This window comes from Poecilia mexicana, unplaced genomic scaffold (assembly GCF_051168715.1).
Source record: "Poecilia mexicana isolate PSO_F unplaced genomic scaffold, ASM5116871v1 scaffold_22, whole genome shotgun sequence".
Lineage (NCBI taxonomy): Eukaryota > Metazoa > Chordata > Actinopteri > Cyprinodontiformes > Poeciliidae > Poecilia > Poecilia mexicana.
In genome coordinates, this window is record NW_028263391.1 from 3,293,011 (window position 1) to 3,437,189 (window position 144,179).

Consider the following 144,179-nt stretch of genomic DNA (forward strand, 5'->3'; position numbering starts at 1 on the left):
AGAATATTGATCCACTTTTCTCCTTTTTTCAGTAATTTTTTTAAAATTAACTCCCTTGTGACCAACTACCTTCAAAACGCACACACAAAAAAAGTTTTTCTTTCTCTCTATTTGAACGGTTGGAGTTACGGGTCAGGGTTTACCAGGAGGACAGACCCGAATTCTTAGAAAGTGACAATAGTGCAAGTAATGCATCTAATAACATTTTAATTATAGTTCAATTTAGTTTATTTATATAGTGGCAATAGTCAACAAATTTTAATCTTGAGGCGCTAAGCAAGAACACTCCACTTATACACAGAAAATTGACAGTAATGTAAGATAATTTGACTCGATTGGCAGATTAAGGTTCTTAAAAATAACCTTTAAGCAGATATCAGTCATGCTTTTTAATGAGCTTCAATTTCTTCATTGAGATTATTATTAATCTGTGACTTTCTAATCTAAATGTCCTGCCTTTCGTTAGTTGCAAACAGAAAATCAGACCTTAACCTTCAGAGTTACATAAGGACAGTTACAAAGTTGGCCTTCTGTCACCTGAAGAACATTTCCAGGATTAGAGGACTAATGAGAAACTCATGTGTTTATCATTTATCTCATTGATTAGTTCAACAGTATCCTCACAGGTCTGCCTAAAAAAAATCAATCTGCTGCTGGCCTTCTGACTAAAACCAGGAAGATAGAGCGCATCACCCAGTTCTAAAGTCCTTTCACTGAGAGAATAGACATTAAAATACTGTTAGTTTATAAATCACTGACCGGCTTAGCAACACAACACATTAAAGATCTGCTACTGTTTTATCGGCTAGAACCAGAACCAAACATGGAGAAGCAGCATTCAGCTTCTGCACACCACAAATCTGGAACAAACTACCAGAAAACTGCAAAACAGCTGAAACACTGAGATCCTTTAAATCAAAACTAAAAACTCACCTGCTTAGAGCTGCCTTTGATTAGTAGCAACTGGAACATTGAATATATTTGATGTGTATGTGCTTGATGATTTTGATGATAGTATTTGACAAAATGTAATGTTTATCGCTTGGTTCATAATTGTTGACTGTACGATGTTTTCATGATGTAAAAGCACTTTGAACTGCCTTGTTGCTGAAATGTGCTACAAAAATAAACTTGATTTGACTTTATTTGATCTATTTGAAGAAGGTTATAATCTGGAAGGATCACTCTACAATCAGAAACCAAGAAAAAAAAATTACATTTATCTTCAAACTAATCAGATGTTTTAGAGTTGATTTTCTAGAAACAAACAAGCTGATCCAGTTGCAACTGACAGGAGAAGAACCTTGATATTTAGGAGCCCAGTGTAACAAACATACCTCCGCTGGTCTCCAACTATCATCAGGTCTATTCCTGCAGCCGTTCTCCAAGGAGCTCCCAAAGCCAGATAGCTACACACACACACACACACCTGTTCCTGGATATCACTCCTCCACACGGCTGTCTCGACGGAGCGCAGTTAATCGCTGATTTGGCACACTTACAGCGACAACATACCGAGGTCCAGTTTCAGCAGCCCAGCGCCCCACACATAAGAAAACACGCTTTCATTCTTGTCCTCACTCACACACGGCGGGGACATTTCACTTTACAGACAGACTCGCACACAAACGCTTGCTCAAAAAACAGAAATAGCTTCTTTCAGTCACACAACAGTCGTGCAACGGCCATGGAGGACGTCCACATCTGACTCTCATCTGACTGCTGATTCACCAAAAAAAACCTGCCTTTTCAAAGTCGGCCTGAAATGTACAATTATTGCAGTCTGGCGACAGCTTGTATATGCTGGAACGCTCAGGGTTTTGTGGCTTTTGCCTAAATGGGAAACAATTAAAGAGGCTTTTGGCAGCGCATGAAGCTAGACAGATTAAAAATGGCTGAGCTTTTCAGAGGGAGAGGCCTGTGTCGAGTCATGGGAATCCGTAAACTTTATACTTCAACGTTCAATCGGTTTGTATTTGTGTGTAGCTAGAGGTAGTTTTTCATGTTTAAACGAGGAGCGCCTTGAAAAAGTGTTTATTTCCATTGAACTTGCTCACGTTTTGCCACGTTACGAGAAGGAAACTTCCACATGAGCCAAACTGGGTTTCAAGCTGCTGTTGAAGGAAAGACCCGAGAAATACAGCAAAACAAAAATTTTTTTTTAAATCAAATTCATTTTATATATATGAAAATGTGTATTTCAAAAAAAGAGAGGTATGAGTAATCAATATCAGGATTACAGTTGTGTTCAGTTTTATGACGATTAATTCAACTTTGTTGCTAATTGTGAATCCATATCAACTTCCTAAAATAATGACTTAAGGAATTTTTTTTGCCAAAAATATGAGCAAAAAAATAAATAAAATCACCACCTCTTTCTTTCTAAAAGATAATTCAGGCAACAAAAACCCTTTGGCCATTATCTTAGGATTTGTAAAAATAGTGTTCAGATCTTTTCATTCAATCGTTCGCTGATCATTCATGAACTGGCAGGTCCCGACACTGAGGGGTCACCCGACCCCCCGTAACAGAACCATGAGAGGTAATGATTACGTAACGAGTCGGACGCAGCGATGTGATGCAACGTAAAGACAGCTGCAGGCGCAGCAGGAGGCTGGATGGTCCACAGCCAGGAGAGAAGACATATAGAGAACGACACACTACAACGACCCTTTAACAAACAAGAAATGGATTTGAACAGACTGCACCCTGTTTCATACACCTGTGAATGTGTGTGTTTCAGGGATTTTAGCTGGGTTAAAAATGTGCAAGGAATTGCTGAGAACTGAATGCATAATTGCATTAATTAAAAAAAGGCCAAACAAAATAACAGAATACTTTAATAGCAGTCTCCCATGGCAACGACTCAGTTGTGTAAAATACCTGGGTGAACCTTGCCCCGCCTTCAAGGACAAAGCTTCTCCTTCAGACTAGCCGACAGCAATTAGCAAACACCTTGTGGTGCTGCATATCAGATGAGCTTGTTGTAAGAGCTACTTCTAAAAGCAATGCTGGTAAAAACTTTGTTAAAGGGTTAATAAAGGAGCCATGTTGAGATGACTTCCTGGAGGTGGAGCTTCAGAAAGAGCAAGTGTCCCTAAAAGGGACAGAGACACAATTTGAAGGTGTTGAAATTGTGCAGTAAAATTTCTTTCAAGTCATATTTGATATAAACAGCGTTTTACTAACAACTGGAGGTTACCTGATTGTGCTATAAATGGCGCTATATGAATGGAAAACACATGACACTATCTTTTTAACTTGCAGAGGGGAGGTGCAAGTCAAAGTGCAAAGGGTCAGGGGTCATGGAGACTTTGATGTGACTTGCCTTCTTTAGTAATGCCCATATTTTCTCTCCATCACCTCCTCCTGTTCAGCTGAGAGGAGGCTACTGCAGATAGCTGCAGCTAGAAGAAAGGGAAGTGGGCAGAAGGAGAACAGAGGAGAAAAAAGGAGGTATTGCAGAGGGGGCGTAGGTGTGTGTGTTTGCGGGGGTCTGGGTGTGTGGAAAGCAGCCACTGCAGCAAACACCTCTGAAACAGAAACAGCCATTTAGCGGCGAAAACAAGTTCCCCTCACAAGACGACTATGAATGGGGCACTTCAGCCGGCCGAGGAAGTTCCATCGAGGGGCAGGATGTTCTCCTCAGGATGCTCTTGAGGCGGGACGCGGGCCAAAAGTGTGTTTACATAGACCCGTCTCTCTCTCTCCCTCTGTCACCGTCCAGCTTTGCCCTCCTTCTCTGGCCGAGTAGAAAAGGAAGATGGAGAGAGAGAAAAGGAGCAAACTCTCCCCTGCCTGCTTTGCCCACTCCATCCCCTCCTACCAGGCGTTTACAGAGCCGCAGCCAGCCAGGCGGCGAGGGAGGGCGTGGAGCTGTGCTCAGCAAACAAAGACAGAGAGGCAAAGACTCTCTGTGATTAAAGAGCAGTTAAGATGCTATGAGACTAATTTGTTCTCTGTGTGACTGAAAACAAAACCAAATCTGGGGCTTACGCTTCCTGCACTAGCTTAAAGTGAAATGCTAGTTACTTAGCACTACAACAAAACTCCTTTCTCTTTCTAAATCCTTTACACAAACTGCGATGTGATAACATTTTCTTTATCCGTTCTACATGCTTTTTAGATTAAAACACATACACACACACACATACACGTACACACACACGCACACCAAGCTGCTTCTGCTCACCAGCATCATGGAGACTTAAGAGCGCAGCAGACAGGTCAGGGATGAGTTCGTCTGAAGCAGCGCTAGCTTAGGAAATAATATTCAGAGTTGTGAACGTCTCACAGAACTCTGCCTCATCATCTGCCTCAACGGTTCAGATAAAAGTATGTGTATGTTTTAGAACCCCAATTAAGAATTTGTAGAAAAACATCAAAACTGGTGTTCACAAATAAAGAAAAGATTTGAGACAGAGGTTCACCTTCCAACTGTCTCCCAAGAATATTTTAGCTGTAATTTTCTTTATTGCAGTTTTGATCACCATGATGTCTTCTGTTTCTAATTTCCCCTCTGTCTGCGACCTATTTTCATAGATATGTATTTTTTGTAACCCAACCACGAACAGTTAAACAAGAATAAAAAAAATCTTAATCTAGGAAGCACAAAACATCAAAAATGAATGCACAGTGGTAAAATAAGAGCTATGAAGCTGTATTTACTATTACATGTTGAGATATGTCTGCAGTGCAGTCATATTCAATAAATTAAAACATGCATCTCAAATTGTCTCTTTTGTTAATTAAAAGTACCTTTAGAAAACAATAACCTTAATTAAAAAGTAGGTATCATATATATTTTTCGCTAAACTCCTATTTCTGTTTGTAATTATAGTTTTTTATTGCTTTGAGCCAATAATCTCATTTCAAATGTTGTTTTCATTAGTTATAATTGAAAAATCATCATAACTAAAAAAAACAAAACAAAAAGCTTTCAAACATCTGTGTTTAATTTATATGTGTTTCACTTAGTGCTAAAGTTGATCAAAGAAATTGAATTTTAAATAATATTCCAATTTATTGAATGGGACAGATATGGAACATGTTGGATTTAGAAATACTGACACGTTTTATAAATCTCAGAGTTTCAGTAAGGATTTAAACTCTTTAGCAACACAGAGAAGAAGCTACTGTTTGTTATGCTAACCATGCTAACAGTATTAATTGATAATAAAAAGCCACTACGGACTGTTTCAAATGCCAATTTGGTATTTATTTAGTCTTTGCTTTAACATAATTATTGCTCCTCATCTAAATAATTATTAACCACTTACTACAGGAACACTAGAAAGCAATTTTTAGATGTGGCTGTCATATCAGTTTATGTGTAAAATCTTAAGGACAAATCAGAACTAGCTAGCATTATTATCAGCAGGACAAAACTTCACAAATAACATCTTCAGTCGCTATAGCAACATGATTCCCCCAGAATCACGTTGAATTCAAAGGCAAACAGTCATTGTCTTCAATCAGGACATAAACGTAGAAACCCAATAAATGAATAAACACATTACATCGCCCCATAGAGATTTATTGAGTTTACGTTTCAAGTCTGGTGGAAAGTTATTTTCTGTTCTCCTCACTGCATCAAAGACTTTGACCAGGAATTTGTCACATCCTTTTCTTTTTTTTCATTCATTTTTTCAATTCTGAATGTAAAATCTGAATGCAACATTATATTGTAAATACTCCCCAGAAAAAACCCAAGACTTGCTGCGATCCGCTCAAACTAACAGTTTGTGTGGAGCGAAAACAAACCGTGTTACGACACAGCCGAGACATAACAAACAGGAACAAACCGACTAACATTTGCTCTCTGTGGTGTTTTGGTTCCAGTTCATTTCGAAATTCTTCCAAACTTCGGGATCGCAAAGTTTGCCAGAGTTTTGTTTTTTTTGCCAACAGAGCAGTTAGTGTTTGCTCTTGCAAATCCACAGCGACAGAAACAGGGCTGACAGAAAGTTCTGTTGTAACGTGTTTATTCAGAACCGGCTTGACAGCAGAGTTTGTCAGGCGCAGAGAAAAAGAGGGAGACTCAAAGATGTTGTGAAATGGTTCTTTTTTCTTTTTTTTTGCTCTCCCATGTGGGGGGAAATGTCTGCCCCAGAGGGATTGTTGTTATGGTAGAATGTTGCACCGAGAGAAAAAGATGAAGACTGAAGCAAACAAGCTGTGAATGCAGACGGAATAATCAAATAATGCCAGCGAGTTTCACCGTTCTGTTAGAAATCTAAATACAAAGCGGAAAGAAATAACAAAAAAAAACAAAAAAAAAAACAAAACCGAGATAAACTGAATCAAAATGACAAAACAGCTCATAGAGACATTAATATTTTCTCATGTACTTAAAACCGTGTTTCACACTACAGACCAACCCAAACCTGACTGCTGAATACCGCTAAATCCTTTTTACATTCGAGGCGCCATGATGGATATCGGAAGTGAGAGACGGGAGAATTGGTTAGAGCGACTGAAATTGTTTTCCCAAGTTGTTTTTGCCATTTTATTCGTGGCTTCTATTTGTTCCAGTCCAGTTAATTTGTCTGTGAACGTAACACTTGGTTGGGACTCACAGACGGCGGGATTTACAAAACTTTGAAATAGCTAGCTTAGAAACCGACCCGTACCTCCTCCCTCTTAACGTGTTGACTAAATTACTAACTTTACCTGAATTCACACCACATCATTTATATCATTATGTCATAAACGGCGTTGCCCCTCAAACTGGAGCAGCCTTAAAAACGTACAGAAGACGAGTATGGAGGAATTTGAGTTATGGCAGGAAAATTTCCCCACAGAGAGACGCTAACCAGTTTTTTCGTATATGCTAGGCTACACGTTGGTGGGGCACTGTTTCCATGGTTACTGAAGGTTAGACACATACTTTCGCCATAATGCGACATTTGATATATTTCTAATAACGCTTACTTTTAACGTATTTGAACGTTAATCTTCTTACTTTGTGTAACGGATGGTATAAATGAGTTTCCTGAAGTAATTCAGCCAGGCTTCACAATGGGATATTTTATTCTGGGGGAGAAGAGTAAAAACAAATAAATCTTCTCGTCACCTCCCTGCACTTCAGCCCCACAGCAGCGCGGAACAACGTTGTCTACATTTTCTTCCAAATTCAACAAAAGTGAACAAAAAATAAATAAATCTCCTCACAAAAATCATAACAGACTAAAAACAAGAGGAGAAAAACGCCACCTGGTGGCCACAACAACACAGTGCAGTGAGACAGAGTTAAATAAACAGAAATAAAAAGTATAACTTAAAATAAAAACACATACCTGGGGGAGAAGAGTAAAAACAAATGAATCTTCTCGTCACCTCCCTGCACTTCAGCCCTAAACATAAAAATAAAAAGTGTTCAAACGAGCTACGCTGGACCGGCACAGACTGCGGGACATATTCGCGCCAAAAGAAAAATGACAATAAAACTGTCCAATAAACCCACAATGATGGTCAAAACTGCAAAATAACAGACTAACAAACAATAATAAACAAAATATGCTAGAGACCTCAACATAAACAACAACATCCATACAGAAAACAAACATATCGCAGCAGCGAACTTTCCTCTGACTTACCTAGAGCAGCGCGGAACAACGGTGACGAAAAAGGGGGAAGCGGAGGAGCTACGGAAGCCCAGGAGACACAAATGAGGTAGAGCGCAGAAAGGCGACCCCACAGGGAAAAACAACAAAACAACAAATCAAAATGACTGAATAAGATAAAATTCACAAATTCTCAATATAGAATTAATTATAAATATTAATTTAAAAAAGTACATTTGTAATTCTGTTACACTTGTAAAAAGTGTTCGCTGTAAATCCGCCATTACACTGAGGGCTGCTAGTCATTATGATTGACGGCTTCTATCCATCGCCGCCATCTTTCCTCATTAAAGATTATTAATAAAATGACAAGTTCGGTTTTTATCCCTGTCTGTTTGTGCAGCCGACCGCGCAGCAACTTATGACCATTTTTAAAGTGAAATGAACCAGATAAAAGCGACAATAGGCTACCACAGCTGTTGATTTTACAGGAGCACATAGATTGTTGACGTCCGTCATGGCGGAGCGGGTGGAGTCGCGCTAGACAAAGAGCTGCGTGACAACTGACATTAAACAGTCAAAAAACAAACTTCAAGAATCCGACTTTCAATTTTCCTCTTCCATCCTCTCCTGATTATTATGTGGCTGAACACAACAGAGGATGAATAAATCAGTGAGAGCAGAGATCACAGAGCTCTGCTGAAAATCTGGGCTTTGTTTGTCCAAAAGGAATGAAAAACTGTTTATTTTTTAAGCATTTATAGTAAAAAAAAAAAAAAAAAAGCAACCAACTCTGCCACATAAGAGGCTCGTGGCAGAAAATGATGTTTTTCATAAAGGGAGTGTTTGGAGTTTGTAAGTGTGGCTCTGTGGAGAAGCTATGAGCAATGAATATCTTACCCGACCTGACCTGATTCTGTTTGACTTTTTTTTCAAACAGAAAAATGTGCTGCAGCCTCTGTGATACAGTGGCAAAAAAAAGAAATTACAAGATTGTTCCTATTTGTAGATCAAAAAATATTTACCTTCATTAGGTATTAGTTTTCTATTAAACTCATATAAAGCATATTTTGGGTCATGTTAATTGACACATTTAGAGACCAGAAAAGGTGGGAGCTCCTACTGATGATGCCTTTCATGAGCAGCGGAAAAAGCCAATGTCAAAATAAGACGTCAGTTCAATTCAGTTTATTTATATAGCACCAATTCACAACACATCATATCAAGGCACTTTACAAAACAGTTGATTCAATCCAATATGACCTCCTGACCAAACGTCCTCATATGGATAATGGTTTAGGAAAGGATGGAAATATTACTGACCCAACACTCATACAGCAAAACACTTGTAAGTTGGACTTAATGCTCTTGTGGCGCCCCCTGTTGGAGCAGGGGCCAAAGCTGCTGCTTAGTTCACTTGTACTTCTGGCTGGCTGCAGTTTATGAAACAGCATGAATTACTATATTGTTTAAAACATTTGGAAACAGTCTGACGTGTTTTAGACATCAAGAGAGTTCACACAGTTAAGATATTTACTGCTGGTAACTCTGAAGAGAACACTTCTAGAAAAAGACTTCAGCAATGAAGTTTAAACAATTCTTATTAAATATTTGACTGACTTTTGATGGGAGCATCCCTATTTAAAAGGATTAAAGTAATTCTCCAGAATGAATGTTGTGACAATGAGACAGAGGGAAATATTCTTTTAATTTCATTTTAATGCAGAGAAAACAACATAAGTCACAAAAAGTACCTTTGATATGTAATGAAATGCATTTATTTCCAATTCTGCTGCATAAATAAAACTATGTACTTGGAGTCAGTTCTAATGTTAGTAAGCTATGTCAATTCATTTCCATTAAACAAACAAAACAAAACAAAAAAAATATATATATAAAAATCACAACAGAAAAGGAAGTGAGGCATGTCTTTAAATTTGCTACCAGAACAGAAAAAAAAATAAATTTCAAAAGAGATCTAACAAAGAGAAGAAGGGCATTCAAAGATAAAATAATAATAAAAAAACAAAACAAATGAAACTAAACCAGAAGGAAAGCTTTTTAAGGACTGAACAAAGTTCCAACTCTACATCACAATTTTCTTCTTCTGGCTCTTAAAAACAGAGAAGCAAACAGCTCTGAATAAAATACTCTCACCATAGGGAAAGCTTTTACCCAACATGGAAGAATAAATAAGAACAAAACACCACTTGTTTCATTATATCCATCCGTTCTTTACAGAAGTGCTTTTTTGTATGTTTGGCTCACTTAATAATATTAATAACATTAGTGAACAAACCAGGTCGATTAGCCCTAGAATGCATCCTTTAAGATCTACATTTTTTCAAACATTTTAATTTTTTTAAACACATTTATACATTCATGTGATGAAAAAAAATCAATCAATCCCCTTTTGCTAAATCATGTAATCGAGGCACGACTGTGATAACACAAAAAGCATCTCCTATAAGAGCTTTCACTGAACTAGTTTTTTTTTCCTGACAGAATTTTGGTGCCAATAGCAAAAAAATAAAAAAATAAAAAAATCAGAACAATTTGGACATTGTAGCAAAATTACAGTCTCCAATTTGTATTTTATTTTAAGTTCTTCAAATATTAAAACTACTTAAGGAAGTACTGGCGCTGACTTGTCGGTGACTCCAGCTGGTTTCTGATTGCACAGTAACCGGTTCCACTTAGCAGCGAGTAAATCTGCGAACCCTTCAATGCCACGTAAAAGTCCTTTCCCGTCCGTGACTTTGCAAACGTTTCAGACTGAATGCTTTTTAACTTTATTGAGGGATCAGTTAGAAAAAAATAAAAAACAAAAACAAAACAAAAACGAGAAAGAAAGCCTCACTATTAAGAAAACCCATTTTGTAATTCTCGTCCTAATACTTCTGGCCACCTACATTCACCGGCGCAGGATTTGGTTCAGAGATCGGATAAAGTCAGGTTTTTAAGACTAAATTTGGCACTTTTCGCAACACAATCGAAGGACATACACAAAACATATGTTTGATTTTACTGCTGTGTGGTCTGAGTCACACAAGCCTTCATTTCATTCAGTAATAACACTATAGAGAGGCAATAAAATGGGCAGTTTTTGCTCAATCAACTAGAAAACCCACCCATTTATTTACCCCTTAAGCTAAACCTTTACCTGTGAGCATTAGCAGCGTTGACCTTATGACCTTTGAATGTTCTGTGAATAAAACCCTGCGAGGCACATTTTAAATTAAAAATAGATTTATGACATTGCACTCACTGGAACGTGGATGCTTTTATGTAATGGTTAGCTACTGCAAAATATTTAAGAGCTTTGACTGTATCCTAGCAGGACTACACTGAATGAAAACCCTTTTCTGGTTATTGCTGTAAAACCTGCAGGAAACAGAATTATACAACCCATGTCAGTCACTGTATTTGAGTAAACTACGTAGAACGTCAACAGTTAAGTCTAATCTGAAGTAAAGGAGTAGTAGTGTGGCCAGAGGTTAGCTGAAAGCTAGCCCTGTTAGCTAAACAGGGTTAGCTAAACTTATTTAACTAACCCTTAAAAAGATAAACAAAGTCATTTATTTCTTTTAGAGATGCACCGATCGTCTAGTGACCGGTACTGACAGTGTTTTCATCACGTTTCTTTATTTGAAGTGTTGCCTTGGAAGAAGGTTTATGGACCTGCAAAATTCAACAAAAGTGTTTATGCTAGCTTGAGGTGGTTTTCTGGCTTTTCCATACAAAAGTTAACACAAAAAAGGGAGAGGGAAACACATTTGCCAAATAAGTTCTGATGAAGCTCGACTGGTTCATTTTTTACACTTTTTAGTTATTTTTTTAACGCATATCAATCTGAGCTAAACAAGGTCCTTATGTAACAAAAGCCATAAAAACCAATTTTAGACGTTAAAACTTCCACTTTTAGACCAACTGCACATCAGTTTTTGTTTTATAATTGTTCATAGCTCTTAAATTGTGATTTGGCAGGTCAGGGTTATGAAACAAAACAGGACTGGAAATCAGGCCAAAACATTCTGATCGGTGCATCTCTAATTTCTTTGTCCTTTAAAAACAGATTGAGGTTCTCAGAAGGCTCTTGTGATTCACAGCTTGGAGTAAAAAGAAAGCACGCCTGCTGTAAATGTTAAAGTTTTCCATAGTGTACGTATGTTGGGTTTTCGGAGCGTTTAAGGCCTAGTCCACATGTAGCCAGATATTTTGGAAAACAAAAGCATTTCCAAAGCGTTTTGGCCTTCCATCCACACATAAACTCGGTTTCATATCACCAAAAGCAATTCTAAGAACTCAGACCAGATCAGATTTGACAAGACAAGAAATATTTGTGTGTGCATATGGGAAAACGGAAATTTGGGGTTCCGTTACAGACTGCGATAAATAATGTGCTAAAATATCCACATATTTGTTCTGACATGATTCACAATTGACATCAACTTTAAAACTAGTACAACCTACAAATTTGGCAATACAATTGAACGTCCTGATGCCACGTTTAATTCCAAACAGGAAGTAGTGGTCGTTTTGAAGCATTCTGATTGGCTGATACAGGTCTTAGCTTTGTGCTACGCTGCCCCCTATGGGTTCGGCATGTTGAAACAAACTTTCAGTAGCGTATTTGTGGAGGTTCTTGTGGATGAAAACTTTTCTGAAAACGATCCCGATCGTACGATATTTTTTTAATTGGTTTTCATAAAACACCCGGCTACGTGTGGACAAGGCGCAAGCTTGAACAAACCCTAAAACTCTGATCACATCTTTGTTTAATAAATAACTTGATGGAATCTGCCGTGAGTATATTTGCAAGGTCAGATTTACGTACTTTTTAAAGTCATATTCATGCTTTAAAACTGTAGGATTGACAGAAGGTGCACTTTATTTTGAGAATGACGGTCTGTGTGAAAGGTCTCTGTGATGCGCTGCTATTTCTTGCCCAGCAAGAGTTCATCATTCTTTCCTTAGTGCAAATGCCAACATGTGAAACCAGAAGTAGAACTCAGCAGAACCCAGCAGCACCTCCAGGTGGCGCTCCGGAGTCACAGGTCAACTCCGGCTGTCGCACTACACTCGCTCTCAGAAACGTCGTCTCCTGCCATACATTCTCATTTCTCTGTTTTAGACAGTAAACAAACTAACAAAAAAAAAGGTGGATTAAAAAAAAAAACATCTGCCAGTTTGTGACAAAATCATTTCTGCTGCAAAATAAGTTACAAAAAGTCGAAATAAAAATCTTTGTGTACAGTACTAAAATACCTAAACCTAGAAGTTTTCAAACTTAAGAATCGCATGTTAAGTCTATAAATACCTTTACAAATATACATGTTAATTATTCAAATAAAACTTTTTTCTGCAACACCCCAAAAAAAAATTCAATGTTTTCAACGCATAGACAGTGTCTTCCATCCTCAAATAAACTTTTTTTTTAAATGTATTTTTCGGTTTTTGTCTTTTACATACATGGCTGTGGGCAGCGATATGATACATATTTGCATTCATATATTTACAATAAATCACTTTCTAGATATAGAAAAAAAGAAACAAAACGTCCTCCAAGTGGCGCTGTTCTTATTACTGAAAGGCCCTGAAATCTGCCTCACGTCACCAGGAATTTTGTTCAGAGACGATAAAAAAAAAAAAAAAAAACAGTTCTTAGGATGAAAAAACAAAAAACGTTAACACTGAGGAAACCTGCTGCAGCTGGAAGTCTTCGCCTCTCAGAGCTTCTCCTCTGAGTTCTGCTGGAAACTTCTTCCTGGATTCTGTTCATGAGGGAGCATTCTTGTTGTGATTTGCGCAGATCTAGAGGAGATAGATCTGCACCACTACTTGGTCGCCTTCAAAATGCCCGTCACGTCCTCCGCGTACGATTTCTGAATTCAGTCCTAGGAGGTTTAAATCCCAGGAGGCACGGAATGGTCTCACCACACGACCGTTTGTAGCAAAAGACTGGCCAGAGTATAAAAATAGAATTTCATTCCTGAAAAGAACGCAAACAGCCAAAAAAACTAAACAAAAACAAAAACAAAAAAATCCTTCAATGTTCAAAGTGTCTGTTGGGGGGAAATCGTAGGAGAAAAGCCTGGAGAGTTTAAGACGAGCTGCAGGAGTATTGCGGGAAGTCTTAATTTCCATATCTTGAGGAGTCTTGATTCGCTGAGAGGTGATTATTTGTCACAGAGTGTGAGCGGGGGTCACGACCTCCGCGGCCGGGCTCTTATGTCCGTATGACGGCGTTGCTGGGAGGCTGTTTGGGAAGACAGGGCTCGTCGGGCAGCGAGTCGTGGGCGAACACGGAGTCGTCTCCGGAGGAGCAGGTGCTGTTGGAGTCCTGGCAGGTCGGGGAGTACTGCTCGAACGGCACCGACAGGTCCAGGTACTCCTGTCAGAGGAAGGGTCAAAGGTTACCTGTGGTCAGCTGTCTCCTCTGAGCTCACATGAATACAGGAAAATCACATTCTGCATCGAGAGGACCGCTCAGATTTCAACACATCCGAATTCCATTCACCGTGTTTCCACTGAACATAAAATTGCTCAAGTTGAAATGATGAAAATAAATTGAAAAACATAAATTAAAAAAAACAACATGTTTTTGAATAAGATGTTTTTACACTTGGGTGAGGTGGCTTTTCAGCTGTGTGAAAACAGATGTATTTTGCAAAAGCACCAATGTTTTCACATCACGAGTCACATGATCATCAGTCGGCTGTTACTACTGGAAGAAACGACAAACAGGAAGGAGCAGGAGGATGATGGTGTGTTTTTTTTTTGGCCAATGTGCAACGGTATTTTTTGTTTCATCCAACAGTTTGAACACATTTGAAGCATTTTTAAGCCAATATAACAACAGCATATGGGAAACAATTAGGGTCACTAATTCTGTCCTTCATGTCAAAACCTTAATCTAAGAATTCTGATGGGTTTTCTCAGAACTGAATGCATGAAAGAATGTGAAAATCCATCTTGTTACAGAAAGTTAGTTCTCCTCCTTCACATCTCACATCTCTATACCCAAGGATGGTGGATCCCAGTTTGCTACCTGCTTTAATGCCTGGATTCTGAGATTAAACTGGGAATTCTGAAAAAATAGTTGAAATTCAGAAAAAAACCAAACAAACAAAAAAAAAAAAAACAAACAAACAAAAAAACAAACAAACAAAAAAACAAAAACAAAATTGGGATATAGAGATAGGGGTCATAACTCAACATTACCACCGTTTATCATGAAGAGAAATAAAGCCAACATTCTGACTCACATCAGTGGAGGTCATGGACAGAATCCGGTCCAGGTCTTCCACCAGCTGTCTGAAGGTGGGCCTCTGAGACGGGACGGCGTGCCAGCACTCCCTCATGATCATGTACCTGACAGGTCAAAGGTCAAAGCCACCCACCCCCATTACTCTGCAGCCAATCAAGTCAAGTTACCCAAAATGCAAACATCCATTGGTCTGGACTAAACGAGGGTTCGGTTCACTCACAGCTCATGTGTGCAGTTGGCAGGTTTGTCCATCCGGTGTCCTTCTTTCAACAGCTTGAAGAGTTCCTCCACTGGGATCCCCGGGTATGGTGACCCTCCCAGGGTGAAGATCTCCCATAACAAAACCCCGTAAGACCACCTGAACAAAAACACACAGACAAAAACAAAACACTGATCAGAGGATGTATATCGGAGCCAGGCGTGGACAGGCGGAAATATTTTCTATCAAATTCTCTTCCAGCTGTATATGTTACAAAGTAATGCAGCGCTACCCCTCCCCCACCTGTTGCTGTCAAGCTTCCTCACAGACATGACATGAATTCAGCTGTTAGGAAATATGTCAGCTCATGAAATGCATGAAACACGACAAACCAAAAGGGAAACAAGATAGAAATAAGTATTAGTTATTCATATCTCAAGTTTTACTTATTGGACCAAAACCAACGTGTTAAAAATAGATGAACAATGGTAATGCTGTACACCGTTAGCAGAAATAGTCAAAGCTCACAAAGAAAAAAGCTTTTCTTTCTCTGTGTGTTTCAGGGAGACAATTAATAATCCTAAATAATCATAACTCGGTTAAATCAGCTTGGTACTCTAGTTAGTTCTGGCAGCATTTGTGAATGCAAAAAAAAAAAAAGGAATCAAACAGACAAACAGATCAGGAACATAAAACCAAAGATAGTTTGAGTTTGTCTTGTTCTCCAGCCGGACGCCAACACAGATAAACTGCTAGTTACAGAAATAAAATCATCCTCTAGTAAAGTGAGAATACAGCAGGTTCAAGTTTTCCTCTAAAGTCGTCTGTATATAAAATACTAATCTGTAAAAACTCATTAAGTCAGTGATCTAGTAGCTGACATTACAGATATCACTCAGTGAAAATGGGTCGTTTTCCAGCTGTGAACTGATCTATATTTCTACCCAGTTTTCTGCCATATATATTTTTTAATATGCTACATTATCTTATTCTAAAAGAGAATCAGAGACTTCCTACCAGGAACCAACCCTGACCTGGACTCTACTGTGAACAGGAGAGTGTGTATTGACAGCCTGAACATTTCCATCCCAGCTGCAGTCCAAACCAAGCCATCATCTCACTCCCTTTCTCTCTCTGTGGCAGCGGCTTCAGAAAACTGCTGGTTCACTCCCAAATGGTTAAAAAAAACAAAACAAAACAAAAAAACAGAAGGGGGGCATCACATAATGGGCAGTCAATTAACCGGGTGTAGCATTGTTGAGCGGTTCATCCTGTGAATCACAATAAGACCCCCTCCTCACTTTAATCTAATTATCTACGCTCCGATCTGCAGGGTGGAGAACGGCCGAGCCGACTGGTCCACCTCCTGAATGAACAAAACATTCAGAAAATGGCTTCGACTGACCCCATCTGCGGGCCTGATCTCATTCTTCTCTTAATTTTCGTTCATTTCTTCAGTTTCAGTTGAATTTTAAAACCGCTGCCACATTCAAAAAGCTGCAGTGCTTGTTTTTTTTATTTTCAATGTGTTCCAGTTGGAATCAGTCAAAATTGTCAGGGCAAGAAGTCAGGACTGGAAAAGTTCCTCTCTAGATCCATATTCAACAGCTGCATTTTGACTGACCATGAATTACCATAAACAGCAATTTAGATAGAAGGTTTTTGAGCTAGAATGATTTGGTTTTTCAGTTGTATCAAAATTAGTCTATTTCGCAAAACTGGGATGGAAACTTTTTTCACAACAAACAAGTCACATGATCAACAGCTGGATGTGACTGCTGGCGGAAATGTTGAAGACGACAGAATGATGATGCATCATGTCTTTCAATTATCGCGTAGAAAAACATATTCTGGTGTTATTTTAATTGGTGGTGTTATTTAAGTGTCTTATTGTGTCTAATTGTGTTTGCCATTAAAATGTTGACAAAGTTTTGTAATAGAAACGTAGCTACTGACGTCCACAGGAAAAAAGAACTTAATGTTTACAAATAGAACGTAATTATTTTAATTTCATATGCTTTGCAGATTGTGTCAAAAAAGTTTGCCAATTTTTAAATTTTTTAAATAAAATCCCTGCATTGTCGATATGGGGGACGTCTGCGATAGCTGCTACATGTTAGCACTGAGATGCTATTTTAGCCTTGAATAGCTTCACTGATAGGCTAACTCCTTTTAGATCAACTTGAACATGACCATAGTACAGCATCCAATCAGATTATTTTGGAGGCAGAAATTAAATGAACCCCAATGGGCAAAGAGAATCAGCTTTGTTGTCCGTCGCCGTTAGCTGAAGTTGCTTGTGTGTCAGATTTACAGCCGTACCAGAAACACAGGAATAGAGAAGTTCCGCTTTGAACTTATGTATGTAGAAAACAAGAAAAAGCGAGTAATTGCATTTAAATTTGTTTATAATGAATTAAAATTAATGTGTTAAAGTCTTGATTTTTCTTTCTGGGAATCAGCAGGTGGAAGCTTCACAAACACTGGAGATCAGAAATCAGCCACAAATCTTCAACTGACGGATCTCCAAGTAAAATAATTACTTTCATGGGACTAATAGTGGGAAGAGCTTCCCAAGGATTAAACATCTTTATCTTGACTTAAAGTCTTACATTTATTCAAACTCATATAAAACATCCTGCTGAGACTGCACAGCAGTAAAAACTAAAATATGACTAAACATTTTGCAACTGTGATCGTGCCGATCATTTGTTCTTTAGTTTGGAGTTTTTGACAGCTTAATTTGAATGTTTAGAACCGTCGCCCTATCAGACCGAAAGCCAAACAGTGGAAGGCCCTACGCGGTGTGAAGGGGATAAACTGGCTCAGAGCGACTACTGTATAAAGGCAGGCGAAGATTTGGAGTCTGTAATCCAGACCTGCTGAAATAACAGAGCAGGCCGGTTCTCCCCTCGGCCCGTTCCCAGTCTGCAGTGATCACACGGCCCCGCAGCGCTGACAGGGGCCCCTGTTTGGCTTGGACGGCTGTGCTGGGGACACAGCGTCTGGCTGTGGATGGCTGGGGGAAAGGCTGCTGGAGCTACTGCAAAATACATCTCCTTGGTGACCTCCCCGTCTGACAGGCCGCCGGCTTTAGATCAGAGGCGACGCAAACGCAGCCGGACGGGGAGAAAGGTGTGTATCTCTGAGAAAAACACACGACCTGAGGGAACACCTTGGCTTTCTAATCTCGACGTTTTTGATTGAGCCTCATAAAATAACAACATCAACCATAGAATTGCACAGCTTGAAAATACAAAAGTAAACTTGCTTAATGAAAATACAGCAAATTTTTTTTTTGCTCTAGCACGAGGTAGTTTTTCATCTGTATTGAAATGGATGCATTTTTCAGAACTGAAATGGAAACTACTTATTCACGTCACATGAGTCACATGATCAACAACCAGATGTTGTTACTGGAGGAAATGATGGAGACGACGATAGAAAGTAGTTGGAGGATGATGGCGCAGCAAGTTTTTTTAATGACTTATCGTCTGAACTAACTTATTCACGTGAGATTTTAATAGTGTTTCTTATTTAATGGAAACTCCGCACTGCAAAATTGTGTCATGAGTCACATGAGCAACAGCCGGATGTTGCTACTGGTGGAAACGACAAAGAAGACGACAGGTAGTGGTAGGAGGATGATTGTTTGCTTTTGATTTTTTCAGACAAAGTGCATTTTGCTCCGGCAGAAATCTCACAGCATCACAGTTCATAAAACATAAACATTCCAACATGTTTAATCCACAACACTTCTGGAAAATCAGCGGCTACAATTTTCCCAAAACCCAGCATACATAGCCGCTCCTAAATATAAGGAACTGGTCGTCGCAATCCGTTTACATCCGTCGCTGTCATGATTTTTAATGATTTATTGCATGAACAAGCTCATTCACGTGTGATTTTAATTTAATTTGTTATTTAGTAGAAACACTGTAATTGCAAAATTGTGTATTTTTGACATAAGCAGCACATCGACTAAGATTTGCACACATGGAAACGGAGCTAACAAAATGCTGGGACTCCAGCGTCGTTTTGGTCAGTTAGGAACAAACTCCACCAGAAAAGATTCCCAACTGAGGGCTGGTTGACAGCATACTGGAGATATTTGGCACGGGAACCCATCGGTTTAAGTCCTGCGCTTGACGCTAACATGCTCAGTCACCACATTTCAACAGCCGCATTCCTCCCCTGTACACATCAGCGGACAGCCGCCATGAGATAGTCAGCTTGCGGAAACTCACACGTCGCTCTGGTGCGTGTAGACCCGGTCAAACAGAGCCTCCGGAGCCATCCATTTCACGGGCAGACGACCCTGGAGCAAAACAAGTACAACAGAACCGCTTTGGTCAGCAGAACCTTTCTGTACGGATCAGACAGGAAAAACTATCACACAATGTTTAACCATCTCCTGCCTCCGCTGCGCGCTCCATCACAGCCAGAGCAGCACAGTGGAGCAGCTCGTATTTAGATTCAGACTGGAGTGATTTGCTGGTTTTCAAAAAATGTTATTTTAATTCTTCATCTTAAAGTGATTTTTTTTATATATGCAATCACAAACCTTCATAATACTGTGAGGATTATTTGTGCATAATATCGTGGATGCACCGATTGCAGTTCTCTACAATCACCAACCTTTACAAAGCATGACCTGCTGATTTTGGCTGATACCAATTTTTTTTTGTCTGAAAAAATTGCTAAGTTGCAAATTAGGGCAACTATTGTCGAAAAAATCAATGGATAAGATGGATTTCACGTGAAATTATTGGACAATCTGGTCCAATTTATTGATGCCCCCTACAAAATAGTAAAGTAGTGGAAAGAATGTTTCTTTCTACAAATAGAAAAAAAACATACATGCAGAAATGAGTAAAAGGTACTAAATGAAATGAGGCCCAACATGAAATATCTCAGATTTATTGCTGCAATTAAATAAAAAACCAAACATGTGACATAAATGCACATTTTCCTTACTGTCCTGAGATTACCCCACGACATTTCAGACAAAGTATCGATGTCATGAAACTCACATTTGTGGTCTTTTTGTAGTAGTCTATGTTGTGCACGTCTCTGGCGAGACCGAAGTCGGCTATTTTCATGACGTTGTCCTCCGTCACCAGAACGTTTCTGGCTGCCAGATCTCTGTGGATACACTGCAAGGGGAAAATATGACAAACTCAGGTTAGCTTTACATACAGGCACGTGGATAACAAAAACATTTTTGTTGCAAGATGACCAAGCAGTACGAATTTAAATGGAGAAGAAATAAGTTTTTCCATTTCCTGAAAAATTTAGGTTTTGGGAATATGAGATTTCTGTTTGACAGCAAAAACTTTAGAGTTTTCCACTCTGGTCTGTCATGAAGAGATTGGAGTTAATCTTAGAGTTAAGGTAAAGATCATCATGTGCAAATTGCTAATATAAGGCAACGTTCACACAGCAGATCTCGACGCTAAGCTCTGACTTTTTTTTTGTTGAAATCTGGTGTTTATGCTACTAATTGAATGCGACTGCAGTCAGATTTCTGTGTGAACGGTTTACGACCAACATGTGTAGAAGAAGGTAGACATCACACAGCAGAGCGTTGTTTACAGGAGTAATAAGTTCAAGTTCATAACTCTAATTTTCAGCCATTGTTTATGTCTGGATTTGCCGCTTCTGGATTTTTCTGGTGCCGAGTTTTGACGCATGTCTCACATCAGTGACATAACGGTCGGATAAAATGCGACGTGACTGTCCTAACTACAGCAAAACTACTGAATAATTATCCAAATTACTATGGAAGTGGGACAATCTGGACTTTTTTATGGTGAAAAAGATCCGCATCAGGTTGTTCAGTCTGCCGTGAAAAAGCTGGATATGGGTCTGCTGTGTGAACCAAGTCTAAGATACTGAAAACTGTTTAAAACGTCAAGTCGAAATCATTCCTCCTTCATTTTCAGTAACACAATGTTTTACAGCCAAACCAGAAAAGAACATTTTGTTTTAAAAAAAAAAATGCAAATAAACTGAAGCCGAAAGTTAAAATCTTGGTAACAAATCTCTGATCGGTGCAACTTTACTTCCTGCCTTTAACAGAAAATGCTGCATTATTAAAAGTCTAAACCTTTTCCTGGTAATTATCTAAAACAATTTAAATTGTAATCACTTCATTGCTATAAAACAAAAACGTATACATTTACAAAAGAAGATATAGAATGTATCTTTTTATCTGTGTGTCTGTCTCTATCCTTGTGTATTTAGGCTTTAGGAGATGTGACCTTCTGTGAAGCCAGGTACTCCATGCCTCGGGCGACCTGATAGGCACAGGACACCAGGTCTTTAAAGGTGAGCTGCTCATCAGGGATTTTGCAGGTGTCAAAGGAATAATCCATGCCAGGAGGACGGCGCGCCCTGAGGTACTCCCTCAGGTTCCCTTTGGAGGCGTACTCCACCAGAACGTACAGAGGACCTGGTGGGACAGAGAGCATTGCTTTAAAGATTCATCTTGATTCTCCTTTCATCTTCTCTTCCTCCGTCTCTGAGGCTCACCGTCCTGTGTGCACGCTCCCAGCAGGTTGATGATGTTTTTGTGTTTGCCTATCATCTTCATCATCTCCATCTCTGACACCAAGTCTGACAGATCTTTATCTGTTGCATCGTCTGAGGGGGAAAAGGCAGAGCCAAATCAGAAACCGTGCTGATTTCTTTGGGATTATCAAAAGAGGGAGAATGTAATTTGGGTAACCTTTCAGCATCTTCACAGCGACGGTGAGAGGCTTGTTGGGCTTCTCCTTGTCGATGCCGACTGCCTCTGCCATGACCACCTGACCGAAGCAGCCCTCTCCCAGAGGTTTACCCAGGGTCAACCTAAAAACAAAAACGCTTTTAATCTTTAGACTCTCCACTACGGCGGGTTTTAGGTAAACTGATTTTGAGGTTGTAACATGACAAAATATCAAGAAGTTCACAGGGTCTGAATATCCTCATGGTCACAGTTTGTGCCGACTGCTCCTCTCTTACCTTGTGCGAGGAAACTCCCATTTGGGGTCAGAGGGCAGCTCCAGCTCTGAGACGTTGGCCAGCATGGGCCCGTCGCTGGACGACAGCCGAGCGATCCGAACCAGAGGCGTGTTGGAGTTCATGGAGGAGTTAGAATCCAAGGAAACCTGCTTGGGTGCAAAGAAAAAAAATATTTGTTATAGTCTCTGAAAACAACATGGTGAAATCTGCTTAACAAGGAAACAGACGGAAAGGAGAAATACTATACTGTTCACTTTGGATCAAACTAGACTTGTTAAAGAAACAGAAATTATTAATCTCGTAAACCAATGACATGACAGCTGAGACTACAAATGCCATCCTCAGAGGAGTAATACTTCCTTTGTAAATTTTAGATACTTGAGTATTGCCTATATTAAAAAGAATCCCTAAACTTTGAATTCAGTGAATTAGATATGGGCCTTTAAGTTTTATATAAAGTGCAATGCAAAACACGTATTCATAAAAAAAAGAAGAAAGTCTGGGCCTCCCAAATAAATTGGCGCCCTGGGCTACTGCCCCTATCAGCACATTCTAAAGTCTGGCCCAGACTGCTGGACATGACTTTTGCAGCCTGAGGTTGTGTGCAGGATGAAGCCGTGGCTGAAAGGGTTTGGAGCCTGGACATCCATCTATCAGTGACCTCCAGCTCCAGGTCCATGGTTCTGCCTCTGAGTGAGGGAGGCGGGGGGCTCCACATCCTCCCACCATCTATCTACCCGCAGGGCGGAGCCCGGGGCCCACTCCTGCTTTTTTGATGGATATGTTGGTGTCAGTCTGCTCGTTCTGCCCCTCTAGCCCTGCAACACCAAGTCTACTTAGAACAAGTCATGACTGTAAGAAAATGAGGAGTATGAAGTTAAGCCGAAAAAAAAAAAAAAATCTCCAACCCCAATTTGAAAAGCATAAAAGTAATATCTGACAGAACATGCCTGGGGGTTTATAAGAGATTTACTTTGAGTTATGAAAGAGAGAGGAGAAAACTGGGAGATTAGCCTCCCAAAATTGAAGCAGAGATTATAGAAAAATGCAATAAGAACTTTCCCTCCGCTACCTTATAAGACCATGAAGGTGGAAAAAATTAGAGCAGAATTACAGGCTGCTATATGAGGATGTACTGGACTCCAGCAAGACTTAATTATGTCCCCAAAAGACAATGGTTACAGCTAAACACTCGGCTTTGTTGTTTTCCACGAACTGATTCGTGACGTCCAAGCTTGTGCTTCTAGAAGTATGCAACCTTTCAATTACAAAGCTGGACGGCTGGACCCAAAACAGCCTCAGAGTCGCTTTCCCCAGCAAACAGAGTCCAGCAGGTAAACGAAGCAGTCAGACTGGGTGTTTATATGAGTAGAAACGTTCAGATTTTAAACATTCTCTTGAATTCATGAATAGAGAATAAACAACCAAGTTAAATCTGCCAAAAAAATGAAATAATTTCAAGGCTACTCTTCGTTCCACCTTGTTTTGAGCCAGTTACTCTCATATCAACCAAAATGTTAAAAGAGTTGCTGCAAATTTGAACTCCATCTTGTTTTCTAAGCAACTCCAGCAGAAAAAGGCAAAAAAAAAAAAAAAAGAGAGAAAAGGCTCGTCCAACTGCAGGTTGTGGTGAAGCAGCTGCTCCACTTTGTGTTTCTCTAAACAGTTGAGTGTGAGAGGGAGAGAGTGTGTTGTTACACTCACAGTGAAATCTAAAACTGACACTGACAGTCGGAGGAGGGCATAAATATCCCTGCACTGAATCTGCTCCAAGATAAATGTGAACACATGTCAGCAGAGTGATGCCTTACAGTGTCCCAGCAGGACAAGGGGAAGATCCATGACAGACAGGTGTGTGATGCCCCGCTCACTTCATTTGTGCCCTATGTAGGATTTTGTACTTTGACTTTTTCACATTTTGTCACTTGTGATGAACCGATATGAAAATTAGTGATGATATCATTCAATATTATCATTAATATCAGACAAGTTTTATTTGTTGGACCAGTACTAATGCGTTAAAAAATGTCTAACAGCCGATACTAATGTTGTTGCCGATGCATTTTGCTACATGACGATGCATCATCACATTACAAACCCAAAACTATTTATTTGGGTTTTTATGCGATACACCAAAATAAAGTAAAATAGAGCATCCATCCGAATGCCATGGCGAATATTGAGCAAACTTTTAAAATGTCACAGGGAAGAAGAAAATTAGCCATGTCGCCATCTACCTGTTTGGAGCAAATCAACCAGGCAAACAAAGGGTAATTTTGTCAGATGTTGACGTTATGCATGGCTACAAAATCAGGAAGTCGTGGTTGCAACTAGCATGGACCACACATCTCTGAACATTGGAGAGAGGTTTTCAGGAATGTGTTGCCATTGGAGAAGTTGTCATTGTTCTGTCATGTCAGCTAGCATCGGCGATGTAACATGCTGTCTGGAGACGTAGAGAAAGAATGGGAATTCTTATGATTATAACAGAGGGAACAGCGAGACAAATGTTGGTTACGTCAAAACTTATTCAGTAAATGTGTTTCCTTCTCTTCTTTAGTGCGCCAACTATTTTAGAAAAGTGAAAAACTACCTCAAGCTAGTGTAAAGACTTCTGTGCAAAACTGGAGAAGTTATTTTGAATTTTGTTCTCACCTTTTCTAATGTGGTACTTCAAAATGTGCATAAAAAACATTGATTGTCTTTGTGTAATTAACTCGGTTTTGAGGCTAAAAGATTGCATGTTTAAAACTTGATCAGATATGTTCCATACAGAGCAGAGACTGGACTTTTATCTTACGCTTTTATCATACCAAAGAAACTGGTTTTGACATTTTGTAAGAAAAAAAACCATTAGTTCCATCTGTCAAATGACAGCTGGAGGAAATGGTAAGGTCTTATTCATAAACAAATTGAAGCAAATCAATAAGACTAGGCAACCACTTCAACAAATATTGGGAACTAATTGAAGATGGTTTGACTTGATTGTTGGTGACTGTTGGTGAGGTAATATTACTGTTTGTCAAGAAACAAATGACTATTATTTATGGGTATCAGATTAAATGTGGTGGAACATACATGAATGCCATGTGTTTACCTTTTATTTGATGTCATAGAATCTCAATGAATGAATACTTTTGCAAGTTGCCATGAACTGAATCTGGACTGAATTCTGCTGGAGTTGGAAAGTTTTTCTTCCCCCTCCACTTCATTTTCACCCTGATTATCCGGATCAAATCGGGTCAGCTGGGTGTTTTAGCGCCCAAACCGACAAGAGAGAAAAGGAAGGGAAAGCATTGTGCAAATCTTGTATCTACTTTCTGTTACCTGTCTCTTGAGGGGGAACTTGGACAGTTTCTGCACAGGCGGCGTGGGGAGAGTCTTCTGCGTGGTCATCCTCATGCGGCAGAGGAAGACAATGACCACGGCGAAGACGAAGAGCACGCAGCCCGTCAGGTAGATGAGGATGTCGGCGTAGTAGTCATCTTTGCCCGAGTTCACTGCTTCCGAAGTGAGGAGGCCGAGAAACATCAAAGGCACAGTTTAGCTTTTTATTAGCAGCACAAACACACCAGAAACTTATTTCTGCGCAATAAAGACACATGGATCACTTTAATTTCAGAGCTGCAGCAAGTAATTGTAGCCGTTTCCAAAAATGGAGGCAATTAGAGTTTTTGACATCAAGCATAAGGGATGTTTTACACTGTCTCTTAGCCTTAAGATGTCTGAACAGATGATTTGAAGTGATCAAAGAGCAGCAGAGGCGTTTAATTTCATGCCTCATCGTTTCAAATGAAGACATAATAACATGTGCTAAACAAATACAAATTGCTGGTAATGATCCACTAAAATGCGCAGTAATCAGATTTACAGACACTGCACCGTATGAATACTTCTGTATGAGAGGAAGATGAAAGAGACGAACAAGAATCAACAAGAGAGGCTGTGTGGTGAAGAGGAATATACCTGGAAGCACCGTCAGCCAAGCGGAGTGGTAAGCAAAGCCGATAGAGTTCCCCGCCAGACAAGTGTACTCGCCCGCATCCTCAAAAGTTACATTGGTCAAGAAGAGAACCTCTAGCTCCTTATCTGTTGTGTTAATACCGGCCGTCTGTGGAGGAGGGAGAGGGGAACAGAGATGGAGCAGAAGGATGGAGAGAGGAGATTCCATGAGCCCAAAAAGTTTTATTAAAGTAAACACCAAACACCTGAAGAAGAGCAGAGGGCCGAGGAGTCAGCTTTGCCACCACCAACAGCTGAAAATACCAAAAAGCACCGTTACCCAGCTGTGCTTATCTCAACAGAATGAATGCTTTTCTTTAATGTGTGTGTGTGTGTGTGTGTGTATGTGGGGGGTAATGCCAACTTTAAATTAGAAAGACATTTGAAGAAATGTGCATTTCACAGCATCATTTATTTCTATAAGGCAGTGGTGGGCACACTTCCACTAATGCGCTAGTAACAGAGCTAATTTTACTTTTAGCGCTTTAGCTAACTTTGAAAACATTTAGTGCCCTTAGCATTCCCTAAATTAAAGTGCTAATTTGCTTGACTGTTTAGTAAACATTTAGATGAATAAAGTTTGACATTTATGTTGCAGTTTTGGTCAATGGCACACATTGTGAGAATCAACATAGTTGAATTTAGCTCATTAGCATTAGTTTCCGCTACATACTGTGTTGGTATAGCACTTTAGCGCTAGCAGAACTAATATTTATGATTAGTGTTTTAGGGTTAGCGCAACTAACTTTTTAATCTGCGCTGCCCACCACTGGTGTAAGGTAAAGGTGGAAGTATCTGTGACCAGCTGACAACAAAACATTTAACGTGATAAATTTAACAGGATAAAGTTGTAATAGCGGCTTGTGATTTTAAACTGAGCCACTGAAAATGCTCTCATTGTCCATTCCCCATTCTGCCAGGACTATAGCTGCATAGAAATCCCCCAATTTGCAACCACATTTCATTGATATATATGAAATATATTTAATATTGTTAAATTTGAAGCAATTATAACAATCATCACTGAAAGGACAATTCAAGTTTTCTGAAGTGCATGAAGGTTATACATCTTACCTGCTGTGAGATAACCTTCTGTGGTTTCATTTTGTACAAATTCAGACACATTTTTTTAACCTTTAAAAGTGTGTTTTGAACAGATGTTTACATGTTTATTTACTGAAAATAGAAACAAGAGGAGGTTTGTCCCCATTTATCTGACTTGTAACTTACTACACCGTTCCCATTGGGACATATGGTGGTAGCAGCATCATTCTGTGGGGACAAAGCAACTTGTCTATTAAGTAAGAACTACAGGCAGAAAATGCTGTTTTACAACGATAATCAGTCGTGTACCACCTCCTACCTCTACTCTGTTTTACTGTCTCAATTTATGTTCAGATATGTATAAGTAAATCAATTTTGTGTTTTTTTTTAAATAAAACTTCTCCTCAATAATCTTGAAAACTTAGTTTGATACACTGCGCTTTTAGCAAACAGCATTATGAGTACATAAATAAATAAAAACACTTCAATTATGATTTTTCCTACTTTGACTAATGCTACAGCAACAAGGAGCAGTCAAAAGTGCCTCAGTAATGAGCGCCGCTATCACAGCCCCATGCTGCATACTCTGATATAAAGGCCATTAATATTGCGGGAGAATGCCCTCCGTGGGAAATCAATAGCAATCTTTGTGTTTGAGGGAGGCTTGGTCAGTGAGGTTTTAGATTTATGGCACATTTGTGTGTGAGAGTGAGACTTTTGAAGCCATGGCAGCAATTAAGAACGCAATGTTGTGTCTGCTATTGATCAGGGTCAACATGGCACTCCGAGTTAAAATGAATGATAGCTACTCACTAGCAAGATGTGATTACTTGAACCCAGTAGAGGAATGCGTGTGTGTGTGTTTGTGTGTGTGTGTTTGTCCTATTAGCAAGTCAAGCAGACCCACAACCAAGAGGAACCCTGCAGGCAGCGGAGAGCGTCAGACGCGGTGAAGGCGGTTCCTGCTAGCAGCTCAGTATTTACCTGGTTTGTGCACCATTAGCCAGAAAGCTTTTTCCGACATGCCTACAAAGTTTGAGGCACGACACCAGTACTTCCCGGCGTCTTTCTCTGTCACGTTTGACAGTTTCAGAATACTGCGAGCCACGGTGTGTTTACTGACATTACTCTGCGAAGGGAAAATTGAGAGGCACAGTGAGGCCTTGGAAAGTCTTGGAAGAACATAGTAGCTGCGTTTCCATTGACCATATAATTGTGCAATTTGACATGTTGAAAATAAAATGTCGCTTGGTGGAAACAGGTTAATTTGGGGAAAAAAACAACTATTTTTTCAATAAAATGTTTTGGTGGAAGGATGAGGTGGTTATTTATTTCACAAAACACTTTTTCTCCATCACACAAGTCACAACAACTGAATGTTGCCACTGGCACAAAGTACGAAGAAGATGATGGCAGGAAGTCGTTGGTTTTAAATGTTTTTATGAACTGTGATTTTAAAAGACTAATACAATCAACTAACTTAATTCACATGTGAGTTCCATAGCATTTCTTATTTAATGGAAACACTGCAATTATGAAATAGCATTTTTTCGAAGTCTGTGAAGCCTTCAGTAGCTGCGTTTGCCTCAACCACAAAATTACACAAACTGAAATTATGAAAATGAATTTACTTAGTGGAAATGCTGCAAATTAGACAAAGAAACTCATTTTTCAATAAAAAGTTTTGGCAAACAGTGAGATGGTTTTCAGTCGAAATTGGTTTACTTAGCAAAACTGCAATGGAAACACTTTCTGCATCACACGAGTCACATAATCAACAACTGGATGTTGCCACTGGCAAAAACCACAGAGAAGATGATGACAGGAAGCAGTTGGAGGATGATGGCACTGAATGTTTTTTAATGACTTACTAAGTGAACAAACTTATTCACATGTGATTTTAATTGTGCTTTTAACTTAATGGTAACACCACAATTGCGAAATTGTGTTTTTTTTTTAAACAAAGTTTTGCATACATTTATGGAAACGCAGCTACTGTAAAAAACAACAAAAAAACAGCAGCAGCTCAAGAAAATCTCATGTTTTCTATTCATATATGAGCTGAGTTGACTTACAGTAGAAATAAAAGTGAATTTCACTTGCAGTCTTAAGAACTGACGTGTGAACATCTCTGGTGTTAAATCTCTTATGCATCTGTGAATGCATACCAACTACTAGCTGCCCTAGATGGGCCTAAATTATTAAACAGCACATAAAAGGAAAGCAAATCAGATTTTAATGTAGCTAAATGAACATCCAGTGTTTGACTCCTCTTTTTCGCCTCGATGTTGAGTCTTTTTCCAGGCACCAAAGATCAATTCTCCCCCCCCCCCCAAAAAACAACAACAACAACAACAACAAACAAACAGAGAAAGAGACACTCCTCCCACCTCGAGCTGTGTTTAAATGCCACACATGAGAGAGAGCATATCATGTCTGAATGTGCTGTGGTGAGTCCTCACTGAGAGGCACACACAAGTTTCTGTAAATACTGTTTCAATTATGCGGCGGTCGAAAATAGAGCCTGGAGCCTCAGTCTGGGCCGACGGAGCCGTTCCCCCCCACTCCTCCTCCCCTTCACACTCCGTCTCTCTGCCCATTCATCTCCCCATTTCATCTTGTTTTTTTTAAATTAAAGTCATCGGTTTTTCACACACTCTCCCAGAGTCTGCTGGATGATTTATATCTAACATGTCTTACACTGGATTTTTTTTCTATTAAAATTTAAAACAATTAAGTTGCTGTGCTAAAACGGACGGTGAAAGAGCTGGTTAGCTGCAATCATGGTTGAATAAAGGGAGGATAAAAAGACCAGGTGGGATAAGCAGCTTGCTAAATAAATCCAGAATCCAAAGCGCCTAACAGCTATTAGTGGATATTTATTCTATGTATTTGTTTTCATACCAAAATCAAAATAGCATTAAGACATAAAATGCTCCTAACTGTAATAAATAATTTCAGCTGCTTTAGGAATAATTGTTGCTGTTCTGTTTTAAATGATAGCAATGAAATCATGGTACAAGTCTTTGCTTAAAATTACAAAAATTAGTTTTAATACAATAAAAGAATATCATTTTTAACCAATTTCATCCTGTGAGAACACGTAAAATGCAAAAGTGAAGCATAAAAATAAAAGAAAAAGAAAAAGGAAAAAGAAAGAAAAAAAAGTGCAACAATTGCATTTTTCTGGCCGATCCCCAATAGCGACATTTAAAACATCTGACCTCTGAACACCGATTTTGGCTGATATTTTTGTCTGAAATGTTGCTAAAGTTGCTGAACTGGTAACAGTAGGGTGACTATTAACTTTTCTTTCACATAGAACGTACTCCTCCATCATTTCTTGTTTTCTCAAACCTCCAGTCGGTCGTAGCAGACGGTGTCTTTTACTGAGCCGGGTTCTGGTTCTGCTGGAGGTTTCTTCCTGTTGAAGGGGAGGTTTTCCTCTCTACTGTCGCCACATGCTCAGCATGAGGGATTGCTGAAAAGTCAACAACCCAACACAAGCGATTGTTTACTGTCGCTACATCTTCAGCAATGAGTGAATGTGGAAAGTTTTCTTTGAAAAATAAACTGAATTTACTGTACTAATAAATGATGTTTTTTTGTAAAGCGTCTCGAGACGACATTTTTTGAGAATTAGTGTTTTGGCGACCTGTTGTGCTGTTATGACAAATTCCTTAGAGGAATCGTAGGTGAGACAATTTTTTTTGACACATAAGCAGGATAATAGATGACTGCAGCCGAAGAAAGTCTTTCCGTCTTTAATGTTGCTGTTTTTCTTTTTTCGTGTTGTTGCAGAAAGATGTATGAAGACAGATCCAGGGAAAACAGCCCCGTGACCTTCCTTCCCTCTTATTCCTTCCTTCCATTCTCTCTGTTTCTATCTCCAACTCTTTGGTCTTAATACCCCTTTTTTGCCTCCTTTTTTTTTCCTCACACAAGCCTTCATCTAACCCCGGCACTCTGTCACACGTTCTCTCTCTCTCTCCCTGCTGACTTTGCCCTTCCTTCGGTTCCCCCACTCATTTTTTCCATGGCTTTTTTTGGGTGCCTCTTTGCTCTCTCATTCTCTCCTCCTCCTCAAACCACGCGACGCAGCACATCTGACGGCAGCGGCGGTTAGCTGAGCCCGTCTCCCTCCCTGCGTTTGCCGCCACCACAGCAGTTAACTTAGTCCAAACCAGATGTTTGTTTTTATTCCTTCTCTCCAGAGGGACAAGAAAAGAAAAAAAAAAAGCTTGAGGGTGCAAAAGCCCTGTTGGATTGCGACGGGAGTCTTCCCCTCGTCAACCAGAAAACATAAAAATTAAAAAAAACAATGTTAATGGTGGATTCCAGGTGAAGTTGCTTCTTTCAGTAGCTGTGTTTTCATTAAACATAAAATTGTCCAACTTGAAAGTAGGAAATCACATTTGATTAATGAAAACATGGCAATTTTGAAAAAATGTATGTTTTTGTTAAAAAAATTTTGATGCTATGATGAAATGTTTTTTTTTGGGCATATCAAAATTGGATTACTTCACAAAACTGCAATGGAAACTTTTTTCAGATGTTACAACTGGTGGAAACGTCGAAGAAAACATCAGGAAGTAGCATGAGGATCATAGTTTGTTTTTGGGGGTTTTTCTCACAGTATCACAGTTCATAAAAAGTTGTGTGTCATTCCAACTTGGGCTGATTTGTTGGCGCCGATTTCCATCATTTTGGGAGATCGGTGATCGGACTACACTTACATGTGAAGCCGATCTTATCCACTATTTTATCAGTTAACTATAGTCACTGTTACCAACTCAGCAACTTTCGTGCTATATTTAGCAGCATTTCAGACAAAAAACATTGATAAACATGATGTCAGCCATCGGCAGGTATGGCTTTTTAAAGATCAGTAATCCACTATTGGCCAGAAAACTGTAATCGGTACAGCCCTAATTACAACGTGTTCAGTTCATAGCTCTTCTGTAAAATGGCTGACAAGAATTTCCCCAAAACGCTGCATACGTAGCCGCTCCTACGTATAAGAGGCTTTGTCACTGCAACGCCTGAATGAGACCCCAACATCTCCTCTGATGGCTGAATTATGAGCATCTCATGTAGCCGTCATGATTTTTAATTAAATTTATTCACATGATTTTAATTTAATTCCTTATCAATGGATTCACTGCAATTGCAAAATTGTTTATATTTCCAACATCAGCAGAATATAGACAAGGATCTGCACACATTTGTAATGGAGACACAGCTAGTGATGAATTTATTTCATGGGTGGAAAACTCTTCCAAAATAGCAACAAGATGCTTCATCACACGCCACGCTCGCAGTGAGAGCAGAAATCTGCTTTGATTTGCAGTGATATCATTAGCTTAATGGCTCTTCACTTCCACACGCTCCAGTGTGTTGTAACGATGCTTCACCATTCGAGAAACGAGCTCTTCAATTAAGAGCGGTGAAGGAAGCCCCGTGGCCCCCGCCGGCCCCCCCTTCTGCAAAGGCTCATTAAACACGACATTTAGGAAAGATTAACTACGTGTAAAATTATCTCGCGCTGAGCCTGGCTCCAGGCTGGCTCATTAAGACGTAAACCCACCACGGTGTGTGGCTCCAAACCCACCTTCAGGACGTTGACATAGGGGGCGCCGTCAGGGCCGTAGCGGCTGCCGTTCACCTCGATGTGTTTGAGCCACTGGATGTGCGGCTGGGCGTCGCTGTAAACCTTACAGTGGAACTCCACGTCGCTGCCCACCACCACAGTCTGATTGGCTGGCAGGCCCGCCTGGAGGATCGGCCGGTGGGGCGAGCGCTCTGAGGGAAGCATAGACAGTAAGGCTTTTTAAAACCAGATCAGACAGACAAATTATTCCCTGAATATTTATGTGAGATGCTGCAATTTAAAATGAATTCTGAGAGCAACAGGAAAGCAGTGAAACGCAGACGAAGCAGAAGTGGAATGAGCTCTCTTGTTAGAACTAGCTCATAACCTGGCCGCAGAATTTTAAAGGACTTGTAAATGTTTAAGCGAAAGCTTTGTTTAGGCCAGTAAACAAGACTGTAAGCATGAAAAAGACATGAGCAATTTTGTCTAGTTTAATAGACAGCAAAACAGGTCTGAGTTTAGAAACATTCCTCACACTGGAAATGTCAAAGTAAGATGAATTTTACAAGTTCCAAAAACTGAACATGTTGGACGTACAGATAAAATACAGGCTTATTGAGGGTTAAACAGGACAAAATGTGTAAAAAAAAAACAAAAAAAAACTATTAAACGTACAATGAAATAAATAAATGTTTAACTAAATATTTTAATCATTTATTTACTGTAAAACGAATTTAAGAAATATCTCATTAAATCATTAAACCTAAAATTTAGGAAAAAATTGTTAGCATAAAAAAAATTATAGGAACAAAATAAAACATGCAAACTATCTAGTTAGATAATTTAATAATGTCATTGTTCCTGTTCCTGCAGAGTTACCGTGAAGTCATTTTATCTATGAAACTCCTCCATAAAATCAAGGGGCAGTGCTGTGGGCGGGGCCAACACTGATCTGCTGAACTCCGCTAGCTTAGTGTAATTTTAATGGAAGATTTCCATGACATTTTACAGTTAGACGACATAGAAGCAGGAGATGGCCATTCAGACTACCTGGAGGATGAAGCTGAAGTTCTACTCACCCAACATCAATGTGAAATCATGCAGCCATTTCTACTCCCTCTGTTAGAAGATCCCCCTAGATGTTCAAAAAACTATACTAAGCTAGCGGCGTTCAGCAGGTCAGTGTTAACCCTGTCCTGTAGTTTCAATGGGCAACTCTGACAGATAAAATTATTTCATGGAGTTATACAATTAAATATATATTTAATTATTTGTGTACATCAGCTATAATAAGTTAATATTTTAATGATTTAATTATATATTTAATAAATTAATGTATATTAATTAAATTGAATATTTAATTAAATGTTTATTTACTTCACATTACTTTACCTAATAATGTACTTATTGATTTTATATTGCTGCTAATGATTTAGTGATTTTTTTTATTTTTTATTTTGTCCCCTTTATCTCTCCGTGTCAGCTTAGTTCATATTGCTGAAGGTGGAGCAGCGATTTCTGTTTCAGTTTTACTGCAACTTTAATAACTGTCAACACAAGAGGCTCACTTTTCAAACTGCTGTTGCTTACAAACACGCACAACTGAATATCATCGGCATGAAACGTAATAAAAAGATTGAATAACGGCAGCTGAAAGTGAGAAGATAACCTTTAGCTTTTACAAGTTAAAGTGAAAGTAAATGCTTACCTAAAACGTCCAGCTGGTAGGTGTGACTGATGGTGCCGTACTTGTTCTGCACCACGCAGGTGTAGTTTCCCCGATCCGACGGCACGGCGCTTTCCATCACCAAACTCCACTGCTGGTGTCTCAGCTGAAGACAGAAGGAATGCGTCATTACTACCAGGACTGTCACGATAAACATTCCTGGATGATGAATTGTGCCAGTAATTATTGCGATACAGGATAATATTGTTTTGAGGTAATTTTCAAAGATAAGGACGTAATAATGCAAGTTTGCCCTCCTAAAGACCGATAAACTCTAATTTCACACTGGAACTGGAAGATATTTTAATTACCAAAAATAAAACCAAAAACAATAAATAAAACAGAAATGAAAACCACTAAATTAATAAAATGGATTAATTTTATTAATCCATTCCTTCAAAAAATATTAATCTGGATGAAAATCATCCAGCTAATTTAATTCATCATCCAACTGACTAATTGCAACATGCTTAATTACAACATGGTTTAAGTTAGAGAGCCAAAGTCCATTTGAAAACATCTAAGGAGATATTGTGGTGAGTCTAAGACATGATAATAAAACAAGCAGGTGCGAGTGTTACAAACTGAACTCTACAATGCCAGAATTTGTTTGACATATACACGTACAACAGATTATTGTCTGCATAAAACGTAATCAAATCAACACCAGCTAAGGAACATGCATAACAAAGATACAGGCTAGATTTTTCACTTTATTGTGGATCACTATAATTCTAAACTTGATAACAAAGCTAAAATTCATAAACAATGATGGTTAAATTATCATCATTCATCAAGAGAAGCCATTTTCACACTGGGTTACTTTCACAGGTGAGTGTTCAGCAAAGCAAATGTCTGTGTCCGCTGGCTGTGAGGGCTGACAGACTTTTTCTTCTTTTTGCACCTCCAAAATTGGTTCCACTGTACCACTCAAGAGCAATCCATCGCTGGAGACTCGAAAGCTAAATTTTGCGCAGTAATTCAAACCAGGTGCGGCTGGAAGGCACGACAGACAGATACTAAGTTGACAGGCTCAGAAGGCAAAGCGAAGGGGAGGGAGTTGGCAGAGGACCACGGGCCGGCAGGGGCGACCCGCGCCGCTTAACGGGAGGAAACGGGCGCTGCAGGGTGAACTTCACTTGAAGAGGTCAGAATTTCTAATGAGTGATGTCAACAAGGTGCCTTTTCGGGGTGGAACACTTCACCTCACCTGGGAAATGTTTTCATAAACATGCTTTATGGGGGGAACCGAACAGATATATGCGTCGCATTTGCAGGCAACGAATCCCTCCCACCGCTCTTTCTTCTTCTTCTTCCCTCTGGAGCACACACTTCTTCACCCTCTCTCTTGGAGGTGCATTCGGAAAATAAAGCAACAGTGTAAATATTATGCCTGAGTGTGCTTTTTTTTTTTCATCTTCTTCTTCTCGCAGTTGCGTGGTAACATAAACCAGGCCGCCCGCTCGGCGTTGGCAAATGGTTTTTCTGTGGAATGGCTGGCTCCACCCCGTCTATCCCCTCTCTGAGATGAGGAGTCAAACTCAAGTCAATGGCTGCTCTCATGAGCAGATGAGTGACGCCTTGTGCTGTGGTCGCTGAGGGGAGGAAAAAAATAAAAAAAGTTGGTGCATGAGAAGGGAGGAGGCTAAAATGTGGTAAAATATGAGCTGGAGCTGATATTCAGTGAAAGCCAGGACCACCAACAGAACCAGGGAGACTATAATCACAGCTACGCCATACATTTGCCACTCTCTCTCTACTTCTGGGACTCTGATGTGAAAACGTTTAATTTCAGATGTTAAGTTTTTGACGGACTTTGTAAAAAAAAAATCTGAACTCATGTTTTGGTTTTAAATGTGCCATTTCATGATGCGTAATATCCTGCAAAAGCATATTGCGTAGCTTTTTGCACATTTTATGTACTTTGTTGATATTGTAAGTGATAGAGCAACATAAATTACCGTATTTTCCGCACTATAAGGCGCACTGGATTATAAGGCGCACCTTCAATGAATGGCCTATTTTAAAACTTTTTTCATATATAAGGCGCACCGCATTATAAGGCGCATAAAATAGACATTACAGTAGAGGCTGGAGTTACGTTATGCATCCACTAGATGAAGCTCCACTAAATGGAATGTCAACAAAACAGTCCGACTCCGGTCGGCGAGGAGAGCCTTCCGCGACTGGGCCGGGGCGTGGCCGGATGATGGTCACCCTTCTCTGTTCGCGCACAGCATGTTCATGGAGAACGTGGTGCTAAATGACCTGCAGACGACCTGATTATAGACCGTCGGTAGGTAGATAGGTCAGTCAAACTTTATTAACAAACCAGCGTTCTGACAACTATCCCAGCATGCACCGCGCGCTTCTTCTTCTTCTACGGGCGAAAATGAAGTCGGCGGCTGCTTACCGTAGATACTAGACCTGTTGTGGCTCAATATCGGTCCATATATAAGGCGCACCGGATTATAAGGCGCACTGTCGGCTTTTGAGGAAGTTGAAGGTTTTTAGGTGCGCCTTATAGTGCGGAAAATACGGTAGTTCATACTGGGCAGTGGTAGGATACAGTGGGAGGATTTGTTCAAAAACGTTTACAAATAGAAACCTGAAAAGTGTTGCTTCCATTTCTACACAGCCCCCTCTTAAGCAAAACCATCCAGTTACATTCAGAAGTTCCAGTGGGAACCTTTTTGTCTGTGCATTTCTGGTAGGCCTGCAAATCTGACGGACATGCAATATCTGCAACGATGGACGGCAAAGCCGCTTCTCTTCGTCCACTGCGGGTTCATTTCTTCTTCAAAAATTGTTCTAAGCTTACCAGGGACAGATTCCCTGGTAAACGGCCGTGGCTCTGTGGGTAGAGTAGTTGTTAAAAGAAAAGGGGGGCGCTGGTGAGCAAGATATGGCGTAAGACGTACTTTTCAGAGCTCCTGCAAAATCCGTAAAAATTACATAAAAAACAGCATTAACCACGCTAATATTTGTCGAAATATTGGAGAGAAAACCTTAAGATCACAACAGTCGGACAACCAGAACAAAATCATCCTGAATGGCCGAAAAACTGCAAAAGTATAAATACGGAAGCGATGCTAATGCTATAAGGCCTGCTAGGACCACGAGACAGCGGGCAACAAACGACGCGGACCCACCGACAACCACTGGGACTGAAGGCCCAAACATGAGTAACGAAGAAATGAAAGCAGACATTTTATCGTCACTGAGAGGAGAAATCGCTAAAGTGATAAGAGACGAGCTTAAAGGCGCACTAGCGGAAGATTTTCAGGCTATAAGATCCGAACTGCAAGCGGTCCGCTCCGAAATTGCTAACAGCTCAAAGGCCATACAAGCGGAAGTGGACATTGTAAAGGCGGACATCTTGGACTTAAAAGGGGGTCTTTCAACGTGGTCAGACGAAGTCACTTCACTACAGTCTGCTGTAACAAGCTTACAGAAAGAAATGTCAACGCTCAAAGATAAATGTGAAGATCTGGAGGGGAGAATGAGAAGGTCCAATATCCGCATTGCGGGCATTGAAGAGCTCCCGGGCTCCAGCTCCACACAAGCTGTGGCAAAAATTATCAAAGAGGTTCTGAAGATGGATCGAGACATAAAGGTGGACCGTTCACACCGCACACTTACCGGGAGAAGACCGAGGGACCGTGAGACGCCAAGAGTCATCATCGCTAAATTACATAATGACGGGGACGCGGCGGAGATCCTGAGGAGAGCCCGAGACAGAGCTCCGCTCTTTTACAACGGGCACCGCGTCGCCTTCTTCCCCGACTACACGGCCAGCGTAGCCAAAGCAAGAGCCGCTTTCACGGAGGTGCGGAGGGCGCTGCGGGGCACCAAGGACGTCCGCTATGGCCTCCTCTACCCGGCCCGATTTCGGATTACATATCATAATGTTGAAAAGGAGTTCCTTGACCCCAAAACAGCCATGGAATACGTCCGGAACAATATTTCCCCGACAGAGACAGTCGAATAAAGGTACCGTGAGCTCATAGAGACAATAATATCAGAAAAATAGTTTTCATCGTTATGGCTAACTTTCATACAGCTCTCTCCATAAGTTTTATGAAGATAAATCTATAGATTTGATGATACGAGCAAATATGCTGTTTTACTTTAGATTCTTTTTTTAAGGTTTGCAGGAGCCTGTGCAGTATATTTGAAGTTTACGTAGCTATATTATTTACTCCATTGTGACTTTTGTGTATTTCTTACCTTGTACATGTCTAAGCGCACCTGCTGCACACTCACATTCAATCTTGGCTGTGCACTTTAGCGGCTTATTTAGCTGCTGGGGACTATGTCCCAAGTACTTAAACATAGTATTTACCTGTTCTGTGTTTTTCTAGTTCTGGTCCCTCTGTTCCCCGGGGACCCTGCGCAATTTTTTTCTGTAAACTTATTTTCTTTCTGTTATTCTTCTGCATCATTACTTGTTCATACTCATTCTGTTGAGACTAGAGATGCTGATTACAGTTGTCAAAATGTTGCTTTATCCCCCTCTGTTTGGTTCTGTGGACATTGTGTACCTATATTCCTTAGACCCCTCACAGATAAGACAGTGTTATGCATAAAGGGTGTGTTGTCATTCATATTTTTTGAGATGTCAAAACATAGATGGTGTAGAGATAATGGGTGACCCACTTAAAATTGTAACTTATAATGTAAATGGGCTCCACAATCCAGTCAAAAGAAAGAAAATATTGAATCAATTAAAACAAATTAACTGTCACATAGCTTTTTTGCAAGAAACCCATCTGTCTGATACAGAGCATGAAAAATTAAAAAAGTCTTGGGCAGATAAGGCTTTCTACTCATCTCACCGATCGGGGAAAAAAAAGGGTGTTGTCATACTTTTGCACCGGCAGGTTAATTTCACACAAACGCTGTTACATAGAGATACAGAGGGAAGATATGTATTGGTTAATGGTACAATTGATGGCATAGAAGTATCGCTTGTAAATGTGTATGCGCCCAATACAGATGCACCTGAATTCATAAAGTCACTGTTTAAGGTAATAGTACAGCACAGTACCGGTCTGTTGCTGCTGGGTGGGGACTTCAACTGTATCCTGTCACAAATATTGGACAGATTACCCACTCCAAAAACCCCGCTCCCTAGAATGAGTAGGATGCTTAAATATCAGATTATAGAGGCAGGAATTGTAGACGTATGGAGAAGCAGTTTTCCCAGAACTAAAGACTTCACTTTCTACTCGAGCAGGCATGCATCCTACTCTAGGATCGACTATTTTTTTACTCCAAAGTCAGAGCTGCATAGAATAGTAGATATAGAAATATTTCCTATTACTATTTCTGACCATGCACCTGTCTTATTAAAATGGGACATAGGACACAGACCAACATCTAAACAATGGAGGCTTAACACATCCCTGCTTAACGACAATGTATTCATTGCATTTATTACAGAAGAGCTTAAGACGTATTTAGAAACTAATATGTCTGTAGAAACATCACCTCTGATAATATGGGACTGTGCCAAAGCATTCCTTCGGGGCCGCATAATTTCCTTCACGTCCGCAAGGAAAAAACTGAAGAATGCTAAACAAAAAGATCTGGAGGACAAAATCAAAGATTTGGAGATTAAACATAAAAGACATGCTTCAGCTAAAATCATGAAGGAATTAAATGCAACCCGCAGACAACTAAGCAGTCTATTGTCAGATAAAGTAGAGGGCAATTTGAGGTTCACTAACCAAAAATATTTTGAATATGGCCAGAAGGCTAGTAGGTTATTGGCATTTAGACTGAGAAAACAACAGTCCTCCAACATGGTTCATAAAATAAAATCTCAAGATACTGTTGAGACAAAACCTGACAAAATAGCAGAGGCCTTTGCGAAATTTTATAAATTATTATATACAAACTCCGATACCTGTAATAATGACCAAGAGCTCACAGATTTTTTAAATAACATAAAATTGAACCACTTAACAGATGAAGCGGCTTCAAAATTAGATCAACCGATTGAGGAATGGGAGATCAAGCAGATAATTAAATCGCTTAAGAACAATAAAAGCCCAGGCCCAGATGGATTTTCCAACGACTTTTATAAAACCTTTATAGACCTTCTGGCTCCTTTGCTACTAAAAGCATATCATCATGCTTTAAAATCCAAAACTATGGCACCATCTTGGACAGAAGCCACGATAGTAGTAATCCACAAAGAGGGCAAGGATCCTACAGACTGCCAGTCCTATAGACCTATATCACTGCTGAACACAGACCTACGCATACTCACTGCAATCCTAGCAAGACGACTTAACAAATTCATCACCCAAATCATACATCCCGATCAGACAGGATTTATCGCAGGCAGGTACTATGCTGACAATCTAAGGCGCTTATTGAATGTAACAAGCATCCTAAAAGAAAGAAAGATTGAATCAGCAATCATATCCTTAGATGCCCAAAAGGCGTTTGACAGAGTGTCCTGGAAATATCTAATTCATACTCTGAAACGCTTTGGATTTGGTCCATATTTTGTTGATTGGGTGCAGACTCTTTACTCCTCTCCACAGGCAGCAGTTAAAGTTAACGGCTTTAGATCTGATAGATTTCTACTAGAACGGGGGTGCAGACAGGGGTGCTCGCTCTCACCCCTCCTGTTCGCCATTAGTATTGAACCGTTAGCCCAAATCATTAGAGATTATGCTAATATTAAAGGGATAGAAATTAACAAGGTAGTACACAAAATCTCATTATATGCCGATGATGTATTACTGTACTTGACGGAACCTAAATCAACAATCCCCCACCTAAAAGAGCTCATCTCTCAATATGGATTTTACTCAGGCTACAAAATTAATATTGAAAAAACGGAAGCTATGGATGTAAACGGCACAATTTCAGATTCCACAAAATTACAGAGTGGATTTAAGTGGCCCAAGAACGGTATCAAATATCTGGGTATTCATATACCTCTATCTCTATGTGACCTTTATGAGGCAAACTATGGCAAACTTCTACGAGCCATTAAAAATGATCTAGAGCGTTGGGATACACTCCCTATTTCTCTGATGGGCCGGGTTGAAAGTATCCATATGAATATTTTACCAAGACTACTCTATTTATTCCAGATGCTGCCTGTGGAGATTCCCAAATCTACCTTTGACACCTTAGACAAAATGATAACTGGATTCATTTGGCAAAAAAAGCGTCCTAGAATCAGACTAAAAACTCTGCAGTTATCTAAACCCAAGGGGGGCCTCAAACTCCCAAATTTAAAATATTATTACTGGGCTGCACAACTTAAACCCTTATTAGTATGGCTACAGAACTGTGCAGATACTCGATGGCTGGAAATAGAGGAAAGCATGTGCTCAGTGCCACTGCAAACATTACCCTTTTTAGATGCTCCTGCAAAGGAAATGACAATCTGGACAAAAAACACCCTCAAAATTTGGAACAAAATACAATCGGCTTTTAAGTTATTAAAACAGATCTCTCCATTATCAAGTATAGGATTCATGAAGTCGTTTGCACCAAACAATTTAGATTCTGGGTTCAAAAACTGGTCTAATTATGGACTATTGCATATCCATCAATTAATTAAAGAGGGAAATTTCAAAACCTTTGAACAGATTAAAAGTGAATTTGGTCTCCCTAGGACAGACTTTTATAGATACTTACAACTCAGAACCTTTGTGACGACACACAACAATTGGACTAAACTTCATGAGCCTACACCTATAGAAAATTTCCTAATGGACATACAAAGGGGAAAGGGGAATAAAAAAGTAATTAGTAAAATATATGACCTGTTTTTATCTATGAATATGCACAATTCCACAAACATTAAGCAGAAATGGGAGACTGAATTGCAGGAGTCAATAGCAGGGGACACATGGGAAGAAATATGTACTGAAGCACAATTAACAACGAATTCTAATACATGGAGAGAATTCAAATGGAAAGTAATAGTCCGGTTTTTCAGAACGCCAGCAATAACTAGTAATATGGGCCCAACACAACCCAGCTCATGCTGGAGAAATTGCGGGACGCAGAATGCAAATCATACGCATATCTTTTGGTCCTGTCCCAAACTAAGTGTGTTCTGGGAGGAGATTTTTGAAGCTCTCAAAGTAATTTTCAGGAGAGATGTTCCAAAAAAACCCCTGGTGGCAGTTTTGGGAGAAATACCTGATGGAATAGACAGGAAGGGTGATCAATATCTTCTAAATATCTTGCTTACGGCAGCTTTGAAATGCATAACTATCAGGTGGCTGAAGCCAGGGCCTCCTACATATAACACATGGATACAAAAAGTCTGGGACATTTATTTGATGGAAGAAATCACATATTCCCTAAGGCTTCAAAAAACAGTTTTTAATATAAGGTGGAGCCCTGTCATACCATTATTAATTCAGTGACACCTTAACAGGATTGCCTTTTTGCATTCACTGTGTATTTTGAGTCTTTTAAAATATCATTGTGGTTAGCAATGTGTGGATCATCTTACCTCAGAGGGGATTTAATTGTATGTTTTGTTTATTTTATTTTGCTGCTATCTTTTTATTTCACTCTGTTGTTGTGTATTCATTATTACATTTGTTAGAACATTTGCAGTCTCATTTTCTTTTGTCAAGTTATAATGTTGAAGATATTTGTCAATAAGAGACAGAAAAATTTAAATGTGGGAATGTGTTGTTGCTAAAAATAAATAAAAATAAAGTTTAAAAAAAAAAAAAATTGTTCTGATTAGACAATGGAAAAGATTATTGTTGTGTTCAAGTTGTGCTAAAAGCAGTTAGCCTGTAAGCAAAGCTATTCAAGCCTAAAATAGCATCTCAATGCTAAACGTGTAGCAGCAGCACAGACGTCCCCAGGGCTAACGTCAGCGTCCACGTTGCACATTTCTAAAGAAGTTCCATCAATGATCAGAGTTCCTGAAACACTGAAAATATTGAGTAGAATAACACTCTGCACCAATCTGATGGTTGAATAACCTAAATAATGACAAATATCAATTTATTCAATAATCGGATTGATGGATCTCTAGTAATGACTCAAGTGAATGCCTCACTCTTCAGATATTCATTTATAAAAAAACCTCAAAACATCCTGGTGCTGGTGTATGACATAAAATTCCCCCCAAAAATGCCAAAAAAAGTTTGCCATGGCGAGACACTGTATCCAGCTCTCTCTTTCTGAAATTGAATTTCTGCTGTTGATTAAATATGAACTCTCAGTGACTTTGAGCGTTAACATTCCTCCGACTTTCATTGGTCACTTTAATTATTTTCTACATGCAGGCCATTGGCTTTTATTAACATGTTACATTGGCTAACCCCTGGTGAACCTGTGGCATTAGTCCCCAAACGTGATAATCCCATCCATTTCAATCATGCCAGATTCCAAGCAGAATTAAATTATTAAGCAGCTTATGTTCCAGTCATACGAGGCTTTAAAGGTTTTAGGGGCTTTGGCCGCGGCTGTAGGGAGCAGCGCCAGCCATGGGAATGGAGGGGGGGGTTCACACTGCAAGGAAACGCCTGCATCAAAAAAAGACAAAACTAGAGATGCACCGATCCAACATTAAGACCTATACCAGTACCGATACTGGAAGAAATTCTAGATCAGGTATCTGTAACTGTGCAAAATCCATAAGGACAGATCTATTCAGTCTAATTCTATGCTTTGTTTGTGCTCTGAGCAACGTCATGTTTTCTTATTTATTTTTAGAATTTCTATTTGCACTTTCTTAACAATTTGAAAGGTTTGTTACAGTTTATTTTTTACGTTTGACCAAACTAGTCAACTTATTGATTTTGTCAGTTTCAGTTTCTTAATTATTTATTTTCCATTGGCTGTTCTACTCCTAATTATACTGACTGAACAAATTAAGGTTGTTTTTACACATTTGACCAAGCTAGTGAAGCTATTGGTGTATTTCAGTGATCTGTACTAGTGCAAAGTTACACCAAATGTACATTAATGTCTGTTTCAAAAAAGAAGCATTTGTAGTGAGTTCAGTTCAGCTGTTTTTCTGTAGGTGACCGGCTGACACTGAACCTCAAATAGGTATCGGTATCGGAAGTGGAAAGAAGTGAATCTGTGCATCCTGAGACAAAGATTTTGTTGTTTCCAGTACAGAGGGAAGACACTGAAGTACTCTTTGGTTAGCTCATCCAAGCAGCTGGCTATTTCATGTATTTCAACAGACAAAGTGAATTATCCTTGATGGACGTTAAAAAAGAAAAAAATAGAAATGTTTTGGTGGTGTAGTAGTTGTTTGAGAAAACACAGGAAGCGCCGTTCCCCTTTATAGTCCAAACCCTCTGTCTTCACCTCGCAAAATAGCCCTGTCAGAACAAGTGGGGGCCAGTTAGCAGAATTTATGAGTGTGTCAGAGCGGACCAGCGGCCCGGATCCGTGCTACCGTCTAATTTGACCCGCAGAGAGGGCGGAAGCAGGAAGACGCGGCCCTTCGGGGCTCACTATTAAAACTGGGAAAGTTTTGTTCGTCTGCTGCCTGACTTTGGCTCAGCTTGACACTCGCATCAACGACGACGAGGATGGGGTCGTAAAACGGGATGTGTGAAAGCGACAAAATTGAACCCTGTTAACGGCAAGTCCTGCCTTTCAAAGCCATAGTGTTTTTTAATAAAAATAAAAAAAAAACAACAGGTGAGGAAAGTGAGCTTTGTGGCAATGGGAGGTCTAAAATTAGATGAGGAAAAAAAAAGAAGGGTCTAAAAATAATCTCACAAGCGAAGAAATTCTAGTGGAGGCTGAGCTAAAAACTGTAGTGGAAACTGGAGGATTTTGAAGTGCTTAAAGTCTTAAAAAGTAACAGTGGAGGCAGATTAAAAGCCCCTGCTTTGGAAAGCTGTCAAAACAGAGAGTGAAAATTCTGGATGGAAGAAGAAACCCCCCCCAACTAATAACGCCGTCAGCAACACAATGAAACCCTCGCTTCCGCCAAACAGCAGCTTTATGTGTTGGAAGAGAAAAGATGGCTGAAAGGGCTTATGGCACGCCTATCTCCTGCCATGTCCATCTGACAGCTCAATAGAGGGTTAAACTTTGACCTTCAGGCCCTGGCCTCGGAGAGCTCCACAGTTGCCGGGAAGCAGAACGGAGCTGGAATCTGAGTTTTAATAAATGATGTACACATCTTATTAACAACAACTTTAAAGTGCTTGAAAATTAACTTAAATTCCTCAAAAGACACGCCGAGAGTGGGAGAGGACTAATTAAATGTATGCTTCAGAGCAAATGCTGCTATCTGATCGCTCCATATGTCTTTTTTACTGCAGTGAGCCTCAATGTAGCCAAACTCCGTCAAGTATGGCATTGTTTTTATGCCATGTTAGATTTGTCGTGTTGATGCATTTTGATGTGCTTCACCCCACGTGCCTCAATTTTCTGCCGCAACGCGCAAACTTCCCCATTCACTCAGTGCGTTATAGGATTTGTTGCTGCGTGTTTGCGCAGTGAAGTAAAGAGGAGACCAGCTGCACATGCAGGCTGCGAAATGAGAAACAGGTGATCGGTTTGTGTGATCGGCAACAAGAGACCGTGATCGGCGATCACCAATCAAACACTTTTCACGGAAATCGGCCGATTATGATCGGTGACCGATTGATCGGCACACCTCTATTTCTTATAGTACATTTTCTTTTCAAATATTTTCAAATTAAGAAATACTTTATTGATCCCAAAGGGAAATTAAATGTTGTAACTCATATTAATTCCAATTTATTTAAAAAGTAATTGTAGATGGCTTCTGTTCAAGAGGAGCTATCATTGCTGTGCCATGCATTCACTGCCATGTAGTCATGTAAAAAATACATAATAGTTTTTCATCACAATTTTTACCGGCATCACAAGAGAACCACAAAATATCATGATAAAATTCAAAGTCCATATCGGTCCATCAGTTTTTGCTCATTTTAATTTATTGCTTATTGTGACAGGCTTGGTTGAATCTTTCAGTGGAGCTGACAATCATTGCAGTGAGCGAGCTGCTATCTGACTGAAATTATTCCTGCTAGCTAACGGTCTGACGGACTTCCATCGAAAAAGTTTAATTGAAAAAGTTTTAATGACTTCAGGCCCAACCGCCTGATTTAGCTAGCAATAAGTCAAATAGAACTGGGATAATGATCAGAACTATGCCACGGGTCGGTTAGCTGCTCCTTAAACACGCGCCTCACGCGAAGAGCAAAGCGGTCCTCAAAACCAGCATGGTTGAGATTCATTCAGCTAAAATGACCCCTGGCTGTCAGGGCCAAGATGATGTTGTCAAGTCAGAATGGATGCAGCAGGAAGATGGCTTCACCTTCAGGACCCCGATGGGAATAGAGTCTTTAGAATGTCATTGTTGTGGTGACAGAGCCGAGGCCCCGCCCCCATGGCTTCTGCCCCCCCCCACATGAACCCATCACCTCCACATGGAAGACGGGGTGATACGGGGTGACGGAACGCTGTCCGCATCAGTCTATCGCTCACACTGATGTGGAAACAATTCAATCTGTTTGAAATACTTCATGTCTTTATTTCTATTTATTCATTCTATTTCCATAATTGAAAGCTACAGAAGCGTCTAGCTGGCAGAGCTCAGAAAGAAATTCAAGAGAGGTATCGTTCTCGTTATGACGATATGCAAATCTCATCATTATAATGAGAAACTTTCTTGTTTTTACCAGGTATTTAAAAAACATGCTCTTCTGACAGACTGCGACTTGTTAAAAGGTATAAAGACACCTGGTTTCCTCGAGACGGCTTCTAAAAATCCCAAGAAGTGTTAAAGTCTTAATGTTAGGATCTTTCATATTTAAAAGGGGAGATATTTTGATTTTAACGAGGTTATCCATCTCTGTATAATGTGTTTTGCATCTCATTATGACAAGAAAGTTTTCTCTTTTAAACAAGGCACTGCTCCTGAATTTATTTCCAAACTCTGGCAGTTAAATGCTTCCATAGGATCAAATTACACACAGATAGATTATATTTACTAATTAGGTGACTTCTGAATGTAATCAGTTGTTTTTATTTAGAGGTACTATAGTAAATTGGGGAAGCACGGGCTGAATGAGAATTTGAATTTGTAAAAATATGGTTTCACTGATAATTATTGAAACACTTTTTAATCAGGATAAATTTTGATTTTAAAAAGTCTTGAAAAGATAAATTTTTGGACATTAAAAGTTTCAGATTTGTGAAAGGCTGGAAGATTTAACAAGAAATAAATGCTAACCAATTGATGCATTTTTTTTTTAATTTCTTTGAAATAGACTTAAGGTCTAGAGAGTGATGATACTGTTGGCAACAGACAACGAGATGTTTGTTTAAATATTACATCACAGTATAATGAACTGTGTGGTAGAAAGAAGAAAAAAACATTTTGGATGACAAGAAAAATCAAATGTTGTCAATATCAAAGACACTAAAATGCAGAGAAAATAAAGATATTAATGAGGCGGTGATGTAGTCAGAGGTCTGAAATTCGGATGGGGTCAAGCTGTTACGCCTGACGACCCCGAAGCCTGACTGGCGTGTCACCCAGTGCCATGACCTCTCCCTTCACCTCTGTGAGAGCAAACACTGCCCGCATGGTGATCACTAACTGGATCCTAAAACCATTCTGGGACAGAAGGGAGGGGCGTAGCACGTGAATATTACTCAATAAAGACACATGGGAGAACGTCTTCATTAACCAACACAGACATAAAGGAAGATGTTCCACTTTTTCTGCCATGTTCAGTAACAGAGGAACACCTTAATAAGTCATCAATCTCCCCTGAAGATCTAAATTTAAATTACGGCTAAGGAGAAGTAAAGCAGCTTTAATATACCAGATAGAATAGTAGGCAAGTGAGTAATTAAATGTGAAAATCAAGATGTCAATACGCTAATGTTAGCAAGGAAAAAAAAGCATAAGGTGCAATTTTTTGGGAAAAATCTTTAGACCAGAACCGCTTTAGACTTTTCAGAATCAAATTAGAATTTTGATGCGTTTTCTAAGTTATCACCATCTGCTGGAGCAGGGGAGGTATTACAAGGCTTTTACAAAAAAAAAGGTCATTAGTACAAATTGTCCTTAATTCACAAGAAATACTCAAATCTTTTTTTTAAGTAGAACTGATGTAAATGTTCCCCATAGAAGGACGTTCACAGGAGTTCAATGAAGAAGTTGAAGATCAGACAAACAGGTGGAATAAACATGTTGTACTCTGAGCAGTCAGTTGGGGATTAATCTGTTGCTAACAACGTGGAACCAACCTTATCATCAGCAAATCATCATGTACACTACAGACGCTAAAAGCTGCTGTCGGGGAGCCACTTCAGTCCAAGTTAGGGTGTCCTGAGGGCTGCTGACAGGTGTGTGTGAATCTGTGCGGGGTGGTGAGTGTGTGTGTGTGCATGTGTGTGTGTGAGGTGGGGGAGAGACAGATAGATAGATAGATAGATAGAAGAACAGAGAGTGGGGACAGAGCGGGGGAAACAACTGCTGTTGGTCTGCTGGGAGCAGATGTTGGAAATCTCTGTAAACTGTTAATAGCTGCAGGATCTCATTACATTTAACTCTTTAAAGGCCAAAGTTCCACTTTGGAAGAAATATGTTTCAGTGCTTCTCTGCTGAGACATTATAAGACACTAATTTACAACCACAAAGTGACGTTTTAATGCCAGTTTTCCCATGATATTCTTCAAAATACAGATTTATCTAGTGTAAAACAAGATCCTGTTACAGTATTTTTTCATGGGTGATCAAAATCTGCTGTAAAGATTATTCAATAGAGAGCAAAGTAAGAGTAACTCTGACCAATTGAACATGTTTGGCAGGACTTTCCAAACCGAATACCAGTGAGTTCCAATATTACTGTACATATTTAGTCATTAGTTATTAGCTAAACAAACCTAAGGCTGTGTCAGAGCTCAGCTTCAAGTGATTCTGATGACAAAACTGAACACAGCAGCTGTTTGCTGTAGCGCTTCACTGTCAGCGCTGGACTATCATGCGAGCATGCATGTGTCTGGTTTCAGGATGTAGTTTGGCCCCCCACCACCACCACTATTAAACTTATTTTGGTCGTTAGTTGGTAGAGTATGCCTCCGTGGCGTCTTTCACGACATTTATACACCGTGAGAAGATCCGCCGGGCACGCCGTTCTATCACCACTCAAGGTTTACGCTCCTTTAGTTACGGAAACTCACGTCAAGGACCAATCCCGGCGCTAACCCTACGGATGGATGGACAGCGGCGTATCTATCCTCCCAGGGGGATTAACATGCCTTGCTACGGGACACTCTGGCAGCACCTTCAGGGGTGGAGATTGCGACCTTCGCCTGGCAGAGTTCCGAGTGTAAATGTTTGAATCTAATCCTGAACTCCTCTACCCTTTTAAGTGTCAACATGCTCTTCCTCTCACCTTGATGCCTCCCATTCTCTGCTCGCCCTTGAACTCCTTGCCGTTCTTGAGCCAGTGGATGGTTGGCGTTGGGTTTCCGTCGGCGGCGCAGCGGAACTTGACGGTGTTGGCTGCGGGGACAGCCAGGAGCTTCTTGTCCATCCGTTCAGGCTTGGTCCAAAAAGGAGCTTCTGTGGGTCCAAACACAAAATATCGTTACAGACAATAAAGGAATTCCCACAGAGCTGAAAGGACTTAAGAGAAAAATTCTAAACGGGCCTGCTGGTCGTTTTCTGCTCCTGTTTTCTTTAGTATTTTTTAGATCATATAACATTTTGAGGAAAGACCTTTTGGGAATGTACACATACATGTTACTATAATTACAAAAAGATGGCGCAGAGGGGAGAGCTTGATCTCCTGCCCTGTTCTGAAAGTGATGCAGCTTGGATGAGTTATGCACTCTGCCAGAAAAAAATGGGAGATTCGAGATTCTGGATTCCAAAAGATCCTCCGCCACAACAATGTAAAAAGCAGGAAACATGAGTTGGCTCTTCAAAGTTTCAGCTTTATTTTTACAAATTTGGACACGCATTTGTGCAAAAGCAGTCACACCTAGCCGAGGGGCAACCAGTCTATTGTTCTGAGCGTCGCTTCGCCCAGAGGAAGTGGACCATTGGCTATTGAGAAACGATTGTTTCCTGGAGGCATGGACTCTGTCAAAATCTGCAATGATTTTACTCAATCACTAACGTTTAGTCGTGACATATGTAATACTCCAACTTGATGAAGTTTACTGGCAATTGTGTGTGCTGTAAACAACTAAGAGATGGGGATCCAGCGGAATTGGGTAGGATGACAATGGCCAAACATACAACCACAAACTTCAATGTATTTTATTGGGATTTAATGTGATGGAGCAGACGCTCTACCTTCCAATGTGACTGACCTGTGGCTCAGTATGGAAAACGGTCATATGTTACTGTTGGAAGCTTACAGGCACCTGCGGATAAAGTTCTAATCCAATCCCGTTTTCATCCAATTTCAAGCCCCGCTTGATTTACAAAGGGTGTTGTTTAGTTCATAACAGCGTCGCAGAGAAAAACACGGCTTGACAGAAATTGAAAAAGCATTAGAAGCGAAGCCTGAAGCTCTCCGACGGTCCGAACAAAACTTATCATCTCCTCCGCCTCCGAAACAATGCGAGGGTTCATCTGAATTGCGCGATCCTGGGAGTTTGGAAACCTGTCAGGGTCGATTTATTGAGTTGTATTGAGGAGACGCTGGACAAAGGGAGTGCAGCCAGTCAGACGAGCTCTTTGTCCCATCTGTGAGGATGAGGAGGGTGAGAGCACTGAGGCATGGTACGCTCACTCTCTTTACTGGTCTCTCTCTCTGTGTGTGTGTGTGTGTGTGTGTATGTGTGCGCGCGCGTGTGTGTGCGTGCGTGTTTCCCTGGACAAAAGCTGGGGAGGTGGCTGACCAGTCATCAGATGTCTCTTTTACTTTTCCAAACTCCGGAGGGGAGAGAAGAGCTAATTACCATCTGAATGCCAGGACTTCTGTCCGTGTGTGTGCTCCATCAGGCGTGTATGAGATAATAATTCAAAAGTAATCCGAACCCCCCCAAGCCCCACCCTGAAACAGCCGAAGTGACGCTTTCTTACTTCAGGTGGGAAGTCAATCACTGCCAAATTACAATCTCGGCGTCAGATCTGCTACATGTGCTTTTATCACGATGCCTGCGGTGTTCTGATGCATTTGTGACACACAGTGTTTTGGCTCCTGCTTTCAAACACTGGCATCGGCTTCACAGAGTAATTGAAACCAGACTGAGGGAGATATTCAGTGTTGAGAGACACAGACGTATCCTCTGAGAAAGCAAACAGAAGGTTCCTAAAAAACCTATCAGACAGACAGTAATTGAGCAGGTGTGCGTGGAGTGCAGACTTCCACCGTCCTCAGCTTGCAAAGACAAACACTCTACCCACATCCAGGCACTTTGCACACCATCTCCACCTCCACCACCAAAAGGAGAAACTCTGAGGCTTCCTGACTTTCCCACTCGCCCCCCGATCTCCCTGTAGCGTTAGCGACTCGTTACTCCCTCTTGGTGTGGGACAACCCTCCAAGGAGTCTGAACACATTGTTTTCTTGGCATTGCAGTAAGCCACACACACTCAGTCCAAAAAAGGAAAAGCAACACACATACACAGGCTTTTTAAACAGTCGCTTTCCCAATGTGTGGTCCTTCTGCTTCTGAACTCATCCAAGCCTGAAAACGCTTTCCTGCTGTCGGTCCCTCAGCCACAATGATGTCTCCAACCCCAGAATAGATGGGGACTCAATACGTTGGAGAAGTCACCATGGTTTCCTACCCAAGTTTGGTGTTTTTTTCTCTTCTAACATCTTGTTCAGTCATTGAGACTCCCTTTATTGTAATCAAATTCCAGTCCAAGTACAACATCTCTGAGGATTCTTCCCAAACAATATCTTGCTCTGGTAGTGATATACAGACAATAAAACTGTATAGGTGCACCAAGAATTTGACCGGATTTCCATCTTGAGCGGGCCTCGATGACCGACAAACGGAAGTCTTAAAACAGATCTTTTTCAGGTAATTGAACACACCATTACAAAGAGCTTCCAGGTCACGTTGACAGCAGCATTCTTTGGTGTTTACGATGGTACTAACCACAGAAACTTTCAAAGTTACCTTTTTTTACTTTAGCCAACCATTTCCTGTAAAAGTTTGACTTGCTGGTTCTGACTGCGATCAATCTTGGACTAATGCATACAAGAATGTGCGGTCAGATGTAATAGGTGATAGTTTTGACAAGGTGGTCATTATTTTTGCATTAAATGCATACATTCTTAGGTTTTATTTAATTTTTAATAAAGTTAATAAAATGTATCAAAGTAGCTGGTGCATTTTTAGAGTTCTTTGTCTTATTTCTTATTTTTGATGCATTTAATAAAATTGAGAGAGTAGAATCTGATTTTTCAGTATTTGAGAAGTGAATTATCTGATTCCAAACTCTTTCCTACTGATTGGTGCTTCTTTGTTTAAAAGAGAAATGTCTCATGAAGTGTTCATTTAGAGTGAACGAGAGGGCAAGAGTTTCACCTGATAACAGGAAAGCTGTTCTCTGTTATCCTGAAACGCTTCCAACCTCTGAGTGTCACCAAAAAGTCCAGGACTGATGATGAAGGGTTCTCTAGAAAATCTGGTTCGTTTGGGGAAGTGTGAATCCGTAATCCAACTCTGATGAGGACCAAAAAAGCAAACTCTGGTTTGCCTACAAACCCAAGTCTTGGTTCATCTGCCGACATAAATAATTAATGACAACTGCCGGAAGGCTAGAAAACAAATTTCTGTGGTTCTTATATTTTTCTGATAGTGTTTAATTCAGAATTGGATGAAATTGGCATATATGAGAAATTGGTCACAGCATAGTGATTAGGGCATCTTAACACAAAAGAAGCAAAAAATATAAAAATAAAATTGAAACAGACGAGATAAATTCTATCACTACACCAATATAGTATAGGGTAATTTCTCTGAATTTAGATTCAGAAGATGTAGCAGCAAAAACATAAAGCCTTCCTTCATTTTAAAAGCAGCAGGCAGTAGCTGTTCTGATTGCAATATGACTTTTCTTTCATATTGCAGTCTGGCTCCATGTGCTCTGCTACACACAGGAATTCTATCCCATGTCTAATTGGCAGGATGGTATTTCCTCAGCAGAGGCGGGATTTTCATGGGGGGTGGGAGGGCACCTCCAAAGAGGCACACGGTCCACAGAACCCTTTCCTGCCTGGATATTTGCTGTAGTGGAAACTCTTCCACTGTAACAGCCTGATTCAGCCATGCCACTGCAGACGTGTCCACCTGACAGCTGCGGAATGGGGAAAACGCTCCCAGTGCCTAAAACTACACCAGTGGCTTCCAGCATGTTTGATAACTTATTCCAAAGCGTGATGGAGGAAATCACTGAACACAGAAGGAAAAAAGGCCAGTCAGTGGGAGGAGCAAAGACTAACTGCTCTATTACAGAGTCCTATCGCTCTGATTTGACAGGAATGTACAGAAATATTTCAGTTTCTTCTGTATAAAAATACATGATCAAAATACTGCTTTTAAAACGACAGTAAACGCAACTGTGTTGAAACATAGGGATGGCAGAATCATTATGTGGGGACACTTTGCAACATAAAAAGAAAAAGAAAAGCTATACATCTTTTTCCTCCTGAATTTGTTCTCAAGTTTCTGTTGATTTATCAAATAAAAACGTTTATGTTTGTCAGGGACACATCGATTCGCTTTTTCACTTCTGATACTGACGCAGATACCTGAGGTTTTGTATCGGCCGACACGATCCGATACAGAAAAACAGCTCAAAACATTTCTTTTTTCAGATGCAAACATAGATGCACTGAATTACAAGTGTATTTGCCGACTCTGCCCCATAACAGCTCACTTTACTACCAACAGCTTCACTAGCTTAGTCAAACATGTAAAAACAACTTTATTTGTTCAGTCAGTGTAATTAGGAGTAGAACAGCCAATGGAAAATAAATAATAAACTGACAAAACAGATCAACTGTTTTGGTCAAATATATAAAAATAAACTGTAACAAACCTTCTTTCAAATAGTTCAAAAAGTGCAAATAGGAATATAATGTAAAATATATAATGCATGCATCGCTCAGAGTACAAAGCATAGAATTAAACTGAACAGATCTGCACTTATATACTGGGAAAATTATCACTGATGCCTGCTCTAGAATTTTTTTCAATATTGGGACTGATACAGATATTAATATGTAATTTGAACAACATCAAAAGGCGTGAAGAGGTTAGTTAGATCCGATCTTTTGTTTTTTCTTCTAATGCTGCTACACATGCAGATGAGCTGTTTTTATATGAACAGAAATAAACTACAGAGGTTAGTGGAGTGTGCAGCCCCAGCATTGATATACACTCTATGGCTGTTTTCCTTTAAGCCCTGCTGTTCCCACTGCTCCACCCTCTCCGAACCCAAACCCCTGCTTCCGTGTCTTCACATTCCCTCTGACTTCCGGCTCCGTGCTGCAGGTCAGAGAGCCGTGACTGCGTTACATCTGTCTACTGAGCTTGAGAGTGGCGGCAATTAGACGGGGCAGGACGTGGAGGGCGGCCGGCGGCCGGGGCACGAGGTCCGCCGGCGCTGACACGCCGCACCGGGTGAAGTCGAAGAGGGTGTTTTAATTGCGTAATTGTATAATTTGCCCTCGCTGACGCCTGTGAGCACACAGGCAGATTTCATTACAGATTACACTGGGGCCCTTTGAAGGCGCACTGCGCTGGAGGGCCTGCGGGGACCGAAGGAAAACAGAGCTGGAGGAATGGCGGCTGTGGAGCAGCGTTGCGTGGCCAGGCGTCCGGCTCTCTGCTCTCCTGCCAGGGTAAACACGGAGGCTGCATAGCTCCGGAGCACGGCACAGCACAGATTAGGCTCTGTTAACATTCCACCCTCCAACACACACACACACACACACACACACACGCACGCTGCACTTTTTACTCACCACAAGCTAAGACAGTGGGCACTGCTTGTCCACTCAAGAAAAAAAACTGATTTTCAGATGTCCCGTTCACTGTGAGCGACTGGAAGATAACTGAACGCTTACATTAGTCACTTTTAGACGCCTCAACCACTGAGGCATTTCAGAGCTTCAAAGGGTGGAAGAAGAACCAGTACATATGGAGACATTGAGTCTTAATCTGCTAAGTAATCTACAGTAGAGCTGAAACGATTAATCAAATGAATCGTGATTAATCGATTATTAAAATAATCTGCAACTACTTTAGTAATTAATTCACTGTTAACTGGAGTATACAGACTATAAAAAGGTAATTTCCTGAAAGAAAGAGGTAGAGATAATTGAGCTTCTCAACCCATGGTAGAGCCCAGACAACCTATGGAGGAAACTCATTTCACATGCTTGTGTCCGCAATCTCGTTCTATCGGTCACTACCTGGAGGTTGTGACCATAGAAGAGGGTCGGATTGTAGACCGACCAGTAAATCCAGAGCTTTGCCTTTCAATTCAGCTCGCACAAATTTGTCTGACTTCCCACTCATTTGTGAACATCTTGTGCTCTCAAGGTAAAGAGTCTTTCGTTCACTCCGCTCCCTCTTCTTGGAACTTTCTACAAGAAACTCTGAGACTGACTGAATTCATCTCATTTAGTGCTTTTGCATCCAAACTAATGACATGTACCGGTTTCTGTAGCTTGACATTTTCTTTTAACTATGTAATTTTGTTTAGCTGCATTTGGCCGGGACTCCCTTGAAAAAGAGGTTTCTAATATCAATGGTAAAATAAAGGTAATAGGAGGTATGAATACTTTTGGAAGCCACTGCTGCCGTTAACCTCAGTTCCTTATCCGTTTCCTTTTAGCTGTGGCTGTATTTCCTGATGCAGTGACCTCCCGATTTAGTTGGAGGCATTCACACGGAACTAAGTTTACAAAGTCAAATCTTCAAAATGTCTTCCTCAGATTCTTCCACCAGGTGTGTTAATGAGTCACATCCCTGGTAGTGTCCTTTCTCTGTGTGTGTGGATGTTCTTCCGCTCACCATCAGGGACTCTCCGGCTGGCCGTGTGGCTCGTCACATGGTTCCTTCCTGCTGTAGCCCCGCTAATTAGCAGTGGCTTAGCAGACATTAAGCTGTGATAGGGGTTTAATGTTTCTGAGCTAATCCCTCTCCTTTTGGCCGGGAAATCGGAGCCTTGTATGTCATGAGGCAGACTTACACCCAGAGATTAAGTCTGGCAGTCAGAGGGTATTTACCGGAGTGCAGGATGTCTGCCGAAAGCTGTTGCCTTTGCTGCCACTTATGTCCGCTTGGAACACGGTCCAGGCTTTTCCTGCTAAGCAAAGGCTGTGCATTCAACATGTTCGGGTTTAACACTCAAGGTGTTCCGCTTATCCAGTCGGACATGTGGCACAGAGACAATGACAGGAGGGTTTCTGCAGGGCTTTGGGGATAAAGGCTTCTGGTTCAGTGAGATCAGACTGAAAAGATGAAATATTTTCACCCAGACACTGCATGTTGACGGGCTGTCCTGTCTTCATAAAACAAGAATACCTAAACAAATTCAGTTTTTTAAATTAAAGTCTGAACAAAGAAACTGTCTGATATATTTTGGGGTTGATCGGCAGGTTGTCATCATAATAAGTTGATAACGCACTTTGGAGTGGAATTTGTTACTAAATGACAAACATTGAATGAACAAAAACAGAGCCAACATGTTGAGACTAGAGCTGGACGATATGGCTGAAAAAGTGTGCCAGCATATAAGCATTTCTTATCTGTCAATTTTGATTATTCTTGATTAGTTTTTTGTTTTAAAAATATGTGAAATTTCTCTCATTTTTTTCCACATCATTCTTATTTTTCAGCAGTTAGGGGGCACAGTGGCAAAACCTGAAACTCAACAAGTTGTTTCTAGGTAACGAAAGAGTGAGTGAATAAGTTGATACCACCAAGCTGGCTTTGGGAGGGTGAGGGGCTAAAGTCTTTCCTCTGCCTACATCCCCCAGAATGCAGTATGGCTCTGAATCTGAGTTCAATGAATAGTCCATATATTGAATAATATCTTTTGATAGTGTTATATATTAATATTGCGATATATGTTATGATTTATTGTCCTGCCGTAGCTGAGACATGGCTGAGTTTGGTTCAGGCTGCAGGAGAGCAAGAGAGAGCAAGACTTCAAATATTTTGTTGTTCTTACATCGTCTTGATTTTTAAAGAAAAATGTCAGTCAGCTAAATTGAAATTAGGGGTTGCACCAATGAGTCGACTAGTCGACTCGTCGATTCTTTTCTCTGCACTGACTTTTTTCTGGGCCAGTCGACTAGTCGCAATTACATGACTAAACAGATTTTTCCCAGAAAATGAAAGAAGGTGGACTAGGTGAGTTCGTCAGAAAGCTCAAATTGTATAAAAATGTAAATAATTTAATAATTACAAACTGTAAATTACAACATAGGCTACCGCAATAGGGGCGTTGCGCGGCGCGGTGGTTAGCGCGGCGTCCCGTATACAGAGCCCGCGGTAATCAGGAGTCCGACTCCCGTGCTCCATTCGCTGGGCCCAGGCCTCTCTCCGCTCTCTCTGCCCCCTTACAGTCAGATCGTTGTCAAATAAACTAGTGCCGAAAAAATCCTTAAAAAAATAAAAAGATAAAAAAGACTACCGGAGTAATGTGTTACAACGCGTCATGATGTCAGGCTTTTTTATCCATCCAACTGATCAGCGTCACCCTGCGTATTGAAGCTTTTAACCTGGCAGCTTTATGCTCTTATAAAGATATGGTTTGACTACATCTGGAAACTAAGTCCAAGCTTCATCCTGAGGATCTGATAAAGGCGATCTCGGCCGCCGTCTGCATGTCGGTTCAGAGAGCCGCTGCTGAGTCAGCAGAGATCATGCTGCGCATCGGGCGGGGGAGCAGCAGGAGGTTTCGTTAAATTCAACTGTAACCAAACGGGATCCGTTCATAATAAGTTTGGTTTGTGATGTTCCAAAAGCACCAGTGGTCAGTGTGATCATTTGACTCCTATACGAGTAACTATCCAGAGATCATCAGCATCAGCCGGTGTTTGGAAAAAAAAAAAAAAAAAGTCATACCCGACTTTGTATAACGAACTTTTCTCCCTGCTCACGAAGAATGATCTGTTTATTGCTCTTTTAATTCTGCATAATAGACTTAGTAAAAGCAGGAGAAGGGGAGTGTGTGTGTTTGTGGGGGGGAGGGGGGGGAGAGGGTCCATACTTGCCGTGAAAATAGCTGATAAAGCCTCCAAGTAGTTGTGAAGGGTTTTTGCGCTTACGTCACTATGACGTCACCGCGACTAGTCGACATCGACTCGACTATTATCATGATGTAGTCGACCTTAAAAAATATGTAGTCGTTCAAGCCCTGAAATAGCCAAAGAAAACTATACAAATTGTGCGGAATATAGCATGTATAATTCTACGTGGCAATGCACCATCTTTCCAGAAACAATAAATGTTGAGACTTTTTCTAACAGAAGTTTCCCTTGCTCCATCAACATCTGTCTCTTCCCGTATAATGATTATAATTAAATGACAATAGGCTGTATGAAATATTAATGACGACCATGAGGCACACAGGCTTTTCTTAACGTCACCGTCTTGCTGTTTTAGATTGATTCGTGTGTGACATGTCGTCAGGAGGTCTGAACAGTCTGGAATGGAAATCTGATTTCAGATCGCTATCCGCCTTTTGCTCTGTCATCAGAACAGTTCCATGTTTTTGCTTCTGGCACCGATCCCATTCATTTTTCAAGCAGTGGGTTGTTTTCCAGTTATTATTCATTATGAAAATGTCAGATAAAATATTCCCATTTTGACCTATACTCAGAGTCTACAATGCACCAATCCACTCATGTCTTACTTTTGCCTACTATCTCTCTCCTTCCTACTTCCTGTCTCTCTTTATTTCTTTCTATCTGCCTCTGATCCTTCACAGTATTTCCATAATGTCAATTCCCTCTTCTGAGTCCCCTACACCTGTCTGCGCCTCACCTTCCCGCTGTCTCCCTCCATATGGTACAATAAAGGCAGCGCAGTGTGTCGTCTGGCTGGTCGAGGGCTGTCAGAGCGGAGGAGACGCTCTCAGTCTCTCTGCAGCCGTGCTGGCTGACAGAACGGAGCGTGTGAAGTCTGCGAAGTCGGCAGAAGCCTTCGTTCATTGTTCTTTGTTACCCTACACCTGAACCCGGCGCGCTCCTGAATGCCAAATCAGCTCTCGTCCCGGCAGAGCACTTAGAGGGCTGTTACCTGCTGGAAAACCTGGGAGCTTTTTGATCTGTGTGCTGGTGGTATTTAGCTAAGTGCTGTGGGGTAAAGGTTTATACGAGCCCAGCAAGATAGTTAGAGGTTATTAAAGCCACATAATAATAAAACTCAACAGTAAAGTCATAGACCAGAAAAAAACTTTCACTAAACATGACCTTGCTCCTGCACAAAAGAAACTAATTAGGTAATTAGATCCTGAAATATAATGGAATAAACAAATAAGTAAAGATGGAAGTCTTACTAGCTGGTCTTATAAGAAATGTAGGCAAATATTTGTGTCTATTCAGCTAATGTAAGAAACAACATGATTTTGCAGTTGCCGTGTTTCCATTAAAAAAGAGGTGAAATTCAAATCACATGTGAATAAGCTTGTTCACATAAATCATTAAAATGATGGCAGCGACTGATGTAAACAGTTGCATGAGACGTATTCATAATTCGGTCATGGTGCTAGTATTCATCATCTATCAGCCAATCAGAGGAGATGTCGGCGTCTCATTCAGGCGTTTGAGCGACAAGCCTGTTATACTTCGGAGCGGCTAATTATGCATGTTTTGTTTTTGTTTTTTTGTGGAAATTGTAGTGAGTGATTTTACAGAAGAGCTGTGGATTCAACACGTTGGAATGACGCATGACTTTTTATGAAATCTTGGGTGAAATCTTGGGAGCGGCAAAAACGTACAACTTGAATATATTTTGAAAACAAATTTTGAGCATCTGGAGTTGATTCAGAATCCCCAGCACTAAATACATCCCAGGAATTTTTTTTTGGAGAAACATTATTTTTCCTGCACCTCTGATAATACGTACAGTTGTTTAAACAGAACTGGCACATTACAATTGGTTTAATGGAACATTTTCAGTTTATCACCATTATTTAGATTCTGCATGGATAAGAAATACATTCACAATTGTGAACCCAAATTATCAAAACTTCTTTAACAGTTATTTCACGTCAAACAACAACAAAAAAGGATCTTCTCAAACCCGAAATGTTTGACATTTGTGACCATAAAAAACATCTACTCTACAACAGCTATTACTACAAATGTATTAAACAGAAGAGTAGAAATTCACCATTTCCATTACCTGCATCTTCTGGATCTTCATCATAGTCTTCATCATCACCAGATGACAGAGAATCTGAAAAATCAGAAACATGGGAGCTTCAGAATGACACGCATTACATAAAATTTTGACGCAATTCCTACATGCTTTGGACCGTTACCTAAGAACACAAACAATTCACCGATCACGTCGACAACGTGTGCAGCCCAGAAATGTGTGTGAATTGGAGATTAAATGGTGTGTGGCCATAAACACTTACGATGGCGCAAATGTTCCTAAATCCAGATCCAGAGATGCATGAATGCACGCTGCAGCTGGCTGCTCATTGAGAAAGTCCTGAATGAGGCTACAGTTCTGCTGATATTACAACCTAAACATTTCCATAGACGATAGGAATCGGGGCGTCGTTAGTGATGCAGTCCCACGCTCCTACGAGTGGATCCACACACACACACACACACACACACACACACACACACACACACACACACACACACACACACACACACTTCTCTAGCCATGGTTGCAACATACACTTTCTGCTACAAACTCTCCCCGTCAGACTAATTATTTTGCAGCCATAGATTCTGTTTAGATTTGCCGTTTTTTTAATTTGATTTATTTTATTATTTTTTGCCAACAGCGTGGTTTCTATTTTACATGTGACCTTGGATTTTTCCAGTTCAGATCCTCAGATCTGGTTAATGAGAGCCAGCTGTTACCTCGACGGCCCTGGTGAGCTAAAACTGCTCCTCAAACTCCTGACTAGCAGGTTTTTGTTTCTATTATTTGACACCTGAGCCCAACGACTCTGCACTGCTGCGGTACGACTCAGCAGACAGAAGGCGTCCTAAAAATACTCACCGAGGAGCAGCAGCAAGATGGGGATTGTAGCTGAAAACAAGTTAATCATATTCCAAATGGCATAATGCATGGGAGCAGACATGAAAAGGTTTAGAAAAGGAAACATGGCGAATAATCTGTTGGATGTGTTTGTGCTTGATAGACGCAGCAAGCACTGGGTATATTAAGGAAAAAACAAAATTCAAAAAAACCCAGCATACTCATCTGAAAAACCTTTCAAGTTGCAGGTTTTTACACTTCTGTCTAAAAAACGTGTAACATGGTCAAATATATATATATTTTTTAACTGTTTCAGTGTGTCTGGTGACAAATTTGACCAATCATAAATTATAAGCAACACAATGCCCTTTCCACAGAAAAGTCACGGTCACATTAAGGCAACTTTTTGACATCTTTTGTCAAAGACACACCAGTCGAGGGAGTCACACACATCATCAGTGAATAATGTGAAAGACTTAAGGTTGACAGATGGAGTCAGTGATATATCTGGATATAACAATAAGACATTTATTTTGGTTGTATTTACCCAGAATGCCCTCTGCTGTAGTCTGCTTCCTACTCTTGGAGCGATCTAACGTGGAACCGCAACAGAGTTCACGTCAATCAAAGCGAGAACTAGGTTTTTAGAATGGACCAGAGTTCACTTTTTTGGTCCACTTCAGAGTTTGATTGAACATTCACACCTCCACAAACAAACCAGACTTCCTGGGCAAACAAACTAGAGTTTGATGGAAGTGGATTTAAACAGGGCTGGTGTGAATGCGCTTAGTTTTCTCAAAAAGTCTGCTAACATCTGATCTTATCTCCATGAACCCAACACCGTTTATTATCTTTTCTCATAGGCAGAACGTAGCAGTGCACTCCTAGCTCTTAGCTATCTGCACATAACTCAAATATTTGAGGACCAACACAATAGTACAATGTGTGTTTTCAGATAAACCAAAGGCGCAGTGTTTAAAGTGGAGGGAGGAGAACCACCTGCACTGCAGGGGAAAACAGGATATTGTCGCTTCATGCTGTTCAGTGTCAAACTTCTAAGGTGATTTGTGCAGGCACAGGAGTGTTAAAATTATTCACTTCATTAAAGCCTGCAATGAAATTGCATCAACTTTGATCTTAATCCCTGAAGCATGCTGAGCAGAGCTGGAAGCAAATGTGCTTATTTTATTTTACTTGAGAAATTAAGTTAAGGGAAAAAAAATATTGTGCCAGACACTCTAACTCAGACATCAGAGATGAGGACAGTGGAGCATATTCTGAGTCTGGAACAGATACTTTGGACATAAAGGAGAAGCTATCCACCTCCGATTAGCGCTGGAAGTGATTGCATCCTCTCCAGCTTGTAACCAAACACACTTGTGTGTGTGTGCGTGAGTGCTTGTGAGGAGGTAGGAGGGCGAAGTGAGAGAGAGGAAACTCACGCATTTATTGCCACCCCATCTGTTTTCAATGCTGAAATGTTTCTAGTTAATTGCTTTCTAATTAGTTGTCAATAACAGACTCAGCTGGTGTCCCGGGTTTTACGGTGAAACGCCTCCTGACTTTTAAGCTGCTGCTCGCTAAACTCCTGACCCCCACCACCACCACCCACAGCCCCACCCTCACTTCCTCTCGGTCTTGCGCTCTTACTGGCGCTCTGCTTTCACCACAGAGTCATGATAATGAAATTCACCTTTGACTGTGTGGCTGAGAGGTGTGTACACAGAACATGCTCTAGTGTGTCTGCGTAGAGTTCTAAACCTCGGCTTCTAGCATAGAGCATTACTGGATGTTAGGTAGGAAGTTACTACAGTTTCCTGGACAAACAAACAGAAAAGCAGAATAGATGTGTCTTCAGAACACCCTCCCATATCTCACCTGTCACCCTGATGGTGTAGTTTTTGAGCAGGGTGTTGGTATGGGCGAGTCGGCACGTGTAGACGCCCGAGTCTTCGTACGACACGTTGATGATGCGTAACGTCCGTTGGCCGACTCGTGTCCGGTTGCCCGACGAGAGTCCGATGCTGTCTTTGAACCAGACGATGGGCTCTGAGGAGTCCTCCCGGTTGCACGACATCTCCAGGGTGTCCCCCATGCCCAAGATAAAGTCCTCCAGGAAAGCAGTTTCACTGGACACAGAGTCTGAAAACGGACATGAACAAAGAAGAGTGGTTCAAATTACAAAGCCAGATAATCTGGATTAAAAACATCATGGAATATACCAACTAGCATGGGCTGTTTGCCGATGTCAAGGTGTACTAAAGTTTTAATAAGTCATGCTGGTATTTCCTTTCATACATGAAAGTGCTTTTGTGTACATTTAGAAACGGTTGATGGAAGCACCAAAATTTGACAAACTGAAAATATCAAATATACATATATGTATATATATATATATTTTTTTATGTTTTCACAATGTAAAGCAATTTGAACTGCCATGTTGCTGATATGTGCCACACAAATAAACTTGCTTGATTTTTGTAAAAAGTGAAAAAAATTTTTGGTGCTGAATCTTAACTATGGCTTTCAGATAGAAGACATATTCAAATGCAAAGTACCTGATTAACTCAAATCCTGTGACCTCTTACTGAACTTCCATGTGTGATTATGTCAGCCACATCCACAGTTTGCTGCACCAATGCAGCCTCAGTTGGGTTTTCCACTTGTTAACAATCATAGTCTATTTTCTGGAGCACAGCTCGCAGAACTGCATTACAGGCCTGGCAAATTCTTCTGTTGATCTAATAAATCTGGGGTTTCCCTCCGACAAAGTGTATTTCACCCCATACAATGATATTTCACGCTCAGTGTCTGTGGATGTGACCTTGTAGAAAGGCCTAAAACAAATATGGTGAGCCCTGTCCGTACGTCTTCTGTTCCCCGGCTCTCCAACAAAAATATGCCGGAGTCTGGACTGGAAAGTCGCAGCGTTAGAAAACCCTGAAATCATCCCCAGCAGTCTGACAGCCTGCACGTCTCCAGGTGAGTTCAACAGACACAAACACAATACAAACGTAAACCACACACATCTATTTAGCATAAGTTTCAGACAATGCCAAATGTTCATTCCTAAATTATTCGCATCGGTATGAACAGAACGATCCTGACTCCCACATTCCAGTTTTTTTATATTAATTTACGTAAATCCCTCTCTTTCCTTTTTTCCAAACCCTGTTTAAGAAACGTAGTCATGGTGTTTGGCTACAAACAGGAAAAGCTGCTGTCAGGCCATCAAGCAGAGAGCACAGACAGATGTGAGCTGTGAGGAAAGCCTCATTTATTCCTGCTTGGAAAAACCAACATGTTTACCGACTTTGCTGAGGACGCCAACCGGTGCGGAGAATGGAGGGAACGGAGCCACTTGGATGTGACACTGAGGCGCTTTGTTCATTCATCAGAGGTGTGTCCTCTTGTTCATATTTCAAAAACACAATACGGCGACCATAAATAATCAACGTGGCCTAATGGCAACAATCGAGCTGAATGTTCTGTCGTACACAAAGGCCACTTGTAAGGCAGCTAATGCATGCATACTTCCACATGTCTTCGACAGCTTCTGTAACAAATTACTCAACATGCACCTGTTTGCACACAAAACACAGAACCCATCAAGTCCCCTCACCCCCCAAAGCCTCGTCACCCCCTACCAGTACTGAATATGTTAAGTGTGTGATTTATGTTGGCAAAGACACCCACTCCCAAAAATGGAAGAAAGGACAAAAACAACCTTGAGCAGCCACTACCAGAAGACAGTAAGTGTTAGTGCAAGCATAAAGTATTGCACAGTTGCAAAGTGGAAGATAACTAATTTAAAAATTTTTCGGTTATTTTTACAAATATAAATCTGAATAGTTGCAGCATGAATAGCTAAAATACAAACTCCTTCAACAAATACCTATAACTCTGTATTTAGTTCAAACACCAAATTTACCTTCATAATAGTGGTGAGACATGATTAAAATTTTTTTATCATGTTAGTTACTGGGCCTCTAATTAATTACTTGCAATTTGGAGACAAAATAAGCAACATTTGTATATTAAGAACCATATACGTCTCCTAAATTATTGAATAAAATAAACATATAAGCTCAAAAAGACATTTACTTGTTATAATCTGTTATCTAGGCTATTCAGCCATCATAAAGTGAAGTTTACTCAATCGGTTTTCCAGTGTTTCAGGAACTCCTGATCATTCGTGGAACTACTTTAGAGACGTGAACATGTAGCACTGAAACAGCATCAATGCTACATGTTTAGCATTGATGCTATTTCAGGCTAGAATAACATTGCTGATAAGCTAACTCTTTTTTGCACAACTTGAACATAACAGTCTTTTCCAGTTTCTAATCAAATTGTTTTTTGAAGCTAAAAATAATCTCTATTGGGCAAAGAAAAGCAGCTTTGTGGTCCATCGCTATCATTTGTGGGTGTTACAGATTTACGGGCGTATCAGAAACACAATACAAAGGTTCCGGCTCTGAACTTTTACTTGTAAACCCCCACCCCCCAAAAAACAATTAATTGCATTAAAAATTTTAATGGGTAAAAACAGATCGAATTAATTAATCAAAATTAGCATGGTAAAGTCCTGGCTCTAATGAATATGTTAGAGCCAGGATGCACAGTTGAGCACCTAATAGTCTTCCTTATTTCCAGTCTTGAGGGTGCAGGAAAATAAATGCCACTCATGGATCAGAAAAAAAATCTGCAATTGTGAATTTTTCACTAATAAGTTGGAGATACATTCTAAAGTAACATCTGCAAGTGTGTGAATAATGAAGTGCAAACAGGCGAGGTTACACTGGACTGGAATGCTGTTCAGCAAAGAAGTAAATGGTGGAGGTGAGTTCGTAAGTACACAATACTTTTATGAAAAATGTAATTCCCTTCCACTTTATAATACAGGTCCCTTTGAAATGGACCATCATGTAAAGTCCCAATAAATCCCAAGTAGGAGGTTGTTTGGAAACAGATAAAATGTGAAAAAGTTCAAGAAGCCCGAATACTTGGGCTTTGGTACACATTAAGTCATAGAGGAATTAGTGCAGTTAATATTTACCCAATCTCAAAATGTTTCTTCAAAGCGCTTGAAGGATTAAAAAGACTTCTTTCTCTTTAGCCATGCTAGAGATGCTAGGTCAATAATAAACCAATGGGGCTGTTCAGTGGCCTCCGGCTTCGACAAGCAGATTTACAACACGTCTTTTTGTTAAAACAAAAAGCTCCATTCAGGAGGAGAAAAACCGGTGAGGCAACAGCGCACAGCACATAAATTCAAGCCCAGCATGAATGACTCTCTACCTTTGTCTACATCTGAGAAAGAAACCTGAGAAAAAAGGGCTGCAGAGTATTTTCAGGTCTTAAACGTGAAGAAGTGGGCTCTGTGAGGTAGATCTAAAATTCTCCAGAGAGTCAGCGCTGGTAGTGGACTTACCGGAGTGAAACTCTACCCTCTGAGTAGACGGCAGCATTCTTTGTATTCATCATGCGTTTTCTTTTTAAAACGCATTCTCCTGGAAAAGACTTTCCAATCGTGTCAGCGTTAGCAGCAGAAAATATCCAATTAGCATTTGTTAGCAGCGAGACGGGATGCCGAAATGCATTTGTGCATCTTTTGCTTTGATCTTGGGGAAAACGTATAAGAAGAATTTTCATTCACAACTTTGATGTTTACACACTGCTAGAAGCTGAACAAATGCAGCAAAACAAAAAGCTACACCCAACACTTTCTAAAGAATCCCAACTTCTCAAGTGTCACACAGAGATTGAAATGTACGTCGTCGCTTTCAAATTCCAAATTTTGAAATACAGATTTTTAAAGCTGCTGTGCATTAAACGTGTCTTTGGTTTCGACGGGCCCACACATTTTGTGAACGCTCGACTGCTCCATGGCAGATCTATAACTCGCAGAGTATTGGTCCAGACGGCCTCATGGTGAAAATCCGGTAGCGTGAGGCCGCAGGGTTGAAACCAAGACACTGCTCTTTGAGAAACAATGAAATGCGTTGCTCTGTTCGGACCAAATATGCATAAAGGAATTCCTAATTAGCATCTGGGCACTTTCAGTCCCTATAGGAATGAGGGAAAAAAAAAAGAAAACTAACTGCAGCTGTGTGGCCAGCTGTGCCCATCTGTGTTTGTATTGAGGAGATCCAAGGTGGGAATTCATGGAAGAGAATACATTAGAATCGGACACTCTTGTGTGGCTAAATGCAATACAATACACTTTAAAAGTTTAAAATCAAACATCTAAAACTGATGGCTCAGATTTGAAAACAGTGGATGAGCTCATCCACTGTTTTCACTTCCAATACCAAAACAAATATCTGAGGTTTAGGACATATTTGTACTTAATTAGAAATTTATTTGCTAACTCTGCACCAGAACAGCTCACTGAAATACACCTACAGCTTCAGTAGCTTGGACAAACATGGAAAAACAACTTTAATTTGTTCAGTCAGTGTAATTAGGAGTAGAACAGCCAATGGAAACTAAACAAAATAAACTGAAGCTGACAAAATTAAACTGCAACAAACCTTCTTTAAAATGGTTCAGAAAATGTAATTAGGATTTCTCAGTGTAATGTAAAATAATATAATAGACCATGATTTTCAAAGCACAAAGCATGGAATTAGACTGAATAGACCTGCCTTTACAGATCGTGCACATTGACATGATACCCAATCTAGAATTTTTTCCCCCCAATATCAGGACTGATAGATATTAATATTGGGTCGATGAATCTCCAGTCTTATATGTACATTCTTTTCTCTTTAATTTTCTACAAACTCACCAGAAAATGATGAAATTGTCTATTAAAATCTTTAGAACTCTCACTTCTAAAAACCAATTGGAACTATCCCTGTTAAGTCTGTCTGAGCCCAAAGTTGTCCTGACAAACACACAAACACACTTATGGCTGTGCTGAAAACACAGCTTCAGCCCATTAGCAGTGTTCAGATTGTAAACGGCCGATGCCAAAGATGTCTGATAGAGAAACAAAGGTGAACAAAGCCTAAGCGAAGCTTCCCGTTCTGCCTTTGTGGTGACGTCCAGCTTCATATCGACATCTCCACATTCCCGCTGCTCTGTCGTCCGGCACAGCATGTGTAAGCTGTTTGAGCAGAGCGGCTGCAGCACTATCGCCGGAACCCAACGCCAGCTGGAAGCAATGTGTGAGATCTGACTTTTCACTATGTGTGTGTGTGTGTGCGTGTGTGTGTGTGCCTATCGTGGATGTAGGTTCAGATATGTGTGTGTACATACAATTGTAAACGAGGTACTCCTGTGTTTTGTATGCGTGGCTCCACGGCCCCAGCCGGACAGTCACTCTATAAATCAAGGGGGCCCATGCCTTTCTGGCCCCTTCAGAGCAATATCATAACAAACAGCCCTTCAGAATAGTACAACGTCTGTCTCTGAGATACTGGGGTGCGTTTGTCTGTTAAAGTGCTGCTCAGAGCCTCCATCTTTTCTGTGTGTCTGAAGAGGTTTATTTATCCTCAACAAACTTCTCCAGGGGCCAGTGGGCAGGCCACGGCCCTAGGGATAAATAGCCCTCTTTATGTGGGAAGGCTTTCCAAACTTATCCCTCTTATGCATACACACCCTCTCACACACGCACTGAAGGATTGCGTGTGTAAGGAGGAAGCATAGACTCCGTCATGTCAGGTCAAGTTAGCAATTTATGGTTGTTGGCATATTTAATTAAGCCGAGACTTTATCATATTAATTTAAATTAATTAATGACAGATTTAAACATGCTAAAAATTTTATATGTTAAAAAAATTAACTCAATTAATCACCTTTTCTGTGCGTCTTTTTTAAAGTTCAACCTGGAACTTTTGTATTGTGTTTCTAATATGACCCCAAATCTAACGCACAAGCGACGTCCACCAGCAGCGGTTGACAAAGACGCTCCTCGTAGCCCACTGGGGGCTAATTTCCACTTCAAAAACTGATCTGATTGGACACTGGAAAAGGCTGTTGTTGTGGTCAAGTTGTGGTGAAAGGTGTTAGCCTGTCAGCTAAGCTTTTCAAGCCTAAAATAATGTGTAACTTGAGAAACTGTAAAGATTACTGGTTGACTGTATGGTTTTTATAATTTTATATTTTTGTGTTTTTATAATGTAAGGCACCTTGAACTGCCTTGTTGCTGAAATGTGCTATACAAATAAACATGATAGATTGAACTTGATTGATTAAAGTCACATCTCAATGCTAAACATGTAGCAGCTAATACAAACATCCCAATGTGAATGTCAGCATCTACAGTCCACATTTCTAAAGAAATTCCAGGAATGAAACACTGGAAAGATGAATGGGTAAAATAACACTTTGCACCAATGGTTGAATAACCTAATTAGTAATTAGTATTTTCCTTGTTGAGCTCATATGTCTACTTATTCAATAATTTAGCAGCAAAAAGAGATTCTGAAATGAAAATCGTTGTTTATTTTCACTTATTTTTAATTAAACTTACTATATGAAACACTGCATGATGTACGTGCTCTGCACATGCTTCCACCGCAGCTACCAACACATTCCCCATGCAGGCAGAGCTTTCAACACAAACGTAGCCTAGAGGCCCATGCTAACTCATTATGCCTACAAATCTGTTCCTTATGGAAAAGTGGTAAGAAGAAAGCTGTTGCTAAAAGACATCAATAAGCACCAATTATTGTTTTTGAAGAACACTGAGGCAGCATCATGATGGGAAGATGGATGGAGCTGGTAGAGACCCTTGTAATGTGACATAATGTCTCGTGAGATAGTTCTAAAAACTATTAAGGTTGGCGGGGGAGTCGATTTTTATTTGTAATAAATGTAGAAAATGATGCCTAATTTTCATTTCCTGTTGTTCTATGAAATAGAATCCCGATAGAATACATTGAAGTTTGAGGTTTTACCTTGACAGAGCATGACACTTTAAATCATTTTGCTAGCTTTGATGTTTGTCAATGACATCTGCGTTAGGTTAAAAACTCTCTTTGTAATTGTTTTAGATTTAGATGTGTGTATGAGGGGTACTGATGTGCTTCTTCCTCTCCTTTCCTAACAGGTACTTTGATTGAGCCGGGGAGAAAAGCAGCAGCACATGCCTTATTTAAAGCCATATCTGGGATTAAGCTGCTTTGAAAGTGATGGATTCCAGATGCTCCGGGGAGACATTTATCTTTATCAGGCTACCCCCCGCCCCCCTTTTTTTTCCCTCCTCCTCACTACATTTAACTAATCATACGACAAGGCCGTGTTTCCCACATGTGCGTAGCAGGCTGCTCCCAAAGCAACAGCAGACAATTCAGCAACAAATGGCCTGTTGCAGGTAATTAGTTTGCTTCCACTACTGTAAAAGGCTGGATTCCCTGTATCTCAGCTGTCACTCATTGGCAGCACTGGCACTAGGGATGATATCCTCAGTGCAGATGAATGTGATTTGCATGTATTGATTCATTAATCCTTGCTGAGCTTCAAATATTTCACCTCTTACGGAAGAGACATGGGATGTTCTCCAAATATCCAAATTGCAGCTGATCAGCTAGCACTGTTTGGTACAGAGAGGTTCCCAATAGGGCTGCCATAATTCCTTTATATTATGTTTCATATAACCTAGATGGAAGAAATGACTTCAAATCAAAGCATAATTTGAATCTCCTGATAAAAGTCCAGATCTGAATTCAATTTAGAATCTGACAGGAGGTGAGAATTGATCTTCAAAGAAGTGCTAAATTCAATCTGATAACAGCTTGAGGTTTTGTTTTGTGTTTCGCTGATAAGAATGGGAAAAACTGTTAATTCCTGGATCAGGGGTCTGTGACTCTAGAGGCTCTACACCTGGGGTGTCCAAATGTTTTTGTCATGCTGTGGGCCAAAAGTGTTCAATCAAAAGTCCTCACAGGTCAAGAAAATAATATTAATAATAAAAAAAACTAAAATCAAACAAATACAGTAGTCAGATTTTTTTTTGTTTGTGTTTGTTTGTAGGTAAGCTGGATAATGGATCCAAAATATAAAAGTGGTTTTGCACGTTTGCTATATTAAAAGAAAAGCATCTAGTTTTCAATTTCTTTTGGTGTCGACTAAATAAATTTATTTTCAGTTATGAGAATCAAATTTGGGTCAAAATCTAGGAATATGTAGCCAAGTTTAACACATTAAATAGAAGTTGATTTTTCTACAGTGAAGTTGTCTCTTCGGTAAAATTCTCTGGAAGATGAGGTTCTACTGGTTACGAAAGCTTGATGAAAACTGAAGCTAGAAGACGAATACTTTGTGTCGTACTTCCCATTTTCCATTGATCAAATTTTCATTTTTAAGATAAAATTTCAGATTTATCATTGAAACAAACTTCCAGAAGACTGCAAAATATCCGAAACACCAAGTTCCTTTAAAAACCCACCTCTGTTTTGATTAACAAAACCTAGAACATTAATCAATATATCTGATTTATATTTGCTTGATGATTTTGATGATAGCATTTGACAATATAATGTTTGAGGTCTCACAATCAGTTACTGTATGTTTTCATAATGTAAAATACATTGAACTGCCTTGATACTCAAAGGTGACAAACAAATAAACTTAATTTGATTTGAGTTGATGATGCACTTCTTTGTGTCAAAGCAGAAAACTCCAAAATGAGGAAATGTAAATCTGCTCAAGCAGTGTGAATATATTTGCCAGTCTTTGTGTGCATCTTATTTTTGTTTTATATGTCTAAAAGACACCATAATTCACTATAAATATCTTCCAAGGTGCGTCAGCCTCATAGACGGACTGGGACGTCCTCCGCAGCAGCGGCTTGTCTGCTCGCTGCTCCAGCCAACAGATTCTTTAGCCTCTACTTCCTCTGCTGAAAAGCAGCACCGGCTGCCAACCGTTTGGCACGCTCAGCAACCCGTCAGACTAGCCAGTATCACATGACCTTCAAACAGGATCTGTAGAGCCACCCTTCACCCCCACCCTCACCACACCACCCACCAACAACATCAATCTCCTCCCCGCCGTCAATAAAGAGCACATTTTTCTTCCGCCGTTTCAAAAACTACTCAAATTGTAAATCTTGCTCGTCTCTGGAAAGTTTCCCAATTCTTTTACTCCTTCCTCTATTCTCCTCTCCTTTCTTGAATGTGCAGTGAAAACCCCTAATCTCTGTTTAATATGGTTTGGCCGGATGTAAATACCTTTGGACAATGCCTTTAATCTGGGCCAGCCTGACAACCTCACACCAACCTACAGAAGACTGCCAAGACGAGACGGGCTATTGGGGGAGAGACGAGGGATGGAGATCAAGGAGGAGAGAAGAAGGGTGATGGAAGGAGGAAAGGTGGGGGGGGGGAGGTCTCTCCACCAAGCTGTGGCGCTTCATCAAAAGAACCCCCAAAAATCAAGTTAAAGATAGACATTGCCTCTAAACATCCCGCCCCAGCCTGTGCCAGCATCAACCCCCCCTCAGTCCTCCCTCCACTCCCGCTCAGGCCTGGACTTCTGCTCAGCTGCACTAACGAGCATCGGAAGCGACTGTACATCCAGAGTTTCTTGGCAGAGACCGGCCGTTTTTGCTCCTTTCAGACCCTCGTCATCGCCCATCGTCTCTCCCCACCCGCCTCGGAACGGGCCGCGGGTCTGGCCCATGGTAATTGTCATTCTGAGGATGAACTGGCCTAGTTTCAATTCAGCAGACAAAGTGGAAGAAGAAGCCCACCCCCCATAAAAGCCAAGATGTCGGTGGAGAGAGTGTGGGGCGGGGGCTGCCGAACAACATAATCACACAACAACACGGAGGAACCAATCTGATTACAAGGTGGCTTTTAGTAGACACGACTGCGGAGCCTCTCGTTTAGGCAATGGGATCGCTTCGTGTTCTGGGAGCGGAGGTGGTTTTACGGCATGCCGGCAGTGATTTGCGCAAACGTCACAAACAAAAGTCAAGACGACCTGGGAATGTCAACGGCAAAGTCGAATGACTTACAGCTTCAGACGATGGAGGGGAAAAAAGAACACGATAGCGACTCGCAACCTTGACCAAATCTATGTGACAACTTTTGGAAAACTGTCCAACAGTCATAAAAGTGAGCTCTAAAATGGTCCCGGCATAGAATTTGCGCTCTGGGGGATCTGAACTGCTAAGAAAGAAGCAAACGTCTCGAAGTTCAAAGAACAATTCAAAGGCCTCTAATCTGGAACTCCACAGATGAGAAGCATCTGATGGAAACCATGTTCAAACATACTGACACAGCATGAGGAGATGGCTGATTGAAATGTTCAACTCTGACCTCTGGTGACCTCAACTACAACCCTGCCCTGACCTCCCAGGGTGCCAAGTGTGACCCCCTCCCCCTCACAAATGCACAGAGACCTTCTAAAGTACCCATAGATAATGAAAGAGATAGCGATGTGCGTCTGTGTGGAAGGTGAAAGGGATCACAGGTTTACGGAGAGTGATCAGTGGCCATAAGAGTTGGTACTTAGAACACACACTCACACACAACTAAAATCTGAAAGCCAGAGTGGAGTTGGCATTGTCTACACTCTAACAATGACTGTCTTTCAAAGATCTTGGCAACAAGACCGCAGTTGAGCCTCAGCAGCCTTTAGTTAATTAATCTGTCAGGAACAACAGATTTTATTGACCTGTCACCTGCTTTTTATCAATCTGAATAAAAGCTAAAAGCATCTAAAAAATACTGCTGGAAGTTCTCATTTATATTAAGCCTAGTGTTTCATCTCTGTTGGGGAACAATGTCGTTACTGTTAGAAATCCACAACTTCTCCATATTTAGGTTACATATTCTTAAACTGTAAAATAAATATGAAGCACACTTTATTGATAGAACAAATGTAATAAAAAAAAATTTTAAGCTTGTTTTGAAGACATGTTTGTGCACGACACTGTATGTCTTTGACAGAAGTCTCTAAAGGCCTTAATATCCTCCAAGTTACTGACAAAAAGAGACACAAAACCAAAAGGAGCAAGAAACATTTGTAGAACATCTTGTTGGAAACTCAAAAATCTCAGTTTCAAAGTTTTGGCTAGTAGACATACAAAGTTGCTAGACAAATACCCCAAAAACATGCAGCTGTAAGTGCATCAACAAGAAAAATCTAATTATCTTCTTTCCACTTCATAATTATGCATACATTGTGTCGGTCTGTCACATTAAATGTATGTTGTTTAGGATTGTCATACTATCCTACTACAGAACTGTCAGAAAATTATGAGACTTTCCAAAGAGTCGGTTTCCCAACACAGAACACCTCAGGCTTCAATATGTTTAGTTACTTCCTCATTCTGCAGCACCATTGAGCAAAACGTTTTCACTAAGCAGTTTGTTCTTTCTGCAGCTGAGCATTAGGAGAAAATGTACTCAAGAACAGGCAATTATTTTTTGGAAAAGTCAATTCGATGTACACATTTAATGCATTTAGTCATTAAAGAATTACAGGCATTTTGTTCAAACATTAGTGAAGAAATAAATATACATTGTATGGTAAAAGTAGAAGAACGGTGACCACTATTACTTCCATAAACAGAGCGCTGCTGTGTGACGTCAACATTCTGCACAGTGTTGTTTTGGGGTCGTAAACTGTTCACACAGAAATCGGTTAATTGGTAGTGTGTGTGGCAATGCAAAGAAAAAGAAAATTGGATTTTGAGCATCAAGACCTGCAGTGTGAACGTAGCATTAGCGCTCTCTGGTTTCATGGTTCTTGTCAGTTGGAGCCCACTTTATCAGCAGAGTGTCAGACTACCAAACCAGCTCTATCACAGATGTTTAAGTTGCTCCTTCCAGATAAACGCCAGCATTGGCCTTTATCTTATGAGCCCTGAGTGCTTCTCCAATCTGAAACAAGCGTCGCGAATTAGAAAAACAACCTCTTAGGTCGTTCTGATTTTGTTTTTCAGCGATACACGCCAAACAGAATGCTGCACGAGGAGAAACCTGTCACATTAGGAAAAAGTGTAGCCCATTACACCAAATGCCGCATTCAAAAATAATAGTTCTCGAATAGAAAAAAAAAAAAAAGAAAAGACTTCTGATGATGGTTATTTAAAAAGAAAAAACAAAAAAAGAAGAAATAAAAATCCAGTCAGCTCTACTGTCACTGCGCCGCTGTCAGCCAGCACAACTCCACGTCTCTCTCTTCTTTCCAGTGTGAAGAAGGCTTCCATTACACTCTGCAGACGGTACAAGGGTTTATTATTTTAGCTCTCCTGGCAAAATAACATAAGGGAATACTGAGGGGGGAGGCCGAGGGAGGGAATTTGGTTTCAATATTAGATGCGTCAGCTGTTGCTGGATGTGGGGGAGCGTTAAACAGAAGCACACATGAGGGTGAGAGCAAAGGCCTCTGGATCGTTTCAGCTGTGAACAAAGATAGATGGATGAAGCACCACAAAAAGAAAAGGGGGCTGGGGAGAAGAGAAAGGAAATAAAGATGGAGAGAGAAGTAGGTGACCTAATTAGACTGTATTAAGGGGAAGGGTGAAGGCACAGGGAGCAGATGTGTGAGAGTGGAAAGAGGAGACAAAGAGAAGGATGGGAAAGAGGAAGGAAGAAGGAGAGTTGAGCAAGGATGAAGATGAGAGAGCGGCCTCACATCCAGACTCGGGAGAACATGAACGTTGCTGCCTTGCTGTGATAAGTAATTAGAAATCATCGCAGTGACAGGTGTAAAAACTTACATGACATATATTCATGAATCAGCCATGGTGCAAGTGTTTATCACCTATCAACCAATCAGAGGAGACTTCGCGTCTCATTCAGGCATTGGAGCGATAAGTCCCGCCCACTTGGGAGCGGCTCTGTATGCATTGTTTTGGGAAATTGTAGTTGGTGATATTACAGAAGGGCTACGGATTAACACACAGCCACACATTGTCCAAAAGAAGACAAACGTTTCAGACAAACAAACAACACTGGAAATCCTTTTTGTTTTGGAATGACCTTTTAAGGTTGAGGTACAGAACGTTGCATTGTACGGAGCCCTTCTGGTGACATGAGAGGGGAAAAAAAAATAAAAAACTGCGGTCATGACGTAACTCATGGGAACGACTCGTTCAATTTGTGGGAATAACTTAATAATGCGCAATAATAACTCTTATTTTGTGGGAGCCACTTAATTATAACAAATCCTGGCCACGAATCAAACAGGCTGTGCCCAAAACTTATCAAGTTGTGGGCACAGTTTTTTTTTTTCTTTCTTTCTTTTTGTTCCACGTTACCAGGCGAACTTCGTAGTATTGAGTATTTTGTCCCACTCATAATAATTTTGCATGTGTAGCACCGGTATCACACGGCTAACTGCGCTACTGGACCAGTTCTAGGCTCTAAGGAGTGGGGAAGCAAGAATAACAACACCAGAGACGCTGCTTTAAATGCAAAAAAAGCCGGCAATTTACTGAATGCAAAACACACATGAAACACAATACACAAAACCCCCCTAAAAAAAAAGAAAAAGAAAAATGTATCACTCCTTTTTATTCATTAGTTCACCTAGCTTATTTCAGTAAAACTAATCTAATTTAGTTAGACCAGTCTCTTTTTCCTAGGTTATTTTAGTTAAACTAATTTAAGTTAGTTAGACCAGTCTCCTTTTCTTAGGTTACACCTATTTTAGGATTCCTATTTTTTCTCTGAGTTAACTCGTTTTTTTCCACAGGTAAGGAAATACCCTCAAACAAATCAAAGTGGACCACAATTATTCAATTCACATTCAGAGACATAACATATGAAAATCTAAGTATGACACTTTAAACTCAAGTTCAAGTCCAAATGTGAATTCAGGTTCTCAGTTCAATGAAAAGCTTCAGTTTTGATTCAGTCCAGAAAAATAATAATAATTCCACCAGTTCTTAAATCAGTTCTTAATCCTGTTCAGTTCAGTTTGAACTAGTTCCTGAAGTTCCTACCGCTCCGGCAGCGAATTATCATACGCAGGAGAGTCCCTCCCTGATATGATGGAGAAGATGAATTGAAGGTCTAGGTCTGGCTCGCCATCTTGAATCCCGTCTGTGAATGTGGACGTCGCACACAGCAGACCAATCTTCGCTCCGACCGAGCTTCCAACCGAACAAAAAAACCTGACCTGTGTAACAGGCCACAAAAACAACAAACATCTTTTTAAATCCTCAGATTATACAATTAAATTCTTCTTCATAGACTCAACATATTAACTGGATAACCGTTTATACATTAACCTGATGACAGTTTATAACGGAGCATTTCTTGCAAACGGCTACGTCTTAAGCGTTAGCTTTCTGCCAAAAGGAAAGTACAATACAGTGAATATGTAAGAAAATAAACACAAAACTAACCAAAACCGATGTAGCTTAGTTTTCATAAAATCCCCGTCAGTTTCCGACCAGGCAAATTATGTCTTCTTAACTATAATATTAACTCTTTTCCGTTAATCAATCAACTGCTCTTTTCCTCCGATTCTTCCTCTGCTCCCTCCCTCTGGTCTGTGCACCGCAGCGTCACCCAGGCGTCGCGTCTGTGACGCTGGTTCCTTAAAGGGGCAGCGACGTTATTCTCTATTCAGACTTTTAATCCGCTATTTATTCTTATTTATGTCAGATTTTAACATGGGCAAGTATTTATTCCTATTTATTCAGATTTTAACTGAGCAGCTATTTATTCCTATTTATTCTGATTTTAACATGAGCAACTATTTATTCCTATTTAACGTGGGTTACATCCTCCCCTCTTTACCTAATGCACGTCCCTGTGCATTTTGAATTTCATACTGTCATAACTCCAGGGATTCTTAGAGAGCTAGGTTCTTCAAGAGAGTCTGTAAATACATCACTCAAGGTTTGAAATAAAGACTGAACTATTGTGATCAACGGGTTTCCTAGTTCAGGATAAGTCAGTCTTTTAGTCGCTTTTCTGTCTCTGATAGGTCTCCCCGAACAGTCACTTTCATTTTGGTTGTCTGTTTGACCCAGATCACTTGTGTTTTCTTTGCTCTCCTGAGCAGGTTGAGTAGAAGGATGGATATTATCCGGATCTTTCTCAGGTAGGTTCCCAATTTCCTCTTCAGCAATTGAGTCTCTCTCTTCAGGATCAGGTGAGTCTCTCTCTTCAGGATCAGGTGAGTCTCTCTCTTCAGGATCAGGTGAGTCTTTCTCTTCAGGATCAGGTGAGTCTCTCTCTTCAGGATCAGGTGAGTCTCTCTCTTCAGTTTCTACTGGAGAATTATCAGGGGAAGCTTCAGCTACGTCTGAAAGATTTTGCTCAACAGTAGCCAAGTCAGGTTCTGGTTCGATCCTTCCAGGTAAGTATTCCATAGGTCCGGAGGTCAGGTTGAAACCTATTGTGTCCACTTTTAGGTTTCTTTGATAGTGATATTCCACAGAATCAGATTGGGATTCATCCTCATCAGCTCCATCTGATGTGTTATCTTTAGAATATTGTCGAGTTCTTGGTCGCCTTACTGCCTTTGGCGGGTTAATTTCGCTTTCGACCGGGGTCACAGTAAGGAAACCGCATGGCAGCAGGAGGTCACGATGAAGAGTTCTTTGTGGACCATCTCTTGTCTCAGGTTTCACAACATACACTGGGACGTCTCCGGACTGTCTCAGGACAACATACACGTCGGACTCCCATCTGTCAGCTAACTTGTGCTTGCCTCTGAGACGGACATTTCGGACCAGGACTCTGTCGCCTGCTATCAAGGTGGAGTCAACGACATGCTTGTCGAACCTTGCTTTGTTGCGATCGGCTGTCTTTTTAGCATTCTCAGTTGCTACTCTGTAACTGTCTTCAAGTTGAGATTTCAGGTTGCGGACATATTGCGAGTGAGAGCCTGGCTGATGATTGACTGGTAGGCCAAAGGCTAGGTCAACTGGCAATCTCGGCTGACGCCCAAACATTAACTCGTAAGGGGTAAAGCCGGTTGTCTCGTTTTTAGTACAATTATAAGCATGTACTAACGGCTTGACATATTCTCGCCAGTGACTCTTCTTCTGGTTTTCAAGGGTTCCCAACATGTTGAGCAGGGTCCTGTTGAAGCGTTCTACAGGATTCCCTCTCGGATGGTAGGGCGTGGTTCTTATCTTTTTGGTGCCGATGAGCTCACACAGTTCTTTTATTGTTCGGGAATCAAAGTCGGGACCTTGGTCACTGTGGAGTCTTTCAGGAATGCCATAATGGACGAAAAAGTGGTCCCACAAAGTCTTGGCCACTGTCCTGGCTTTCTGATTCGGGGTGGGGACTGCCACTGCATATTTCGTAAAATGGTCGGTGATGACCAGAATGTCTTTTGTGTTACTTGAGTCCGGCTCCACACTGAGAAAATCCATGCACACGAGTTCGAGTGGTCTCGTGGCCACGATGTTGATGAGTGGTGCAGCTTTCTCGGGCATGGTCTTACGTCGTATGCAACGGTTGCAGGTTCTGACTTTATTTTCCACCTCAGTTGACATTTTGGGCCAATAGAACCGCTTCCTGATAAGATCTAGCGTGCGCTCTGTGCCCATATGGCCCATGTTGTCGTGGAGGCTCTCGAGGACTACGAATCTCAGGGCTTCTGGGAGTACAAGCTGGTAGTGAGTCTGAGCACCCTCTTGTCGCCTGCGATACAAAACACCATTTGAAACCTCCAGTTTGTTCCACTCCCTCAATAAGAGACCAAGCTCAGGAAGTTCTTTCCTCAAGGATGGAGGGGGTTTCTCTCCGGACTCCACTTGCCTGAGGACTTCACCAATGCAGGGATCAGCATTTTGTTTGTCTCTTAGTTCAGCTGGTGATAACGGGGGGATGACAGGTAAGCCACCAAGCTGATCCTCCTCTTCAAAGCTTTGAGGGAGAGCCTTTGGATGGTGGGCAAGTGACACAACCAAAGTGGTGCTGGGTGATGTTTCCCCAGGGTGATTGTTGATTACTTCATGGACCAAGTGCTTCTCACAGATGGCTTTGATGGTGCCTTCATTCAAATGTGCATAATCAGCCTCTGACAAATGTCTTTTTGTGAATTGTTGTATCCTCTCCAACTCTTTTTGTGACGATGTGTCATCAGGTGCTTTGCCATGAGGACGTCTGGACAGCCCGTCTGCGTCCTGATTCTGCTTACCAGCTCTATACTGTAGCTGGAAATCGAACGTCGACAGAGCGGCCAACCATCTGTAGCTCGTGGCGTCGAGCTTAGCTGAGGTAAGAATGTACGTTAATGGATTGCTATCTGTGACAGCAAGGAATGTGGCTCCGTACAGGTAATCCTGGAATTTCTCTGTTACTGCCCACTTAAGGGCAAGAAATTCTAATTTGTGAGCAGGATACCTGGACTCACACTTTGACAGACCTCGGCTCGCATAAGCAATGACGCGCTTCTGTCCCTGTTGCTCCTGGTAGAGAGCGGCACCGAGGCCCGAAGTGCTTGCATCTGTATGTAAAATGTAAGAGAGCTTGGGGTCAGCAAATCCGAGGATGGGTGCGGTTGTCAGTTTTTCAATTATGGTGTCGAACGCTGTTTGGCAAGCGAGCGTCCATCTGTCACCAAAGCCGTCCTTTGGATTGAAATACTTCTCAGGGTTCACTGTGGTTTTTGCGTGCTTCCTTAGCGGTGGATAGCCAGCAGTGAGCTCGTTGAGTGGCTTCACAATCTTTGAGTAGTCTTTAATGAACCGTCGGTAGTAACCACAGAAACCCAGGAAGGTTCTTAGCTCCTTCAAGTTGTTTGGTTTTGGCCAGGTTTTTAATGCCGCTACTTTGTCAGGGTCGGTCTCAATGCCCTTTTCAGACACAATGTGGCCGAGGTACCTTACAGAAGTTCGGTAGAACTTGCATTTCTTTGGTGACAGTTTCAAACCGAACTCTTTCAATCGGTTGAGCACGCACATCAACCTTTCCTCGTGCTCCTCCAATGTAGAGGAGAAGATGATGAGGTCGTCCAGAAAAACTAGGGCTTGCTTCAAGTTCAACCCTCCCATACAACGCTCCATAAGCCTCTGGAACGTGCTAGGGGCGTTGGTTATCCCCTGAGGCATCCTGTTGAATTCGAAGAATCCTAGAGGGCAGACGAATGCGGTTTTGTGTTTGTCTGCTTCCTCCATCTCTATTTGATAGAAGCCTGATTTGAGATCGAGAACCGAGAACCACCTGGACCCGGTCAACGCTGAGAAGGATTCTTCCAGATTAGGTAAGGCATATGAATCCTTTACGGTTTGTGCATTCAATTTTCTGTAATCTATGCAGAGTCTGACATCGCCATCTTTTTTCCTGACAACCACGATTGGCGAGGAGAAAGGCGATTCTGATTCACGGATGACTTCTGCATCGAGGAGTTGCTGGAGATGGGTACGCACAGCCTCTATGTCCTGCGGATGTATAGGTCTTGGCCTATGTTTGAATGGTGTCTCGTCACTGAGAGTTATATGGTGTTTGATTCTGTCAGTGCGGCCAAAGTCAAGCTCATGCCTTGCAAACACCTCTGGCATGGAGCTCAATTTCTCTGTTATCCTCTCTTTCCACTCGTTGGGTACAGGAGAATCAGTAAGGTCAAAGTCGAGATTTGGTTTTTGGTCAGGTTTTGTAGGAGAGTCTGAGCCAGGGGTCTTGACAGGTTGAACACTCTCAACAACATGTATCTCTGCTATCACAGCCCTTGGGGACAGGGTGATGTCATGCTGTGACTCGTTTTTGAGCGTGACTGGGATGCAGCGTGATAGCTTTGGTGGTAGACTCACCAGACTATCTGCCACCAGGATGCCGCCAGGCAGGGACGATGACTTTGGTGACTCTACCATCACCCACTTTCCAACGTCAGATGTTCTGCAGCTCACTGATCCCTGAAGGACTTTGGTCTGTCCAGCTGAAATGGTCTCGAGGTCTCTACCATGAAGTCTCACCTTCCCCAGGCTGGAATCAGCAGACTGTTTTTTCCGGATTTCAAGGGTCTTTAAGACAACTTTATAGCCATAAGGAAGAGACTCAAAGTTCTGAGGTGCAATCTCTGCATACTTCTCATAGAGAATATCCAAAGTGTTCGTGCCGATAAGCACTGATGACAATGTGGAGCGCATGTCAGGTACAACCAAGGCCAGCGTAGGTACCTCGATGTCGACTCCAAGCAAGCGCTTTGGGAATCTGACGGTGGCCTCAACATAGCCAAGGTAAGGGACGCTTTGACCGTTGGCTCCTTCCACTTCTAGCAGGTCGTTCAAAGAATTGAGAGGCAAGTGAGACAGGTTCTCTAGATAGAAGGAGTTGGGAATTGTTGATACTTGGGAGCCTGAATCCAACAAGCAGCTACAGTCTTTGTCAGCTATGGTCACTTGTGCGGTGCACTTGGCTCCAATCAGACCTTTTGGCAAAGTTACTGACTGTCTTTGTGTGTGAGAGTACACATGGGCTCTGTGCAACTTCTTTTTGGGACATTTTGCCTGTGTTCCAGTCCCCGTTTGTCCCACAACCGGAACTGGGTCTAGTTTAAAGGATCAGGCTTTGAAGTGCCATGTTGTCTGTCCCATGTTAACTGCTTTTCTTTTAGCTGCTTCCTCTTCTCAGCCACCAGAGATGGGTTTGGCTCGCTTTCACACTGAGGCTTAATATGCCCATCCTCTCCACATCTAAAGCAATACCAGGGCCTTGGTCTATTGCTTGTGCTGATGCTTGCATCTCGGCTGTGGGGCTGCAACCTTTGAGATGTGTGAGTGATAGCTGGGGAATGTGTGCCAGCTGTCTGGGGAGCTAGTGGTCTGGCAGCAGATTTAGCTTTTCTATTGTCTTTCTGCGTGATGCGTGTGAGCTGGGACTGTAGGTCAGCTATTTGTTTCTTTAAGTCTTGGATTTCAGACCTGTGATCAGGAGCTGGCTGAGATGAGCCGCAGTCCTCTTCACTCTGCACATAAATGCCTTGATAATGAGAAGACACTCTTGGTTTTGAAACGTTGAAGTGCTGTTTCATGCGTGAAGCTTTGGAAGAACGTTTGTCTTCTGCTGTACGGAGTAGCAGGAGAAGTTCAGCAAAGGTAGGTGGATTCTGCTTCTTTTGTTCTAGCTGGAGTTCAGCTATCAATATGTTATCCCAACAGCCTCTGACAAACTGCCTGAGAAGATGCCGATCAAGGTCGCTTGCAGTTACACCTCCCCTTCTGAGGGTGGTGCTCAGCATGACCTGTAGCCGTTGTAGGTAAGCTGAGGGTTTCTCACCATTATCCTGCATTGTGTTGAGATACTTGGCAAAGAGGTCATCTCCATCCTCGACTGTGCCAAAAGCAGAGTCCAAGATCTCTAAATACGCACTAAGGGGAGAATCAGGTGTCAGGTGCTTCACGATGTCAATAGCAGGTGATAAGAGACTTTCAAGAAGCTTTCGCGACTTGTACAGATCAGACTGCGTCATATCTTTAAGGAGAAGTTCCACACTGGAGCGCCATGTCTCATAATCTACTTCACTGTTGGGACGTGGGACACGCCCAGAGAAGGGTCTGAGTCTTAAGGAAGTGTGCACCTGCAGAGCAGAGTCTTCATTTCTCACAATGTGCTCAACAATTACTTTTTGTATATCAGATGGATTAACGTCAGAGAGTTTCAGAGCGGGTTGTGCCTTTCCTTTAGATGGTGTCGATGGTGGGGACCAATGATGTTGAACGTGCTGCTGCGGGGCCATACTGGGCAGGAGGCCTACATGTGCAGCATATTCGGGGGCATGTTGCTCTGGGGTATCAGGTAGGTTCTGCTCTGCATCTTCATCTTGGGACTCTGAGTGATCTAGATCAACAGTCTCACTAATGAGGGAGAGCTCTTCTCTGAGGACAGCTGCAAAGTCTTTACCAGTCTGTTTTGCAATGCCCTTTAACTCGGAAAGGTAAGTCTGTGTAGCTGTTTTGCTAACTACAGGTGTGTAAACATTGGCTAAGGCTCTGATGTAGTAGGTGACATCAGTCCTAGTCTTACTGTTAAGCCTGTATGGCAATGAAGGTAAGAGAGATTGCATAGCTACACTATGCGTATACTCTACAATAATCTGCTTGGCTGACTCTGGTTCTGTGAGGTCTACTGGAATTACCCTTTGAATGGAACCATGTTGTTTCAGGAAGTCGCTTAGTTCGTCATCAGTTTCTGTGTCAGTTATACCGCTAACTATGACTGAGTTAGGGATTTTTACACTACTGGTTTGAACGACATCCATTTTTTATTCTTTTTACACTAAGAACAATATTTTACGGTCTCTGGTTTCTAGTTTAAATGCTTTAAGCCACTCCTGGCTGGCTCGCCAAGTTGTAGCACCGGTATCACACGGCTAACTGCGCTACTGGACCAGTTCTAGGCTCTAAGGAGTGGGGAAGCAAGAATAACAACACCAGAGACGCTGCTTTAAATGCAAAAAAAGCCGGCAATTTACTGAATGCAAAACACACATGAAACACAATACACAAAACCCCCCTAAAAAAAAAGAAAAAGAAAAATGTATCACTCCTTTTTATTCATTAGTTCACCTAGCTTATTTCAGTAAAACTAATCTAATTTAGTTAGACCAGTCTCTTTTTCCTAGGTTATTTTAGTTAAACTAATTTAAGTTAGTTAGACCAGTCTCCTTTTCTTAGGTTACACCTATTTTAGGATTCCTATTTTTTCTCTGAGTTAACTCGTTTTTTTCCACAGGTAAGGAAATACCCTCAAACAAATCAAAGTGGACCACAATTATTCAATTCACATTCAGAGACATAACATATGAAAATCTAAGTATGACACTTTAAACTCAAGTTCAAGTCCAAATGTGAATTCAGGTTCTCAGTTCAATGAAAAGCTTCAGTTTTGATTCAGTCCAGAAAAATAATAATAATTCCACCAGTTCTTAAATCAGTTCTTAATCCTGTTCAGTTCAGTTTGAACTAGTTCCTGAAGTTCCTACCGCTCCGGCAGCGAATTATCATACGCAGGAGAGTCCCTCCCTGATATGATGGAGAAGATGAATTGAAGGTCTAGGTCTGGCTCGCCATCTTGAATCCCGTCTGTGAATGTGGACGTCGCACACAGCAGACCAATCTTCGCTCCGACCGAGCTTCCAACCGAACAAAAAAACCTGACCTGTGTAACAGGCCACAAAAACAACAAACATCTTTTTAAATCCTCAGATTATACAATTAAATTCTTCTTCATAGACTCAACATATTAACTGGATAACCGTTTATACATTAACCTGATGACAGTTTATAACGGAGCATTTCTTGCAAACGGCTACGTCTTAAGCGTTAGCTTTCTGCCAAAAGGAAAGTACAATACAGTGAATATGTAAGAAAATAAACACAAAACTAACCAAAACCGATGTAGCTTAGTTTTCATAAAATCCCCGTCAGTTTCCGACCAGGCAAATTATGTCTTCTTAACTATAATATTAACTCTTTTCCGTTAATCAATCAACTGCTCTTTTCCTCCGATTCTTCCTCTGCTCCCTCCCTCTGGTCTGTGCACCGCAGCGTCACCCAGGCGTCGCGTCTGTGACGCTGGTTCCTTAAAGGGGCAGCGACGTTATTCTCTATTCAGACTTTTAATCCGCTATTTATTCTTATTTATGTCAGATTTTAACATGGGCAAGTATTTATTCCTATTTATTCAGATTTTAACTGAGCAGCTATTTATTCCTATTTATTCTGATTTTAACATGAGCAACTATTTATTCCTATTTAACGTGGGTTACATCTGCACTAAAGCAGTGGTTCTTAACCTGGGTTCGCTCGAACCCCAGGGGTTCGGCGGAGCCTCTGCCATGGAGGTAAAGACACACTTATATAAAGTCGTGCTGACGCCCCGCTTTACCATCACTTGCTGCAGAGGATCACGTTACATTGCTTAGCCAATCAGTGCTGCGGAGGAGCACTGATTGAAGGAGTTCCACTCTCAGCATGGATTTGAATTTGTGTGTTTAATAACTTCAGTAAAGCTCACCGTTTTTACCAAATGGGCTCTTTGCACCTAAGGCGTTGACGTCACATCTCCAGGAGCTAATGCGGCTCACTTTTTTCCGCTTTGAGTTACCATGACTGGTAGAAAAGACTAAGTCGTATTTCAGATGCAAAAAAACAATACTATTAACATTGTTGTCTTCCTAATATAATGGGCTTTTAAGTTTTCGTTAATTTCCAAGCGATCCTGAATTAATAAGATGGCTTGTAAATATCTGTCGCTACCAGCTAACGCCGCACAGCAAAGTTTGCAGCCTTCACTTCACTCCGGATCAGCCTAAAACTACCGGGGATACGGATGATAAATAAAGGAGCCTCCCTGAGTCATTTCCATGGAATCACTTCTATATTCAGCCTGAAAGAGTTTATGGGAACCAGAGAGCAGACCAGAGCCAGACAGCCGAGCGACTGATCCGCCTGTACATCCTGCTGTAAACACCGTCCTATCTGAGCTCTTCACAAGAAACATGCAAAGGTAATAAAATGAAATAACAGGGAGACATGAAGCAACACGGTCATATTTTTCTAAAAGCAGCAACTTTGAACCTGAACAGCTGAACCAGATCTCTGACACCAGATCTGCGCTACTGTTAAGCTATGAGGCTTGTTGAGCTCCGTCAGGCTTCGGAAGTAAAAAGTCCGAACCGGAACCTCCCCGTTAGTCTGTGACACTAACGACAATAAACACATAATATACTTGAAAATAAGATAAATACATTGTCCGTTAGAATGTTTAGATACTTAAATAGCACATTTTACAAGAACAATGTCCGAGAATATTGCCTACTAGCATAAGCTAACGTTAATGTTAGCCACAAAGTTTAAGTAAAACTCACCTTCGTGTCAGTGAATGTATAACGAGGCGAACATCTTAAAACCTTTCTCCAGCTGACTTGTTGGGGCTTCGGATCGATGTACAAACCTTGGCCAAGCCCTGCAGCACCTAATGTAAATGATATTTGTATTGGATCGGAAACAATCGAGCCGCTTTACCCCGAACGCGGAAGCTGAGGTGCAAAGAGCCCATTCTGTAGTCTAAATCTGCTCCTTAGTCGCATATTTTCGGGGTTGGTACTGCCTCTAGTGGCGTGGGGGTGGTAACACAACTAATATAATTACATTACTAAATCAGAATACCACAAAGTCTTTATTTATTATTCATTTTTCATTCTCTTAAGAATGTAGAGCTAATTAAATGATCTAAACAAGACCTTAAAGTGGTTCCAGTTTCTCTCGATGGCCAACCTGTTGAACTGTGGCAGATTTTAAAAACCTTGGGTTGTTCCTGATCAGTCACCTCAACTTTGCTGAAAACACTGACTATACTGTTCTCAGAGACTCTACCTTTTAAGAAGACTTAGTGATCTTGGGGTGACCCAACTAGACTCTAGTTGAGTCACCCCAATGTCTTGAATTTGGGAGGAGAAAAAAAAAATCACTACAGAAGGGTTCAGTGAATGCGCATATGAAACTGGTGGGTTCGGTACCTCAAAAAAGGTTAAGAACCACTGACCTAAAGTTAAAAACAATGCTGTGATTATTTGGTAAATGTGCCCACTGAACCAACAGCAATGTACAAATATTAGCACCGTTACGTTTCTACCAATAAGACATTGAGCCTGTTGGATGGAGTACCAATAGACTCGTTAAACTATACTTATTATATAGTTTATTATTTATTGTGATAAATTTGTTATAAGAATTTTGAGTTATGGTTCTCAACATAAATTCCAATTAATGGTGTTTAAAACTGTCTGTATTGTCAGGATTGATAATTTTACTATTTGTTTCACTGTTTGTTCAATGAAAAGAAAAATCAATGAAAAACAAATATTTCGAAAATACTCTGCGGTTTATTTATACAAATCATATTTCTTTACATGATTGTCATCCTAAAGAAGTGGATTACAAATACGAATGTTTTTCAAAAGCACTATTTGTGTTTGTGGGGCTATAATTGCTGTGACACAGTCACAATCATGCAGTTACCTCAAAAAGAATAAATTAATAGTTCTTATTGTCACTGTTATCGTTAGCACAATAGTACAGCAAAATATTGTGATAAAACTTTAAGTCCATATCGCCCACCTTTTATGGAAGACAGCAACTGCCACTGACAGTGTTAATGAGAAAAATGTGTGAAGAAAATGCAGATTTAACCCAAAATTGACTAAAATTGTGCAGCCCAAGTGGACAGCACATATTAATACAACAAATATAACTAGAAAGCAGGTTGACACGACAACGTGACACACTATGAATCTGAAAATGAAACACTTTTCTACTGAATGTAGGAGGAAGCATGGAAACGTGTGGTGTACAGCAGGTTTGAACATGCATAAGGTATACTGGCTGCATTTTGCAACTGCAAACCCATTCCGCAGTTTATTGAAGAACATGCAGCTCAATAAATGGTGGCAGTAAATCTAGATGACAGAGGGACAGATGCAAATAAAGATAAAAAGAGGGTGGGGAGATGGATAACTTTTAATAGAAGGCAAAGCTGAAAGAGCCACATTTACCTCCAGTTTCAGCTGCTGCAAAAAAAAAGAAAGAAAAAAAGTGCAGATTTTCAAATAGCAGTCCGATACGACACAACGAGGCCTTCTGTTCCCCCATGTTGTCTGCTTGATCTGTTAAGTATCTCAACAATTGCCTTAAGGGGGAGCTTTGTAATTAAAAACCCGCCGTATGTCAACACCGCTGTCAGCCTGTGGGCCGAGAACAGCCCTGAACCGCAGCCAGGGGTAGAACAGAGGGCATGTACAGGTGTGTACGAAACAGAGAAGAGTGTGTATATGCCTCAGAGACATCATTACGATGTAACACGGTACAAGCAGCTCCGAGAGGACCATGAAAGCTGATGGAAACTTCAAAACATCTCCAAAGAAAAAAAGAAAAAGAAAAAAAGAAAAGAGGGAGTAAGCAGATTCCTGCGAAGATCTAGAGCTTACAGTGTGATTCTTATTTAATATCCCTGCATACATGTGCTGAGAACGTAGAGGGAAACGCACCGCAACATGAAGATGGCAGGGGCCAGACACACAGACCTGTCTTTTCATCCATAATTCATGCAATCCTTCTCACAGAGGATTTCAAAGGGCATTAATGAGGTATAATAATAATAATAGTCAGACAGGTGACAGCAGCGACGGGGTCGGTGTGAGTCCTGCTGGGCAACAGTGACCCGCTGATCTGTAGCTGTCAGCTCCCTTTTCAGAAAGTTTTGCCTAAGTGGACATTTAAAAGCAGGTGATTTAGACTTTACAAAACTAAAGGCGATTTCACACCTGATAGTCCGGTAGACTCAGATCAACTGGGGACCAAAACTGCAACAATTGTTCCATTTTCTGCTGGTGTTGTTCTCGTTCACAATGCACTGAGTGAAAAAAACCAAACCATTTCAAAACCTGCACCCTTTCTCTTTCTTATTGCCTAACACTGGCCTCTTTTTCTTTTTTTTTTTCAATCAAATCATTGGAAAGTAGGGCTGGGCAACATGGGGCTTAAAATAATCTCTGCAATTTTTCCACACCAAATCCAATTTCCAATTTTATTTGATTCCTTTTCTCACTTTGTTAAAAATAAATTACACATGACAGAAAACATTTTGAAAAACTTTTTTTCCCCAATCATCCTTTCTGTGAGATGACCTGAGTTCAAAGTCCAAATAAGTTGAAGCTGGAAAACACATCCTGAACCAAGATGTAGACCTTGGGTGTGCTGACATCACTGAAAAACAAGAAGTTCATTGGTTTAAAAATCGATTTATCGCCCAGCGCTACCAGAAAGCTGCATTTTGTATTTGCTCAGGTGATATAACTCAGGTCGTTTTTCAATTTATCTAAAGGATGTAAAACTAAACTGTAAGGTTGCAAATATTTTTCAAGAAATATTAAAAAAAGATTTAAAAAGTAAATCTTTGGAAAAAAAAAGCTCAATCACACAATTTTTACTGTATAAAACATAACAGACACTCTATATAAAACTACTGCATAAATATATTCTATCACAAGAATTTCTGTGATTCTGTACTAAACGGAAGCAGCGTTCAGCATTTAATTCCTTTACTTAAAAAAAAAAAAGAGTCTTAGGTGTCTACTGGATTACTTGCATCACAGAGTCGACACAAAGCAGCCATTGTTGCAGAAATCAGCGCTCTCTCTAAAGCTTGTTTGACCTGTATGCTTCCCACGCTTGCCAAAAGATTTCCTGATAACGTTGCCAGGGAAATGTGCATCATCGTGTCTCTGCTGAAGAGGAGGAACCGCTTGCAGCGCCATGGAGCCCGGGTTGTGATGAACGGCCCGGTTCCTCGTGGCTCTCGTTGAGCCCACACATGGCGCGTATAATGGGATGATTACAGGCCAGTGAGGTTGGGCGCTCCACCATACAGACACGCGTGATGATATTCTGGAAAATAACCCGACACATGCAAACTGGAAGAGAGAGAGGAGTCCCTCTTAGCCAAAAAAACAAAAAACAAAACATGCACAGATATTCCTTGACATCTTTTCATTTTTGTTTCATTGAAGAGGGCTGAACATCTGCACACTGCTGGTCAGCTGGCTTAAAAAAATTAAGAAAAAAAAAGATTTTTTTTTAATGGTTTTGTTTCTGTTCAAACTTGCTTCATCTAATTTACTCATGGACGAGTTTTGATGTGAAAACTAAAGGAGTTTTCACATCAAAAACTCTGCGGTTTGTAGCTTTTATTACATACTTATTGTTAAAACATAAGTTAAAAAATGTTCTTTTACATATTTGTTAAAACTGTCAATATGTATTGACAGTTTGTTATGAGACTGATAATCTATGAAAATCAAAGGCTCCTCTGCCTTCTCCCAGTGCTACTATTGTCGTCTGAAGAAATCTGGTCAGACACAACCAATCAGAGCCGGGAGGAGGGTCTTATCGCTGTTAGTCACTCTCATGCACGCACTGCTCACACCCTCCCCCCCGCTACGCTACAGCTTCTCTCCACAGTGGAGCCTGTCATGAATGCTAAATCTAGTTAGCATGTCAGCAGATAAACAGTTTTCTTGTAAAGGCTCTGATTCTTTCTTTTTGACTGGGAGCTGTGCATTTATTCATATTGCTTTAGTAGCTCAGGGAGGAGCTTGACTTTTTTCACATCGACAGTAATGATTTTAACAAATGTGTCAAAAAAAAATTTTTTTTTAAAGCTACATAATGCAGCTTTAAGTCTATGTAAATGCCATAATGCTGAGGTGTTTCTCCTCAGGTTTACTTGGGTACGTCTCAGAACAAGCTGATGGGAAAATACATCAAATCTTTCTTTGGTGAGCTAAGGGGCAGAATCATGGCTTCACTGAAGTTCTTCAGAAAAACTGCTTTCTGCATAAGCTGTCAGTTATTCTGAGAGCCACACACACACACAATCATACTTGCACAAACACACACAATACCTTCAAGAAAACACTGTGATCATCAAAGACTTCGTGAGCGCAGGAGAAGCTTTCAACTGGTAAGATCGTGCATGTTCATGTGCTGGACAGAAGAGAATAAGATATGCAGCCGAAATTAAATTTGACAGGGAAGACGAAGAAAAAAGGGGAATGACTGCATGTGTGCGTGTGTGTGTGTGTGTGTGTGTGTGTGTGTGTGTGTGCGCGTGCGTGTGCATGTGAGGGTGTGTGAAAACAAATTTCTTGTTGACCCAAGCATCCCCTGCTGACATGTACTGTGTTTAAAGGCGTCACGGATCTCATACACGTCTCCGTCTGAGTCAGGAATTCAGCTCCCTTCACTTTAATACCAGCAGATTGCTCAGGTTCCAACCAGGGTGGAGGACTACAACAAAAAAATACCAGTGACCAGTACCCGAATATGTAAAACAACAAAAAAACAAAAGAAGAAGTTAGATGGTGGGAGGGAGTAAAAATATCCATCATTTGGACATGCTTCAAGGTAAATGTATTTATTTGATTATTGATTATATTTGTAGTTATTCATTTATTTTAAAGGTATGTTCCAGTGTATGTGATTTGTTTCAGGGACTGTAGGCCGATAGATACGTTGGATATTACTGTGACACCATTGGATCTTGTTATCTAGTGTTTGTAGTGTTGACAATAACTAGCAATAACTACCTTTTTCTCTTATATATCACAAATATTTAATATTCACAGCGTTATCTTGACAACCTGACAGCTAGAACCAACAGTTACGTCACATTGCTAGACAAAAGAAATGTGTTTTCAGAAATTATTGTGTAGTATATAAGTATAAACTTGCTAACTTCTCTGTATCAGTACTTGAACTCAGCAAGTACATAAACTGAAACTGAGGACTTGTACTCTGAAAATTTGAAAAAGTATTTAAGCTCGCGTGAAGTGGTTTTTAGCTTTCCCAAAAAGATTTAATGCGATTAAAGGGGAAATGGAAACACATTTGCACAATAAGTTCAGACATGGCGAACTTTCCCATCCACTGGTAGATCTGCTCCTCATCAGAGGCAAAAAACTCTGAAAATTTACAAGCTCTTCTCATTTTTCTGAGATGTGTGGCTCATGCTAGCTTACAGCTGCTTCCTGTTTACCACGGCCACATGTAGCACCAACGTCTCTAAAAATCACGTCTTGCGTATCTTGGTCCAGTAGGCAGAAAGACATCTAACTCGCACTTTCCCCCTTTCTTTTTGTCGCTTTTTTGCAACATTTCAAAAGTTCACAATGTGTTTGCATGATAATTGGATGGAAACAAAGCCAGAGAAAGCATGGTAGTGGCACCATGATACCTGGGGGGGATGATTTTATTCAGAACTACTGAGAATATCTGGGAAAGACAAGAGACTCAGTGGAGAATCTTCTACAAAGAAGAAAAAAGAAAAAGTTTTAACTCAATATTATACAGGAACAATATTTTGTTCCTTTTACAATTACACACAGAATGCAAATGGAATACATCATGGTTTGTGGCCTTAATGTGACAAAATCTCACATGACAACCACAAAAGGCCACCAGCAGGAGGTGTGTGTATGTGTGTGTGGTCGATGACGAAAGGTGGGAGAATGACCCACACAGACATTCACCCTCTGCTCTTCGTCATTAATCTCCAGCATCAATTCACCCGGCTTTCCAAAACGCTACTTTCTCCTTCTTTTCCAACATTTGGGAATGCCACCATGCCTTTGGAGAAATAAACAACGGCACAGACTTAATGGAAACAAGGGGACTGCACGTCACACTCGCTCACAGACGGACCACAGAACCGCCTCACTTTACTAATGCACACATAAAAAGCAGGGAATAGGTCTGGAAATGACTCTAGAAGCCTTTTTAAAGCTTGTTTCATGATTATTTTTTAATGGGTAGTTCTGTTCTTTGGGTGAGTTTTTTTTTCCTTTTTTTTATAAATGAAATTACATGCTTTCAGGGCCTTCAGTGGAATAAACCCTCCATTGAAATAATTACAGGTTTTATATTTAAAATCTTCCATAAGTGAAAGGCAACCATTAGGGTTTTTTAAGTAGAAATAGCAGGGAGAGATTTGTTTTCCAGTCAAAAACATTCATCACCCACACTCAGTGGTCACATACATAAACACAAAACGTGGGCAAATTCATAAGACAGCATCAATACAGCTGCTGTGCAGATAGCTAGCAGCCTCACACCTTTAGGTTAAATATTATAACCTGTAAGCTTTCAACAACATTTCAGCACCTTCTGATTAGTATTCATCACAAACACACATATCCATCTACCATTCACCTCCTCACACACACACATCTCCTCACACACACACACTGTAACACACACACAGTCACAGGCTGTAAAGCTAAAGGAACTTCCCAACTGAGGTTGAGGGGAAGTCATGCCATCTGCCAGTAAATGACAGTCGTTTTGCCCCCACTGCTGGTCCATCTGTGGACTTGGGGAACTCTGCGGGAGGACAAAAGGCCGACAGGGAGACAGGCCGCAGGCCGGACATGCCTACTGGGCAGGGGAGGGGGATTCCAGCCTCTCCATGACATGCAGAAAGGTGTGGCAATGTTGCAGCTGGATGATTCACTTGGAGTTCACTTCCAATTATCATTAAAATAGCCACAACGTGTAGCGTTAAAGTAAAGTGAATCAAGGCTAAAACAATTTGTTGAATTAAACATAATTGTGATTAATCAGGATTCATTGTGATTCATCACGATTAATCGATTACTGAAACAGTTTTGTAATCTATCTTAAAACGTGTTTTCAAGCTTCTACTTATTTGGACTTTAAATTCAAGACAATTCACAGAAGGAACATTTTCTGTCATTTGTAATTTCTTTCCAAGAAAAAGGAATCGGACAATTCTCTTAGTGTTAAAAAAATCACAGATTTTATTTCTAAGCCATGTTGCCTAGTTATACTTGAGGCCTTCTAAAAACACTTAGCTGCCTGTTTTAATAGTTGAGACACAGTATTCCTTAATACGATGGATGCAAGTTATCGATTAATGAGTTAATCTAAAGTTGGCTGATCTTATCAATTGACTTACGATTAATTGATGAGCTGCAATATTCTCAAAAACCCGAATTTTCTCTTGTATCACGAGGGACGACTATCTTTTTATAACCCGATAGGCAAAATTTTTCATAATGCTGAAAAAAAAAATATATATATATATATATATATTTTATTGTTTTGTGTAAATTGTATTAAGTACCAACTGACTAAATAATAAATTGTGTTTTTTACCACATGATTAAACTTAAGACATAATTATGAAATATAACAGAACAGGAATGTCTTAGGTTACTGAACAGAAAAAGAAAGAATAACTTGTTGAGTGTTTATATTTTAAAACAGAACACAAAACATACTTTGCATCCCAAACTGGACTTTGTTTGGACTGTCTTACTTTCCTGTTTTTGTATGGCACCGCCATCTTTATTTCTGTATCAACTGGTTCCACTTAAGGATGACCAATGGTGCCCTCTTCTGGATGGCTGCAAAACAACGTTAAGATAACGTCTAAACAGTTAATTAATTAGTTAATCAGATGGAACTAATTATAATCAAATAAGCCTTTAATCAACATTAAATCTTAAGTCAATTAACTGTTTGCCTCTTTCTTAATACACATTACTACAGTCAGTGGAAATTGTCTTGGCAATTCAGTAAAAGCCAACATCCTCAGTCTTCCTTGTCTCTTGGAAGGAAGACAAGGAAGACAACTGGGGGCACAACCAATCAGTGGCGAAGAAAATGAATGGCGCTCCTGGATAGGTTGCTTTACAAAAAGCAGCCTGTGGTGTATCAAGGTGTGTTGCCTTTAGGTTTCTCAGCTTCTCAAGCTACATTTTCTTTCAAATATTTAAAGTATGCTCTATGAAGAAAGTCACAGTTAGGCAAATGTTTTAATGAATAGATATAGAGTCACAAAAAGGGCAAAATATTATTGTAAAAGTTGCTTATTTCTGTCCTTTCATCTCTAAGCTTAAACTTTATTGCCACACTACAATATCTCTAAATGGGCTCCTTTATGTTCCATTGCTTGTGTACGGTTGTCTGCCTGGTTTACAGTATCCATGGTGATAACATCTTCGATGCAGGCTGCTTCTTTCATTTCAAAAATTTTAAGTAACCAACAACAGAGACACTGATAGTGAGATAAAGTCGCATCATTTCATCAGAAAACACACTTTCATCCATATCAGATCAAGCGAACCATCACACTATCATGTGTAGAACCAGCAGCGACGTGAAACTACTTCTCAGAGTCTCTGCTGCATTTCTGCAAATATACGAAGCAGTTTAAAAAAAAAGTAAAAGCCAAAGCAGAAACAAAACCACGCCCAACATGATCTACCAGCAGATGCACAGAATCACAGCAGCTCTGTCGTGTCATTGGGGCTGAGCATGAGGTCAGACGCCCCAAGCAGCATTTTCACTTGTTTCATTTGTAGTGATGGAATTCCTCAGATGACATCATATTTCTAAAGCTCACTCTGTCAGGATTTTCACTCTGCAATCACACACATACACACATTATGAAAGCATATTAGATGCAATCCACGTCCCCTCCTGTGAGCCGCGTTATCTGGAAGATAGCCCCGACGTGTTCCTACACACCCGAACAAAGTGGGAAAGGCAAATCTGGATCCTCTCCAGAAAACACACAAGCCCTCATCTTTGTTAATGCAACTGCAGCATGTGAAGAGTGTCAAAAGATCGCTTCAAATGGCTTTTGACTTAAAGAGAAGAGAGAGAGTGAGAGAGAGGGGAGGAGGGAAAAAATAACTCTTGGCTAATGCCTCAGGAAAAAAAAAAGATTACAGCGCTCTGTTTGGGGCTTTTTTGCGCAATATGGATAGATTAAAGAAAACACAGTTGACGTTTACTTTGGATTGATCTCTGGGCATGTCTGCGCCTCGAGAACAAAGAGGAAAAAAAGAGAAATCACACTGAGCTCAGCAAACCAAAAACAGTCCAATTAAATCCCGCTGGGGGAATTAAAAAGAACATGTTTACACAAACAATAAATGTCTTCTGAAACATTTCTGTTTATTTGAAGTTAGCGGCGCGGTGAGATATGACGGGGATGAAGAAGCTGCTCAGTGTGAAGTGTCCAAAAGCAGAACATTTAGGATGGCTGTAAAGTATTCACACCTCTGTGAGAGTCTGTCTTTTGTCACATTAAACAATCAAAAAACATGTTATAAAAATGGACTAATGACTGCAACTAACCATTATTTATTTCATTATCATAATCAATAGAATATTTGATTTTCCTCATGATTAATCAATTAATCAGATAAAAAAAGATAAATCATGCAAATTTTTTCATTTAAACATTTAAGCCTTTTTATGAAATGTTAGAAATACATTGGAAGATGCGAATAAATATTTCATTGCCTAAAATGTTTGTACAGTTTTTTCTATTTGCTGCTTAGAGTGTGTTGCTCTTTAAGGAAATTGATTTTCTTGGAGTCCGTATAGTCCAGATTATAATAAATAAACTTCTAAATTAGGTGATAATTATTTCAATAACCAATTTATCACGATTAATCATTTCATCCCTGGGAAACCTCTTGATTTTTTAGCCCAATGTGTCAAGTTAAACCGTCAAAAAAACAAAGTAAAGCAGTTCATCGTTGTGGGAATTTTCTACATTTTCTTTTTACATGCTCCTTCTTTGTTTATATCTCTCAGCTGCTCTGACTCAGACGGATGGAGCGCCTGTCACTCATCACAGATTTTTAATTAGTTTTACATCTGGGCTTTGACAGGCTGTGAAGAAGTGATGATTATTTTCATAGGGCTTCATATTCACAACATGATGCTGCCACCACCATGTTTCACCATGGGGGACAAAGACTGCACTGAAATTTGTGGTTGTGACGTGACAAAATGTGGAAAACTTCAACAACTATATGTTTTACCCAGTGTATTATGAGCCTGGCGGGACACCAGGCTTTTCATGCCTCGCCAGGCTAAGAGCTTGTTTGTTTTAAAAGTATGGGGTTTTTTATGTACCAGTAACCAGTAAGAATACAAGCCTCAAAGCTCACTCAGCTCACTCAATGCAAACCTGTAAAAGTGCAACTTATAGAGGTTTGCTCTGAGTGCACAGTGAGACTGAGAAGAGAGCATATATGTTTCCAGCCAACTTTTAATATTAACACAACAACATTGTGGGTGGGCCACTGGTGACCAGGCTTAGCACGTTTTCTGGGGGAAACCCTGACCTCCAATATTAGCCATTCTGACAATCCACTCATCTTAGCAAAAGCAGCAACTAAAATGTAGATTTGTGCTAACAGGGGGCGGGGCCCCGCATCCTACCTGTGGGCTGAGCGGTGGGCAGCCTGGCCGGAGAGACGCAGAGCGGCAGCAGAAGGGAGAGCCAGAGTGAGCACCACAGAGCCGTCATTCCTCTGGACGGAGGGGCCCGACGCAGAGCAGCAGGGACCGACTCCAACTCAGGGCCCATCCTCCACCATCCGCATGCTGTCTCGCTGAACGCCGGCCGCAGACAACGGAGGGCCTGACCACTTCCTGCCTCCGACCTTTAAAAAAAGAGAGAAAAAAAAAGACAAACATGGAGTCAGAAAATCAAGCCGTTTAGACGTCTGGGTGTTCGTTGCGAGAGAAATCAACATCACGTCGAACCAAAAGCTGAAGAAACGCCGCGGGCTCTGTACGCACCATCCAATATTTTGACATAATATTCTGTACAGATTTTCAAGATTAGAGTGGAAATCCCTCCTTGCTGTTTTGCTCTTGCAGCACACCTGACTGCTGAGATGGGTTAGCAAGATTCGACTCTGAACAACAACAAAAAAAAAACAGCCGTGTGCCAAAATCCCAAAACCTACAAAACGAGTTTATTAAGTCATCTTCAAACTGCACTAATAGAGCAGATTTGTGTATTTTTGGAGCTAAATAACCTTTCACAGGACTCCGCTCCTGCTTGGGGGAAATTCCTCTCCGTGGTCTGGCAGCTGATTGATGAGAACCTGTGGCTCGTCCAGCAGGAATACCCAAGTTTAGAAGTCAGTGTGAGTTAAGTGTGAGGAGCAGGAGGGAGGCAGAGACACGGCAGGTACAGAGCGGGATGATGAAGAGCTCTACCCTCTGTTTGTCTAAGCGGGGAGAGGCTGGAATGTACCGAAAGCTCTGAGTGAAGTGCCCAAAAAAAGCAAAGTACAAACCGCCCAGTCCAAGCAGTCGTAGTACCACTGGTAGCTTTAACCTTAGCTGGTCTCCCTCCATGCTTAGAATGCTCTAGTCTACTGGTTCTCACATGTTTTATGACAAGACTGCAAGTACAGAAAAGAGTGGTGCAACAGAGATGTTTTAGTCTGTTGTGTTAAAAATTTGAAAAAAATTTAAATCTTGCAGAAAAATTTTTTTCTGCAAGGCTAAGCTGTTTTCTCACCCAGTACTCAGGTAGACTCTGTTTGATTGGGGATCATTTTTCACACTGTACTGTGTCAAACAAACCAAACCTTTCAAAAAACCTGTTCCCCTCCTCGCCTGTGGTGGCGCTGCAGCAAGAACAACTGGAGAAAACAACATGAATACCTCAGATGCAGACATGAGAGTAACTTCCTTCTTCGCAAAATGTTAATGAAAATAGAGTGGCGTCAGATTTGAGCAGCTTTAGATTTTCTCTTATGACTTTGGTAAAAATACAAACAACAACAAAAAAAACAACAGACATTCCTCCCGCTAGCGCTAAACTTGCATGTTTGTTTTGGTTGATTTGACCAATCCCTTCTGCTCCTCCTCCGGAAATACAAACAACCACAAGATATTAATAAATATGGGTTATTAATATTAGTCCAGTTTTACTTATCAAATCGATACAAACATATTTAAAAAATAACAAAAAAAATCTGCCAATACCAATATGATTTAGTTTTGTGTTTATAGTCTCTACATCACTGTTTAAGTGCAATGCAAATATATTCATTTGAAGTTTTCCACATCATGAAGAATAGCAAAAAGAAAACTACTTATAAAAGAAATAACGAAGAAGTCCTACTTAAAGTTTGCTTTAAATAGGAAACTTTTAAAGCAGAAAGTTGCCTTTTTGCTATGTAAAAGAACAAGCAGACGCATGAAAGAAAGTGGTCTGATCAGATTGAATCCAAATTTTACTCTTTGGCTTATGAAAATGCTGTGTTTGACCACACTGTGAAACATGGTGGCGGCAACATAATGCTGTGGGGATGCTTGGCTTCCACCACAGAAGCTGGATGGAGGAAAACTCACAAAAAGGAAGGAGGAAAGTTCACCTTCCAGCCAGAGATAAACTGGACTTAATGTTTTGGATTGAAATATGTGAATGGTTCAGAATGGCTCAGTCAAAGTCCATGGCTAAATTGCAATTGAGAATCGAGCAAGACTTGGTAATTGATGTTTACAGACACAGAAGAAAATCCTGAATTGTTTTCCTCCCACTTCACAATTATGAGCTACAGTGGAGAAGGTCCGGAGGTGTGAATACTTTTACAAGGTGCTGGAACTGCTTTTGTATTTCCCTTGTTAAAAACTGACACCACCCTTTCTACTGAGCATCACTTAAATTAGCAAAAAAGCCACAAAGTCTCAAAGACACACCAACACTTTGGTGCACACACAAAGGTGTGTTTTCTACACACACAGTCCAGAAAAAAGCTTGTGTTGTCTTTCCTCCTAACCGTGCTGTTTTTCTTTCCCTGTGGAGGAACCGTGACACATTCCTTACTCAGCACAAACTGTGAGACTTTGGTTGCACCTTATCAGTTTTCTGCACAGAAAACACCAACTTAGACCACTTAACAAGACACACACACTGAACTCACACACATTGTCCTAATCTAAGCACTACACCTTTCATGCTTGCACACCCCTCAGCCTTTCATATTCTCCACACCTCTTCTTCTCCCCTCTAAGCCCATCGTGGGTTTGTGATAAGACCCCGAGTACGCCACTAAAAGCGCCGCTGCTTTGTTCGCTTTGGCAAGCACAGAAACATCCATGCTGCAGTATAAATTGAATAATCTTAGCTTTTCTTTACATATACATTCGCTGTGACTTCAGAGATCTGTTTGGACAAGTTGCATGGCAGCCTCTCAGCCATGTGAGACAGTAACAGCTCTGATTGACTAATGGAGGTAGTTTAGATGAAGACGTGGAGGAGAAAGCAAGTGTTGCGTGTGACAGATGGCATTAAGTTGAGACAAATCATCGTTCCCTGGAAGAAGACCGGCTGATTTAAGTTTTCTTTTGACTGCAGAGGAACTTCTCACCAACCGTTACGAGACAAACAGAGACGCAACAACCGGACAGAGAGCTGACTTGTTCTTTTTCAGCTCTGACCTTTGACCGGCAGGTCAAATGTACAAAAAGAAAAGTTATTTTCTTTCCCCTATTTAATAAATCAATCCTCTTTTAAAAGAAAGTGCAGCATGTGAGACATGGTAGAACCCCCCCCTGAAACTTTGTAAAAAAAAAAAAAAAGACTAAATTGGAAATCTGTACCAGCCTGGTCAGTGCATCTTTACTGATAAACTCATCAACTTCTAATAAAACTAGATCTCAGTGAGGAGTTCAAAAGCAGTTGTTATGCTAATATTGTCTTAAAGCGTAGAAAGAAAAACAGAACCAGAGCGGTGAATAAAACATGAACATTAATCATGCAGAACTATTTTCACACTGTTAAAGCTCAGGGGCAGAAAAGGGGCTCCGAGAACAGTTCAGAACTCTGTCACTACTACCCACCACCACCTCATCCTCCTTAATGAGGATCAATTCAACAGAGTCACACTTCTCCAGAGGAGAAGGAAAACCCAATAGTTGGGCTGCAGTCATCAGCTGAAGAGGCGTTTGGAGTAAAAACGGAGCTTCAAGGTTCCAAAAAGACGAGAATCAGCCTCACATCAGAACTGCTTTCTGTCATGAACACTCGCCTTCCTGACCCTTCGCCTCTCCAACCACTCAGACAGCTCCACATCAGAGCGCCAGCCTTCAGTGACAAGAGATATTGATCAGCTGAGAGGCAGGAGGAGTGTGTATGTGTGTGTGTGTGTGTGCTTTCTGCTTCAGGCTGCACAGAGCCCTCCGACGGAAGAGAGTCAGGCTCACCTCAGGCTGACACAGATTCACACACACACTGAAGAATGAACAAGACGTCAACTAATGCTATGCATCACAGCGGCTCAATAAGCACTCCTATAAACTATGCTGCCACACACACACACACACGCACACGCACACACGCACACACACACACACACACACACACACACACACACACACACACACGTTCTAAGTCGTTTTGGTTTTTTTTTTTGCCAAAAGTGATTATTTTTGTTGTTGCATAACTCATCTTTTAGCAACAAATGACTCAGCCCATTACTTTAGGAAGGTGACCATATTTATATTTCCCGTGAATATGTTAGTAGTTGCAAAACGTAAGTGTTGGAAAACGCACCCTGAAACTATACTAAGAAATGGTAGTGACAGTACGATGCTGAGGGGCTGATTTGTTTCAACTGATCAGAACAGAGCTGAACACTGACCAGTCTCCCAGGAGATTTAAACAGACATGATTACAATGGCCTAATCAAAGTCCAAACCTAACACCTATTGAAAACCGGTGACAAGAATTAGAAGCTGGTGCTTACAGAAGCTATTCATGAGCTTGAGCTATTTTGCAAAGGCTGCACAAGAATACAAATGCACTACACACTTTTCAGATTTTAATTTTTTTCCCTTCTACTTCACAGCTTTTTACTGCACTGTGATGATCTGCCACTTAGAATCCAGATAAAAAATAAATTGAATTTGTAGGTGTAATATAAAAATATATACATATATTATAAGATGTCATTTTAATAAAATTGCTGAAATTGTGTCACAACTCTTGGTTTTAGTGTGTAAAAATAACAGATACCAGTCGTTTTCCTTTTACGAATAAGAAACATTGAGGCCATTGAATTCATAAATAGAAAGGAAGAAACAATGAAGCGCCATTACCACGAGCTAAATGAGTGACTGAAAGCAATCCCGGCAACAAAAAGAGGCAATTAGTTTCACATTTGGAAGCGAAATGTGTCTGAGTAAACCGGTGGGCGGTATTCCTCGGGTCAATACGTGAAATTCATTTACAGAATCAGTTAAACTGTCATTATCCGCAGCATCCCCGTCTCTTATGGATCCCTGTCATTTTCTGGCCTTTGCCAGGACCATGAACCAGACCAAGTGGTCAGAACCACCCAGTCCAGAAGACTACACTATAAAAACTGATTTTTGAAGCCCTTGAATTTTAGTTTGTAAATTCAGAGGCTGAGGTTTATTTTGATAAGAAATCCTGATCAGGATTTCAGTCGAATTCATTCTGTTCACGTTGGGCTGCACGTATTAACTTTGTAAAAGTTAGCTTACGGTTGAGAAAGTTTTGCGTTGAAGCACTAATCTCAGCTTGCATCCAGCTTTGGAAGTCAAACTCTTCAGCAAACTGAACCGTTGCCAATAAACGGCACAGTTTAGCTGCGACTGCCACAGATTTAATACGTTCACCACTGTTTCAGTAACATTTTATTCCCTAATGACCAACACATTCTTCTTTAACATGCCATTAAAAACCAGATGGGAAGAGCGATCAAAAACGGAGAGAATTTAATGAATCTGCACGGGAAAGAAGCTTTTCAGAAATTGGTTGTACCCTCGTTTAAGCACTTTTATTTTTTGCTGTTAAACTTACAAACTCTACCCAGAAATGTTGACTAAAACTTATTTAAATGCAAACTGCAACACAACTAATACTGTTTTAGTTACATTTTAGACTTCTATCAAAATCAGTGTCCTTTTTTTTTAATCTCTTTTTAACATTTTAACAAAAGGAGAATAAAGTTCTTGTTGGTCCTTATTGAGGATCCAGCAGGAGTCAGTGTGAAACCAGGGATTCTGAGTATCCAGATAACTTTGTTGTGTGCAGTCATTCCTGCAGCTGTGAAACGTGTTGATTAATCCGAGCTCGAAATGTCTGAAAAATATGTCAAGGAAGATAAATGTAGGCTGTTAAACGGTTAATTCAGCAGCTTTTGCACTTCCTGTTGAATATTAAAACATAATACTGTTTACTGTTCTATTTCCCCACACACACACATTTAAGCCTGTATAGAAGAAACAATTAGAACTTTAGATAAATTAATTAATTCAGTTGATTAAAACATTTTTTTTAAATTACCAGAATTTAACTTTTCTATCTGCACGTTTTGAAAACTAGTGCAATTTCAAATGTCTTTTAGCTGCTAAGCAAAAAAAAAAAAGAAAAAAAAATAGAAAAAACTATCCTAAAATCTACCAGAATTAAATAAGAGCAAACAGCTACAGCAGTTTTATTGGTGAAATCCTAACAGATTGTTTTATTAGTGTTTGTGCTGCTGTCGGGGGAGAAGAAACCTTACATGTAAGAGATGGAAAACCGGGGGGAAACTTGCAGCTTTCTGGAGAAACTTTAGATTGGATCAAGGAGAATATGAAAGACGAATGGAGGGGATAAGGAGAGGAGGGGGGCCCTGAAGCCCGGGAAGACGTCACCGCTGCAGAGGGGAGACAGCTTCACCCACCCAGTGGAGGATGCCATGGCGCTGTATACTTTCTGAAAATAATCACTATAATTTTCTATTTCACAAATATATGATTTATTTATCACGAATAGAAGCTGAACCAGTCTTTTAACGCACACATAAAGATAATTAAAGATGTCTCCTAATTGGAGTCTAAACCTGCACAATTAAACTCCAGCCACATTCCCCACATGTTCGCGGTCCATGCATTTTCCACGATTTTTTTTTTTTTTTTGCCTTCTTTTTCCCTGGAACCAAAAGTGGAACTTTAACAACTAGAAGAAATGTTTTAGCTCAAATCAATCAACATAAACGAGACAATGCATTAAAAGCATTAAAATATGTGTATTTTCCGAAACCCTGGTCAATTTTCCTGAAAACATAAACCACAATGAGAAGGGTGTCCGAATCTCGTCCCCGAACCAAACAGACACGAGAATGACGCACAAAATGCGCACGGACTGCGCATTGATTGAGCCGCTGCCTCTGCGCCGTTTGTGCAGCTTTGATCCCGTAAATTCAAGTTGGAATCGGAATAGCGCAGAGTGAGACACTAAGAGCTCCAACCTGTCACAAACCCAACACAAAGAGGCAAAGCAGTGTTCAGCTAGTCTACCTGTAAATAATAATAATAATAATAATAATAATAATAGCATACTCCTACTAATAATAATAACAGTAATAATTCTTACCTAAATTAGTCAGTTCTGACAGAAACTCAGCCTTCAGGTTCCAGATGTCCCGCAGCTTTCATGAGAAGAAAATCAACCTCTATTGACCAGGAAACTTTAGGAAAATCCACCCGACTGTTGTCAGTTTCTATCGTTTTCAAAATACACACAAAACCCGCCACGAAGCCGTCCGAAACACTCCTCGAGACTTTACTGAAAGTGTAGCTCGCGCTGCGCCGCTGCCACAGCCTCCTCCACTACATCCAGCTCGGTCCACGCGCTCCTGCTCCTGCTGCTGCTCACACAGTCCAAACGGTCCAAAATACGCTCATCTCCTCCCGCGCGTGCGGCGGACTGGAAGACTGGGAAAGTGCGCTCGAGGAGAGTTGAACGCGACTCGTCCGCTTCTCTTCAAAGAGAATGACTCTCGCGCGCTCCGTCGCCACTGAGCAATCAACTCCCGACTGGCGAGTCTCCGCCGACTGCTCCTCTGTCAAGTAGTGGGGAGTTTGCAAGGTGTTGTCGTAAAGTCTGCTCAGTTCAGACACGTGCGGTACTTCCGTTGGCTACTTTCAAAATAAATTAGTTTCCCTAAATATTTTGTCTCGATTTTTTTTCCGACTGAAGTATTAAACGAAATGACAGAATCCAGGTATAAGAAAACAAAAAAGTTTCGGCTACTTCTGGGAAATCATCCCCCCAAAGGACAACGTTTTATCGCGTATTTCAGGTTTTCAAGGAGTAGATTTTTCTTCATTTGACATAGTGAAATTATCCATTCATATATTTTGCCCCACTTATTTCGCGGTTTCTTTTAGATAGCTTTACTTTATTCTATGGAGCAAAATGCCAGAAAAAAACATGGAAGAAAACCTGTTAAAGGCGATAAGGAAATTAAACATACAGCCAGAAAAACGGTGATTTACAGCAGAGTCTATTCGGGTGCTGGAATAGATCAGAACATGCGGATGGTTGGTTAAATTTCCATACTGTTTTTACTGTGAAAAAAAGCTAATAGCTAACCCGTCCGTATACATTAAAACTAAAAACATTTTGTTGGACTCTTTAAATAATTTCATTTTTAATGTTAATTATGCAATATTGTTGTTGCTCTACCTAGTCCGATATGTTTCCGATTGAAAATATTTCGGTATGTAAAAAATGTGAAGCTGCTCTTAAGATAAATAAATAAATAAATAAATAAATAAATAAATAAATAAATAAATAAATAAATAAATAAATAAATAATAATGTCATCTATATAGAATCCCTTGTCAGGGTGTCAGGATGGGGAATTATTTATTCCCTTTTACTTTGAAAACGGAACACGTCGATGTCAGCGTGTGCTTGCGGGTATGACGATTCTCGCGCTCGCGACACCTCTTGCTTTCAGCGGGACGCACGTGCACACGCCGGAGGGCAGGACCGTTAAAGAGAGTTCGGTTGCCCGCCTCGGACCCCTGGCGGCTCCGCTGAGGGCATGAAGTGATGAAGAGGTCTAAGGGATGAAGCGCCTCCCACGCTCTTCTTCTTTCACTCCAGAAACTTTCCCTCCAAGGCTCAGAGCCCCGAGCTGTTATCTGCCTGATATCATGCCTGGCTCTGGCTGGGGGGCTGCTGGTTGTTTTGGGTTTGAACCAACAAAACAACCTGTTTATCTACTTAGAAATATTTCTAAAGGTTAAAAAAAGAGCAAATTAAATTTGTGAAAGCTGAAAATACTTTAAAGCTTAATGGTTGAAAACCATTATGTTTCAGTTTACTGTTATAATAATGACAATATTACATCTAAGGATTAGGTTTCGTTCCAAATATTTAACTCATTAAGAAACAAAACAACAAAAAAATCTTTTTTCTTTTTTTTTCTTTTAAAACCAAAGTTTATTGTAATTTTTCATGATTTTACATCACTGACCAACACATTGAGAACAATAAATCTCAAAACCTGTGACATCTACTTGTATTCACCTCCATTTTATATATATATATATATATATATATATATATATATATATATATATATATATATATATATATATACACACACACACACACACACACACACTATTGCTATATAGTGACAGTGTAATATGAGACTTTGTTCAAGTGTTAGTGGTGGGAGAATCATAAAGTGGGACAGTCAGTCTGGTCCCAGCTGATATAAGAGTAAATGGTCCTAATTAAAATCCAGTCCTCATAGAAAACCTCTCAGAGGCTTGTAACTGTATCAGAGGTTCAACCTGATCATAGACGTCCAACATGTTTATGTACTAGAACTGGCCTAGAAAGTCCAATTCTAAATCCAGCTGGGAATTTGTGGCAAGACGTTTTCTCTGGATCATCCAATCTGGTCAAATTTCACCACAACACCAACAGGAAACAGTTCAAGCTCCAGTTCACCGATTCAGCACACCAAGGGGAAATTAGTCAGGTTTTATTTACTGACTGCCCTCAGCTGGTCCCTTCACACACCAACAGCGTCTCCCGTCTGTTTGTTTTTGCTGCCGTCCTTACAACTCTGCACTTCTTCAAGCAATTACGCAGAATTGCCATTAAAACCCATTTAATCTGCAGTGTAGTGCAGCCACCGGGCTAATCGCTGCCATCAGGGTCGACGCGACAGCACCCAACAAACCTTTAGGCAGCACATTAATTACTGTCGTCTCATAAAACTGTGTTTTGAGTACGCTGCTTTATGGCGCCATAAAGCAAAGCAGCCCACTACTAAGTGACCATCAGGAGGCTGAGGGAGTGTGCCGCTGTCGCCCAGGTTGTGGCGCTGCCTCCTGTCAGGCGATTTATGGCCACCTCTGTCGACGCGTCATGAATTAGGCAGAAGAAGACTGGCATGACATCACTATGTCGATGTTGACTCGTTAAAGCCTACATGGGAAGAGCGAGTTTCTCCTCAGTGCCTAAATTGATGTTCAGTCAAAAACATCCACATGAAGTTTGGAATCGATCAAATCAAAAATTGCATCAACACTTCCTGCTAACTAGGCACTGATGGTGATTCTGTAAGCAAGTCGTTTTTTGATTAAAAGAATAGCAAATGTCAATAATGGAAGGAAAATTTTAAAGCATCATAGCTGCAGTCCAATTGGCGGCATCGTGTTAGTTTTGATGTGGTGTAAATGAGGCAGTTCAGGAAGAGCTCAGAATTCTGTTAAAGTATTGTAAAAAGCTCATTTCTAATCTCTGTCTTTGTTTAGTATAAATCCAGATCAGTTTGAACCCAGAGACGCGGAGATGTCCATCCAACTAACCCGACAGGGAAGCAAGGAGAGGGTTAAGTAAATTGAGCATTTTTATGTCATCATATAAAATCTTATGTGTTGTGAAAAGCTAACAATCCACATCACCCTGAACGCATCAGGTCAGCCATATTGTGGTCAATGGAAGCCATGCATTTCTCCAGGTAGGGTCAAGTACTGGCACATGAAGATTGTTGACCTATTTTCTGCTTAATGTCTGAAAAATGACCAACTTCAGTCTTCTAGGGGCAGAGTTATGTAAAGATTTTTGAGCTTTACATCACGTTATAATGTTATTTCCCTCATCAAAAACTACCTGGAAGTGTTGAATTTGATTGTTTCATGCATGTTTGAGGAACACTAGAATCTACCGTGGCAACCTTTCAGGGGTGCCCAAACGCCTGATCAAAGTCCTGTTCCCCCCCCCCCCCCCCCCCGCTATTTACCCAAAGCTCCTCCTCCAATCCGAACTTCCACTCCAGTCTCCCCCCCCCTACTCAGCTCCCCAGACTAGAGGCAGCATCAGTTAGCAAACACCTGGTGGAACCACGCGTTGGCTGAACTACTCATAGGAACTACTTCAATTGCAAATGGCATCATGGAGGAACATTGTTGTGATGACTTCCTGAAGGCGGAGCATCAAAGGAGCAAGAGCTTCTTAAAAAGATGGAGGTTAATTTTAAGGCATCAAATTGCAAAGTCAAAATGTTTTTAAGTCATGAGATATATATATATATATATATATATATATATATATTTTTTTTTTTTTATTTTATTTTTTTTTAAAAAACTGAAGTTAACATAGTTACTATATTTTGCTAAATAAAAATGGTGCCTTTAAATTACATGATAACGCCCCTTTAAATAGCCACTCAACGTAAACGCTCCAGAATTGCATTTGTATAAACTTCGAACAATCCAAAAGACTTAAGGCTGAACTTCAAGCTTTATCTCAAATTACTTCTTGAAATGAACTGGATTTATCTATGGGAATCCAAGCTGCCAGGACGGAGGCCCCCATGCTGACTAAGTCCAGGCATACTGCATCAGTGCTCAGCATCATGGGAAAGTGTTAGGGAGGAAAAACAAAAAACAAGCTGTCCGAAGAGGAGAGCGGGCCGATGAAGACCGGGCTCGGCGACCCTTTGGACAACGTGAGAGATGTTAGTGGGAGGGGAGCCGAGGCCGGGAACAAAAGCTGGCCGGTCAGGAGGAGAGGTCATACAGATGGTGAGAATGCTCACTCAGACAGCTCGAGTACTGATGGGCAAACTGACCAAATGACCCCGACACACACACACACACACCCACACCCGCAACTGCTCATGTTAATAGGAAAAACAAAACTCTCCCCAACACCCCCTGCAACACCCTAACTTCTAATGAATTCTCACAGCACAGACAAACACATACACACACACACACAGGCACGCACGCACACACACACACACACACACACACACACATGCATACACACGCATGCACACAAACACACACACCAGTCCCCTCACCCTTCTCTTGCATTCCTCCTCCCTCCCCCTCAAGCCCCCCAGGGAAGTGATCAGCAGGAGATGAAAGGTGAAGCCTTTTCATTTAAAATGGAGTTAAAAATTAAACACAAAGAAGAAAGGCGCAGAGTTTAGTTTGATTATCTGGGACTGAGACGTCCAGAGAAAAAGAAGCTCCGAAAAAACATGTGAGAACCTCAGTAGGGCCGTCGGTGCTGGGACAGGTTGCGTGGCAGCTGATGCCACGGTTCACGTTAACCCCACGGAGCCGCTGGCGTGGAGCGTTTTCCCCCTCCAGCTCTCCTGTGTGGTGTGGGCAGCTGCCCACCGACTACGGAGAAGGGAGGACAAGAAAAGCACAGGAGCTAATCATTAACACCAGGCAAAGATGCAGCACAAAGGAAGAGAGAGATGATGGCTGAAGGAACTTTGCACCTGGCTGCATGTGGCTTTCTCCTCTAACAGAGGCTAACGTTCACTCTACAGCAGACCAGCATGATGCAGGAGTTCATCACAAATATATCCAAGTCATTCTAAAACCCCTCACATGTACCGCGTGAAATGCTTAGAAACATTTCCTATAGCAAGTTGTAGAAGTTTGTTCTGTTGACCATGCAATTACACAATTTGACATTTAGAAAATCATTTTGTTTAATGGAAACATGGCAATTTTGAAAAAGACTATTTTTTGTTAAAATGTTTTGTTGCTAGGACAAGGTGGGTTTTTTGGCCATATTGAAATCGCTTTGCAAAGCTGTAATGGAAACATTTATTTTTGCATTACACTAGTCACATGATCAACAACTGGATGTTGCCACTGGGAAAAAAAAATGAAGACGACGACGACAGGAAGTAGTTGGAGGATGATGTGGCGGCATGTTTTTTTTTAATAACATGTTAACAAACTTATTCACATGTGATTTTAATTGCCTTTCTTGTTTAATGGAATTGGATTTTTTTTCACATTAGTGGAATATTGACAAGGTTTTGTTCCCGTAAACTCACTGTTTTACTTTTACTTTCACCGACGTCTATAGATGCATTTCTATTACAAATGTTTCCATTAAGCAAATTTCATTGTGTAATTTCAATTTGTGTAGCTTTACGGTTAACGGAAACACATTTTAGACCTTCATGTCACATGCCCAGCCTAAACGGCTACAATATTAAAAATAAATATGGGTTCTGTGTAGAAGACCACTTTTATTTATCACACGATATTGGATCTTTGGTCGATATGCGATATACTAAAACTCTTTTGGCCGATAATCAATACCAATACCAGTATTTCTTTTCCTATACCCACTGATGGAAACTGTATGACTTCCTCTACTGTTGAATTAAAATGCTGCATTAACTTTGACAATTTAGCCTCCTACCAACATGTTTCTAGTTTGAAAATGATGCATCACTTTCAACTTGTATTATGTTTATTATCAAATTTATTAATAAGGTCTGCTTTTCTAAGACAATGACAACATTCAGATGGTGGAAATTTGACGTTGTGCTGCAGGCATCATTTTCACTGGTTTGTCACATATATTGGTGAGTTATTTTGATGAGATTTATTTTATTATTTGATTTTTTATTTTATTTATTTATTTATTTTGATGTGATTTATTTAGAGTTATTTTAATGGCCGATGTACAATATTAACTTTTGCAGGTAATATAGGCCGATACAGATACCATGATGATAATATCACATGTTCCTAGTTTGAACACTTGATTTTGTCCTGTTTTATCTCATCAGTCCATTCCAACGGGGACGTGGGGGTGGGGGGTGGGGGGGGGGATTCTTTCTGCTCTTTTTCCAGGTAATAACAGGCTTGACTAATTTCTTTTTATCCGAGGATAACAGAGTGGTGGTTAATGTTTGGACAAGACTGGAAGTCACATCGCTATGAGAACCTGTTCACAACCCACAACTTAATTTTTATCCTAATTGCCTTACACATAAAAGAATAATATGATAAAAATCAGGCAGTTTTAACATGATAGAATGGCGTTAGGTGTAGCATCCAGCACACCAAATGCAGTGGAGCTGGTGATTTCTATCTCCTTTTTCATCAAACTTTCACTCATTTTCCTCCCTGGTTCTCCTAAGAGTGACGTACAGTTGACTTTCGTTTGTGAGCAACTGCACTGAGGGAGCCGCACGGCGCTGTGGTTCTGGAAGGTTCCGGCCCACGTAGAGAGCTCAGGGACCCAGGCAGTGGGAAGGTGTCTGCAGACAAGTGAGCCAGTTCACCTGCACAGTCACTTTCATTTTACCTCTCCTGAAAAATCAGTGAACCGCAAGACATTTTCGCTTCGCAGCTGCGAGTGGGCACAGGTAGTCGGCGATGTGACAAAACACTTTAATAACTTGACTCTGAGATCGGCACCGTTTGATTAAATGGGAAAAAGAAAGGCAAGGCAGGAAATGGTAGGGAGACGCCAGGCAGCAGTGTGTCACTGTCTGCAGAAGTAACAGGAACGTATTATAGTTGACTCAAACTAACCAGTAACTAATAACTAAATGGAAGTATATTGTGTGTTTATAAAACTAAAACATGCTGGAATTATATAATATTTCTCATTTTTGTGTTTTTGAATCTATATATTAACCTTTCAAAATGATGTGAAATATTTATGTTTCGTTTTGGACAAAACACCAGAGTCAGTTGGTCGTTCAATAATAAGTGAATACATTTTTTGAGAAATATTATCTTCTGTTGAGTATTAATTACAAAATCAGTGAATACATAATCACAATACAATGCTTTGACCTTTTTGAATTCTGCACCAAAAAATGAACCAAAGTGTGAAAAAAACTAAAACTACTCCTACAACTAATAAAAACTAAAATAAAACCATACCTTTAACTAATAATAACTAATCAAAACCAGCAAACACACTCTAAAAGCTAACTAAAGCTAGCTGAATGAGACAAACGAAAAGTCCCAACGAAATAAAACTAAACTATAATGAAAAAAATCTAAACTATTAGAAACGATCAGGGCACTGTGATCCGAGGAGGGAAGAACTGTAGAGGAGATAAACATAAATAATAATAAAAACCTTTACATGTATCTGAACATTACTTAAATTTCTTCTATTGGATGATAAAGTGACAAGAAGAAGAGGGAACAGGAAGTAATGTACCAAATGGCCCATGACAGAAAACTAAACCCAGGAGAGCTGAATGGACGACTGTAGCCTCTGCACACGGTGCACCTGCTCTGCCCGCTGAGCTGCCCGGCACCCAGCATAAATCACTCTAGAAACAAGAACTGGGTCTACGGATTGGACGACATGGTGGATGTAGATGAGAGGTGGTGTACTCCACAGACATGCTGATGAAATGCTCCACAAATCTTTGTGAATCTTCATAAAAACAATTTGTGTGTCTGTGGAATAATTTTTTTCTTTTAATGTCAAAGCAGGTCATTTCAGATGAACCTGAAGACTTTGAAGGCGCTCCTCTCTCATAGTTCAATCCACTTTGCGGAATTGCAGTGAAACAGACAGGCATGTTAATGCTGCCACCACCGTGCTTGATAGCTGACATGGTGATCTGTATTTCTTGTTATTGAATCAGAGCTGAAAAACTCTGAGTTTTTCTCCTGAAGGAACTCTGCTTGTCCATATGGGCAGGAAGGGTTATGATTCTTAAGGAAGGCACTCCCTCTAATTTCTCAGTGTGTAACTTTTATAGAATATTTTACATATTTGTTAAAACTGTCACCATGTCGCAACATTGTGTTATGAGACAGATAATCTGAGAAAAGATGCAACTCCTCAACCTCCTCCCTGAGCTAGCACTGCCGTCCGAAGAAATGCAAAAACAACCAATCAGAGCCAGGAGGAGGGGCTTAGAGCTGTCAATTAATCTTGTGTACTCACTGCTAAATGTGCCAATAGTGGAGAAACAACATACTGTTACTGGAAAACTGATGATCTGCTGTCATAGGTGGCTACGCTAATTAGCCTTAGCATTCATTACAGGGTATGCTAACCTAAACATAGTTCCATCTTTTCACAGCCTAGAGTAAAGGGGGGGGAGGAGTGTGACAAGCTCATACAGAAGGATGATTGGCAGCACTAAGGCACTCCTCCGGGCTCTGATTGGTTGTTTCTGAGTGAGTGGTGTTTTCTCTAGCTACCACTAGGAGCACTCTTTTTTTTCACAGATTATCTATCTCATACTGTACTTTCAGGACACAGTGACAGTTTTAAATACACAAAAAATATTTATTTTAATAAAAGTTACATACCACACCTTTCAATATCGCCCAAAAAGGTTTTTGATAGATAAACCGACTACATAAAAACAGTGCCTTTTTAAACCAACATGTCTAGTTCGGAGCCTGGTAAAGAAAACAGTTAAAAAAATCAAACCTCTGCACCCAGTTCGTCTTTTACTAATTCAATGAAGTTGCGTAAAGATTTCACAATGAAATAACAGCGGTTCAAATGCATCATTGAATCTAGCGTAAAGGTGTGTATGAACATCTGTAGGCTCTACAGGATATTGGCTCCATGTGTGAATCTGCAGCAGATTTACAGACAGGATGAGAACGATCCAGGTGGCGTTCAGAAACAGGCTGTAAGAACCCATCCAAGCTGTTTGGCAGAGAAGCAGAGGGACTTCAGATCTTCTCTCTTTTGTGCCTCCACACAGTGGCTGGTTGTTCCATGCCTCGGCCTTGGCACTGTGTGTGTGTGTGTGTGGGTGTGTGAACGTGTGTGTCTTTTCTAACTTTGCCTTTACCTCCCATCTGCTCTGATTACAAGCTGAGGAAAGAAAGCAGGGAGTAAACACAGGGAAAAAAAACACCACACACACAAAAGAAAACCCCAGCTGCATTTGCGTTGGAACTTGATCAAAAATATAACTAAGACAATTCTGCTAATCAATAAAGAGTTTCATTAAGCTTCCCTTAGTTCTGTTAGGAATAATTGGTGCTTAAAAAGAAATTAAAAGCAGCAGCAGAACCGCTGCGGCGTGTTCAGACGACAGATCGACTTCTTCAGGATTTCAAACTGTCTGATTATAAAATACGACCAAATGAAATGAGAAATGATGTAAAAATGTAGCGTGTTCAAAAAATCTGCAGTGGTTCATCAGATCAGAGCGGTCAGTCTGCCAGCTGCTGATAGAATCACACATAGGAAGCACTAACTTTGTTATTATGCAATTTAACACTTTCCTTTTGGAATTTACAGTTACCGTAATTTATACATTAAGCTGATTAAATGAGAACAGTTCTCAAAAGCACAGATGAAAAAAAAAACAAACAGAACCAGACATGGAGAAGCAGCATTCAGCGTCTATGCACCACAAATCTGGAACAAACTTCCAGAAAACTGCAAAACAGCCGAAACGCTGAGTTGCTTAAAATGCAGACTAAAAGCCCAGCTGGTCAGAGTTGCTTTTGAACCATAATAAATGAAACATTGACCGACATATCGATGATTTTGGTGCCGATGTTCATCAAAATGTAACGTCACTCACTGGTTTCTCAATCGTTGTGTGATGTGAAGCCCTTTGAACTGCCTTGTTGCTGAAATGTTCCATACAAATAAACTTTACTTTATTATATTTATTATATTAGTTCCGCTGCCAGATTTTTCACATATGATACGGGAACGACATGTTTTAAGTGAAAAAAGTCTGCCAGTGAAACAAGTGGAACACGATCCGTTTCTCTTTGGGTCCCATTGAGGTTCTCAGGCATCGTTTGGGTTCTGTGTGGTTGACTTTGTGCCAAAGAAAGAAGAAAGGAAAAGTGTGAGCCACGCCACAAAGACGGATGAACGGCTATTTTCTGCCTCCGTCTCATCCCACGTCTATTTTTAGCCTGATATTTTATTCATAACCCCTCCCTCAGTGGCTGACATGAAAAACCTGCTGCTGCAGCCAAGAGTTTTGGAGACCAATAAATTTATGAGTTACAGAGGATGTGCTTTTAGGTGTGTGTGTGTGTGTGTGTGTGCGTGTGTGTGTGTGTGTGTGTGTGTGTGTGTGTGTGTGTGTGTGGACACCAACCCAGCTGTGCTGCAGCTCACAGGTGAACAAACGGGAGGGTGGGGGAGCTGGGTGGGCGCAGGTCAGTGTGTTTCACTTCATATATGTGTGTAGAGACATAGCAGAGGTTAATGAGGATGAGTTCGGTTCCACAGAGCTGCACCTTTGTCCCATAATGCAGTGGGGCGCCCCTTTTAACTACTGCCAGTTCTTATCGCAGCAACACATCAGAGGGTACGCTGCCTTCATCTGACAAGAGTGAGATATTTTTTCCTCTCTCTCTCTCTGCCTGCATGAGGCTCTTTTAATGACTGTGTGGGAGGGCAGAGAGGCACCAGTCTCAACTTTTTTTTTTTTTTTTTTTAACAGAGAACCACGGGGTTTGGCCGGCAGACTGCAGCAGCGTAGGTGGAGGGGAAACTCACGCTGCCGGTCAGACCTGTTGGTAAAGCCCAGGTCAAAGCAGTGCATGGAGCGCGGCGGTGACTGACTACGTGATTTACTGTCTCATGTGCAGTGAAGGTGTGTTTGAGTCGCTTTGATTCCTTGAACGCACAAACCCAACTTTACCGAACTGTTTGCTCCGCTGGAAAGCAGTTCTGTACGTTTTGTTTTCTTGCTTTCAATCGCTCTTTTTGAAATTCTGAATATTTAGAGGATATATTTAGGGAAGAAAGTTTTATAAAGGCGTCCCCATTGGAAGTGACTAATAATCTTTGAGTGACAAGCCAAAGCAGAATTTTAGGGGTTTATTGGATATGTTGCCCTGGCAGAACTGATAAATGATCCATTATCTGTTGCTTTAAAGTGCCAGAGTCGTACTCAGTGAATTAGAAAAGCTGTTCCGATGAGGTGTATACATTTTCAAAAGTACTTTTTAAATATTTTTCAACATTTATACATTAAAAATGTTCTCATTACTGTTTTGATGTATAAGTTTTGTTAAAAAAATGCCATGTCTTCCTAATTTTGAGCAGAAAATAATCATAATTAACAAAAATAAAGGCTTAAAAATAGTCTGTGGCTAGTTAATCTATATACTGTGCTTAATATTGTAAGCTGAGTTACTGAATTAAATTAACTTTTCAGTAAGTGAATGGGTCAGTGAAAACACCTTTTTATACTCAATAAGTTCTAGCATCTGTAATTGTGAAATAGTTTGTTATTATTATTTTACCATTATATTATTGTCATCGTTTGCTACCAAAGTCCAGAATGAAATCCAAATTGAGAATTCGTGGTAAGATTTGAAAACTGACGTTCAAAAAGTGTCTCCATGCTTTCTGTCTGGGCTTTTGTAATATTTCATAAAGATGATTTTCAGAATGTATCTGAATTTCTGTCTGTAGATAATCAAAGCTGGTAGAAACATACCTCAGATTAACAGTAGATGTATCTGCAACAAATGGTGGTTCCACAAAGTGTTGACTCGGGGATGAGAATTCAAATACATGAGTTGATTTTCAGATTTTTACTGCTAAAACATCTAGAAAACATCGAAGTTTATGGTTGTAATTTGACAAAATAAGAAAACAAGTCTTTCCTTGTTAGTAGAGGTGAGAAGGTAGAAAGTGTTCACGTTGAGTAATTTCAGATCATCTTTCCTAACCTTGCTTCGTAAAAACCACACTCTTCCTCTACGCTTCGATTTGTACAGATGGTCCATTAGCTCACCATGAAGCATGTGATGCGCTTACAGAAAATGACTTACACCGTAAACAAGCATCCTCTACTATGAAGAGAGGCGTGGCAGGCCAAACAATGCGGCTGTTCATGTTAATTCAATATTTGGAAGCGGGTCCAACATGGACTGAACGGCTGCATTCACTTCCTCTGCTGCTGTCACTAAAACTACAATTGGCAGACTACAATTGTAAAACAACGCAGAAAATCGACGTCACAACGTCTTCGTCTGTTCACCGACTGAAATTCTACCCTGAAAAAACACTAAATCTTAACAAATTTGGTCTAGTTTCTAGTAAAAACACCTCGGGAATATATATGAGCTTGTTTTAAGTTAATAATTCCTTAATTTTAATGAAAAAGTACTGGTTCCATTAGTAGATTATTTCACTTACCGGATAGATGTTTTGTTATAATTTAAATGCCAATGGAAGTACTACTTTTTCCAACAACTTTAAGGAATTATTGCTTTAAATCAAGCTTGAATATCTTGCCTAAAAGTTACTTGCTAGTTTGTTTTAGTTTTATTTCAAGTGTTCAAATCTATTTGCACTAGAAACCAGACCATAAATATTTAAGAGTCAAACGGCATTTCATAAGAAGTCAACAGCCAGGCAAAGCAAAACACGCCATGTGAGAGAAAAGCAACCAAAACCTTTTTGTTCTTTCTTTCTTTTCACAACAGAGCAACCAGCTAATCAATCTGAATAATCTGACGCAATTGTTAAACAACCTGCAGTGGTCTCAGCGTGATCTCACAAGTGTTAGTCCACAGTACAATACGCAATCAGTTCAAAGTTTCATAAGAGCATCTCAGATAGAGTCGGGTCACACTCAGCGTCTGAATGACTTTGTCAGTGTGTTGTTTGCCGTTCAAACAAACCTGGTATGCTGCAGATCTCGTTACTGACGCCGACGTGTACACAACAGTACAGGTAAAGATCCAAGCGCCCTTTCTGCCTCAACAACCTCTGAACAGATAAACTCTGATGTTTGCATGGGGGAAGACGGGCGGTGGATGGTTTGAGCCGCCTGCTGTCAGCAGCGTATGGGCCTGTGAAGTCAGCGGTGTTTGCAGACTGCAGGTATGTCACAGCCCTCTTCAGTCATCGCTGCTCTTCAGACGGCCCCCCATCTGCCATAAAAACAGAGAGAAATACCTGATGTGGAGTTTCAGCCAGTCGAGTCGACGCTTTAGTGTTTGACAAGCTGTGGTTACGAAGTAGTGAACTCTACGTAGAGTAAGTGTTTTGAGAATTCAGACAGGTTGGGTTTTGTTTTGTTTTTTTTGGTCTGATTTTGTTGTTTTTGTTCAAGTGGTGATGTATGCTCAGTCATAAAAGTGAGAAAAGTTGGGTTTGACAGATGATGTTGAGTTGCAACAATGTTTCTAAGCAAAATATCTCATTTCTAAAACCTGCTTGGAATGTACTGAGCAGTAGAGCTGAATTTGAGGGTTTTGTCCATGAGAAACTTGCCAAATTCTCTCTGCCAAGACCAAACAGCTTTTGGTGGAGGTAGTGTGATGGTGTGACATTATTACCTCTGAGCTGCTTCTGGCTCAGAGGTAATAATGTGTGTCACATGATCAACAACTGAATGTTGCCACTGGCAAAAACCACAAAGAAGACGATGGCAGGAAGTAGTTGGAGAATGATGGGTTTGGAAAATTTTATAATGACTTATCGCATGAACAAACTTATTCATGTGTGATTTCAATCGTGTTTCTTGTTAACACTGAAAATGGGAAATTGTGTTTTTTCAACATTAACAGAATGCAGTCAAAGTTTTGAGGAAATCTGTAACGGAAACACAGCTGGTGATACATGCAACTATAAGCTCACCAAAATAAAAGTGATGGTTGAAATAACACATTTTATTGTACAATAAGAAGTTATTGCAATAATCAATAATGTTGAGACCATTTTCAAGTAATAAAATGCTAACACAGGAACTGGAAGACATCTTAAATATCCAAAATAAATAAGCAAAATAACCCAAACAACAAATAAAATGAATCATGAAGTAAATTCTTCTTCAAAAAGGGGCTGGTTGAGACCAAAGCACCAAACTGAAGACTTTGGCGGGAAGAGAAAAACAATCAAGCTTGTTTTAATTTATCATGCGATTAACTGATTTATTGCTTATTGTGACAGGCCAATTTTACAAGACTGATCAAGATTCACATTAACCTATGTGAACAATGCACTAAACTACCAAAATTCAGCTGACAGAATCAAAAAACCCATCTCACAACTCTATCTGTGGGGTCAAACACTGCGCGAAGGTTTAACTAAACAGAGACAATAGGAATCTATATGGGAGTTTCCAAAGTTTGCAGAGCAGGAAAAGTAATGAGTGAAACACCAGGGTGTGTATTGATTGCTCAGACTCGCCATCCTTCTTTATTGCTACACGGCCGCTAATGATAAACAACCCTTATCTGCCTCGCGGGTGAGCGACGAAATCACATTCTGCACATCTGCCTGCCTGCCTGCACTCACACACACAGACGCACACACGCACACACGCACGCACGCACGCACGCGCACACACACACACACGCACACACACACACACACACACACACACACACACACACACACACCCATCCATTGGCTCAGCTGCTCACTCTGTCACTTAGTGACATAGAGAAGTCATGCTGATTATGATCTCAGCTCTCTGACGGGGGGTTGCTTCCCTGAGGCCGCCGAGCCAAAAGCTCAGGCTCTTGCAAAAGTATTCGAACCCGTTGAACTTTTTCACATTACAGCCTCGAATCTTAATGTATATTATTAGGATTTGATGTAACTGACCAGTAAGTAACAAGAGGTGCTAAAATAAAATGATGCATACTGCAGTTTTAAAATTTCCTTACAAATAAAATTGGGAAACTTTGCTCCAGTTTTAAGTCTGCTGACAAATCTTTCAGGGTTAGAATGAAGCTCTGAAGATGGTCCTAAATTGAATCCCACCACTAATTATTTGAAGCCAAAATTGCAATTACTCAAGAACTTATTCTTCTTGAGTAATTGTATCTGGTTTGGCCCCTAAAACATGTCAGGGGGTATTTTACGTGTTTAAGGTTGTGTTTCTATGGCTCTGAAAGAAGCAAACAAAGCTGTGAAGTGTTGGGTTTGTTCCATTCTGACCAGCCTGCTGCTGGGTTGCCTTCATGCTGACCACTGGGGAGCACGTTTGACTCAGCTGCTCCTCAAATCTGTGAATGGACTGGAACAAGTTGGGAACTGAAGCTCTTAGCTCACCCTCTTTCCACCTGTCACACTTTGGTGACTTTCTTTGGACCCGACTGAACCCCCGCTGTCCACAGCTTGGAGGTATCTCCTCCATCTTAAGCTAAATGACTCCAGCGCACGTTGCAGCCCCTCCCCTCTTCCCCTTCGACCTCTCGGCACCGAGGCCTGCCTGAAGAGCAGAGGTCTAGGTCCGGGCGAGGTGAGGTGGAGCGGAGCGGCCACAGGAAGAACCGGAGACCGGTTCAAACACGCTCAGTCATGCAGAAAACTGTGGGAGGCGAGGTGACAACAAATACACACACACACACACACACACACACACACACACACACACACACACACACACACACACACACACACACACACACACACACACACACCTCTGTTCACAGATAAAAAGGTGTGTTTTTTTCACACTTTTTTCGTTACCTTAAAGGGGCAGTATTATTCATTTTGCAGGCACATAACACTGCACATTTCATGATTTAACGCCTTAAAATTGGGTCTCTGTCTCTTTAAGAGATTTCTGCTCTTTCTGAAAATCGGCATCCAGGAAGTTATCACAACATGGCTCCTCTATTAACCCTTTAACAACGTTTTTACCCGCATTGCACTGAGAAGAAGCTCCTAAAATGAGGTCAGCAGATTCCATCAGGTGTTTGCTAATTGCTGCTGGCTAGTCTGAAGGAGCCAAGTAGGGAAGGGCTGCTCTGTGAGGCAGAAGCTCAGAGGTGTGGAAACTGCAGTTCTGAGGAGGAGCTGCGCCGTTGAAGGCGGGGCTAGGTCCATCCTGGCGTTTTTTAAAACTGAGTGGTTATCATGGAGATTAAAGCATTTCTCAAACATGCATGAAAGAGTCAAAGTGACACTCGAGGTTTGTTTTTGAGGAAACAAACTATAAAAATTTTACATAATACTGCCCTTTTCACAGTGTTTCCATCTCAGATGCTTTTTATATTTAAGGTCTTTCACTTTCCCTGTTACACACACACACACACACACACACACACACACACACACACACACACGCACACACACACACACACACACACGCACGCAGACACACACACAGTAGCAGCTGCAACAAGACTCACTGCTGGATAATCCAGCCTTTGTTGGCAAAATACAAATTACAAGTCTTTTAGTGCTGGCTCCTCCTTCCCCTGTCTGTGCGATGTGGCTGAGAAAAAGAAAAATGTGTGTGTATCTACATCTGGGAGTGTGTGTGCGTCTCTCTTCGATATGAGGTGAAACATACAGAGGGCTGAATGTGGGTGTTTGTGTGCTTGTCATGCCATGCGCAGGCAAGCGAAGCAGAGTGTGTGAATGTGAGTTCACGACAGAGAGAGAGTGTGTGTGTGTGTGTGTGTGTAGTGCTGGTTACAGAGAAAGCAGGCGGAACGGAGAGGAGCGTTTCCAACCCCGCCGAGGGCCGGGGAGGGGCCAAAAGTCAATTAGAGACGTCTCTCTTTAAACCGCGTCTCTGCTGAGGCGGCACTTCGTCTCTTTCATTAGAGTTCGGAGTCTTTACGGTCTTTGGACGGCAACTCATGCAGCTTTGCACTCTGCTCTGAGAAAGCTACATCTCTGCAGTTAGAGTTGGTTCCAGGCTGAACCAATAGCAGCATCCGACCCGTCAGTGATGTCACGTTTGATTGGTGCTCAGCTCGAGGACAGCGGTCTGTCCGTCAGTCCAGATTTCACTGGTTTTCTGGAGGTTCAGGTTTTACCCGATTTCACTTTGGAGGTTTAAGGATGCAGAACCAAAGTATTGTTGCACACTTACATTTTAATTGCGATAATAAAGTTGTGCTGGGCTTATTCCATAAACTATGAGTTCCAAAGAAGCTCATTTGTCAGACTGAAAGTATCTTTTGAAAACCAATAATCTTAAAAGATGCAACATGTAACTTATATATATATATAGATATACATATATGTCACTTTAACAAACGTGAAAATGTTTTTCATGTTTGTTAAAGTGATCATTATGTTGTGACAGGATAAGATAGATAAAATGTGAAAAAAAAAATCAAGCTTTTCTTCCTTCTCCCAACTACTAACTGAAGAAATACAGTCAGAAGCAACCAATCAGAGCCAGGAGGAGGAGTTTAGTACTATCAATCAACCTCACACTCATCCCTTCCTGTTTGCTACACTACAGCTGATTCACCACAACACAGCCTGGCAAGAATGCTAAGGCTAGTTAGTATAGGCACCAATGACGATGGCTAAGCTATTTTCCTGTAGCAGTAACTTGTTTTCCTCATCAGCACATTTAGCAGTACATGAGGATGACTGACAGCACTAAGACCCTCCTCCTGGCTCTGATTGGTTGTTTTTGACAAGAAGTGGTGTATGTTTGCAAAAGCATCACTGAGAAGAGGCAGAGGAACCCCATTTTTGTCATATATTATCTGTCTCTTCTCATGGTGTCACAACATTGTGACACTTCTAATAAATATGGAATAAAAATATATTTTTGTAAAACTTACATACTGCAGTTTTAAACGTTAGACATGCGTTTTATGAAGGCTGCGTTTCTGTACTAAAACAGTCTCTTATGGATCTGGTGTAATATTCTAAATTTAAATCTCTAGTGGGAAATCATGATAGTTAAATTGAATAAGGGCTTTCAAACACCCATCAGGATGTAATTCTCCCCCACTCAGCCTTACGTTAATAACTACAGTATCATGCTTTTAAAGCAAAGTCAAAACGTCTTGATTATTTTATTTTTTTTACATTTTCTTGACTTTATCTTCATCTTGCCTGTATGTTGTTTTACATTTCTAAATTTCAGGAACATTATCACGTAGTGATAATGTTCCTGAAATAAATAGATTCTTTTCAATAATAATCCGACTTCATGAAGCCTATAAATATAAGCTTCAAATAAATGTTTTTAGAGCGGACAGCTTCCTAGATGTTATAAAATGAGCCTGTTGCAGGAGGTCTGCTGCCGAGTTTCTATGAGACAGATGTTTATCGTGGTTATTAAGGAAAGAGGATGAAGCTACATTCTTCTTCATGCATTCCCTGAACAATGTAGCTGCTTATCTTGACGCTGACATCTCTAAAACGACTGCCAGCATTTTCAAATCCGTCAAGTTGCGTGGCTGACAGACGGAAAGCCCGAAAGGATAAAACCACGGCAACTTTGTTGTTGTCTGCTCAGGGTTACACTTATCTGCTCAAAGTTTGCTTTCCCTTATCGCCTTAAAAGCCAAGTGAAATGCAGACATGTCTCCGCATACAGACATTTTTAATAAATTAGAATACGAGGCTCATTTTGTCAGATACCAAAGATTTTCAAAACAGAGCTCCACATTTTTCCAGAAATGCCCCTGTTTGGTGGTTAGGTGGGCTTCTGGTAGGTAAACATCTGTGAGATGTTAGCGGCTTCAATCAGTTTAGCAACAAGGTCAGCCATGACAATATTTTCCCAGATCTGCCCAACGTTGTCTCCTTTATTTGCCTTCCCGCTCCCTTTTTTTTTTGGGAATAACCTTTCACTGAGATCTTAAGATGTCTCTGGATCACTTAAGCCGCTGACCATGTGTCATAACAGTGGACAGAATTAGGCACATTCTCAGCTTTTATGGGTTACGTTGTGGGAAAGTGTGCTTAGCAAAAGAATGACCGGCGTCACTCAGAGAAGGTCCAGCTGAAACAGACCAAGGAGATGAATATTTGATTCAAACGTTTCTCCAAATACAGAATTAGAGATAGAGTTGAAAGCAAAAGCTGACTTGAGAAAACATCACAAAATGGGATCAGCGATGTCAGCAAAATCTTGACTGGTTTTCATAGTAGATAAATTACAAATAAACTTCAAAGGACGGTTTTCATGCGTATGCCAGAGTAAACACGCGTCATGCAGTCTCCGGTATTAATAATGCGCTGATGCATCTACATAATTATCCTGGTAATTCATTGAGTGAAAGTTTTGTGTATTGCTGTTTGGTTTGGTCTCCATCTTTGTTGCTAAGAGCTAATCCCTGTGCTGTTTCTGTGCTTTATTAAGACGTCAGTCACACAGACTAGGCGCTTTAGCGAAGTCCGACCGTTCTGCTCTTACATAAAGGAAACACTTCTTCTCTAAAGCAACCATTACTTTTTTTCCTCTGCAAAGTTTACAAAGAGTGTTTTAATCACGGGCCATAAACGGCCACTTTGACTCTGATAATCACAGTGTTTTTGACGCCGGTTGGCAAAGAAATATGGTTTAATGGATTAACTGGAATGAAATAAAAATCAGGGTTATGGAGTGTGAAAGAAAAAAACTGTTAAAGCTGCCTTGACCTTGACACTGTTGATATGCATAATGTTACTCGCTGTAGTCGTCTAAAAATAATACTCACGTTGAGATTCCTCTTTCTGGCAATATAAACTTTATAATCAGTCAAAGGGCCAACAAAGAAACACAACAATGAGTCCATATCTAAGGTTTATTTAAGAATTATCTAGAAATGTGTGGTAAGAAGCCGGAGCACCTGGAAAAAAACTAACATATACTCAGAATGAAAATCAAACTACCGACAGAGTTTTAGAGATTTAAACCCCTTTAGTAATATTTAAAGCGCCTTGAAATTGGGCCTCTGTCTCTTTAAAAAGTTCCTGCTCGTTCTGAAACTCTGCCTTCAGGAAGTCATCACAACATGGCTCCTCTATTAACCCTTTAACAATGTTTTTACCAGCGTTGCTCTCAGAAGCAGCTCCTATAATGAGCTCAGCAGTTGCGCAGGTTCACCAGGTGTTTGCTAATTGCTGCTGGCTAGTCTGAAGGAGCTGAGCGGTGGAGCTGCTCTATGTGGTGGAAGCTCAGACACATCAGCTCTGAGGAGGAGCTGCATCTCAAAGGCGGGGCTAGGTCCACCCAGACGTTTCTACACAGCTGAATGGTTGCCATGGAGATTAAAGAATTTCTCAAACATGTATGAAATAATCAAAGCAACACTCCAGGTATGTTTTTGATGAGGGAATAAGGGTATAACATGACTTTGTATGGGTTCTGTACAAATCATAAAACCTTAAGAAGTTTCCACACTCCATGCCGCAAATGTTTTGAACTCTAAGAAACATTTAGTGTGAAAATGTCACTTATAATTGATGGGTTTGGGGATATCACAACATAAAGAAAATAGAGTATCATGTCAAACAGAACATAAATAAACAAACAAGCCGCCTATGCTGAGCTCTAACATCAGAGGCATCATAATACAGATTCCAGGACCTTCTGTCAGCCTGAAAAGAGTTAAACCAGATATGTGACAGTCCTTAGATTCTTTCTGTCCAAGGAAACGAGCTGCTGTCTGAATCCATGTGACCACTCAGAAAGAGAAAAGTTTACACCTCTGAACATGGAGGAGAATCACTCTCTGACTAATCTGGTGATTTTTCCTCAGACATTTCTTGCCAGCACACCTGGAAACATTATGTGCTTCTAAAAGCTTTTACCACTCATTGGCAGCGTTTACATAATAATGTATTATTTTGATTAACTGGAATGCTTCAGCAAACTGCCATCTTAAGCTGATTGCACATCTAATTAAACCAAAATCACAACAACAATGATCACAATCAGTTCCTCAGCCTCCCACAGGGGGATGGTGTGATTAACACTGGATTTCCCTTAATTGGAAATCCATATGAAAGATGTATGCTTATATTGCATTGTTTCAGAGGTTTAGTTGGATGGCATCTCCTGGTTACCTTGGAAACAGAAGGATTGGTCCTTTAAAATAGGCTGGAAATTTGACTTTAATGTGCCTGGAGGCAAAGAAAATACATAAGCATATCAAAAACATAAAAAAAAGGTTAGATCTGTTTTTAAAAGATAATAAATTACATACACCTTCTAAATGATAAATAGCTCTTGAACTATTGACAACTTACAATTTGTCACTTTGCAAGCACCAGGGCCGGTCCAAGCCTTTTTGGGACCCTAGGCAGATTTTTATTTGGGAGGCTTCCCCATACCAACAGGCCAGCACCAGATGATTTATCATTCCTAAGCTACATCATTTGTAATTAGATTACATCACACCAGTGTGTTTATGGCTGCTAATTTAAACCTTACAGGATTGGAAAGTAAAAAAAAAATATTTGGATTTTGCAACATAGAGTGGGATTTAAGTGTGCCATATTATTTTAACTGTTTGAAAGTAACACCAGCTAATAAACACTAACAGCAGCAGGAAGAAATCAACCTATTTTATGTGTAACAACTTTTGGTGCTGTGGAGGACCTAAGCAGCTGCTTAAGGTGAATTCCCACTACCCATGTTTAGTCCACTTTAATTAGACTCTCGTTCATTTGAATAGAAAGTCCAGTTCAACTGGGGAAGTGTGAGTACATAATCGAACAAAAAAAGCAAACTTTAATCAGCCTACAAACCAAAGTCTCAGTTCAGTGGAAGAGTACTATAGCGCAGGGCATTCTGGGTAAATACAACCAAATGAGCACGTGAGTCCAGTGACAGCAGGAGAAATGACTTGTGGTCTTTGGCCAAAGGCAAAAGAAAAATACTAAAACCGCTAAAATCTCATGCTACTCTATGCTTGTCTGTATTTTGTGAAAAAAGGAAATTGCGCTCAGTGTCTTCTTCATAGACTTTTGTGTCATTTCCTTCACTGGTTATTGGTGCAGCGCCACCACAGGCGAGGGCGGGAGAACAGGTTTTTAAAAACTGAAAATGCAACAAACGTTGCAGATTTTGGTCCCCAATCAGTCTGGACCATATGTGTGAAAACCTATAGTCCCCTATTATAATATGAACTATTATAATATGAAAGGGTAAAAGTAATTTGGAAACATCACTAGTTCTGTTTGTGTTGACTCAATAGTTCAGAACTAAATTTAATAAATTCCATTGAGTCTGTTTTTTTTTGTGTATGAACTTTGGTTATGAATTTTAGATTTCTACTACATGTTTTCTTTTTTTCAGAAACTTTGACTTACCAGAATAAACAGCATGATGATAATTCGTTCAGTGACCTGTAAGGTTCTTATAAGGGAGGGATTGGGAATACTTTTTTGTTAAAGTCAACAGCAAAATCCCACTAGAGAGCAGGTGCAATTTTATTCAACAAGAAGAAACGCAATGCTAAAATGCTTCCAACATTCAGGCTAATTTTTTTTTCCCTTGCTATGTGGAAGCTGTTGAATTATTTTAAATTTTAATCTAGAGATGTAAACTGATGCCTCATTTACATTTTTTGTGGGCCAATACACATTTTCACTTGGTCACAAATAGCATGGCTCTTCTGTGTTAGCTCCCACTAGCCAACGTTAGCTCCCGTTAGCCGCATCCTTTTGCCGCTGTCTGTTTCTCATTCTGACTGTGCGTCTTCTCCTCTCTGCTTGATTTTTATGTCTCGCTGCCTTTCTGGGGGATTTTTTTTTCTTTTTTGCCGCTGATGTCTGCCCGTCTGCCGTTGGAAATCTAAAAAGTGATAAACAATGTTCAAAAGCGTTCTTTGAGGGCGAGTTCAAAGTCAAGTCTTCGCAGGCCTCCTTTTTCTTCCCCTGCCTCTCCACACGCAGCTTATATATCAATATATTTATCTCCTCTCCGCTTCTCTTTTTATTGTCTCTCCAGAGTTTATGGTAGTCTATTTCATGCTCCTTCCTGCTGTCAGCGGTGGCATACTGTAGCCCCGGCCAGCTGCTCTGGTTAAACATGGCTTCGCTGCGTCTGCTTAGCGGTTTTGTTCAGTGTGACCACCTCTGCTGTCCTCCTGGAGCCAAAACATTTTGTGTTATGACAGCTAAAAGTAAAGGAGCGTAATTATGGCAGCATAGTAACCTGAGTGTTTCTGTGTGGGCAACAGCAAACACACACACACACATTTAAATAGACTGCATCCAAAATAGAAGACCACAAATAACACACAGTAGTAGAAAGAGCTTTGAGAGCACTTCTGGACAAACGACTCTCTGAAGGATTGAAGAAACTGAGCAAAATGTGATTTGAAAGCTTTCATTTTTCTTTAGACTCTGTACAACAATCAGGCTTTTGACAAACACTTTTTAGCTGCTACAGCCTGTCTGAAGAGCCTCTTCGAACATGGTATGACTGTTTGGAAGAAAGAGCAATGAGTCCCACGGTCTTTCAAATCATATTTATAATAATACCAGCTTCGTTTATTTTGAGCGTTCGATGTGTGCGGACGCATGTTTTAATACACTTTTTAGATTTCCAACAGCATTAAAACATGCGTCCGCACACATCGAATGCTCAAAATAAACGAAGCTGGTATTATTATAAATATGATTTGAAAGACCATGGGACACACCATTTTTTATTTATGTTTTTATTACAGTCAAATGTTAAAATCCAAGTCCCGTTAAAAAAAGGTATGAAGGCTTTCCTTTCGTGTCACTTACATGGTACCTGACCCTTTCTTTGTTCCTATTCCTGCTTACAGCTGTCAGCAAACACCCAAGTAAAAACTCGAGATGCACTGATCTGATATTAATATCTGTATCGATACAGATATCAAAAAAACCCGTCTTGATTGGGTATTGGCGTCAATGTGCGTGATCTGTAAGAACAGATCCATTCATTCAGCCTAATTCTGTGTTTTGTACTCCAGCAGCATCATGTTTTATTATTAATTTACATTTTATTTAGAATTCATAATTGCAATTCCAGAAACATTTGAAAGATTTGTTGCAGTTTAGTTTTTACAATGTAGTCAACTTATTGACTACGTTGGTCAATATGTTGACCAACTGATAGTTTCAGTTTATTATTTATTTAACACAGCCTGTTTTATTGCACTGACTGAACAAATTAAAATTATTTTTACATGTTTGACCAAGCGACTGAAGATGTTGGTGTGCTTCAATGTGTTGTTCTGGTTTAAACTGTATGAAACATTCTGGGAATTTTTAATCAATTTGAACTAAACTGAACTTATATCATAATTTCTCTTTCTTTTAGAGCTGGGCCTTCCATTCTCACGATAGTCTGTTTGGACAGGATTTCCATACTCCACACCTAAACCTCTAAAGGCGCCGGGTCTTACTTTCGATGGTCCGCTAAGCCCCGGACCATAATCTTCTTCAATATCAACTCCCTCATTTTCACCCTCACTCCTATCTGTCTCTGCCTCAGTCTCATCCAGACTCCGACTGATAAAACCCCCAGAGTGAGATCACTGGCACCCAGGTCTGTCTGTTTTCACAAGTGCGTAACTGAGCGCTCGGCGCAGCCTCTTCGCTCCGCTCTGTCAGCCACAGCATGTGTAAAACAAAAAGCAACTTTGAAGACGGGGCGTTAAAGTCCGTTGGGCCAACCTGCTTCAAAGCCGTGGTGGTATTACATTTGAATCCTGGGGGATTTAGTGGGTCCTGCTTGACTACTGTTGTTCAAAGACGAACTCCAATCTGCCTCACAAGTGTCTCTCCATTTCGGCCGGCCTCTTCCCATCTTTGCCTTTATTTAGTTATAATTTGCTCAAGCTGGGCGTGCTCTTTCAATAAAACATTTCACTTAAAATGTCTCGACAAAGCATCTGTTTTTGAAACCCCAATTACAGATCAGAGATTCCAGTGTTTTTGTTCTATTTGAGTCCAGACAATTCATCTTGTAGTCTAGAAAAAAAACAAAAAACCTATTCGATACAGTGCCTTCCAGACATATTCACACAAATTGATTTTTTTCCTACATTTTGTCTTGATAATACCTTAAACTGCAACATATTTGTAATTATTGCTGTCCCGGACCGATAAAGGATATCAGTCTGATGTCAGCCAGAAAACGAGTATCGGATTATATCAACCTCATCTAAAACAATATCGCAGCTTCAGCTGTATTCAGACATTTTAGTAAGCTGTTCATAAAAGCTCGGACGCCTCATATTTTCTTGCTTCATTTGACTGTATATGACGACACATTCTTCCCACCATCTCTTTACTTTTAGTTCATACCAACATTTTTTTGATGGACTGCAGTGTGTTCAGCAATGCTTATTGCACCATAAACACAAAACAGACAAAACCTGTGATCATGTCAGTTGATAATCTTGTCACAACTCATCCTATGACTGAAAGCCACAGAACGAGGAAGTTGTTACTCCTCTGACGATAAGCCCGGAAAGCATACTGAAGCTGTGCTGCCACAAGCCTTTCACACAATGCTGCCAGTAATTTACCTTATTGATGAGACATATTCTACTTCATAATGTGAACTTCACGTAAACGTGTAAAATAATGCATGCTCTGGTCAGATGAGACCAGAATTAAGCTTCCTAGTTTGTGTGGAGGCAAACTAGCGAGGCACATAACCCTGAACACACGATGTCCACCGTTAAACACAAAGTAAACCTCTAAGAGGCCGCAAAGGCCTTGAATCTCGGAAAGACGTTCACCTTGTAGCATAGCACCATCTGTGTTTCCATTGATCATGTAATTATGCAATTTGACATTTATTTAATTTTTTTGGCTGAATCGAAGTTGGATTATTTCGCCAAGCTGCAACGGAAACAGTGCTACCCAATCAGCTAGTGATGGATAGAAGCAGTCAGTCGTAAGGACCGGCAAACTCTTGTTGACTTTGCCAAATTGCAGCAAACACTTTTATCAAAGGTAAGAAGATTAATATTCATAAGTAAGCAGAATTTGTAAAATGCAATCAAATGTTGCTTATTGGAGAAGGTATGTGTCTAATCATCAGCAACCATTGAGAAAACATCAGGTAGTCTACCATGTACGAAAAAAATTGGTCAGTATCTAGACTTCTGTACATTATTAAAAATAATAGTGGATGAATGCAGCAGGTATGGAAAACCACAAATGCAAAAATTCAATCATATACCAATCTATTGTTAATCTATTCATGTTAAATAAAAATATTACTTATTATTTAAATATTTAGTCATTATTTCAGTTTGAGCCACGCAGAACTGATCTGATCATTTCCATAGCAATGATCAGAAGCAAGACATTGCTCCAGAAGTACAGTGAGCTCACTGATGAGCACAATAGATCAAAGAAGTTCTGATGCTTGAATCTCATTGCATCAGTTAGGATCCAGACGGTTGTTGGAGAGTCGGTGTTGTGTATCTTAAGGATGTTCAGTATTTTGAAGGCGCTCGTCACAGCCAAAGCTCTTGCTGAACTGAGAGCACAAGTTTTGGCCCCATCGATTCCATCAGGATGGTGAAATTGGACAGAGACCAAACATGTGTCCTGATGTGTTCAGTGACTTGAATTTATGGGATAAAAGAGTAAAAAGATTTGACACGTTTCCTGGTTGCAGGTTTCTCTCCGGGTACTCCGGCTTCCTGCCACAGTCTGAAATCATGGTTATTTGGTTAATTGGTCTCTAAATTCTTCTGAGGTGTGAATAAAAAATTTATTTCATGAATATAAAAAATAAAACATCAGACTTGAACAGTGGCTCAGTTGGTGGCATTGTGGCCCAGCCTGGGGTTTAGATCAATGGATGATGGAAGAAAATTGAAACTTGTTAATAAATAATAATAATAATAATATACATAATATGTAATGCATATATAATATACAACATATATTATATATGAGATATATTCTTATTATATATTATATACACTCTCAGAAAGCTTATTATATTATTGTTATTATTAAGTGGTCAGTGATGTAAAACCGTCTTTCCACTGGATTGTGACACTTTATGGTCCCAGCTCTCTGTAAAACCATTTGACCACTGGATCACTGAAATTTTGCAAAGTGTTTTTTTCAATTGAAAATGCTGCTATGATTTTATCTTTCTGGTTTTCCAGACGTCCTGCCATGTGTCCACTTCAACATTGCTCAAAATTATTAAATAGTATCAGCATTTTTATCAGTTTTTGGGGAATGAGGGCGTTTTTTGTACAAATTAATAAATTATAATATTATTGAATGTCCTTTTACTTCAGGAAGTTTATCACAAAGTAAAACACATTATATAGATGAATTATGTAGCTCTTCTATGTTCATCTGAGCTCCAGTGGGTTGACTTCATGACTCACTCAGGTTCACCGTATTTATTCTGACAAAAGAGGAAATCAAGTCGGTGGTTAGCATCAGCCCAGCAGCTTCAGCACCTATAAAATACAATAAATCAACAAGCTAAATGAGCTATTAACAGCAGGTAGCAGTTGTAATATTAAACATAGCTAAAATGCACAATGTCAAAAATGTTCAGCTTAAAGGATATGGAGGGATTATTTGTAAACACAACGGATGTGAGCGCATTATGATGGCAGAAAGAGCCAGGATACCATGGCTGATGTTACCCGCAGTAATCTTGCTGTTTTAGCGTTAGCTAGAGTGTTGTCAGTTAATGTACTGCTGATGTGACATCGACTGATAATCCCTCAATACAAAACATAGCAAAAATACTCATGAAACACTGCATATGATTAAATTTGTCTAAAATATATGTTAAAATATAATAAATGAAACACAGAGCTGATCCAAACGCAACAGAACATGTGGGGGACGTGCAGTCAACTGGTTGCTATGTTAACCACCAACTGTCAAGGGCAGCACAATTTACTACACCAATAAGTGTCTGGAGAAACAGCTTATTAACTAAACAAAATACATTTTATTGAATAAATAAACATATTTCGACAAGCTAGACATCTATAACATTGATAAAATAAAATCCTGTTACAGTTACACACAGATATTTTATTTCTCTTAACTGAGTGTTGCAGCTCGGTTTGATTCAGGGTCAAAATTGCAGCATTTATTAGATTTTCAGACCTGTAGTTCACTTTCACACTGTACTGTCAAACTAAGAGCAGGTGAGTCAGGAGGGTTTCTAAGCTAGTCGTTTCCAATTTTTATAAATTCTGCCATCTATGAGCCCGAACTAGGCATGATACTTCCAAACATAAATTAGCAGGACTTGTAGAAGTAGAAGCCATGGCCATGTTGGCAAAAACAACTTGGGGAAAACAATCACAGTCAATTCTCCCATCCCTAACTTTCCGACGTCCGTCTTGTCGCCTCGCGAGGTTAAGGGTCAGTGAAGTATCTAATAATAATTTCTATTCTGGTGTTCTGTTCCCAAACAGCTGCAAACTAAACAAAAATGATGAATAGTTTTGGATTCCTTCTACAGGATATTTAAGAATATGCTCACCGACTGCTTATTGTGTGAAAACCTCACCTCATGATCCAAACATTAGGTACTGACTTATCTCATGGATCCCTACATGTGTTGTTACACCCTTGCTAAGTGGTGTAGTTGAAGCCTGTGTAATTCTGTTACCTGGTTTCACTCAACCTTAAGCACTCATCTCACTGAATTCCTTCCCAGCATTTAAGGTGTGCCAAGACAACTTATTGCAACACACGTGGGAGAGTGCAGCAGCAGTTCTTTCTGCAGCCACACCTTGGGCTAAGGAGAGACAAGAAATGACGGATATTAATTGCTGATCAGCTCAGCTGCAGACTGCAGGATTTGCGCCGACGTTCCCCACCTGCCAGGTGTGAAATACCAGCGGAGAGAAATAATTAACAGAACGGCAGAGCATGGTAGGATCCGAGGGACTTTCTGCAGAACGGGAGTCGTGTTTTCACAGCGATCCGCCCACCGGTCCCACAGGTTAGTTTGGTTCAGTTTGGTGGTTCTAAGGTAAACAGCCGCTGAGCTCCGGTCTACTGCGACATGCTCCATCAGGTTTTTGGATTGCTTTGAAATCTTGGCACGCCAAATAATTGGTGATTAACCACCTTTCAGAATAAAAACCTAACAAGCACAGAAGCTGACACTGTTTTGTTTACATGGTTTGACACACAGTTACCTGTTATCCCTTACATGAGCTATTGGAGTGCAGCGAAAACCATTTTCAGGCCTTTCCACTGGATTAGAGCAAACATTTTTCACTAGCTGCGTTTCTGTTTGCTGTATAATTGCGCAATTTGACATTTTGAAAATAAATTTGCTTAATGGAAACACCGCAATTTTGAAAAAAAAACAAAAAAAACCATTTTTTTTAACCTAAGATGAGGCGTTTTTTGGCCATATTGAAATTTGTGTATTTCACAAAACTTCAATGGAAACACTTTTTTCGCATCGCACCAGTCATATGCACAACAACCAGATGCTGCCACTGGGGAAACCATGAAGAAAAACAATAGGAAGTAACTGGAGGACTACGGCACGGCATGGTTTTAACGCCTTATCGTGTGAACAAACTCATGTGTGTGTTATTCTAATTGTGTTTCAAATTTAATGGAAACAGTGCATTTGCGAAATTTCATCGTCAGCAGAATATTAAAGTTTTGTTCACATTTGTAATGGAAAACAGCATTCCTGTTCTTAGGTCAAGTGAAAGGATTCTGGTTCTACACATAGATGGAACCACAGCATTGTTCATTTTGTTTTTCCACATTGTTTGAGCTATACTTTTCTTTTTTTAATTAGTGGTTCTTTTAAGGTTTGCCCATACTTTTGACACTATTTATCTTTCCACCAAAGCAAACGTGTCATGATGTGAAGTGGTGATGATGGACAGAAGGTGAATAACTTAACTTAAAAAACGTACATGGCGAGAGAAAACAGGAACCTGGTGCGTCAAGATAGCGGGGCGTAGCAAGGAGTGAGTGAGTGGAACACAGTTGGTTACATACTGGTCGGTTGATCGCTGGAACAATGTAGAGGTGCTAATTAGGAAACAAGGTGCAGCTGATCGGGGAGAGCAGAAGGCAAGCTGAGGGAGAGGGACACAAAGATGCACACGGGAGTAGAGTTTGGCAAAATGTAATTCTAATGGACTAAAGAATAACTAAACACAAGGAATAAACATGAACAACAATGAATAAGCACAGAGCGAAGTGCAGTAAAACAGAAGCAATCATAAAAATAACTAACCTAAGATCCTGATAAAACATGGATCTAAAAAGTAACGTTTTGCTCTCATCTGACAAGATTTCTCAAGCCTTTTCTCAACTAGGCCTCTGAGGTCTTTACAGAAATTACACTCAGCTGGGTTTGATTTACTCATAATAGGACTTTTTATTTTGCGGTGTTAGGGCAGAGGGGTCTGAACACAAGTGCCAGGAATTTAAAAATGTTTTAACCCTTAGAGCTCCGGAGTCTCTTGGAAGAAATTATCTTGGGATGATTTTTGTGTTCTTTCCATTTCGGAAAGATGCATGATTTTGGGTCTGTTTCATAAAATGCCAATAAAATTCTGCTGAAATCTGTGGTCGCAATGTGACAAAATGTGGGGGGAAAAAAAAAGTTAGGAAGTGTGTGTTATTATAAAGAGGTTACATAAAAACACATTCTCAAAATATTTGATGTTCTAATTGTCTTTCAAATAAATGAATTTTCTTTTTCTTCACAGACCAAAGCTAAATGATAGGACTTGAAGAATCATGACACATTCACTTTTTTTTTCTTATAATATACACACCCTAATTGTGAGATACACACCCAAACGACTCCCAACAACCCACACTGAACCACAAGTCCTGGCTGCGGATCATTTCAGCCACTAATTTCTTGTTGGGAAGCCAGATTTCTTCCCTGCACATGCTTGCGTGAAGGGAGCCGCGAAGGCCCTCCAAATGTTGGGCTCTATGGGAAAAAAATCAGAGGACCCTCAGATAACGTGGGGTCACCGGCAGCCCAACAAACCGCTCCTGATTCTGTTGTCGCCAGGCGGATTTCTGAGCTTGGAAATGTGAGCTCCTCTCATTTCGCTTTCAGATGAATTACTACAGATAATTAGTCCTCATTTTGCTCGACATGAGAAGTTTACGCAACAAAACAATAGAGTGGGAGGAGGGGAAAAATGTTTAATTCATGGCATTTTTGCGGCTGTTGACTTGCAGACAAACGACCGAGCAATTATTGCTCTGGAGGAGCCGTTGCTTCCTGCTGTTCGGCTGCATCAGATCTAAATGCCTGACGCCGGCCTGGAGGTGCAGCTTGTGTGCTTCCAACATCCAATAATTGCTGCGCACTCTCGACGTCGTCCTAAAAATCCCGCGTCGGTGCACGACTCCAACAGATGAAGATTGCCGTTGCAGCTCCTGGCAAAAAAGAGATTATTGCTTCAAACTGCAAAGTTAATAATGTGTGTCGGTGCCAGTGGCCCAATTTCAAGGGCTTGGCTTGAACCGTGACCCCGGCGTTCAAAAGGAGTCAGGGCGATGGCGAAATAAAAACACGGGTCCTTTATTGGAGCATCAGGAGAATTGTTAGGCGATCTTTGAGGTGCCACCAGACGCCTGGCAGCGCGGTCGTAAATGCTGTGAAGCTGCTGTAACTACTTTAGGTGAGGGAAAAAAGCAAACAATTCCCACAACAATTCCAGTGTTTTTAATGAACACGTTTTGAGCTAACAGATTTTACAATGTTCTGCCAAAGTATTCCTACCTTTAGTCCTTTTCAACATTTTGACATTGTCTCATTACAACCACAAATTCTGCTCTTATTCCACAGCTTTGTGTGTGTGTGTGTGTGTGTGTGTGACAGACCAACAAAAAAAGGTTTGCCTATTTCACCCTGATACCACTGAATGCATTTCTGCACTACCAACTGCTTTAACATGTCGTCTAATTAGTGAAAAAAAAAAAAAGTTAAATATTGTTTTTATCAGGAGACATTTCACCATATATCAAATAAAACAAATCTGCCACATTCACAGCACAAAAGTTCACTTTTTATAAATAACTGGTGTAACTGATGTTTCTTTTAAATGGTAATAATTTAAAGGCCATCTGCAGAAGTGGATGAACTCACTAAAAACTGTACTCAAGTAATAGCAGCACTGCTTTATGCAAGTGTGAGTAAAAAGTACTCATTCAAAAAATCACTCAAGAAAGAATAGAAAAGTATTTGATTGAGAAGCGACTAAAAGGGACAGTAGTATGTATTTTCCAGGCATATAGTGGCATTTACAGCATAGTTAGTCACTATATTAACTTCAGTTGTTATTGGGCCAATGTAGCTTTAAGAAGCTTCTGCTCTTTCTGAAGCTCCGCCTTCAGGAAGTCATCACAATATCGTTCTTCTATTAACCCTTTATTGACGTTTTTACCAGTGTTTCAGGAGCCACTTCTCATTACAAGCTCAGCAGACACGCAGGTCCACCAAGTGTTTGCTAATAGCTGCTGGCTAGTCTGAAGGAACTGAGTGGGGGAGCAACAGGGCAGGGCTGCTCTGTGAGGCAGAAGCTTAGAAAGAGCAGCTCATCGCCTTGAAACAAGGACATGCTGCGTCTTGAATGGTTGCCACTGGAGATTAAAGAATTTGTCCAAACAAAATTTTTTGGGAGGGTTGTTTCTTTAAAAACGACTCGTTTGGGGTTAGAAAAAGTCCATTAAGTGTCGAACAAAAATGTAATTAAGTTTTTCTTGGAGGAGCAATGACTCATCTTTATAATTAAGTTGCACTGAAGGAACGCTGAAGAACGATGCTCCAAGGTTACCCCGATCGCAGCTGAAGGAATCAATATAACTTGTCTGAACATGAAAGGTAATAAATTAAGGAGGAACAATAATAGCCTGCTAGAACATCATTTCACAATGTACCTCCTTTATATGACCTGTGAGAGACAGAGCTCATAGCTAATGATGGGAATTAAGAGTTCTGTGTCATTTGACTCATCTGACTATTCTGGCTCCTAATTTGCTCTTTAAGTACTATGTGTTATTATTATTATTATTACATGTGAACTTAATGGTACACAATTATGAACTAGACGTTTTTGGTATGGCTATGTTGGTTCTGTATGCACATGTACTGAATGATTACAGTGCTGTGTTCAAACTGAGTCTGCAGAGAAACTCTAAAACTCGACACCAAAACTAAACAGTGTGAGCTCCCAGTTATCACTAAGTACAGCTAAGGTTTTCCATTCAGCCACAGTAGCTGAATCTCCATTAAAATTAAAATGGCTACAGTTACTACTGGTGGAAGTGCCAAAGAAGACGACAGGAAGTAGTTGGAAAAAACAGCATGCTTTTTTAATGACATATTGTCAGGTCTGATTTTAACTCAGTTTCTTATTTAATGGAAACACCTCATTTATAAAATGTTTTTTTTTTTTTTCCAACTTTAGCGGAACGTCAACGTTTTGGGCACGTTTGTAATGAAAACGGAGCTGGTGACGATGGAGACAGAAGGAACGATCAAACCAGAGTTTTGCCAATATTTGTCAACACTTTTCTTAATTGCTGACCAGAAGCAGCTTCAAGCGGAACGTAAAAACGACTGGCACTGGAGAAAATGAGCTAAGGTCCAAATCCAGCTGCCTGGAGTAGCATTCAGCCAACCGAAAATGCAGCACAACAGCAGATAAGTCGGCACCATTCCCTCTGAGGACACAGCGGGGATGCTGTTTTAAGAAGTACTGGATCGTCTGTATATGGAAAACAATTCCAAAGTGATGTAAATTATTTTTATGCACAAATATCAGTGCAATCCCATTGGAAAAAATCTTGAAGGGTCAGTATTATGTAGATGCAACTTCTTTGTAGCTTAACACCATGTTATGATGTTATTTCCCATCAAAGACATACCTGGAGCGTTGCCATGATTCTTTCATGCATGCTTGAGAAATCCTTTAATCTCCATGTCAACTATTCAGCTATGCAAAGGGCCTGGTTGGACCTAGCCCCGCCTTCAAGCACAAAACTCCTCCTCAGAGCTGCATTTTCCAAGCTTCTGAGCTTGAAACGCCTCCACTCAGCACCTTCAGACTAGCCAGAAGAAAGTAGCAAACACCTGGTGGAACTGTACATTAGCTGAGCTCGTTATAGGAGCCACTTCTCAGTGCAATGCTGGTAACAATTTTGTTAAAGGTTTAATAGAGGAGATATGCGGTGATGACTTCCTGGAGGCGGAGACTCAGAAAAAGTTGGAGTTTCTTAAAGAAACAGCTCAAATTTTAAGGAGTTTTATTTAAGTCATATTTCATCTACAACACTTTGAAGGTAATTTGTTGATTATGCTATAAAATGTCACTACGTGCCTAGAAGATACATAATAATGCTCTCTTTAAAAAAAAAAGAGAGTATTTTCAGGTGGTTTTAATGTTTTGTCATTTATCCACCTGCACCTGATTGTTCTTCATTAATTCAAAAGATTAAACCAAATCACCAAGTCACTTTGAAGGTATTAACCGTAATAAAATCAAACCTATGGGCAAGTGAAAGTGACCAACTAACCTAATATGTAAATTTTTTTTTAACTTTAGCGGGAAGTCAGAGTATCCTGGGATAAAACTTTACAAGCCCAAATCATGCTAACACAGCACTTTGCTGGGATTTCAGAATAATGTGCAGCCACTGAAGTGAGGCAAGACATGCACAGATGTAGAGTATATCAGTTCAGATGTGAATAATGAACAGAGGCAGCATGAGCTGAAAGACAAAGGAGGTAAAAATACAGATATGGAGTATGTATGAATAACCCTTCTTTTTTGTTTTTTAAATTCAGTGCAATCTACCAGACACAAGAATTTGGGTCAGAACACTTTGAAAAAGTGTGGCTTACCAAACTCCTGGCTTTCAAGAACATCCAGACTGAAAATAGTCCAGCTGAAAGACGAAGTAAATCAATAATGTGGGAACTCGCACCACATGAAACGCATGTCATCCTGGAAGCAATTCCATCCGCATCCAGAACCGGCTTTTGGAGATGAAGGAAGGTCGTTACGCTGAGGCCGCTAGCTGTCAATGCTGTGATGCATATGGGCTAATGTATGGAAAGTAGAAGCTGTGTGAAACCGCCTTCATTATCTGAAGTTGAACGGGAAGTTGCCATATGTACGGCGGAGCAGCAAATTGGAGGGGGAGAAGGAGATGGAAGATAAAAATCCATGCACACTATGATACGTCTCGGGGGAAGCAAAGGCTTTTAGCTCCTTCTCTTTAGCTGTCGTTAAAGTAGAAATGCAGTGGCACCAATCCAAACTTTTAACTTTAATTTTACTAACTTGAATGAAGCCTGGGACGTCAGAACTGTTGTTTTTCCTGCTTAAACTGGAGCCAGTTTCTAAAACGGATGACTTGGCAGTTTCAGTAAGCAACCAATTTGTCTGCTGTAGGAGTTATCACTGTGCGGGTTCACAGAACGGAGCCGTAATGAATCTGGGTTCTAGACAGCAACATTCTGGGATCTTTGGAGGATTTTAAAAGTCGAGGTTTTACACAGTTAACAGGGACAGCGAGTATGGGTTTCCTATGGCTGCAAACGCGCCGCATCAGCAGAAAAGACGGGCTGTTTAGCACATCTTGCAAACTCAGCTGGAGAATCGTAGGAAACTCTTATTAGATGACCCAATTCAGCATCCTGTGGTCTTTAAGGGGGTGTTCACACCAGCCATGTTGAGTCAAACTCTAATTTATCTAACAAGTACGGTTCGTTTGGGAAGGTGTGAATGCATTGTCAAACTTTGATTGGACCAATCTCTGGTCCACCTAAAAACCTAAGTCCTGGTTTTGTTGAAGTGAACTCTGGTGCGGTTGGAATGCATATGCGAATGTAAATGGACTGAAGTCTGCTCCAAAAGCAGGAAGAGGACTGACTCGTGGTCTTCAACCAAAGACAACAGAGAAATCCTACAACCGTTAAAATCGGTCAAATTGAAGGTATTAACCGTAATAAAATCAAAACGTAAATTTCTCTTTACGTTTTGTTAAGAAGGAAGTTTCGATCAGCATCTGCGATTTCATTGGCCATAAAATTGTGCAATTTGGAATTATGAAAACGAATGCCACACCTATAAGGGACTTGATTAAAAGACGCCAATGTCTCCTCTGATCGCTGATGATGAACACTGAAAAATAAAAATACCTCATGGAACCGTTTACATCCATTGGCATCATCACTTGGCATCTTTGTGTCGTTTCCTTCAGTAGTTCTTGGTGCAGCGCCCCCTCAGGCCAGGTGGAGAACAGGTTATCGACGGTTCTGGTCCCCAATCAAACCGAGTCTACCGGACTAACAGGTGTAAAAACGCCGCAAGATTGAGGTTGTTTTTGTGAGCTAAAATTTTTTTGATTTCTTTTGTTTATGTGGCACTTCACCAGAATTTTGTGAAATTTACCCCCATGACACACTACAGGCAATATAGTGTGTGGTCATAGTACATAAGTGATATCAAAAATATACATCACGTTGCTTAAAACTTAGAAGAAATAAACTTTAGTTGCCTCCCCGACACATTTCCAGAAAGGTGAGTAGCTGAAGGGATCCAGCGGCTGGCAGAGCCACACAAACACCAGCAGGAAGACAGGCAGTCATTACTCCTACAGCGCCGGTGATCAACACTAATTATCGTCTTTGACCAGGGGAGGACCGTCTTCCAATGTGTCCCTCGCCGATGACAGTTCATTACTCACCAGCAGCTAAGACGAAAGGGGGCCCAGCTGTCAGGAATTAGAGCAGAAATCTGGTGCTGAAACTTTCCTACCTGAAGATTGTCAAAAATAAAACCACACACACACGCACACACACCGTGTTACAGAAGTGGCTGCTCCTTTTACATCTATAGCATCTTGGCAAGGTAATAAAAACCTGAGGATTTTTCTGGTTTTGACTCATTACACCCACTAACTTCATGCGTTTTACTGGGATTTAATTATGTTAAAGATCAACACCAGGTAGCACAAAATCTAGATGTATTTTGCAAAACTGCAATGAAACTTTTTATTTTTTTTTCCAACAGCCGGACGTTACTACTGGCGAAGAAGACGAGAGGAAGTGATTGGAGGATGACTGCAGCTGGATGCACCAGAGCTCTCACAGCGTCACACAGTTCAGAAAAAGTTGTGTCATTCCAGCATGTTGAATCCACAGCTCTTCTGTAAAATCAGCTACAATTTTCCCAAAACACAGCATATGTAGCCACTCCCAAGTAGGCGGAGCTTGTCGCTCCAACGCCTGAATGAGACGCAGGCGCCACCTCTGATTGGCTTATAGATGATGAACCTTAGCTCCATGACTGAATTATAAATATATCTCATGTAACTGTTTACATATGTCACTGCCATGATTTTTAATGACCATTAAAAATCATGGCTTATTCACAAGTGATTTTAATTCCACTTCATATTTAATGGAAACGTTGCGATTGCAGAATAGTGTTTTTTCGACATTAGCAGAATGCTGACAAAGCGAGGTGGACATTTGGTGCACAAAGCTTGGAACATTTTAAAGTGTAGTTTTCTTTTGCTGTGCTCGTTTCTCTTTGTTTTTTGTTTTTGTTGTTTTGTTTGCATTTATTCTAATTCAAGTAAAACACTCTGGCCTTGTTGCTGAAAATGTGCTATATAAATAAAATTACATTACCTTACATTTTTCATGGAAACGCAGCTAGTGTCTCTGGGGCGACTACTCTGTCTCTCTATCCACCTGCTACTCTGCACATGCATACATATTTTTTCTTTTTTCTATTCATATTTTATTTAATTGTTTTGCATTCATACATCAAAAGAATTTCTTAGCCTGTGAGCTTGTTTACAAAGGTGATTTTGACTCTGAAAGTCTAAAGAATTTGTGTCCAGGATGTGTGGGGTCTGCAGAGATGTTAGCTGTCCTTCTTTTCTCTGACCCTGATCTGTGACATTTGTTGATGGAATGAATTTCAAGAATGAGCAGAGAAGGAAAACACACTGAAGTGCTTCTTGTGTAGCTCACAGAAATTCCTCTGGTTTGTGGTTGGATATGACATACTGTAAAAAGGTCAAAGGGCGTACAAACCTCCAGAGACTGGTTTCCTGAATGTTTTAAGGCGGTACACAGTGTTTTTAGTAACTCTTATCTACTATACATTCTATAGAAACGCTCACTGTTATCGGATAAGAACAACTAAAAGTCTGCTTTTAAAAATAAAGTCACATAAATTGTTCTCAGTTGTGTTTTAGGCTAGAATATCTGACATTTGACAACATCCTAATCTGGAGATGCTGAATATTTACGTGATTGATTCCTGCAGCTTTTTGGTGAGGATTTGAAGCAAGGCTGTGAAATGAAGAAGAACCGGAGCGCTGAGATTACTCAGAGGAAAAAAAAAACCCCAAAAAACTAAAAACTATCATCCTGGGAGTGGATGACGGTTCACCATCAGGTCAGAGGGTGCACAGCTCAGAGATGTTGCAAAACACTTATGATCTACATCTCTGATTCAAGAGGCCTCAGTAACTGAGATGAATGTTAAAGTTCACGGCAGGACGGTTAGGAAAGGGCTGGAGCATTCGGGATGGTTACCATGACAACAACAT

At 40.5% G+C, this 144,179-nt stretch overlaps 1 protein-coding gene and 1 long non-coding RNA gene across 10 annotated transcripts; one reads left to right on the forward strand and one right to left on the reverse strand.

The window, feature by feature from the left end:
- Window positions 1–9,254: 9,254 nt before the first annotated feature.
- Window positions 9,255–105,734, reverse strand: fgfr3 (fibroblast growth factor receptor 3). 9 transcript variants are annotated; one of them, XM_014995035.2, is made up of 18 exons: window positions 105,258–105,734; window positions 98,288–98,511; window positions 63,466–63,729; window positions 60,766–60,819; window positions 49,821–49,990; window positions 34,387–34,510; window positions 32,697–32,887; window positions 26,006–26,150; window positions 25,367–25,542; window positions 22,040–22,188; window positions 21,765–21,886; window positions 21,569–21,679; window positions 21,298–21,488; window positions 20,068–20,190; window positions 19,282–19,352; window positions 15,056–15,193; window positions 14,834–14,939; window positions 9,255–13,959 (listed from the first exon to the last, which is right to left on the reverse strand). In XM_014995035.2, exons 2-18 carry the CDS (start codon window positions 98,433–98,435, stop codon window positions 13,795–13,797), a joined length of 2,448 nt encoding a protein of 815 aa, XP_014850521.1. In that variant the 5' UTR covers window positions 98,436–98,511; window positions 105,258–105,734; the 3' UTR covers window positions 9,255–13,794. The 9 variants fall into 9 exon arrangements, with proteins under 9 accessions (XP_014850521.1, XP_014850522.1, XP_087858657.1 ...); XM_014995036.2 differs by lacking the exon at window positions 26,006–26,150 and adding an exon at window positions 28,070–28,214; XM_088002531.1 differs by having other exon boundaries at window positions 22,040–22,185; window positions 25,367–25,539; window positions 60,754–60,819.
- A 28,533-nt stretch (window positions 105,735–134,267) lies between these two features.
- Window positions 134,268–143,251, forward strand: LOC148152750 (uncharacterized). The gene is made up of 2 exons (XR_015761987.1): window positions 134,268–134,541; window positions 142,625–143,251. It is a non-coding gene; the product is annotated as an uncharacterized LOC148152750 (long non-coding RNA).
- Window positions 143,252–144,179: the final 928 nt, after the last annotated feature.

Bases quoted from the DNA above. Each gene is read 5' to 3' on its own strand.
- fgfr3 (XM_014995029.2), bottom strand. From the start codon at position 98,435: ATGGGCCCTGAGTTGGAGTCGGTCCCTGCTGCTCTGCGTCGGGCCCCT. The intron at 49,991-60,753 runs GTGAATTTCTAC...TTGGACCCACAG, and splicing joins AGATGCAGGTAATGGAAATG to AAGCTCCTTTTTGGACCAAG. The intron at 34,511-49,820 runs GTGAGAGGAAGA...TTCTGTCTTCAG, and splicing joins AGAGAATGGGAGGCATCAAG to CTGAGACACCAGCAGTGGAG.